Here is a 121,896-nt window from a genome sequence, read left to right on the forward strand (position 1 = left end):
AACGTGAAAGCGCACACTCGCTTGTGTTTTACCGAAGTATACTGCATTTGTATAACATAATTTGATATATTATAATACTAATCGTGGCTTTGCACGCGATTTCCTATTAAATAACAGGTACATTATAGTAACCATATAATTTAAAATGGCGCAATAAAATATCCGTAAAAAACTTTATAATCATTGGAAGTTTTTCAAATCCCCTTATGATTTTCAGGTATTGATAATAAATTGGATTTTTAGTTTAAAGAGCGATGTTACAGAGTCCTGAAGTCTGAGAGGGAAAAAGTTGTTTCCATGAATACCAATGAATTACAAATATTTATCTGCGACAGACCACAGTATTTTATGGAATAGCACTACAATTTCAGTAACACTTGAACTGTTTTATGCCAGAGTGGAGGAATACTAATTCAGTAGTAATCCTAGTGAAGTCACTTACGATGTACGAGTAATATGATGGAGCCCTATATTAATTTTGAATATGGATTAGACATGATTAAGGTACATATTATTTCAGTGTTCATACATACATATATATATATATATATATATATATATATAAAAATATATATAAGTATATATATATACTTTTTATACGTGGGCGAATGCATTTACGAAGAGTGGGAGATTTTGTCCTATAAAAGCAGGGAATGTCTACTAAGCCCCAGGGGTCCAGGCCGGGAACCTTTTTCAGGATTACTTCACGCATTTTTCTGTGTCTTGAGCCCAAACTGAGCCGTGCTACCTTTCCGGTGATCTAAAAACAGTCAGGCAACCTTCTTCTGTTTCACGCGAAGGACAACGTGTTCATATTTAAAAGATTCAAATGTTAATCAAATTTGCCTCTGGCTCCTGCTATTCAGGTTTAGTGCCTGAAAAAGCATTTCCGGCTCGAGTAAATACTTCATATACCATAGTAGATTATACCTTGTTACTATGACAAAAAATTACATGTCAGATCTTAGAACCTACATTAGTCATAAGTGCACTTTCAGACCTTAAAATCTTCTCCCGGTAGGTATGATAGGAAGGGTTATATGATCTTCAATCATTACATACACTAGGAACAAGAATACAACTTACAAACGGAGTGTTATCCGGCGTCAGAACTCCACCATACTAGTCTTATAGCTACAAAATACTGAAATCCTACCAACAGAATACTGAAATGAACTCTATGAATTTTGCACAGATATTCATGTTTATCTGACGACTGCTAATTCTGCAACCTTCCTCTAAAGTCTCTACGAGCAAACCCTCAATTGGGTAATCCTTAAGTACTGTTTAAGTTTTTAAAAAATTAGCCTAATTGAACTGAATGGTTGTTTTCCCCTTTGACTGACGGGGCCGCTGTTACCTTGAACTAACAATGGAATGTCAGGCGCGCGCTGCGCTGTTATTTTAAAAAGTTTCAAATTCGGGAGACCATATTCAAATAATATGCCTGTTTGTATTTTTTTGTAGAATAAAATTTAGTTTTTTACTTGTTTGTAAACTCTTAATTTATTACAATTTTTAATATAACAAATTTTCACAGACACGTGAATGTTTGGCCATTAGGGAGAAATTGTACTGAATACGGTGCAAAAGTATTTTTTTCTGTTGTCTCTTTATTATGTGAAAACATTTTCCTTATACTGTACAGATCAGCAGCGCACCAGGAGCAGACATTCACTGAACTGATTGGAATAAACTAATTTATAATTGTATACAGAAATTCGTATTTTGGTATAAAATTACAATAATTTTAAATATAATATAATTTAATAACTAGCTGTACCCGTGGTTTCGCGCGCAATTTAAAAATTAAATTCCACAGCTTACTTAGTCAAAGCACTTATAATGTAATATGATGGTTCCCTATTATATTTTTCAAATGTAAGTATGAATACGAGTAGATAAATGTTATTTCAGTGTTCATGGGAATGAACCTCGATCAGAGGTTGAGGAACACTTTTTGAGCGTATAGGGACATGTATTGTTCAAATGAATTATATTTCCGATGCCCACAGCTGAGATAGATTTACTGCTCCGATCAAGAATAAATATACATAGAACTCAAAAGCCTAATTTACATTAAAAAATAAATTTACAAAAATATTGAAAAAATCCTTATATTCAGCACCTGTGATCTACTTTGGGTCTCATATATTATCAGTGCCCTGTTGAGACTGCTTCGTTGTCCCGACGAAGGAAATATATTTACGTACTTAGGACTCAGAAGCCTACTTCGGTCAAAAAGTGTCTACTTCCGGGCGTTCAAATTCTATGCCTGTCCAATGCGTTTATGGAGTCAAATTTGAGGTTGCTTGACTGTGCTTGCCAAGAAAATATGTACATCTGTAGGTCTCAGAAACCTACTTCTGTCAAAAAGGGTCTACTAACGTCTCTTGTAATATCTTTTCGGTCATAGATATTTCCAGTGCAGTCTCCCTTGTTGTCACGATGAAGAAAATATATACATACATTCATACTTGGGATTGAGAAGTCTACAACGTTCAAAAATATCTACTTACGGTATAAGAAGGAAATCTTTAGGATAGTCATGGAACATTTCAGTAATCATTTATGTTATGAATAGGTTTTGAGTTGTAGAAGTCTCGTTTTTCAGACTGTAGTCTGGGAAAGAATGGATTGATGAAACGTGTCAGTGTAAAATGCCACATCACAATGTCAAGGAAGCCAACCAGTGTTGAGTATAAAGACGTTCTTACACATAAATATTCAGTATTTCTTATTAAGGTGGGTCTTATTAAGGGGGGGGGCTGCTATATCTTAATAAACTTTCGGGAGCTGAGATTGGATGACATTGCCCTGCCTTTACGTTTTTGAGGTGATCGTGTACTGCAGATCGAGATGTGCCTTAATAAGTGGCAGGGACGTTCACCAATATGAAACTAGAGGCAGGGACAACTTGCGAACTCATCAACGCAGACTGGCATTATCACAACACCTCCCTCAGCAGGTGGGTGTCAGACTAATCAACAAGCTCCCTGAGGATATCAAAAACTCCAACAACCTCAATCAATTCAAAACTCGTCTCAGACGCCTGTTGGTGTCTAAAGCGTTTTACTCGATTGATGAATTCATGACGAGCCGTTGGGATGATTGAAAATCATGGATCCGAAGTCTGTGTGATTGTGTCGTGAGAATGCTGAGATGTAAGTATGACTGTGAGTGAATGTGTAGTTAGGATATATTATATGATGCATTTGACTATTGCAATACAATGTTACATATTGTCAAACACACAATAAAGAGATTATTAATTTCCAAAACAAACTTGAGTACTTCCAATTCATTAGATGTTTTAATTCGTCCCTGGCTCAATCTGGAATAAAACTCATATGGTATCTTTGTCTTTGTTATCTGCATCACTCTACTATTCAAGTACTTGATGTTACAAAATAAAATGTATACAATGTTTTAGTGTATATAATATACAATATACACATACTTCAGGTGAAACATCACAGAAATTTGTTGGTTAAATTTAGATTATGAAACATAAATACCGTCATAAAATCTTACCCGAAATCTGTATGGAGCCCAAGCAGGAGAAAATGAACCCAGACGTTGAAACCGCACAGGATGCCAGTCACGGCAGTCACAATGTCTGGGCAGTCAATTTTCTCCTCACTGGACTCAAGCAGATCTCGAGTGACCCATTTTCTTTCTCTTCTTTTGTTTCTCTCTTTTATTTCTATTGTAATAGACTATTTTTCACCTGATGAAGAGGATAGGTTTCAATCATCTAAACGTTGTGTTATACATTTTGTAACATGTAACGATGGTAAATGTCCGAATCCAATTATCATTAAAAAATGTTATTGAATAGGAGTTTAAGTTCAAGGTTAGTTACGAATACATTATGGTAATCTGATAAATTGGGCAGTAAGAGTTCTATAAATACCGTTGTTCAATATGCAAATATGGGACAAATGGAATATTACTTTCAAAATTGTTGTAATTAAACAGTTATCGCTAGACTACTGTTGGGAGCTTTAAATTACTTATAATATGAGGGTTATATTAACAACAAAGAGTGTTGCTTCTGCTAAGACAATACGGATTTATTAAGCTATGCACACTGAGCTACTTATTGAGATTATCATATATGATGTTAACACCAAAATGACTGTGATCTATTTAATCATTGCTAAATATAAATCCGTATTATAAAGTGATAAACGAGTTATGTTCCGTAAAACTTACTGTTCAAACATTTAGACAAGTCTTGTATACTAAATTCTACTAAGAATTATCATGGGAAAGGGATGTAGCTAACATGATGATACCCAAAGGTACCTCAGTGTGCACAAATTAATAATCACTTGTACTCTCAGCAGAGGTAGCGCTCTATGTTGATGTACTAGGACAAGCCTTGCCTAGAGAATACACGGGATTATTAAGATGTGCACACTGAGTACTTGTGTATATTATTATCTCCTTGCTACATCCTCTATTCATGGTAATTCTTAGTAGGATTTAGTAATCAAAACTTGCCCAAGGGTATCAACAACAAAGAGGGCTGCTTCTGCTGAGACTACACGGGATTATAGAGCTGTGCACACTGAGGTACTTGTGGGGATTATCATCCCCTTACTACATAATCTTGCCACAACAATCCTTAGTAGGATTTAGTAAGCTAAACTTGTCGAAGGGTATCAACACCAAAGAGGGCTGCTTCTGATGAGACTAAATCAAATCAAATCAAATTCTTTATTGTTCATTGACATGAGACATTCATAGAACATGGTCAGATATTATAGAACCGATTAATACTAGACAGAAGAATACAACATCACACATTTAAATAACAGTTAAAAACAGTTTAAAATATAAAATATAGAATAGTACAACTTAAACTACAAACAACCTTATCTATATCGTCCACTAGGCTGGAGCACCGCTCACCAGTTCGTTAATGGAGTAGAATGCTTGTCTTATTAGGTATTTTTTAAAGTTGTTTTTAAAAGACGTCTCAGTCTCGCACGCTGTGATACTAGAAGGCAAAGCATTAAAGATTTTAGGGCCCATATATGACATTGATTTTTTTAAATGTGTTATTATGGTGTTGCGGAATGATTAGAGCATCTCTGTTCCTTGTAGAATACACGTGGTTAAATGATGGGAAGGATTGAAGGTTCTTAAATGTAATTGTGGCAACCGAATATATATAAAGTGATGGCAATGTCATTAGGCTTTCCTTAGGGAAAACCTCCCGACAGCTCTCACGATGACCCAGACCACACATCAGTCGAACAGCCTTCTTCTGCAGTTTAAAAACCCTACTGATCAACCTACCTGAAGCCGTCCCCAAGAAAATCAATCCATATGTTAAAATGGGCACAAAGTAACCAAAGTACACCAGCCTAACGGTATCTCTAGACAGAAAACTTGTTAGGTACCTTAAAGAGTAAATGCTGGCACCAAGTCTTTGACAGACATGACTGATGTGATTTGACCAGTCAAATCTGGAATCAATGTGGAGTCCCAGGAAGCAGACCGTTGAAGAATGCTCGATAGGTATATTGTCAAGGAGAGTAACTAACGCACTCTCATTCTTGTGGGGTCTAAAGTGGACTATTGAGGTTTTTTCAGGATTGAGAAATAAATAGTTAGCAGAAAACCAAGAACTAAGACTCTTGAGTGAAAAAGCCAACTCGGTGGAAAGAGACTGAGCTGTGTCAGCTTGAATAAGTACACTGGTGTCGTCCGCATATTGCACTAAGTGGCCCCTCACAGATGAGTTAAGGTCATTCACGTATATATTAAATAAAAGAGGGCCAAGAATTGAGCCTTGCGGCACACCAACCTTGACCGGTAAGAGAGCAGACCTACCCCTACCCCCTTTGTTGGTGATCTCAACAAACTGAGAGCGACCAGAAAGATAGGAACGAAACCACTCTAGAGGGATGCCCCTAACACCGTACATTTCCATCTTGTCCAGGAGACGTTGGTGGTTGACGGTGTCAAAGGCACGGGAAAGATCACAAAAAAGCCCGCAGTCTCACTGCCAGAGTCAACAGAAGAGAAGGCGGCATTAAGGAAATCATTTATCGCGTGACTGGTTGATTTATCTTTAAGAAACCCGAATTGTGAAGGAGATAGTAAGGAATTTTCGTTAAGAAAATTAATCAGTCTATTGTGAATTAATCGTTCAAATATTTTGCTCAACGTGGGAAGTATTGAGATGGGGCGATATTAGTTAACTGAGGTTCTATCACCCTTCTTAAAGACAGGAATGACCTTGGCGGATTTTAACGCAGAAGGAAAGAGTCCTTGGTCAATAGAATTATTAAACAGGACAGTTAAGGTACACGAGAGTGAATCTCTCCTGACAATGGATGGAGACATATCAAATACATAAGAAGAGGAGCTGGCCTTGAGACCCTTAGTCACACTCAACACTTCACTGTACGAGGCAGGAGCAAAAAAAATGCTCGATGAACATGGAGAGCTGGGCAACCCCGAATCAGTTGATGTTACTTTGTTCTGAAGGTCCAACTGATTACAAGCGTTAACGAAATGAGAATTAAACCTTGCAGCTATCAAATTAGGTTCTGAGACCAACAAGTCATTATCAATCAAACCATTTATGCGTTTGTTACCTTTGCACTTCCCTGAATATTCAGCCACAATCTGCCAAACCGCTTTTCCTGTATTGTCACTATTCTCAATATGAGACCTAGCCACAAAGCTCTTCTCTGATTGGATAAGCTTTCGATACTCAGATTTTCTTTTATTATACAACTTGCGATGGAAAGCCGATGGAAAATCGCGCTGGAGCAAATATAGACCCTTCAACGCCTCCCTCGCTCTGACGACCCCAACAGTGAGCCATTTAGGACGTACTCTACGTTCGGCCTTGCGAGAAGAGGAAATGTTAAATTAAAGATATGTACAAGAACATCCATAAAAGAAGAGAATTGGACCTCAATATCCTCCCTATCATCAGGGAAGACATGTTTGTTCCAGTTAACCTGTTGCAGAAGACTAGAAAATCTATCAACGTTTATTGAGGAGAACCTTCTCGCTTTTACCATCTTCGGACTGCTACCAGTCGAACTAGAGGTGTCTGAGACGGAGAACAACTGGGCTTCGTGGTCTGATAAGGCTGTAGGAAGTATTTAGGCTGAGACCTGATCGGCCTCAATGTTAGTCAAGACGTTATCAATGTACGAGCCACCAGAAGAGCAAGGACGTGTCACTCCTCGAATAAGAATTTTCAGTGAAAAACTATTGAGAACATCTAATAGTTGAACAAATTTCCTGTCAGCTTCTTCCCAAAAATGAATATTAAAAATCTCCGCATATGATAATATTCCTGTTGCTTCTCATAAGTATTCTGAGAGCCTCCTCCAGTCTCTCAATGAAAACGTCACAGTCGCCATCTGGAGATCTGTAAAGTGACAGTAATGTCAAATTCAGAACATGGACAACAACAACAGAGGACTCAAAGTGCTTCTCGTAGTTTGAGGTGAGAGATAACCTGGCGGTCTGAGACGAGATGAGGGAATCTGTTACTGACAAGTGTACAAACACCACCTCTAGCGAGGTTAGGTCTACAGTAAATATCAGCAACCCAGTACCCCTGTATATTCAAACTACTCCGCTTGTCGGGGGTTAGCCAATGCTCTGTTAAACAAGCTATATCTACATCTTTACTGTGGAGAATGGCTTCAATGGGCCCAATTTTTGAGGCAACAGATTGTACATTTTGATGCAACAAGGTTATAGACTTCTTACTACAATTATTAGAAAAGGTGTCTGATTCTATAAAAAAGAGGCTGGTGAGTGATGCTCGTCAGCTCGAGAGAACTTTGTATAATGAGACAACAGAGCATACAAATGCGTACACAACAATCTCTTACCAGATAAATTCAGGTGCTGACCGCTCCTTACGTAATGATTTTTCTCTAGAAGATGGTTGAAAATAAAAAACGGTACTCTGGATTGAGTTGCAAGAGAAAAAATCGTGCCATTACAAGCTTTGATTCGATTTAACTTAGTTTTAGTGGCACCAAACAGCAACGGTATCTCAGTCAAAACAATTTTACACTTGAAGTTGTTAATTATATAAACAAGTTTTTCATTTACGCGTGAGCAGCTGTACATACTACACAGGGTTATTGAGCTATGGCCACTGAGGTAGCCACCCCCTCGCTACATCCCCTGTACATGATAATCCTTAATACGATTTAGTAAGCAAAAACTTGTCCAAGTACATGAACAACCTAAAGTGCTGCTTCTGCTGAGACTACAAGGATTATTGAGCTGTACATACTTAGGTTCTTGTGGAGATTATCATCCCCTTGCTACATACCCTTGACATGATAATCCTTAGTATGATTTAGTAAGCAAAACTTGTCCAAGTACATGAACAACCTAAAGTGCTGCTTCTGCTGAGACTACAAGGATTATTGCTCTGTGCATACTTAGGTTCTTGTGGAGATTATCATCCCCTTGCTACATACCCTTGACATGATAATCCTTAGTATGATTTAGTAAGCAAAACTTGTCCAAGTACATGAACAACCTAAAGTGCTGCTTCTGCTGAGACTACAAGGATTATTGAGATGTACGTACTTAGGTTCTTGTGGAGATTATCATCCCCTTGCTACATACCCTTACCGTTATAATCCTTAGTAGGTTTTAGTTTTGCAAGTCTTGTCCAAGTGCATCAACAACAAGTTTGACGGGTATATCATGTCTTTTCCTTTAAATGCGGATTTATATTTAACAATGATTACATAATCGTAAATTAATCACATTAGTTTTGTAATTCACATCATTTAACTACGCAGTACTCAATTAATCAAATATAATCAAAACAAATGCATTACAAAAACTTTAATATCCGATTAGTTTACGCCCTTATTTTGTATCGTAGTGTTATGGGAGTTAAATACTCATCCAAGTGTTTGATAGTTTGTTTAGTAAAGTATACATATTTAAATATTTAAACTAGGAAGCACATAAAGTTTGAGATTTTTTTAATCACTTTCAAACTAATCAAAAAGATAAAAAAGATTTTGGGTGCGTATGAACTATTATATTTTTTTTAACAAGATATAACTCTGTAATTCTATGGCTAACAAGATATAACTCTGTAATTCTATGACTAACAAAATGATGAGGGTTTTGGTATGAGACAACAATCAAGATGGCCGCCAGAACAGTCGGCTCTGAGCCGTCACTTAATGGGAATTATTGGAAATATACAGGGTGTCAATTAAGTCTGGAACCTCTTTTTTAATTTTTAAACCACAATATTAAAAAATACCAAAGTTCTCACGTTCATACTGGTAATAGTAACGCACATATCTGCCCAATTACCGACCAGATAATCCCTTTGGGGGACGGTCCACAAGGAGTCAGACAAAATTCTTAAATAGCAGCATAGGTCGAGTTTGGTATCAAATTAAAGGTCTTACATAGCAGAGTACAATGCCGCAAACCGGACTTCAAAAGGTGGATTCATTCAGTAGTTATAGCTATTTGAATTTTAAAACAATTGAACAATGTAAATTATTAAGTATTACAAGTAAACACCAATTTTTAAGTACCTGTGATCAAAGTAAGTGTTCAAAATGTTCCCCTACCATCATCTGACAATGTAGTAATCAAAGCCAGGAATCAATAATTATTACCAATAACACAACTACTGTTAGAATGTGAAAGTGGCAGATTGAGTCATACACAGCATCCACAGAAACTTAACGTTTGGGCAGGTATTATAGGAAATCAAATTATGGGCCCATTATTTATCAATGGTAATTTAAATGGTGACTCGTATCTAGCAATGCTCCAAAATGAGATAATTCCTGCCTTACAAGCTGCTCTTGGTCGACAATTTCAAAGAATTTATTTCCAACAAGATAGCGTGCCACCACACTTTGCTCTCCTTGTTAGAGAATACTTGGATACAATATTCCTTCACAGATGGATTGGAAGACGTGGTGCAGTAGAGTGGCCTGCTCGTTCCCCTGATTTATCTCCGCTGGATTTTTTTCTTTGGGGATACCTCAAAGATAAAGTTTATCGTACTAAGCCTCGAGATTTGGCGCACCTAAGAAATCTCATAGTCCAAGAAACTCAAGATATTCCTCATGACTACCTTCAATGTCTGGCAATGTCCTAGGCGGTTGTAAAAGCCATCCACTGCATTTTGAAGGTAGTCACGAGGAATATCTTGAGCTTCTTGGACTATGAGATTTTCTTAGGTGCGCCAAATCTCGAGGCTTAGTACGATAAACTTTATCTTTGAGGTATCCCCAAAGAAAAAAATCCAGCGGAGATAAATCAGGGGAACGAGCAGGCCACTCTACTGCACCACGTTTTCCAATCCATCTGTGAAGGAATATTGTATCCAAGTATTCTCTAACAAGGAGAGCAAATTGTGGTGGCACGCTATCTTGTTGGAAATAAATTCTTTGAAATTGTCGACCAAGAGCAGCTTGTAAGGCAGGAATTATCTCATTTTGGAGCATTGCTAGATACGAGTCACCATTTAAATTACCATTGATAAATAATGGGCCCATAATTTGATTTCCTATAATACCTGCCCAAACGTTAAGTTTCTGTGGATGCTGTGTATGACTCAATCTGCCACTTTCACATTCTAACAGTAGTTGTGTTATTGGTAATAACTATTGATTCCTGGCTTCGATTACTACATTGTCAGATGATGGTAGGGGAACATTTTGAACACTTACTTTGATCACAGGTACTTAAAAATTGGTGTTTACTTTTAATACTTAATAATTTACATTGTTCAATTGTTTTAAAATTCAAATAGCTATAACTACTGAATGAATCCACCTTTTGAAGTCCGATTTGCGGCATTGTACTCTGCTATGTAAGACCTTAATTTGATACCAAACTCGACCTATGCTGCTATTTAAGAATTTTGTCTGACTCCTTGTGGACCGTCCCCCAAAGGGATTATCTGGTCGGTAATTGGGCAGATATGTGCGTTACTATCACCAGTATGAACGTGAGAACTTTGGTATTTTTTTATATTGTGGTTTAAAAAATTAAAAAAGAGGTTCCAGACTTAATTGACACCCTGTATATTCTCCTATTGAACGTTATATGCAGTACATACAGTCTCCTGTTTTTGCTGAGTAATGGAGAAGGGAAAGGTTCGGAATATGAGATTCTTCGTTGTGGGATTCTTGATAGAATCCTCGCTATAGGATTCCTTGCTGTGGGATCCCAGGTAACTCGCAATCAGGCGGTGCTGCAAAAGACAAAACATTTTTATAGCGCCTGTACACTATAAACAACAGTACCAAGACACATACGTATATTAAATAGTCAAACACTATTTTAAGGCGCTAAGTTATGATTTGTATTTATCTTTATGATAAATTTCTGGTCAAACTTAAAGCTTGAGTGATAGACCACTTTACAATAAAGTACATGTGTGTCTACAACGGCTATAAACATACAGAGATTTTCTTGATCGTGGCAACAAGCCAAACTACATCGGCGTTGGAAAAATAATACACGGGCAAAGCTTACGAAAAGCGCGCGAAGCAGCGGGAAACAGCTTAACTATAAAATTATTCCCTATCTGTCTTTTGGTAATGCGCTATTGTAGAAGTGATCATGGTCTTTACAACGTGTGTAAACAAGAACTGCAGTAAAGCAGCGGGGAGATGGATACTAGTTAACAAAGGCCATCTTGACTGTACTAGATCATACAGTTTGGGTCTTGTGATTGATATTATGATTAAGTGCTTAGTTTGATGGTGTTTAACTAAGTTAGTGTTAACTAAGGAGTTAATATAATATAGGCTGCAATACATGCCGTTTAATTATGTATAGTTAGTAGCTTTATTTTTTTATACAATTGTTATTTTTCCGATACACTTTACAGCACATTTTGAGTTTAAAAAGCTAAAAGTGGAATAAAACTGCTCGTGTGTCTAACCCTAGACAATGGTTTTGAGACGAAAAACAATTGCATTTGTTATGCGAAGTTATTATGCTAGTGATGATAGTCCCTAACACAGCTTGTGGTTGTACCGTAGAATCTCGATTTGGCCAAATTGAAATTTCTGAATTTCCAGTACTTAATTTTAAGCAAAATTATTTCTTCCAGCACAGTCAGAAGAAAAGTGGTTTTTTTTTTCTTGTCGTATGAAATAAGGAATAATATAGGATCTTCATATATATATATATATATATATATATATATATATATATATATATATATATATATATATATATATATATATATATATATATATACCAGCAACTTCTTGCCACATTCAAGAGAATACATTAAAATGTGTTTATTTATGACCATTGTAATTTAATTCGGTGTTAGTATTTTTGTTCCATAGTTAATTTTGTTTTTTTCCCTTTCAAGAAAATATATACACCTACACAGCTCTGAGAAGCCTACTTCTGTTAAAAAAGTGTGATAGGTTTTATAACAGTCTTTAAATGTATAGTAAAAGTTGGACTACTTGATCTTTTATATCTGACCTCCTAGCAAATATGTAGAGTATACTTACAAAAAGAACTATCAAACGTTTGGATGAATATTTATCTCCCATAACACTAGGATATAAAATAAGGGCGTAAATTATATGAGGACTAACATCAATTCTTATGAGTTAAAACTCAAGTTTGTTTCACCACAGACAGCTCTTAAAATTGCACACTGAGTCGAATTCTTGGATTGAATACAGAGAGACAATGGGCGACTACTGTGGATATGTGGGCAGCAAGATAAACATCCACAGGTTGTGTGCTCAGGGCTGCTGAGTGTTTGTCTACTCTGGCTGATAAAGGAAGAGCTCTCTGTTATTATTCCACCCTTAAACACGTTTAGTACAAGTATCGCTACTGTTAAATTCGGCCCTAAAAAAACAAGAAAATTGCTCCATATATAATTACTTCTTTATGAGTAAAGCCTATATTACTCGATCAAACATACAGAAACAGAGACAAGTCTATGATAACACGTAGGATGTAATTATTCTATATTGCATGTTATTTTTACTTATTCCACGTATCAAGAGTTTTATGAGTAAAGCCCATATTACTCGATCAAACATACAGAAACAGAGACAAGTCTATGATAACACGTAGGATGTAATTATTCTATATTGCATGTAATTTTTACTTATTCCACGTACCACGAGTTTTATGAGTAAAGCCCATATTACTCGATCAAACATACAGAAACAGAGACAAGTCTATGATAACACGTAGGATGTAATTATTCTATATTGCATGTAATTTTTTACTTATTCCACGTACCTACGAATTTTATGAGTAAAGCCCATATTACTCGATCAAACATACAGAAAACAGAGACAAGTCTATGCTAACACGTAGGATGTAATTATTCTATATTGCATGTTATTTTTACTTATTCCACGTACCACGAGTTTTATGACTTAGCAGTTAGGAAACTTAGGGTTTTACGAGTACTTAATTAGATTCGTTCAAATTAAGCCTTTATTACAGCATACATTATTTGAAGTTGGACCAGAAGAGATAAGATAGTTTAATTTTAAAATTAACGACTTTTATACCACTACTAACACAATGGTAACCATTGTACTGTCATAATCTCATACTATTACTGTATCTTAAGGAATAATTTGATGCAGTGCAAGGATGAAAATATTTTCTTCGTCCATTAGTCTACAAAAACTAAGTATATCTTCAATTATGACCTGGTAATAACTTTATTAGTATATTGAAGTTTGTGATACCTTGGAAAATTCAAAAATAAAAAATGACATTACAAAAGTGGCAGGTTAATGTATTTTTTCTTCCAGTTTGACTCAAGATGATTAAAGTATTCAATTACTTAAGCAATCTTACACACTTTTTAATTGATTTTACCTTAATTAAAATTATAAAAGCTAATTTTTTAAATTGTACAGTGTTATTTCTCATATTATATTACATATTTTTTAAACTTTATACCAAAACTCTCGAAATAATTCTGTGGTTTCATATTTGTACATTTTATTGAATGCATAACTTTTCTTATTTTTAATGTGAGGAAACAATAATAATACTTGTTGATAAGATCAGTAATGAGTGATGATGATCAGACACAGAGCAAAGAAGGTTAATACTGTTATAGAAGATCAACACTTTTATTTTCTTATCAATCGATTATGATGACCAAAAAAGGGGTGTAAGATCCAAGAATCTGTCTGTATATTCTCCACAAATACTATATTAAACACTTAATTACTTATCCACTATTTCTCCTTAAATAACTGCTGCTTAAGGCACACTTCACACTAGTATTCACCACACTTTTAGAAGTATTTACACACTATTATTCGACGTTTCTGATCATGTCAATGTACCACCAACTATAAGTACTAACGTCAGTGTTATGCATACTGAATTAAACTATGCCATCTGTATTGTAATATTGTAAATTTTTTGTTACTTTTATCACACGAAACATATACTTCCTATCATCATAGACGATAAATTATAAAGAGCCGATATTTTCCCTTTTTTCTTAAGAGCTCCCACATTATTACCACAACCGGAGTGTAATTAATCATTATATAATTAAAGAGATATAAAAAATTAATTTATTAATAACGCCAACTTGATTGCGTTACAATACAGTTATTGAAACGGTAACAGTGCAAGTCATTTAAATCTTTTCAAATAAATTGAGGCAGTTGACTTATCTTACAAAAAAAAACATTACTTACACCATAAACTATTTTTATCATGTATAGTATAACAAACTTCAGCGTACATAAACTTTCCCTAGTAATATCATATTTTAATATTTTTAATTAGAGAATTTTATAATTTTAAGTCAATGTTGCGCATTTTAAGTAACTGAGAGCCTTTCAACGGACAAATGTACGGAAGTCAGGTTGATAATCTATAAGGTTCAATTTTTAACAAGGCAACCTTAAACATTATATAATGATGCACATAATTGATGTTTAAAAAATTATATAGAACAATTCTTTGGTAAATTAAGTACTTTACTAGGTTTCAAATTCTATATTTTACTTTTTATTATTTAGTCTAATAATCCATTTAAAGAAAAAATTATGTACAAGTGTAAATAAAGCATTCAATGGAAATAAAGCATTCAATTACTTTTTAAATATTCAGCCAAGGGAACAGGTTTTATGATACGATGTTTTGAAGAGAAATCTCTTCCACGATTCCCAGCACACAAACAAGCAGTTGTCTCCTCTGAAGGAACCCTGGAGATTGTTGCTGTCGACACCTCTCAAACTCGGAAGGAGAATTGAATCAAATATTGAGATTTTATTTGTTGGTAGACGTCATCTATATTCTATGCACTCTCACGTACACTTGGGTACTTAGCTGACAAAATCAAGAGATGTAGGAATATATTTTTTACTTTATTTTTTATACATATTTTATAAGCATAAAAACGTCCTGAATACATCTCAATATTTGGTAATGTATTCATACATTGAGGGAGTTTTGGTTTAATAATTATAATTAGAAGATTAAATTAGAAAATCTTAGAATTTTAACTCAATTTTGCGCATTTTAGGTAACTGAGACCCTTTCAATAGACAATAATGTATAGATTTATACATTTATTTTATAAACTTTTGAGTGCTTATGCTACATTATTAAAAGATTCTAAGTGGTGGTTACAATCATTCGAATATAACAGAGATGCGACTGAATTGTGTATTATATTTTCATAATTTCCCTATCCTACTCCGTTTACGCGTTATCAATCTGAAACTACGATATAAATAACGTAATTATGACAAGGAGGTGCTAATTGATGTTTGTAGTCTAGTAAACCATTGTGGAAGTTAATACCTATTCCCAGTGTTAATTCCGATACCCGGATCACTAGCTTTTTGAATACTGATGGAATTTGGTAAATTACTGGTTATTATCCATTAACAAAGTTATATAATTTATTAACAGTCAGCTAGGCGTGAAGCAACTATTGGAACTTCAATAATCCTTTTTAATCACAATTAGTCAATCCTCATGAATAATTCAATGAATTAATAACTGGGTGGCGTTTGTGGAATTAAATAGTTAGTCATCAGTATGCGTAAGGCAAAAAAAACATATCTTCAAATGAAGACAATTTATGCTCGTATTATTTTGAATGCTTCTGTATAGTGTAACGACTTTAAATTTATAACATTCTGTGTTCCTTGCAATAGTTGTAATACCTGTACTACCAAGCGTGTGTATTGAGACTGCGACAGAGATAATATGCAAGTAATGCCGCTCCTGAGATCGTATAATAGGAGGCAATATACTATTCTGTTACGTCATACAACATTGTCATACGGAAATATTTCTTACTGTATGGGAAAGAAGCTCTTAAATAACCTTCCATTAACCCTCCAAAGATTTAAAAATCGCACGGTTTTTCTAACACGTTTTATATCTCCTGTTTGAAACTAGGTCGCAATATCATATTTTTACACATACCTGTATGTACCTTATTCTCTGTATAGGCAAAGTACTGATGAAGATCAACCACTCATTGGGATTAAAAAGAAGTCAAAACCCATAAACATTTATATTACAAAATAAAATATATATATATATATATATATACATACATACATGAACATACACATACAAAAATTTTTATTTTTCTAAGTAAGAAAAAATCAAATTTTACTCGAAAACTAAACAATGTATGACTATTTTTTTATAACATTCTTTAAAATAATTATTAAGTTATACAAGAAAGAAATTCGTCGATTTTGACTGAATTGAGCTTTTCAGTCCTATGTATGGGTATACTTTGGTGATCAAACAAAAAAAAACGCAATTATTACAAATGTTGCAACAAAATGCAAACGCTGCTATGGCACCGAAAATACCATAAACAGGAGGTATACGAGGATTACAAGGATCGGAAGAAAGGGTTTTTGACTAAAGTAGGTTTCACAGACCTATGTATGTACATAGTTTTTTTATCAAGGCAAATTCTATTACGGCGTCTGAAATATAAGTGCTCCTACACGCACAAAGCCTATAATTTAATAAGAATCGGACACAATTTTCTAAAACTGTTCATGGTTAAAACCTTTTAATTATGAAACCTGAAATTAAATGTACCAATATGCCTACTTCCGACTCAACATGATTGTAGGAATCCATCATAAGCCTAAAATAATACTGAAATTATTCATTCATATATTGTACAGATAATATATATTTGGTGTATATATATATATATATATATATATATATATATATATATATATATATATATATACTTTTTACGTGGATCAAAAATTCATTTAGCTTATTGTCTCCAGGATGGAGGACAGGGAAAATCGTGTTTTACGTACTTTTAACAATATCCTAGCAAAAGTGGGCATGAAATAATGTTGCATTAGTTCAAGTACATTCTGTATTCCAAGAATAAAAATGATATGAAGTTAGTTTCAATTGAATAATTTAACGCAGGCTAATTTAAAAGTATTCACTAGATTAGAGATCTACCAAACAGAAGCTGCAAATCCAATTTCAAATCATTCCCTCCTCAAGTTGGCCATTGTGTCTAGCTTCCACTATATTCTCCGGGATATTGCGTGTACCTCTACAAAAGACATGTAATTCGTTACAAAAATAACTTCATATAACAATAAGCTGACCGACTTCTTGACTTCTTTTGTGCTAAGAATTTTGTCTCATCAGCTTTTTATTAGGTTATTTTTGACTATTGACAAATTATAGGATTTTACAATTAATTGCTATGGTTCAAGCAGATTCTCTAGTATTGCGTACAATTTTGTTACAATGTTTGCTTAAAACGTATAAATTCTAATACAGGGTGTTCAGTAAAAGTGTTCCAATACTGTGGGATTTTGTTCTACACATAAAAAAGAGCAATAAAGTTCATGTGAAAGTTATATTCTTGAAACTTTAGTTTTCCGCCTATATGTCTGTATGTGTTTTTTAACAAAACAAATTATATATTTTGAACCAGTTCAGATAAAGTTATGAAACTTTAGGATTGTATTAACGTTTAGTAGACTTTTATGAAAATAAAATATTAACAACATCCTTTTACCCGTTTCAAAATTGTGGACGTTTAAATTATTTCATTAAACATAACTCAAAACCGACTAACGTCCGCCATTGGGAAACTGGTAAAAGAATTTCTTTAGTATTTTATTTTCAAAAAGGTCTACCAATGGTTAATACAGTTTCATAACTTTATCTTAACTGGTTCAAAATATATAATTTGTTTTGTTAAAAAACACATACAGACAGATAGACGGAAAACTAAAGGTTTTAGGACGTACCCTAATATTAATGTTTTTCTTATTTTTATATGTAGAACAAAATCCTAAAGTATTGGAACACTTTTACTGAACACCTGTATAATCATGCGTTAAACACACATACACATACACACACACAAAATGTAGTATTTGTAACCTAATTTTGAATGTGTATCCACATTATGTTTGATAACGTTGTTTTAAAATAAGAAACAAAATATGCGAAACGAGCTTGTATGTTTAGAGGTAATACAGTAACGTTATTACAATTGCAACAATAAATTAAAGCCAGTTCGCTGTTTTAATTACAATACGTCACCTTAATTACAATATAAAGCCACTGAATGCCGGGGTATTAACCACCTGTTCCCGTAACAATAATATATGAATATTTATATCAAGAACTAATCGCGCATTGTTTGCCCGGGACAATACGGATAGTAATTACTACTGGATCAACACACAAAGTCGAGCTGTACGTATTTAAATTAAATAACTTGCAATGATTTAGATGGATTATTAGATTCAATGATTCAATCTGAATACTTTTTGTTGTATCAAAATAATAATGTTATACAGTATAATACAAGTTACACAAACTCAATCTTATGGTAGATCGTCCAGGAATTGATAGTTAGTCTGGAACCAATCGTATGTTCTTTGTAAGGGTCCGTCCAATCTTCCGGGGAATGTGCTAGAGTGGAGACGTAATAGCCAACTTTGGTCTCATATGAGATTTGGACCTTCTGGTTAGTATAGCCCTCCCATACAACTGAGTACATATTTGTAATCTATATTAAGCTCGTTTTTTAGAGATATAGCCTCGAAAAAAGTTTGATAAATATGTATATAATAATAAACCTTTTTAACACTTTTTAAACTCTTTTATTTTCTTACAATGTACATTTCGAATTCTGGGAATTCATCTTCAGGTACTAAGGTTAAGTTAAATTATGAAAATAAATAATTAAAACCAAATTGTCATGTGTTTTAACTACCTTGGTGGCTAATTTTGTTGTACGGTATTTATGTGTGATCAATGTATATTGCTTAAAAGTCTATTGAATAATAAATTTGTTGTTAGAAAATCTTTGTCATTTAATAATATATTATGATTAATTTTGGCACTTTTGTAAATTTCAAAATGTTCTAAAGTAGACAATAGGCGACCTTTTTGTGCATGTGTGTAAAATTTCAAGATTGTTTTCGATGTTAGTGTATGTATGGCCGGTGTTATTTAAATGGTCTGCATATTTTGAACTTGATGATGTTTTCAATGCTTTTATATGTTCATTAAATCTAATTTTGAAGGATCGGCCGGTTTGTCCAATATAGTGGGATTAGCAATCGTTGCAATTTAATTTGTATACTCCACTATTGTTGAATTTTGAATTTTTATTTTGGTTTTTTGAATGCTTTTGTTTTTTATTAAAAGTCCGAGGTTGTTCAAAATTTTGAAAGCCAATTTGATATCCTTGTTTATAAAATGATTTGTTAATTTTGTGACAATGTTTACTAAGGTAGTCTGAATGAATGTATTTGATATCTCTTTCTTATTTCTTCTTATTTTCTTTCTTTGTGTAGTTTTTCGATAATACATCAATCATGCTTGGTTTATATCCATTATTTTGTGCTATGTATTTAATAATATTTAATTCTTTATAGAAATCTTCAGTTTTCATTGGAATTTTGTGCAATCTGTCGATCATTGATTTGAATGCAGCCATTTTTTATTGATGTGGGTGATTCGATGAGGAAGGAATAACTAAATCTGTGTATGTCGATTTCTGTAAATTTTTAAATTGTGCTTTCTGTTGATCTTGGTTATAGTCAAATCAAGGTACTTTATTGCATTATTTTCTTCAATTTCACTAGTAAAATTTAGATTATGATGGATTTGGTTTAAGTAGTTTTTGAACATGTCTATTTGTCTTTTATTTCCTTTGAATAGACATATTATATCATCAACATATCTGTAATAATAAATTATTTGTGTTAGATGTTTGTTTTTATCGCTTAGTATGAATTTGTCTTCTATGTTGTCAAGGAATATATCAGCCAATAATCCAGATAGTGGTGATCCCATTGGTAATCCTTCATTTGTATGTAGTAATTGCTGTTAAATGTAAAGTAATTTTTCTTAGAGTTACTTTTGTGAGTTCAAGTATTTCTTCAATTTCTTGTGCATTTAGAATATTCTTTTCTGTTAAATTATTTTTAATTATAAGCATTGTTTCTTGGATCAGAACTTTTGTGTATAAATTTGTTATATCGAAGGATACAACCTTACTGTTGTTGTGTATATCTATATCATTAATTTTGCTTACTAGGTGAATGCTGTTTTTCAGTCTTATGCCAGTTTTAAATTTGTAGTGTTCTTTAATTTTGCTGTCCAAGTATTTTGCTAAATTATAAGAAGAAGCATTTTGAAAATTTACTAATGGTCTTATTGGGTAGTTCTCTTTGTGAATTTTTTGCAAACCTTTGAGGATTAGTGCAGAAGGCTTCATCATTTTTAAATTTTGTTTTTTGTTATTCGGAAAAAACATGATTAATTTTGTTTATGCATTGCTTGACATCTTTTTGAAAAGATTCTGTAGGATCATGATTTAGTTTTGTGATATTGTTATTAGAAATAAAGTTGTCTATTTTATCTGTATAATCATTTTTGTTTAAAATTACAATTGAGTTATCTTTGTCAGCTTTACATATAACCAAATTATCATTTTCAATTTTGTTGTTTATTGATTTTATGCTTTGTCAATCATGTTTGTCTTGTATTTTGTTCTCTACGTTAAGGTTATGACTTATCTGAATTTTTTTCTATTGTTTGATCGACTAACACTCTTGATTGATTTTGTTTGTCTGCAGGTAAACTAGCAATTACTGTTTCACTATTCAGTATCAGTTTGCTTATATAATCTTTCCTATTTGTTTGGTGTAAATTATACTCGTATTTCAGTCCCTTGTTAAGAAGCTCTGTTTCGTTTTCTGTAAATGTAGTATTTTATTTGTTAATAATACGTGGGTGGAATTTTGTATCAGGGGGTATATGAATTACTGGTTCTGTGGGATATTGAGTACATTTGAGTTGATTAAGCTTCTTGTCAATTCTTTCTTTCTTTATAAATTGTTTACTTTCTATTCTTTGATCAATGTTGTCAAATAATTCAAAAAGTTGTTGAGGATATAAGAGATTTGCAAGATTGAGGTGAGTATCATATGACAGCTTATTTAATGTACGTTTTTTCTTGTAAAGTTCATCTATTTCTGTATTTAGCCACGATCTCTCAGCAGAAATTTTGGCTTTGTTAGCTGCTTTCGATTTACAATTTATTTTGACGTTGATGAATTTTGGAATAAGATGGTGTTTTAAGCATTGTTTGTTGAAATGAATGTCCAATGATATGTTGGGTATTTTTTTTAACCCTCTGTATTTGTAGGCTAGTTTTACAATTGTATATATATGGCTGGATATATATATATATATATATATATATATATATATATATATATATATATATATATCCAGCCAACATATCCAGTGTATATATATATATAGGTAATTATATATTTCTAATTTAAATGTATAATTTTATAATTTCATATGTTTTATAATTTTAAAAAACATTTAAACATAAAAAGAAGTACTTGCTCCGACGGGACTCGAACCCGGATGAAAGTTACTTGCCATTACACCATTACCTATATATATATATATATATATATATATATATATATATATATATATATATATACCTACATATAACCTATAATCAGCATAGGTATATATAGGGTTATATATAGGGTTATATATAGGTTATATGTAGGTATATATATATATATATATATATATATATATATATATATGTAGGTGTATATATATATACCTACATATAACCTATATATAACCTATATACCTATGCTATATATATATATATATATATATATATATATATATATATATATATATATATATATATATATTATTCTGAATCTACATATCCTGTAGATTAATTAGAATATTTGGGTTAAAATAAAAACAATAAATTGATCAAACATATCAACTTAAAATATATATTGAAGATTGGAAACGCTTATAATATAAGTGTAAGAAGGTTTTTTGTTTAAACATATACAAATTTACACACTTTAGAATTTTTTAAATATATAAGAACCGATGACGGATTACGGAAATACATATACAGTATTGTATTTTTGTATTGACTGTATATTGACTGGTTATTTTAAACAAATATATCTGTTCCCATCAACTGTTTAATATCTAACTAAAACTTTTTATTGAAATAACGGCTAGATATATGTTTAGCAATGTGTCCTGATATTGCAGTCTATGTGATGAGAGGACTGCAGGACTGGCAGCTATCCTGGACGCTGTGCAAGCCCCGAGCACGCGCGCTGTGGTCGGCTCTGTGGACCCCGGCTTGTGTGCGCTTGTGGAGGCGCTCACATATGTCAGGCAGACCCCCTTTGTAACCTGGTCCTGATATTGCAGGTCTATGTGACGAGAGGACTGCAGGACTGGCAGCTATCCTGGACGCTGTGCAAGCCCCGAGCACGCGCGCTGTGGTCGGCTCTGTGGACCCCGGCTTGTGTGCGCTTGTGGAGGCGCTCACATATGTCAGGCAGACCCCCTTTGTGACCTGGTCCTGTCCGCAGGTAATACTTACTTAAACAGTGATCTCAATATTAATATACAGCCAGGGTGACCAGACCTCCAGCTTTAGGAGGACATGTCCTCCTCTTTAATGTTTGTTCTCCTGTCCTTCCGGCTTTTGCAAATTATGTAAAACGTCCGGCTTTTTGGCAAACATTTTCATGTTCTAAAATGGCATCACATTAAAAGATTGATTTCAGAAGATAGATCATGAAAAGTTTTTGCAGCGCACACGTAATGCCATGGCATGTGAACTGCTGTTGCATTGTATATTTAGTTCTGTATATAGTGTATCTAACTCACTACTGTAAACTGTTTCTATCCGCTCAGCTGCACTGGCGCTTCTACCCCTTGATTTTCTATTTAGGTATTATGAATGATAGGTTAGTTTCGTTATAATACGTTATATATTTTTCTGTTATAGTGATAATGTCTTGTATATGTCTGTTAGTATAGCTTACTAATAATGTAAAGATTTCATTCTGATTATTTCACAACATTTATTTTCGATCTCATTCTAAAAATTAGCGTTCAAATCGTTTATAATTTTTAAAGAGGAAAATTGTAACAATAATTAGTTCAATTTTATACCACATACTAAATACTAGCCTGAAATAATACTTTTACCTATCAATATATTATTTAATAGTATTTATTTTTTCTATTTAGACGTTTGAATTTGTTTTTATTTGCATAATAACATGCTCAAATGCAGTACGTATTTTTATTAAGCATTTTTTAGTAATGTATAAATATTTGTTTCGCAAAGTTTATACGAATATTTATTACTGTCCTATTTGTTTTATTATTTTCCTTTTTAACCCCAAAAGTCCTCCTTTTAGGAATTAGCGTTTGGTCACCCTTTTTACAGCTGATACCCTTGATACCCTGTATAGCATGCTATCATAACGCTGTAATCTATATCAGTCCGAGTACAGACCTGTACGTCAACGAGTACTTCCATCGACAATACAGCCACAATTACGATTATACAAAAACAACTTCTGTAATGATATCGCTGTCTTTGGTAAATTAGTGCAGAAGATCATGGTTTATGGATATGAACCGGAAATCCAAAATGTAAAAATTTGTTCATTTTTGTAACCTTTTGCAGCTAAATACATTTAAAAAGAAGTAAATGAAATTATTTACCGGTTGGAAATTTTCACTCACATATACGAGTGCTATATTATAAGTGGCCGATACCATCCAAAAGACTCATTACTTTTCTTTTTTTTAAATCAAGGTTAGCTACAAATATATAAACTCACAGATAACAACATAAATTCACTTTTTAATAGAAAAGGATCAAACATTAACAAAATGTGTGTTGAAACGCAAAAAGAACACTCAAAAGTTTTTAAATTTACCACATACAGATCGTATATGAAAACGATATGGGCTGCTAAACCTTATAGTATTAATTGAACACTTGATAACTGTAAAAAGCTTCCAAAAATGCTTAGAAAATTATAGATAACTATTTTGAGATCGCCCAAAATCACCCCGACAGTAAAAACGAGACGATTTCCGCCTTACAAGTAAACTATAGTACAATTTCAATTTTTTTTGTATACAAGAAAACTTTTGGAAACTTTCTCCACAAAATATTTCGTAGTTTACTAGAAAAAAATACCTTACAAAGATAATAGAATACAGTAGTACGTGTCATATAGCAGTATTCATTTGAAGGATTCCTAGAATGGTGACAGTCTGGCGTAGAATCTATTTTACAATAACCAACAATAGGCAAAGTTAAGATCATGTGAATTGTTAAAAGGCAGATAAGGTATTTTGGAACATCACAGCTCCAGTATGGTAAGAATTCAATGTCCATGCCCATACTAACATTATTATTAAGTGTCAGTAACATATATTTTTTACAATATACTGAAATTAGATATTACTATTCTTTACTCTCAACAATTCATACTATGAGTAGCACAAGTCCAAATATATGTTTCAGTTGTATGTTCATAAAGTCTATTTACCAAGCCTCGAATAAAACAACCACTTGATTTGTTGTTCGATTATTAAAGATAAATTCGCAATTAATTTCTCGAGAGGCCAACACAATCATATTGGTTTGAATTTTTAACCCCTTTTCCCAAGAAAGCAGAGTAATTTAAATGATGTTAACTAATTTATCGTATTTGATACTGGGGACATAATAAATCCTTGGAAATTCATAATTTAATTGCTTACCATGCATTATTGCATCTCACAAATAACAGTTAGTCAATCCATACTTGAATTGTTTAGTACTCATAACATAGAAATACCTCATGATACATAGAATTTGTATAATTGGTTTCGAACAAACAAAATGTTAAGAAAAAAATTGAATACCGGTACTGTGTTACAATTACAAAGAAGGGCGACGAAGTTCACTTGTAATGTTAAACCTTATTTTTCTCAACTGACTTATTTAAAAAATGTATGGAAGTGAAAAACTAGACGACAAAGAGACAATGTAATTAGTTAATACGTTTATTGGTGAGACCGTAGCTATTTCATTAGCCTGGCACTTTGAGCTCTTAATCCAATATAACCACAATGTTAAACTGAAAGAGGGTATTCAAAATCGAGACTAAGATAACTTCACCCTAACTCATCATAACTTTAAATGTGGGTATTAAAGGAATTTTAAAACCAGGGCGGGATCTAAGCAGACAAGTAGGATCAGTTTGATACTAATGGCAGACTCACAACTAACTTTAGTTATTGCCACGTTTCTAACTTTCTGTGCAGATTCCCTTTATACATAATATAAGTTATATGTTTTGAGTAAGCTACTGTGATATTATGATTAACATTGAAAATCATATTTTGACAATGGACTGTATAATGATGATAAATAAATGTGAAATACGTACGTTACATATTAGCTTATTACGTGTTTGGTAATAAGCTGTCATTATCTCCACCAAAAACAATAAAGTTAATTTTGTAAAAAAGTTAACTGTTTAATATTTATTCCTGGCTAACCAAAACTACCTGTTGCTAAAACCCTCACTAAACAGAACAGCTTTTAAATGTTTTCATCAAGTTTTAAGAACAGAGTGTGCTAAAATTCGTAAGTTTCTATTCTTGGATTTCAAATGTATGCAATTTTACATTATTTTCAAGGTCTTAGCAAGCTGAAAAATTTGGTAAAACAAGACTGCTTAAATTTTGAAAGTGGAGGCTTCTAATCTTTAAATATTAAACCTTGTATTACAATAATGAGTGCAGTTGCAAATCTGTTTGTATGATACATGATAATGTTTCAAAACATTTTCCTTGCAGTACAGACTTAAATATCAACTTTTTCTCAACTAACAATAGTAGAATATCATTCGTAAAAGGATAAACATTGATCCTCATGCTATTATATCTCTAAATTTCTATCAATTTTGAGATATGGCGTTCGAAACATTATCTAAAACTAGGAATCATATAAATACAAAGGCAACGGTATAACATGCTATGTACATTGGTCTTATAGGTAACCATAATGACAACGAAAAAAGAGCTGTATGACTAAATTTATAAACTAACTCAATAAACTCATAAGATATTAAAAATGTGCCACATGTAGAGTAAGACGAAAAAATAATAGGGTAAAAGCCAATGTCAGTACACTTTTGCGATGTAGTGCCCTCCCCCTCCCCCCCCCCCGCCTATATCACCAGAACTTTTATTTTTAAACAATATGAAACTCATTTTTTTAAACAAAATGTGAATGTATGATGAGGCATGATATATCGATAAACATTATCTGCAGTATTTAAACTTGTATCAAACCTCATTTCTACATAGGCAAGAATGAGTTCCATGATTGTGTATTTCCAACCAATGGCTGAGCGTCATTAGAGCCTATCACTAATTTCTGTTTTCTGTCAAGCAAATTTAAAATTGTCTTGTCTATATGGAGTCTGTCTGTCTATATGATCGCAGGACATCTCGAGGACGAATAGGCTATAGGATTGAAGTATTCTATGCAACCTTAGCCAAGCCTGTTACCGTTACAAGTGGTGTAGAAATTAGAGACAAACTAGATGACATTGTTTCATGTTCAGTATTACTCACATAAATTGTTCTCACTCTGATAACTTTCTCGGTCTAAACTATAAAGTTTATTTGAAATTTACAAAATACGCCACTCGGCATAAACAATTTCTTAAATTCTGTTATGCTATAAGCGGAGTGTGTGGCGGGTATGAGGTTTGCTTTTGTGGAGCAGTCACACTGTTCAATTATTGGGTGCTCTCAAAGTTTAGTTTAAAACAACTAAATCTGTGTTTGAGATAGTTTCATAAATGCTAGCACAAATAAAACTGTGTATTTATTGTGGTATTGTGTCAATCCGGGATATCCCATATTTTCCTACAACTTCAAATACTCACAGGTTATTTCCTTCTACTAGGACGTCATTAACATTAATAACGTGTCAATTTTCCTCCTGGCGGTTACTTATTTTCACGAAATTACTACTCGTTTCGTCAATACAGTAAAAAGATCAGGTAGCCATGAAAAGCCAAGTTACTAAAATCATTACCAGTTTAGAGTTTCTAAACGCTAAATTACCTAGTGAACAATCGAACAGAACTTAATCCTGTTTATGAAGTTGTTCCAGCACGAGCTGGTAGCTAGAATGACTCGGTAAACTTTAGATAACATAATGATCTCAAAGTTTGTAAAGACTTGAAAGCTGACTTCAGATAGGCGACCGACTTTTTCTGCCTTTCAATATTATAATTGGTTGTCGGCCTCAAGTTTGGCCTCATTATATAACCTTGCCATACTTTAGTAAGGCTATCTATAAAGGTTGTTATTTACTTGTAATTTAGGTCTTTATGTCAGAGTGTTTGGAATATTTACAACCTGCGTGAGGTAAAGCTTCATAAAGTAACATACAAAGCAATAGATTTTCAAGTATTAAATATACTTAGGGCTGCTCTAAGAAAACTAGACATTTCTTCGGGTATTTTTGTGTAACCACAGATATTTTTGTATCTGCTCTTAAACCTATTTCTTTTCCCTTTCATATCTCTTTCTTCACTATAAAATTTGTCTTCATAAAAATGTTAAAACCGTAAAAATAGTAAAAATTTTATTTTTACTTGCATAACTCGTTTTAATATAATATAACTGAGAGATGATATTATTTATGTGTCTGACGGATGGTTGCAGTTTTTTGAGCTTAAAAAACATGATCTGAGAAAAAAAATTATCGTTTGATATGTTTTACCCCTTACGTTACGATTAGTACGAAACCCGGCGATCGCTTCTTTCTTAAAAAAATTCGTAATCGATTTCAAGAAGACTAGGTTTTATGTTTATACATTTCAAATTCATTCTCAGTTCCTAGAATATTCTGTAGTAATTTGATCAATCAAGAAACTCAATGAAAATGTCCATGCAAATGTTCGATGACAATTTTTCTATGACAAGGCAAACAAGTAGATAAAATAAAACGAGACTTACGGAATTATCCTTTTAAAAAATTAGAAATGAATTATAGATTTTGGTAACTTTGGAAGCGATTCCCATAAAATTTATATCCCTTTGTCGGAGGAATTCGGTTTTCCTTTTGTATATTGCATAAACTTCAGAAGGTCGAGGTGCTTGAGAATGTCCGGTTGGATCGTCATACGGACTGCAGTCTTCAGCTAATGCAGCTAATGGCAATTTGTAAGATTCTCTCTCTCTCTCTCTCTCTCTCTCTCTCTCTCTCTCTCTCTCTCTCTCTCTCTCTCTCTCTCTCTCTTCTCTCTCTCTCTCTCTCTCTCTCTCTCTCTCTCTCTCTCTCTCTCTCTCTCTCTCTCTCTCTCTCTCTCTCTCTCTCTCTCTCTCTCTTTGATTTCGAGTTGTCGGAATCCAGTTGTTGGACCACTACTCCTTTAGCTGTACTAAGCAGATTTAGTTGAAGAAGCAGGAAGCCATTAGTATTGGTATTCCAATGTATACAAGAAACACATACCTTTCTAGAAATAGAAACTTATTTTTTTAGGAGTAGTTTCTTTGTTTGAAACTTATTTTTGACGATGGAAGGATTGTGAAGGAAACAGGATTTTCCGGAACATTTTCCATCGTTCAGTGAAACAAAAACACTACGTTTCGAGATCTGAAATCTGATCTCTTCTTCGGGTAAATAACTAACCTAATATATAATTACAAACTAGGTTGAAAATAATATTATAAGGCACAGATAAATAATATATTGTTACCTGTATTCTGTAGTTCAGCTTCAACAATAAATTAGTGTTGTGTTTAGTTTTTTATTAAGTGCATGTTTTAGAGTTAGTGAATGAAGCTGACACACAACATGCCCTGACTTAGGCGTGTCACAACGCTCTGGTATGATTTTTTTATTTTTAACCTAGTTTGTAATTATGTTTTAGGTTAGTTATTTACCTGATGAAGAGATCAGATTGCAGATCTCTAAACGTAGTGTTACTGATTTTTTGTTTCACTGTAAATGTCCGAAAAATCCTATTTCTTTTAGGATTAGCTTGATTATCCGAATCGCTGATAAAAAAGGGCAAAGGGAAATTTCTCTTGGTAGTATATAGTATAAGTATAAGTAGCAATAGAGGGGTAAGGCTGTAATACTGTAATACCTACTAGAACGGTGCGATCCCTCCCAGACCCGGTGTAAGCTTGACCCTGGGAAAAAGAGGCTTCGGGAGAAAGAGCTAGATTATGAACAGAGATTACACAGTGCCCCTTGAGACATCCCCTAGGGACTCAGTCATTTTCTGAGGTTTCGACAAAGAGTTTATTTAGATGAGTACTTGAAGCCCTGAAGAAGACACCTGTCTTGAGTCTCATATATGCGTCTGTTATAGTATCGTCTTTGGAAGGATCGTTGTAGTGAAAAATTTGTTTCATGCTGCTTGTGAAAAATCCCCTGTCACAATTGAGCTCTTGCCATACTTTGTATATGCCTCTCTGGAAAAAATACAACTCTCCAGTAGAACAACAAACACATCAGTATCAAGTGTTCGTACACTTTTCCGAGCAAGTTAAAGCCCGCTCTGTATGGTTTCAAAGTACCGTTAGTGGTTGTTGTGAACCACAGTAGTGTTAATGAAACATTGTATAAGCATAATAAAAACGTTCTGAAATTCTAGTATTTGACCCAATTGTATTCAGTAATTTCGGAAATCTTGTACATTCTTAATAAACCTTAAAATTCAAAAATTTTAAGGATGGAGGTTCATAAAAATTACAAGTTTTTTCTAACAAAGAAATATTTTTCTTTTGTATTTTTTTCATCTTTAAAATTTTTCTGAAATACTTAATTCAGTGCTCTTTGTTTGAAGGCATTCCTTTTCAAACCTATTTGATTTTATCAGTAGTATTTATCTTAGCATATATTATTTTATGAACAATCCTTGCAGATAATGTATACAAAAAATAAATGATTCCACTACTAACTTGTATCATCTTCTTTTTGGTCTAGGCTACTCTATACAGTAACAATGAATTTCATGACTTAGGAGACTATCCTGTAACAATACGGTATCACATTAATCAACGCTATTGTTGCATCCACGGCAGTTAGACAATTGTTGCTGGTATGACGTTCTCCTCCATATTATTGTCTCCATCTCGCTTTTGTTTTACAGGTTCCTTTTCGCGCACGTTGTTGGAAATTTAATATTTTTCATTTTATTGTCAGTTCACAATTTTATTGTACATCCACACATATACATTAAACACACTAGTGACAGCAATATACATTGTTCATCCTTAACTTCCACACACCGTTTCCAACTTTTTTCTTGTGGAGAGGATGAACATTCTTGAAAGTCTGTCAGATGTTTACTGGCTGAGAGTTTAGCAAATCCTCTCCCGCCAGTTGTTGATGATACTCTCAGAGTCCCAAGTTTGCAACTTGGTTGATAACTTTCCCAGGTAAAGCTGGACTAATTGACTCATTAGACCAATGTCACTCTATAGATTAAACTTAGTAAACCTCGTTATTTTATAGACAACTTGATCATTCGTGTCTCTACTTTTTTTAATTTCTTTTTATAAATTTGAAAACAGTCTTGTTTCAATACCCCATTTTCTCTGAAGATGACAGATAAAATAAAGTAAAATACCCGTAACATATCGCCATATAAATAAAAAAAGAATAAAATTTCCCTTGGAGAGTTTATGGCCATTCAACGCACCATCCCTTAGATCGTTACGTGTCGGCTATCTTTATGGCTGCATTTTATGCATAGTTTAGGACTCGCCATAAAATACATCTTGTTACAGTTTATCGTTCTTTCTCATACGTCTTGACACCGACAGTGGATGTAGTTATGTTTAGGTATATAAAAACTTTTAATGTGTTTTTGAGATTGCAAACATGAATCAAAGTGAACACATGTCTAGTTGGTATTAATAGTGTTCACGCCATTATCCATAAATAAAAACAAACCCGTTGGTTGAGTTATAGCATTATTAATATAACAATAATCCGAACCATGCATGTGGTTAATTGACATATTTATTTAGCAATAATTTCTACCTTCGTGGTATGGATTTCTACCTACATAGGATAACAATAAAATTCATATCATGTGGCACAGGGCATTTCGGCATCTAATTAAGATATTCTGCCCAAAATTCAGGACTTGGTTTACTATTTATCCTCTTTTTTATTTATCATGTATGAGGTTAGTACTAGATATTTGATGTGCCAACCGTATTTATAAAGATGTGAATTTTATTCCATTGATCCATGGGACTAGTAAAAAATTATTAGCATATTCAACAAGAAATTCAGGACCTTACGTTTAATAAAGTTGTACCTTAGTTAATACCTTCAGGTTATAAATTTAAATTACCTTGAAACCTTTACATTTTTCGGTACAATTTACACACATCTTAACGGGCAATTTTTTCGCATTTTTGCTTTCTTCTTTTTTTGTAAAGTTCCCCTTTTAAGCCTTATTCTGCCCGTCCTCATGGGCCACTGGCCTGTGCGAGGAAACAGAATAAGGGGGAGAGTCGATACAGTACAAGGGCGATGGTACTGATAAAAATGTAAGGATCACAGACAGGATTCTAACTGCGCTATCTCTAACTCAGACTCAAAGTACAACGTCTTAGACCGCTCGGCCATCGGCACTCCCATAAGTAAGGTATTTTAGGAAAGGAGTTTTTCAGTCACTCCATAACATTAATCTGAGACTGTAATTCATACCATCTAAATGCTGGAAAATGTATCTAAAAGGAAGTTCATTGAAATGAAGGAGGCAAATGAATCATTGCAATTTTGCTGAAGGTTGCACAATTTAATACACAATTTAATTTGGTTCGTGTTAGTGTTCGTGTTCGTAATAGAACCTCACAACCAATTGTTACTAAGGTATTGTTTTCTTTGAAATTGTTTAATAAAACACTAAAAAGAAAACATTTGGATTGCAATATAACAAAAAATTGAAATGTGGTAAATTCAAGATTATTTTTTAAGTTACTACTTTTTCTTGGCGGTTTATGGATGTATGTTTTGCACGAGGGGAAAACTGTCGTTTGGAGCCATGAAACGTCACGTCACGCTTGTTCGATTTCAGTGGCTATCCAGGCGTGCTAGAGGGAGGTTACTTAGGTAAAACACACTGTTTCAAATACAAATTGTTCGTTAGTGTTTTTGGACAAAAATTATATTTGTTGAGATACAGGGTTTCGGAATACCATATTCATCAGATAACCTCAAATATTCTAAATCGCGTACTAATAAAAAGTTTATGGTGGTATGTGTGAAAAAATATTGCTAATAGTTTGGATAATCTACTTATATACCATAAAGGTATAGAAATTGGTTATAAAATAATTTTGTAATATTGAAATTTTAATTTCTCTAGATCAAACTACTGAGGTAAGTAAAAGGGTGAAAACTGTAGGACTATAATATTTTTCTAGAAAATACATGTAGCTGTGAACAGAATTTTTTCTTGCATTTTTGTACCTTTAGAGACAATACGCAAGATAAATATATTAAAAAACTAACTTCTAATATAAAGAGGCACGATTTACTAGTCACAAAGAAATGTCTAAATAGTGTTAGAACAAAGGTAAATACATACTACAGTGTAAATAAAAATTGTTTGAATAAGCAGTTACATTTTTCCAAAGTTTGACATCATTATGCGACCTAAATATACAACAAAAAATTTGTTCCCTATTTTACCCCTAATTTGGGTTGTCTTACAGCAATCTGTTTTAATATTTGAATCCTGATGTCAAGCTTTAATTTATTTAAACTATGGTATGGCAGATTTTTATAGTGTTTGCTGTAGTAAACACGACAGCACAGGGTAATGTCATGATACTAAAAGAAGAACAAACACAAAACAAATACTGTTTATAATTATCTGACAGCCAGAGCTGAATCAATGCTCTAAGTCCGTATTATAATAACTTCGCTATTAATCTTATGGGAACTCTTCCGTCTCTCCTGAATATGACCGACTGGGAGAACGCAAAATGTGTTCTATTGTCTAGGAGTGTGCATCGTACCTTGTCTTCTTTCTAACTCTACTTAACCTTCCAGAAGTTAAATCGACCCACCCCAGTATGGAAAGAAATCATCGAAGCTCAGTCTTTACGGGATAGACCCAATAGTAAAGAAGGATTAAACACTAATGTATTGTTCTTTCAAAAATACCACTCAGATTTCCTGCTAACATTCAACGAGACATTTTGTGCAGCTAAGATTTGTGCTGTTTTGAGAGGAGATTTTCGAGAACTAAACCTACTCTCCTGTAGATCCTGGTGGTCTTAACTGTTGGGTTAATGTGGTGCAGATATTATTGTACTATATGCTCTTTATAGCGTTTCCTTGCTTATTATTACCTAACATGCACAATATGAGAAGCCACGGTAATGAGGTTGTGAGGTTGGATTTAGACCACTAATTGTTCTCGTAACACTATATTTGAGTACATTAATTACTGTTACGGTGCATGCACCCAAACAGGTCTATCATTAGAGTAGTTTATTTTTAAAACCAAATATGTCCAATATATGGTAATTTTAAGTCTTCTTATTGATCTGATCTTCAAGGACGGACGTTTAGACCTATCGTTTTGTGGAACAGCATTTCTATCAGGTATATAGAACAATGCAACTGATTTAAATGTGGGTTAACTTCCAAAACTACAGATGAGATTGTTTTGCTCTGGTTTTTAGGCAGCGTAGTGAGGTTATGGTCAGTTTACCTCCACAGTAGTTGATTAAACTTATCTTGTTGCATAACAGTTAATATTGCAAGTTTCTTTTTTATGAAAATGTAAATTAATGAATGAAGCAGACTTTGTAAATAAAAGTAGTTAAGGATGTTAAATCCAAGGATAATGTAATAAAACGTGGTAAATATGTAGCTACTATTCTACAATTTGTATTCAAGTTTATGAAATTCCTTCAAACATTTCACTGCATAAAATGTATAGAGTGAGATTAGGTTCAAATTTTATTATTCTTGAATATAGTAAGTAACATGATTTATTATAACTTGTTTTATCTTTTAAATATTTGTAAATCTACATACTTTCCAATTATATAGTGAGAAAACATTATTTTCAGCCTTCAAGAATAAGTTTATGTATGTTCCGTGTACACAAATAAATAGTGAAAAATAACAACGTAGCCATAAGATTCGTCCAGAAAGAAGCCTTCGTGAGTTCAATTATACTGCCTTGTTTCATTTGTATAGCAAAGAAGAAACCTATTAGAAGTAATATATAACTAAACTTCTATTTATTACAAGGCAATTGAAAAGTGCATTCGACTTAAAGAGAGAGGGCTTAAACCTTGTGTTAATTTTTTTAATTTACAGTGAATACAAAATATACAATACTAAAAATTATAAATAGGTGCTAGCTTTGATTCAATTTGTTTCGTCTTCTAGTGAAGTACAATGTTAAATTACTGGTCGAGCGAATCTGGAAAATCCCATTTCTGACCGTCTGTCTACCTGTCTACCTATTTGTTTTTTCGCACGTAATCTCGAAAACGAACTGCCTATAGACTCGAAATTTTTAATGAAGCATCATTTATATATTACTAACACAAAATTCTATTATAGTGCATGACGCTCCATAGGATTTGGCTGAGCATTAGCAAATATTTTTATATTGGTGTTATGGGTAACCATGATGGTAACGACAAAATTTCAGAATACATTAATTTGTAACTAACTTCACCATATGAGATTTTAAAGTGAGACATTTGTATATTATTCACACACAAAAATATGAAATAGTAGAGTGAAGTACATATTAAAAGTCTGTATTACCCTTCCTACCTCACCAGAGCGTTTACTATTTCAACGCTGCTTTTTAATTAACTTAATGAATAAATATGTGTCAAGATATGTGTCTGAAACTTCATTTCTACAGAGACAAGAATGAGTTCTGTTATGGTTCATGTCCAAACATGGATTTGGCTGAGCGTCATTAAAGTCTTTCAGAAGGCTAATACAATTTTTCTTTTTAGTCTAACGAGAGAATGTCAAAAGTTCTTTCTCTTTATGTCTGTCTGTCTAGCCACAAGACATCTTGAGAATAAAATGAGCTATGGTCTTGAAATTTTGCATGCAACATTATTGAAGCCTGTTACGCGCCACGTGATATAGCATAACTTATTCCATCATAATCTGTGTTTTTACTAAATTGATATTCAGATCTATCTGTATTTCTTCACTATAAGTTTGTTTATTATTACCATTTATTTCCTGTTCGTAAATATAGAAATATTGTTAGAACCCATAAATTGTAGCCTATATATATATATATATTACAGATTTTGTCCATTCATAAAAAAATCAAGGGGTTTACTTCAATATTATTTTATAACAAAGGTGGGATTGTTGATATCCTGAAGATTTGTTCTGCGTTATACAGGGTATTGAAAACTGTGGGTAAATATTTTGTGATTTTATTTATTACGTGAAAATAAACAAAAAGGTTTCTCTAACATTACGGTCTGTTTCGCTTTGTTAAGCGTGTCTCGCTGTTTTCATTTTTTTTAATCAAACATCAGAAAACGTCTATAATTTATGACGTTGAAATTTTGCATGTCAAAATATGTTTTCAATGCAAAATTACATTCCCGTAGAACCTGAGTTATGGTGTATCTTCTCAAACACACAAACAGGCAGATACTAAACAAAGGCGAAGTGTTCGAGGAACTTATTTGATGATTTTCACTCACCAAACAATTACCAAAATATTTCCTGTTTTTTGTACAACACCCTGTATATATTGTACAAAACTACAGCGCCTAATTTCACGCGTATAGTTTTAGACTTTCAAAATATATTTGTATTGCTTACCTATAAGTTTGCCAATTCATTTTAATTACAATTTGTGTTGTGCAAATAAATGTGTACAGTTTGTGGTAAAAACATATTAAGCACTGTGACCAAAACACCCTTAAGGTAAAAGGGTTCAAGGAGAAACTTGAACGATAAATTGTAAGCCGGAAGAAGGTAAAGTTTAGTGATTCAGACCCTCCTTACAAAAGTTGTAATGTAGCTCTTACAGCAGAGTAACTACAGTGTAACTCTACCCTCTCCGCCCCTCGCAGATACCCCTAAACCAACGTCGTTAGCCAGATGGCTAACAGCTGACTGTTAAGTTGAACAAAGTGATTGCTTCAGTTTAACAGCTGATTAATGGTCTCTAGAGGTAATCAACGTTCTGGATCACAGCGTTTTAATTAGTATACTTAGAGAAGTGTATCTAAATTGTGACAAGTTGTGGTAAACCCGACCAAATCTGTTTTAATTGAACATACTGTATAGTAAGTTTTTAATTGCTTAATTAATCTTTTAATCAATACAGTAATTACTATTCCATTATCTATAAGACCTGTCCATCCCTTTTTCCATATCCGAAACAGTGTGGCTCTGGTTACGAACCTGGTTATTCGCAAATATATTACGTACAATTCTATACGTATTTATAGTTTTATACTGTTTTATTGTTTTAGTTGTTATTATATTAATATAATCATTTCTATTTTTGCTTTCATGCAAGTACGGGTTTTTCATTACGACCACAGCTAAAACAGTTTTTTTTAATTATGTAGCGTACGTATTGCTATTTAGTAATTAATAAAATAGGTGTGACCACGTTCTTGTATGTATATTTTTAATTTTACTGAATAACATGGACCAGTCTGAATCACTGCGTTAGTGATTGCTAGTGTCAAGTCTTGTTGATTTGGCAAGGCGAATCAATGATAGTTATACAGGGTGATTCAAAACTAAACGACAATCTCTCGGGAGCTTATTCTATAGCTAAAAACAAGTAAAAAAGTTCATATAACCATATGCCCGGAAACGCTTCGTTAGCGAGTTACGCCTTGCGAAAGATTTCGCCCGGATTTCAGAACCCTTGGTGAAGTCAGGCCGTATAAAAATGGTAAAGGTAGTTACAAAGATACAAATACGATTGTTTTTTTTATGTTTTTATATCTGAAAAATTTATTAAAATTCGTCCCAGAGCTGTAAATGCAATACTTTCAGAGATATCTTACGTAAAACAAAAGAATTGGTGCAAAGAAAATAACACATTTTTGTTTTTAACGTAAGATTACTTCCATAAATGTTAAATAAAGGTCATTTTTTTCTTAAACAGATTTGTAGAACATTTAATTCTGAAAAGATTCATGTAAATTACTTAGGAAAAAAATTAATAATAGGTATTGAAATTTAGCTTATTTATAAAATAAAACAGACGCACAAAAATGCATATTCTTATCTGCATAAAAATATTAACTAATGTTTAGGTTGTGAGTAACAGCTGATCATTTATTCTAGACGGAACATTAACATAAAATGTATTTAACTTTATAAAAACTGTAATAATCACCTATAATAGTTTGCTCAAAGTGTCCTCCGTTGTTAGCAATGCACGTTTTCGCACGACGAATCCACTCTTTTCTAGCGCGCGTTTCATAACGTTTGGAGCATTCTTGATAGTTTCTGCCGCCTCTGTAATGCGATTACGTAACTCCTCTATGGTGTTAATCCGTTTTGAATAAACAATTGACTTCATCCAACCCCATAAGAAAAAGTCTGCTGGCGTGAGGTCAGGAGAACGTGGTGGCCATTTTACTGGTCCATTTCGACCAATCCATTGTCCTACCGTATGTATCATTTAAATAGTTTTTCACATCATTAGAAAAATGTGGAGGTGCTCCGTCGTGCATAAACCATGCATTTATTCTGTTTTGAACAGGAATATCTTCCAAGAGGGTAGGCAGGTTTGTTCTTAAAAAAATTTAAGTACGCTATTCCATTAAGTCGATTAGGGAGGAAAAATGGACCAATCAAATTATCACCCAGAACACCAAGCCATACATTGACTAAAAATGTATGTTGAAAATGCCTTGTCGCAGTTTCATGTGGGTTGTCGTACGCCCAAGTATGGTATTACGAAAATTTACAATTCCATTTCTAGTAAAACAGGATTCATCAGTAACGAGAATACGCCGAAGAAAATACTGATGTCGTAAACAATTTCTTCTTAACCACGGCAGAACATCTTCCGTTTATTAAGATCTTGCGGTAATAAGTCTTGAACACGTGTTATATGGAATGGGTACAACTGTGCTTCATGAAGTGTCCGCCATACGCTTGACTGGCAAATATTTAACTGACGTGATAATCGTCTGGTGCTTGTGGTTGGTGATAATTCTACAGCATTTATTATTGCTTGTTCATTTATTATAGTTCCTTGCGCTACGTTGACGACCAGTATCTATTCGCTTCGGTTTAAAGCTACCAGTTTCTCTAAGTCGTCTCTCCACAGCTTCAAATGTTTTGCGATCAGGTGTTCTTCGATGTGGAAAAGTATCACGATATTCCTGAACTGCAGCTAAACCATTCTTGTTAACTTTGCCGTAAATCAGTATCATGTTACTTAGGAAAAAAATTAATAATAGGTATTGAAATTTAGCTTTATTTTATAAAATAAAACAGACGCACAAAAATGCATATTCAAACGAATACATACCATTTACATTATCTGCCATTATTTACTAAGATAATTACATACACTTTTATAAAAAAATATTTAATAAAATATTTTAAAAATAAATATTTAATAAAATATTTTATACACTTGTATAAAAATATTTCCAAATAATCACAGGATCTCACAAAATACAATCTTCACACGCCACAATACAAAAACCTCCATAAAGGTATATTCAAATATTACTTCATGAACTTAATTGTTGATTAGCTGATATTGCCAACCTTTGCAAAGAAAATATGACGATAAAAAGTGTTTGAATAAATGATCATCTGTTACTCACAACCTAAACATTAGTTAATATTTTATGCAGATAAGAATATGCATTTTTGTGCGTCTGTTTTATTTTTAAATAAAGCTAAATTTCAATACCTATTATTAATTTTTTTCCTAAGTAATTCACATGAATCTTTTCAGAATTAAATGTTCTACAAATCTGTTTAAGAAAAAAATGACCTTTATTTAACATTTATGGAAGTAATCTTACGTTAAACACAAAAATGTGTTATTTCTTTCTTGCACCAATTCTTGTGTTTTACGTAAGATATCTCTGAAAGTATTGCATTTACAGCTCTGGGACGAATTTTAAATAAATTTGTCAGATATAAAAACATAAAAAACAATCGTATTTGTATCTTTGTAACTACCTTTACCATTTTTATACGGCCTGACTTCACCAAGGGTTCTGAAATCCGGGCGAAATCTTTCGCTAGGCGTAACTCGCTAACGAAGCGTTTCCCGGGCATATGGTTATATGAACTTTTTTACTTGTTTTTAGCTATAGAATAAGCTCCCGAGAGATTGCCGTTTAGTTTTGAATCACCCTGTATATTCCAATTCTTAAATAATTTTAATATAAAATCTACTCCATTTACTTTCTGGACCTTATAAATTGGCATAAACTCGACATCTTATGGCATCCAATAATCTTGGCATCTTATGGCATCCTCGAGTTGATGCTTAACAGCGTATTCTGTAGCTAGAGATGTATTATAGTTTAATTGCTCGCTTCATTTCGATTTGTGTCAAGTTTAAGTGGGCTGGTAATGAACATCCAACCTCACCTTACTGGCGTTCAGTATTCTATAAACTCCAGAATATTCCAGCTCCTAGGAATAAGAATAAGAATAAGAATATTTATTTGCCATTCGGCCATAATAGCAATAGACATCGTCAGGTGTTTAATTTACTTAAAACTAAAAAAAAAATACGGTTTGCCCAGGCACTGGAAATTGACAAACTTAACAGTTTAAAAATATTTTAACATCAACAACAATAAAAACAAGTTAAAAATAGCAAAAATAACAAATATATAGCAACAGCCTTGTCACACAACAATAAAGCAAGAGCTTACGTCATCAAACCAGCAAGGTGCGTCAAAAAGCAAAACTTAACAATTCTAAAATGAATATAAACAGTAACAAAAAAAGACAAAATAAATTCAAAAATAATAACAGCCATGTGATTAACAGCAAGTCAGAACAATAACAATAAAAGAAACAACAATAACAAGTCAAAATATAGAGTCAGCAATATCACAGTCCATGAACTCATTTAAAGAATAAAAAGGGTGGTTTACTAACCAGTCCATCAGCTTTCTCTTGAAACTCTCTATATCAACTGTATGGGCGTTATGGCCTAATTTATTAAAAAGTGTAATTGACATTGCATTGGCATTTGACTGTGTTTTACTAAGTCTAGCACAATCTTTATTTATTTTATAACTATTTCTAATATTGTAGGAATGAAGTCTACCTCTTATAACATAATCACCTAGATTAGATTTCACATTGACAACAAGTAAATAAATATATAAACAAACAACAGTGGGTATAGACTCTCTAATGAATAACGGCTTACAACTAGTTCTTTGGTCTGAGTCAGTGAGCACTCGTACAGCTTTCTTTTGGATTAACAGAACTCTATGTATTTCTGAACCATTACCCCAAAGTTGGAGCCCATACAGTAAAATACTGTTGAAAAAGGCAAAATAAGCACTCCTTAGATATTGCTTAGGAAAATTTTTCTTTAGTTGCCTCAACAAAAAAACCACTCTACTAAGCCTTCCACATACATAGTTAATATGATCTACCCATGATAGCTTATTATCTAGATAGATGCCCAATAGCTTAACACTATCAGAGAAAGTACTGGGGGAACTCATGTTTTTCAGTGTAAAGCAAATATTTTGTGTTTTGAGATCATTTAAAACAAATTGATTGGCATTAAACCAGTTTTTAGCATACACAACATTTTCATCCATAAAAGTGGCTAAGCTATTTATATTAGAGTTAGAACTAAAAAAAGTGGTATCATCTGCAAACATTATCACGTTAGCTTGAACATTGTGAGGGAGATCATTCATTACAACTAAGAACAGCAAGGGACCCAGGACCGATCCCTGTGGTACCCCATACTCAACACAACGCGAAGTAGAGAGAGAACCTCCAACACTTACCCTTTGTTCACGTCCCGTTAGGTATGACTTCAAATAATGCCAATTCAGTACCAATTATACCATAGAGAGACAATTTAGAGAGCAGTAGGTCCCTAGGAAATGCAGCCAAAAGCCTTGGTTAGAATCAAAAAGAGTAGCCACGGTGGAGGCCTTGGCTTCAAAAACTATTTATTACAGCTTTCACCAGGACTTCAACTGCATTCACGATGTTTCTACTACCATGCTCGAAAGCCAAACTGACAATTTGAAAGAATATTGTTACATTTGAAAAAAATACTCACTTGGTTGTTCATGACAATTTCAAGGAGTTTTGAAAAAATGGGTAACAAAGAGATGGGCCTAAATGAACCAGGTTGGTCCCTGGGACCCTTCTTGTAAATAGGCACAAACCTTGGCCGTTTTAAAACACTTAGGAAATATACCAGTAAAACAAACATTGGTTTATACAAATTGTAATAGGTAGCACACATTGAAAAAATAATTTTTTCTTTAAGAGCTCGCTAGATACACCATTACGCATCTTTACTTTTGGATGCTTTCATTTTTTTCACCACACACACACACAGCACCTCTTCACATGACACAGGAGACCACTTGAATTGAGTTGCAGCACCAGGAGCCTTGGCAAGAAGATCACCCGCAGATATCTGGCTTGGAGTGATGACCTCTCTCACCTCATCAATACAGTTGACGAAATGGGCCGAAAATACTTCCGGAGATAAGCTGGGGGCATCTCGGGTAGTCGCACCTCTTTGAGCCGCTATGATGGACCAGGCCGCTTTGCATTTGTTGGAGGAGGTGTTTTATAAAATCTTCATTAGCTTTAAGCTTTGCCTTTTTCAGCTCACTTTTGTAGTTGTTCCGCATAAAAACATAAGCTCTTCTGGCTGCCTCTGACTTTGTATCCTTAAACATGTGTTATATGCCATAACAAGGTTTTTAAGTTCGTTCAATTCATCCGAGAACCACTTCGGCCTACATTTCTTAGCAGATTTTTGATACTCGTATCTGCTTATTGTTTAACAGGACAACAGATATTTAAAAAACCTAGAAATCTTTCCAGAAATATATCAAACATTGTGACATTAGGCCGAGAATCGGAAAACAGTAAATTTGGCCAGTCTACATCAGACAGAGATGCAATCAGAGACTCGACATTAGTAGGTGATAGGCTTCTACCTACAATTTTTCTCACCGAGGTTCCCTTTAACCACATCATCCAGATAAATAGTAACTTCAATAGTGTTATGGTCAGATAAGCATTCATCAAGCACCTCGGCTTGGATAGAATGGTCGTTAAGGTTAGACACCACATTATCTATGCAGGCATCAGCCCTTGTCGGTACATTAACCAGCCATCTGCAATCAACTGATCTCAATAAGTCCCTCAATGCAAAAACTATAGGCCCACTGTCCCTCACCTCGATGTTCCAGTCACCGCACATAATTAAGGGCAATTAAGATTGATCAGATAGACGAAAAACTTCTCAAACAGCTCCATAAAAATTTTTTATATCCCCTGAGGGAGGTCTGTATATGGAGATCAACACCAGCTTAAGGTCTACAATAATTATGGCAGACATTTCAATGTTCATTTCACTACAGTAGTCACTAGTGTCAATTTCAGTAAAATTAATACCATTTCTAACTAGTATGCCCGAGCCACCTCTAATATGCTGCCTTCGACAGAACATACTAGCTTGTGTAAAGTTCTGAATAGTAACCAAATCACGAGTATCTTCTAAACACCAATGTTCACTGACACATAAAGCTATAAAGCGAGAGTCAACAAGTTAACATCGAGCATTTCTACTTTGTCATTTAATGATTGAGCATTTAGATACAAAATACTAGATTTAACAGTCATTTTCGGATGTTCGGAGGCACATCCATTACGTTTATAGGGGTCAGATGGTGACGATTTAATGTTAGGCCTGTCTAACCCCGTTGTACACCTAAAAATCTACAGGACGTTTTTCTCTGAGATGTAACAAACTTACTTACATTCCTTCGTCCCAGAAGTCCAAGCTTAGTAAAACATGTTCAAGATTCTCACAAACACCAATCTTAAAGGACTTGTACCCATCGTATTTGGGTTTGAGTTCAATACAAATAAAATCATCTACTTTAGATTGGGTTAGGAACACCTCCATATCTTCTTTGGTAGTTAGTGCATCTAATCGGGATACAAAAACCCAAGATCTTTTAGAAGCCACTTTTAGCTTAGTTTCACCATTGCATTTGGTCCCTACAATTGGCTTGTAACTATTAGGTTCTTTCCCATAAGATAAAGATTTCACCTGACGAGTCTTAGGCCTACTTCTTCTTCCTTGGTGGGTCACAAAACCATCATTGATGGTTTCATCACTTTTGTCTCTAGGTGGGGTAGGGTTTTCGTTTTCTTTGTTAGCCCTGGTATTTTCCGCTACATTGGCTTTTAGTTGCAACGAACTATTCATTACCACCCTGGAGTACGATAAAGATGATTTAACATGATTATTACCAGGCCCATCCTGTTGTTCCATCACGTTCTTCTTAGGATATTCTTGTCCGTTATCACTTAGGTTACACTTAGCACAACTAGGCCTATCTTCATATCTTAACTGACGATCCTTAGGCCCTGTCATTTCCGATACTGCTAAGCATTCGCTTGTATTACCTAAAGAAACCAAGTTATCATATTTGGCTCTAATAGCGACCAAGTCTTCTTTCACTCTAACATATTGCTGGAAGAGTGCGTCCATTCTCTCACAAAGAGCAACATTACTCAAACTAAGTTGATCAAGTTGGTCCAAAACAATATTTAGAATAATTGGCCAGTTACTGGCTTCGTCTATTTTATGTGTTTTACTAAAAAACATGTTTACTCTCTTACGACATGTGACACAAAACCACTTTATATGGTCGGAAATGTCATTAATATTCAGACATAGATCATTTTTTACATCCACACAGGACGGATGGTATTGGGATGAGCAAAAACCATCACAACACAGAGCAAGGCTCACATCAATACTTAATTTGCATTTACCACATAACAAATCACTATCTTGGCCATTTATGCCCGTCTTGCTAGGTATTTCAATCCCATTACCACTTCTGGTTTTCATAATTTGATTTTCAATAAAGGCCGTTGTAATAGTGAAAATTTTAAATATGACAGTTCTCGTATTTTGCGAGATCTCACACTGCAAACAGAATTGGAAGTTCACGTCTTTTACGAGACCACGTCAATCTCCAAGACAACAAAATTTTACTAGATCCGCCAGCCTAACCCTATTTGAAAAACGATGGCTTACAAATTGTAGAATAAAAAAATCAGAGATGGGAAAAATTAAATTTATGACTCTTGCTAAGTCTTAACACATTAAATATGGTGTAAACCAAAAAACTTCCACTTTTACACGATATTTCACCAAAAAGTTCAGGAAAAAAAGTAATGACAACAGTTGGATTTGAACCCAGAACTTTCAGTATAGAAGTCCTCAATTATATCATTGAGCTATCAGATCTGATACACTGGTCAGTTACAGGTGCATAACAAAATCATTACAATGACATGTGAGATAAGAAGTTTGTCAACAAACAATACAAAGGTCAGTTCTGGTCACTGCACTTATCAGTTCTTCTGGCCTTATCTCTAGACCCTTCTTATCTGCTTTTAAGAGTACAGACCAAATAGAAATATGAAAATAATTGTATAAAAAACTCAAATTTTGCACCTTCTTGAAAATTGTTAAAAAAAATACACTATACAAAAATGTTGAGAATTACTTACTGATCACCTTAATGCAAAATTTATATCATAATACAACGAAAAAACCAATTATATTCACTGAAAATTATAGAGCAGATCCTGTATACAACTTGCACACATAGTAAAGGAGGACTAAGACCCTGGGAGTTCCGAGACATTGTGCATTACGGGTTACCGGATGCTATCAACTGACTTTTAGAAGCCCCATGTCTCGAGAACTCCCGGACTCAGGGAGCTACTGGGTTCTGACAGATCCCGGACTATTGTAGCTCACGTCTTCAAGCAGCTATTGGCCTTTGGAATATCCCGATCCTTATCTCTAGGAAATCAAACTATGGCAGCCATTCAGAGAGCTTTCGGACTCGGAAAGATCCCTGCATCTTGGAGCTCCCGGTTTCTTGTAGCTCCCGGCCACCAGTAGTTCTTGACCAGAGGAAGATCTGTGCCAATGGGAGGTCTCAGTATCTGGTACTTTGCTGCCTTTATAACCTCCTAAACTCCAGCTCCGAAGCCAAGAAAAGTCCTAACAAAAGTTCTATCGCAAATTCCGGACAAAGCGACCTCTCAACTTTCTGACCTGAGAGGTTACTGCAGGTCTGTGACTCTAGGGCTCCGCCCCTCCGATCTTATTAGCCCCAACGTGCCATTTTCTTTTAGAACGTTCATGCAAAATTTTGTAAAATCGTTAGATAAGTATGACATCAAGGATTATTTGTAAAGTGAGTTTTTCGCCCCAAAGCTATCTTTATTACTTTTCCCCCAGAACACTTTGGTACATTTTTTAAAAGAAACAATGCAATCACAAGCTTGTAAAGTATTTATTTTTAACATAGACTCTCTTGTTTCAAAGAGTGCCAAAAAACCATCTTAGGCAAATATTTATCACACATAACATGCCAGTCGTGGTTGATTCTTGTCAATCATTGACTTTATTGCCTGTGTATAAAACAGTTGTATCCTTCGGCCCATCGTATAATAGACTCCAACAACGAACTTGCCCTTACCATTCACTTGCAGCAATGTGCATGGCAACTTTTGCAATTATGTAATAACTGCGCCGTATACGTGATGATACATAGATAGAGAATTGTTTCCTCAAACATACTGCAATATGTATATTAGAAGTCTAAAATGTAGGCCCTATGTGAAATTACTATAGCATGCGTGCATACGTACACGTTTTTTGATGTGTTTCTGATTATGTCAATGGGAATTACTTCATAAGATAAATGTTATTGAGATTGTTGGATTTTATTTCAGTTTCACTAAACCATCACTGACCAAATGTATAAAAATGTGTTAAATATCATATATACCAAGTCACCAACTATATTTTTAAATATTTATGTTTATTCTCAAATCAAGGTTAGTGGCCGTAAACTTAACATCAACTAAAATATAGCAAAAGAAATAGAAAGCCTAATCGTTTTTTTAGTTGCTCGTTGTAGTTAACCATTTGAGTTCAAGTGGTTGGTTCCCGCCACAAACGACTGAGGTCATTACTCACGCCAGGTTTACCAACAGTGCTGTTGAAAGAGATTAATATCCCTACAGCAAAAAAATTAATGACATTCTTTTAATGTTGCTTTTAACTAGCGATCTTCATCGCTTATACCCCATAATGGCTGTTTTTAGGATCACCTTAATCATAAACATTAATTGAATGTTTATTCAATCTAATAGAATGCAATGCATAGAACTTCTATTTGATAAATGTGCCCTTAAAATATATAGCCTTTACCACAGTAGTCTTGTGTTTGTAGGTTATTTCTGTCATCTTAACACTATCTGTACTGTAACAGAAACAGTAATCAAACGCTACATCATAATTGATCCCACAGCGAAGTTTAATGGTACGCGTTAATTAGGGCGAGCGTCAATTTGCAGGTTTGCGAGAGTTATTAGCTGTCCAGGTTACACGAGCTCATTCAAGAACTTCAGCAACTGCATCATTAAATTTGGTTTGGGGATGTGCATAGTTTTACATTAATTTTTTCTTCACCGTGATTTAATTTACGTATACTCTTAAATCATATTATGATGGCAATTAATTCATAAACAACGTCAAATCAATAATTTACTTCTATAAATTAAAAAGTTGATAGTATTATTGTTTATTTAGGCAAGCATAAAAGATTTACTGTTTCTGCCATCTTATTTTTCATAAAATCACAAGTAGGATTAAGATGAAATTTGAGAGTTTTCTTATAAATAAAAAACATATGCGAGCGTTTTCAAACTTTTGTAGAGAATTTTCAAAGATTAAATAAAGAAACGATATAGTTAAAGCAATCTTGATTACTAACTTTGACATATAAGTTTTAACAAAACAGAAATAGTCAAAACTATAAGCCTCCTCTAAACTCTAACTTTCATATCATGCAACAGTTTAAAACCTTCTTTAAATTCTGTTTTAAACATATAAGTCAGTAGTCCTAAGGGATTATATTTCTATAGATGTTTATTTGTCGCTTTTAAACGTTTTATATTTCCAGAGTTATGTCATGGTTGTAACATGCTGTTTATTTTACTGTGAATTATATTAAAATATTAAATAAAAGAGTACTAAGTGTATAAATACATCCAACCCAAGACCTTTCGTACAGATCTTTAAGCACAAAGCACATCTTCAAACTCTTTATGTTAAAAAAACTCAGTGACTTGTGTGTACAGTTTTAATGATTAATATGATGATTATGTTAAGCTTATCAACAGCAATGAGTTTCTATACTTAACACAGAAAGTTTCTATACTTTAACGGGTGGAAAATGCAATTACAATATATAACAAAAAAGTAACAGACTTTGCTCTGCAGACGGCAGACTCAGAATGTGGCTATGCCGTCGTGTTAGCAGATTCAGTTTTGGAAGAAGTCTACAACACTAAATTCCATGGAGTACAGCTAGATCGAGGGTTGACATATAATGACCATATTTGCGCCAAATTATCCTCAGGCATTTATTTTTTGAGGTCTTTAGCCAATTACTGCCCAACTCAGGGTCTGATGAGGGCGTCCTGTTGCTTGATTTTTCCCCACCTTACCTACGGAATGGTATTGTGGAAACAGCCAGTTGACGAGAATGTTAAGAAACACTAGGTGGAAAATTGGCAAATGCATGAATGGTAAATTGTATGTTTGAGTGTGATCCCGATGTGGTTAGAGTGTACAAGGTTTTAACTTTGAATTCTAATTACGAGTTTCTATACATGTAAATCATGACTCCACAATAAATATTGATTGATTCTGTACGTCTGTCCGCACGATATCTCGAAAACGAACTGACCTGAAAATTTTCCATCAAGTTTATTTTTATATAGGCAATACTGAGTGTGATGGTTATGCATGAAACTCCACAGTATTTGGCTGAGCGTAAGAAAATATTTTTACATTGGTCTTTTGGGTAACCATGATGGCAAAAAGAAAATAGCAGAATAAATAAATTGTTAAACAAGTTGAGAACAATCCTATACATTTAACGTATAGCATTTTTATTCATAGAGTAAGCCGAAAATAATGGAATTCAATGTTAAAACAAGATTTGAGTTTTCAGGAGCTTACAGAATATTTTTGTTTTAACACTGCTTGTGAATCCTTACTTAATGAATGAATATATTTTGTGGCAAGATTTCAACTGCAGAGTTAAAATGCTGTTTGAAACTTCATTTGCGCATAGACAAGAATGAGTTCTATGCTAGTGCTCGTCCCACTATGGAATGTGGCTGATCGTCATTGAAACCTATCACTCAGTACACTAACTCATTTATCTTTTGTTTGGCAAGACGTAAACATTTCTTTTCTGTATGGCTGTCTGTTAGTCTATGAACACTCCCTACCACTACGAGTCTATTATAAGTACTCCAATATGGTGCCTTGTATTATATTTATAATTGTGTAAGTACCATAAAATCTCATTGTATATATCTGTAGACGCATAATAGCAGATTTAACAATATCTGGAACAAATAAATTATTTATCGATAAATAATGAGCCATTGCGATGTATAGGCTAGTATATTAGTTCACGATAACCGTCTAAAATATAATTGTGTTTTTACTGAATAATTCTGTTGTTTTTTGTTATACGGAGCACTGTTGATAGCATTATTTACAGTAATTATTGTTGTTAATCGCGCTCTTTTTTGTCATCACTGCTTGGTTTGTTATCTACTTAATTATTTTGTCATGTACTCATAAAAAACGTATACTCTTAAATCATATTATGGTGGCAATTAATTCATAAACAACTTCAAGCCAATAATTTCATTTTATAAATTAAAAAGTTGATAGTATTAGTGTTTATTTATGCAAGTATAAAAAATTTACTGTTTCTGCCATCTTATTTTTAATAAAATTACAAGTAGGATTAAGATGATATTTGAGAATTATTATATTATAATATTATTCATGTAAAACAGTGAATCTGTTGGAATGAATAATATAATATGGTAATAATATTGTCAGTTTTTTGTACATTTTTGAGGTGACGCAAACATATTTGGTTAGATTAATGCTTAGTAGTCTAATTGCACTGTTCCAGCTTTATAATATACCCTCACTAAAGACATCAAAAATAAACAATATTTGATTATTTCATGATAGTTTAGGAGCTGAGAGCTAATTTGCATTTTATAAGCACACAAATTGGCTTTCTTAAAATTTATAGATACATTTTCCCTAAGAGTGAAACCGATCGTTAACCGTACTAGTTTTAGTGGAAAGGAAAGTATCACATGGTTTATAAATACGAAACTGGTGTTATTTTTCTTGGATCATATTTTTCTTAGCTTGACACACATAATCCGTTACACTCAAAAATAAATGTTAACTCAGAGTCTATTGACAATATACACACACTTAAGGTGGTGAATTTCAGTCTCTTTAAATAAATAGTTGTCGAACTGTGACATAAGTTATTTATGTGTCTGGCTGAAGGTTTTAAATGTATCAAATGAAGATAAATATGATCTCAGGAAAACAGTGTTTTCAAATTTTTAACCGTTTCGATACCCTCACTTTTCGTTCTTCACCAAAGTTCGCTTGGTTGACAATCGATCCCAATCTTAGGAAATAAAATTCGATGTAAAGAGGACTGAAATTGTGCAATTTGGTTGTCGGACCCTAGACTATAAGGAATTGTAAGCTTATGAAATTGTCATTTTCAGAATTGTTGTAATTAAGCTTAATGAAAAACTGATAATGATTACTAAATGATATATTTGAATAACATGTACGCTTCCTCGAGGATTGGTCAAAACAGTTTTCTTTTATCGTGCTGTCTTCATGAAAAATATGTTAAACGACTATAATCATGAAATTACAAAATACCACTGCTTATAATTTATTATATTCGATGTAAAGAGGACTGAAATTGTGCAATTTGGTTGTCGGACCCTAGACTATAAGGAATTGTAAGCTTATGAAATTGTCATTTTCAGAATTGTTGTAATTAAGCTTAATGAAAAACTGATAATGATTACTAAATGATATATTTGAATAACATGTACGCTTCCTCGAGGATTGGTCAAAACAGTTTTCTTTTATCCTGCTGTCTTCATGAAAAATATGTTAAACGACTATAATCATGAAATTACAAAATAACACTGCTTATAATTTATTAGACCATCAAACAAACCTAATGCAAATATTTAATTACCCAACAATAGGTCGTTGGAATCCTTGATGTAACAATAGGCTACATTCAAAATAGTTTTGTTGAATGCATTAAAAGGTAAACAAATTTGTGTGGTAAGAACTAAAATAGGAATAAGTGGGAAATAAGCTTGAAAATGTAACTTTGTAGCCTCCGGGTTATTTTCTTTACTGTGTCTTGTTGCGTACAAGCTCGAGTGCTTCATTAAAACATGTAAATGTATCAGAAGAAAAGGAGTTCTTTGCGTTCTATACGTACAGGTTTCGACGTGTTTGTATTTTTTTATCCTATTAAAATGTAGAAAAACCCAACATTTTCGAAGAATTTTTAAAAATACAGACCTCTTCGAACTCTAATAATAATCGTAATAACCTATAATAATCATAGCATGTTCAAGATCGTAGACCTGGTCTGTAATGTAATGGTTGTGTAGAATATTTTATCTACAACTGGATTTAAAGTTTGTCTCTAAAAGTATTCGCATAAAACTGAATAAATATTTCCTTAACATAACTAACTTAATATCTAAACAAGTTATAATACAAACTTTATTGAAACAGTTTTACTTTAGATTGGTTAACTACGTGTATTATAGCTAGACAGTTATTGTACAGGAGTTTAACACGTTGACTACGGCAGACGTCTTACAGTGCAGAATAGTGTGGAATATTAATTTTAATCTCCCTCAGTAGAGAGAGAGAGAGAGAGAGAGAGAGAGAGAGAGAGAGAGAGAGAGAGAGAGAGAGAGAGAGAGGGAGAGAGAGAGGAGAGGGAGAGAGGAGAGAGGGAGGGAGGGAGGGGAGGGAGGGAGGGAGGGAGAGAGGGAGGGAGAGAGAGAGAGAGAGAGAGAGAGAGAGAGAGAGAGAGAGGGAGAGAGAGAGAGAGAGAGAGAGAGAGAGAGAGAGAGAGAGAGAGAGAGAGAGAGCAGCAGCAGCAGCAGCAGTGGCTTTGTAAAATAACTAAACACTATTTGGAATTTAAACTGAGATGGTCTAATTATAACCGAAAATACATATCTATTACAAGGATGTAAAACAGTTAGATAAGCCTATAAATTAAATACGTACACTTTTTTTAAATCACTCATTCCAATGATACAAGAATAATAGATTATAATCACTACCGCAATTAATTTACGATTTTGAATTCACTAAAATAATAAAAGTCCTTGACATAATTAAAATGCAATCATTATCTTTGGTTTTTAGTAAAAAATCAATATAAACTATATATATATATATATATATATATATATATATATATATATGATACTGGATATATATGACTATATTACTATATATGTAATCATAAAAAACATAATGATTGATCTGGTTGTTTTATGTACCAATCAGAAATTTCGTTTATATAAGTTTACAATTATAGGCATTGACGTAACAACACAGACAGAGATTTATTTACAGAAGCATAGTACATTAAATTACATGAAAGCTCTAACTACAAGTAAGAAATCTAATAACCACACAAATTCACACAAAGTTTTTGAGACAGCATGCTACAATGTTGTATAAACAATGTAAGCATTTTAAAGAGATTTATTAATATCTACTAACTGCATTACTAGTTACTATTGAAACCCCATTGCTGATTGAATTTATGTGTTTCATGTCATAAATACTTGCAGCAATGTAACAGTAAAGCATACTTCTAGCGTTATCGTTTTATGACATCATCCAGACATACAATTCCCGTTACAGCGACTGGAACAGTTACCTGGATTATATAGTTGACAAGACTGCTCACTGATGTTGTCATAGTAACACAATAGTTTATTTTTTGCAAACCATAACAATATTAAGTGCTCAAGCCAAGAAGCATATTAAGTAAGGTAAAATACTGAAAGAAGCATTTCTGTCAATTTTGAAAAAGGCCAACATAACCTTTTCTGTAAATTTTAACGCAAATCTTCTTTAACTTTTCAATAAGCCTTTGTTGTATTTTTTGTAAATTTTGACAAAATGTTGTATTTTTCTATTTTATTTGAAACCTAAGAAAAGCATACGTGAAATTATAAAGCTATACGAGAAATGTATATACAATGTTGATGGATTGTCGATCTCTCTATACAGAGAGATATTTTATCCTTGTGTATACACAGTAACTTTACCCGGATAATACCATTCCTAAAATTTTCAGTGTGCTTAGCAATAAGTATATCCTCCACATTGTAATGACTCAAATGTTTAAACAATTATAGAACGTTTTTTACCAAGAAAATTGGTAATTTTTTTCATTTTCTCGAGTTGCCAACAAAAGCACAGCTATTAAAACAACGTTGGAGATGAAATAGTCCTTCCGGCTCATTCGGAAGAAGTAAGTACATTATGGGACAAAACTGTCAATAATTCATTTCTCATGACATTTACATATAATCCATATCCCAAACACCATATGCGATTTTTGTTCGAGATATCTTAAATCTGCTCGGAGAAAAACACATTGTTTATTACAATAATTGTAGGAAACTTTATTAATATTCCAGAGAACGGATTGTTTTTAAAGCCCTTAAACAATTGAGTTGTTAAATATGTTGATTGTGCTTAATATTAACGGCGCCATATTGAAAAAATAGTGTATCAAGGTGATAATGGACTTGAAATATTATTATACGATTAGTTTTTATTATACGAGTGTGAACATTATCAGCGTTTCATCTTCATAATTATTGAAAAATTTGTTCCAATATTTGTACTAAGTTTAAATTTATGTGGGATTTGTTGTGATTTCGAAGTTTGCTTTATGTGCTGCGATGAGGACAATTTCAATAGCCTTACTGTGGAAACAATATCTACCTTAGTGTTCTCCATTAAACTGGAAGAGTTTTGGGAAGATTGGTGATTAAACCCTGTCTGTCTAGCAGCTGTAGAGCAATGTTCTGGCACAGCGTGTGATCAAGGGGTTATTGTCCAGAGATAACTACCGCTCCCTTACTCTACGGAGCACAGCATCCCCTATACACTCATCATCAAGCTATAATTACATTGCCCCTGCCACTAGAGCAGTTGTCTCAATACTATACACACTCTAATTGAAAGCGTTCATTATTTATTAAATAAAATTCTTTCTTATTCTCTTTGTACACGTTCGTGTTGTAAAAAAGGGTACTATTTTGACTCCTGTCTGTAATGTATCTCATTAGTAATTATATGACTTTCACCTTGATATACCAGTGCAATAATATATCAATCATTATAACTAACTGTACAATGAGTTAATACAGCTCTCAAAGTAAGAATAACTGCTTGGATATAATTCATATTTTGTACCCGTGTAGACCCTACTAAACAGTCATAAAGCATCTTAAAGTGAACCATCCTGGACCACTGTGCACGTTAATCTCTTTGTACATCACAATATACCGTTGTTGGCGGGACACAGTTATTGTACATCAGAGCATGCCGATATTAGGTCTATTGAACAGGTAAAAGGAATCCTGAAGTGAACCCTTCTGGGCCACTGTGCACTTTAGTCATTATACATCACAGCATGCCGATGTCGGGTCTATTGAACAGGTAAAAGGAATCCTGAAGTGAACCCATCTGGGCCACTGTGCACTTTAGTCATTGTACATCACAGCATGCCGATGTCGGGTCTATTGAACAGGTAAAAGCAATCCTGAAGGGAACCCTTCTGGGCCACTCTGCACTTCAGTTAGTGTACATCACTGCATGCCAGTTTGGAGTCTATTGAACAGGTAAAAGCCATCCTGAAGTGAACTCTTCTGGCCCATCTTGCAATTTAATGTGTTTATATTACAGCATGCTGTGTCGGGTCTATTGAACAGGTAAAAGAAATCCTAAAGTGAACCCTTCTGGGCCACCCTGCACTTCAGTTATTGTACATCACTGCATGCCAATGTTAATGTTCACTGCATGACCACCTTGCAGTTTAATATGTGTACATCACAGGATACCGATTTAGGGTCTATTGAACAGGTAAAAGCCATCATTAAGTGAACCCTTGCTCGCCATGCAATTTAATATTCATTGTGCTTCACAGTTTGCCGATATTGGGTCTATTGCATAGGTAAAAGCCAACCTGAAGTACACCCTTCTGTGCTACCTTGTACTTTTATGTTCATCACAGCTTGGCGGTGTTGTCTCTACAGAGTTTCATCCAGTGTTATAAACTCAGTAATTTACCTTTAGAACGAATGAAAAACTTACAAAAATGATATGGTGCTTTTAGGAAACGTCTGATAGAGAGGATAAGTTTGCTGGAGACGATAAGGAAGTGTCGAAACTTGACTTCCGCTTATGTACTGCCTGACTGCTCCGCACAGATATTGAACAACTCAACCTTGGGTCTGTGTGGACGGGGAGGGACGAAGTGGGCATTCTATATTTTTTGCTAACTGTTACTGCGTGGAATATTGTTTTTTTTAGCTGATACCTATTATTATTAGGCTTAAAGAATATTTAATTAATGAATTTTGGTTTTATTAACATCGTGCACTCGTATGGCCGAATATTTCAATGTCGTTTAGTGCATCGCTTTTGTGCTCGCACTAGATGCTAAATCCTCTGCTTCTTATAATGAATAGCAAATAAACATATAAAAATCAATGTACAAACAGTATAGTATTCAAACATCTAAAACTTAATAATAATCAGAAGTTAATAACGACGCCACCTCAGTTTCCGTCTTTAAAAATATAAAGATCAACAGAATAATATGTTTAATTCACATTGTTTGATATTGGAACATATTTTCTAAATATTTAAAATGTTTGTAGAATAAAACTTAATAAAAAACCTTAAAAGAGTAATCAGTGCTCTGGCAAGCAATGTAAGACGCTGGTTCTAAACTTTATCATGTACAACTTCTACTTCTGAAAGTGAATAAAACCGACAGCACAGTGGATGCCGGGGTGGGTGGGGGTGACAGCTTTATATTGAGCCTTGTCAGCAAAGTAAATACGCCAGTACAAGAAACGGTTAAGACTTTAATTCTAACTTTTTAGCGAGTAGCTACGCTTGGCTCGCCAGATCTTTGATGTTCCCTCGTCTGCTAATGTTTTCTTTGGACAACATTCGTAACATTTGCAATCAGTTTTCCTTTTTATATTAATTAATTCCCTTTTTAAGCACTAGAAACTTAACTAATACGTTTATAACATATACTCTGAGTGTTCAATCATTGAAAGGACAAACTGATCTACAGCAAATATTTATTTTTTACAAATGGAAGATGTTCGAATTTTCACAAAATGTTCGTAGAATTTTCGAAAATTCTCGAATATTTAATTATGTGTAGATTTATAGTTAATGCAAACGGTCCTTTTCTTGGCGTTTGTTTGGAGAAACAAATGTTTTACATATTCGTTGTTTTAACTTCTGCCCATATACCAAATTGGACTTCCTCCTTTGGTAGATCAATCAGTTTATTGAAGAAATGATTGAGTCAAGTCAAGACTTGATAGTTGCTCATGAATCGTCCTCTCCACGGTTCCTTTCCGAAGGAGGGCAGCATAAGGGAGCACAATGTCATGCTGGAGAACACATCTCTTCTCCGAGATCAATGGCAGTTTTCTTTCACTACCAGCTGCACATAATTCATAGTTTGAGTAGTATTGGCTGTTTACAGTACACATGAACTATGTTATCAAATCCAATATCAAGTGGTGAAGTTGAAACTTCAATTGACCGGATATTAAGGTGTTCATCAATTACTGTATAAATGTCATCTATTTTGGGCTGTTTTACCGACTTACAAACATTGCTACGGTTCACAAAACTTCTACATTTACTTTCTACATTCTGGTTTCTATATTTTCTTGTTTATCACTTTCAAAAAATAATGGAAAATGGAATAACTGAAAGTTGTTCTACCAGTGTGGAATCTTTAAGTGTACAAGTGTACTGTTCACCATTGAACATAATTTTGAGGTTATGAACATAACAACGTTTACTCATCAGGTGATTATGTTTCAACCAAGTGATTCCAACTTAATATCATAGGTGTACTAAACTATTTAATATATAACTTATAGACTAGTTTATCTAAAGATTAATGAATATCCCTCGGATTATTCATCTATAGCGACAACAGCTACGGCTTGTATCTATGTAAACACCTACTCGTATAGGCAAAAAGTATGTGTCATAACAGATATAATTAATGTCAAATTTAGAACATTAATATAAAACATCTCTAAAAGAAAATCTCTTAGGTTGTGTCTGTGTGGATTTTACACTTTTTCATTTTTTAATAACGTAATATCTTTTCTCACAAGAAGCAAAGAAAATATTCTTAGTAATTTTTTTATTTCGTCAAATTAAAAATCAAGTTTGTAAAAACTAACGCTAGGTGAAAGTTCGTACCTGTATTTTTATTGTTAGGTTTACTATTCTCTCACGTATAATCAATACGTTCTCTAGAAGTATGTTTGTGAAACAATCGACAATACATAACCATTATCAAGTACTTATTAGAAACTAGCACCACTACATTACTGAGGTCAGAATTTTCCAACAGTGCCAATGCAACGTAAGACTTGATGAAAAAGTGTCTTAAGCTCATTATTGCTGAACTCCTGTCACCCAGACACCTGATCCTCATTGTTGATGGCTAACTCACTTCATCAATCTCGGTAAAATATGACGCCTCTATCGCCATCGGTAAAACTTGGTTAATTTATTGAAGTGCCACCCTCAACATCTCTTTCGTTTTGCTAAAAAAATTCATTTTAGTTAATAACATTAAATAACAGAAACCGAATTTATAAGTTAAATTTTAGTTGTTAGAATCGTTGAGTATCTTTCAAATAGCTTAAAGGTGGCGGTTTTATAACTGGTACCTACTTTCTTTTCTAGGCAACAAAACCGCAAGAAGAAAACAATCAGGAGGTTAAAATATCAACATATAAGATGCTCAACACGCGAATACTAACAAATTACTTATACTGTATAGTTGTGTAGACGGGGCACGTGATAATTGTTCTTTAAAAAAAGATAAAGAAATTTCTCTTATAGAAATTATAGAAAATTGCACTAATTTTGTTATGAATAGAAATTGGTGGAGGAAAAGGGCTAACAATAAAAAAAATTATATATTTTTCACGGTTATAATGTTATTTTGAAACTAACATACTTTAAGCTAATCGTTATATGACACATAAACACTATCATCGTCATTAGCTAACGAGATGTTTAACCTCCAAACAAATGTCCGCCACTGACGGCTGATCCTTTCTCAGGGGAAGGTCCCTTATCGATGCTACGAAAAATAGGTTGTGTGCTTAGAATGTGCAAATTGGGTCTCTCATATCGAACTAGTGTATCAGCCTACGGGACTAAATGTAGTCCTGCTCTTTTATTTCAGTCACGTGGACCTGTTCTACTCAGTCGTTTCCTCGCTGCTGGTGTATTTGTATTTTTTGTGAAAGTAGCCCTACCTCACAGGTCACCGGATCCTGGAGGAAATTTAAACACGGCACGAGGAGCAGCCGGCAGACCTGCTCGTACGTATTGGCTTGTACGTACTTCGAACGCCTTAACACCTTTCACAGAATGTATAGATACAACGGAATATAGAATGATCCGACAGAATACACACATAAAACATACTCGTACATAAAACAACTATATCCATATATGGTAACTTACATTGCACTGAATATGACGTTAGAAAATTGTTAACTGTAACTTATCTACCCTTTGGCTTTTTGTACCCCAAAATCAGTGGGAATCTGCGTTTCAATAAAGGGTGATAATAAATTAAAAGTAAAATTCGCCCTCCTATGATTCCACTTTATTGATTGCAGTGAAGTCAGCTGGACCTCTTTGTATGATTCATTAATCAGAGACGTCAGAAAATTTGACGTGAGTGTTTGACGTGCAAAGTGGTCTCGTGCCAGAAGGCATACATAGTAGCTCCTTTGTCGACCTCAGTCACTACCACTAATATATGTCGATTAACTAATTAACTCGCGAAACCTTCCAAGATTTGTTAAGAAAATTATTTTTATGTTGTGTGTGTGTGTGTGTGTGTGTGTGAGGTGCATGTATTGACAATGCTTCAAAAGATTAATTTTCACTCTCCCAGGATATTTTAGAATCTTTTAGATTTTTGATCAAACTTTAGATTCAGATTGGTTCTTAAAACAGCTGAGACCCATTGCTCATGGCTACCTGATAGTATTCAGCACCAAGTCCATTCTACATGTCATGTTTTTTTTTATTTTACAAACGACTTTTCATGTTTTTAAACGTAACAATACGTTGTGGGTATTCTCATGTTGCAGATGGTCCATCACCTGAGGACATCTGCCGTGACAGTGACGCACCTCTCACCACCAGCTGACGTCATGGTCGCAGCTGTTGCTGAAATATTTAAGCATTTTCGTTGGAAACACGCGTCCATTATCACTTCCGGTAAGCTCAGATCATATTAAAAGGCCACTTTGTAAATCCCTCCATCTCATTCAAGTTTACTGATTTATAGTTTTTTCACAAGAGGCATTGTTTTGTATGTCCAGAAAGCGGATGGTGGCCGAGTGTCGCCTTACAACTGGAGACTGCTCTGAGGACGGCCGGAGTAACTGTCAAACAAAACGTCGTTGTCAGTAGTCTACAGATTAGCCTTACCATATCCAGAATTAGGCAGACAACCAGCAAAGGTTAGTAATTTTTGAATAAGACAAGATTACTCAATATTCACATATGTTAAAGCTGACAAGAATTTGAGAACGTTAAATTTTCTCTGTCAGTATAATAACAAAATTTCTATTAAAGGTAAGTGAGTTTTTTTTTATACTGGAGCGAAAAACAGTCGCTAAAACTCAATCGCACCAATAACACTTTGTCGGAATGAACAATAGTTTGTAGATCGTTCTAAGCTCACATCCATAAAAAGTAATTTGAATAACTATATAGTATGTAATATTTGAAATAAAATGTAATTACATTTATTCTGAATATTTATATATGCAAAATCACAAATGAGATCATTCTGGATTATTATCCTGACTTGTCGGTCCGGGCAGGATTTCAACCTGCGTTTTCTCAAACTGAGACTTAAAGTCGACACTTTATACCAATGTAACGTTTGGAAATAACCTAGAGTATCTACAATCATTAGCATAGAGATCATTCAGCCGAATATTTAAAAATCTCCCTTGAGAAAAAAATATTGAAAAACCAAATTTATTTCATATCTATTCATTTAACCCCTTCCAAAGAGTTACTAGGCCACTGTTCATCCCCAGTTATGGGCGTTCTTTAAAATGATATCCCCGTTTTACAATTAAACTTAACTTTTAATTTTAAACTCAAGAATTTAGTAAAAATTAATCGCATGATGTTACAGAGATGCCACACTACCTACGTACAATAAACATGTACGAGAATTCTTGATTTAACAATCGGTACCAGAATTTACTGTGGAGTCCATATCTTGTTATATCAATTATAAAATGTCGCCATACTTAAATTTGTCTTTCCATTATTTTTATTTTTCGTTTAAATTACGTACGTCCTGAATTTTTGACGCCATTATTCACGGAAAGTAGAGGACTTACTGGTGAATGAATCAGAAATTTTGTGTCTGAGAACTTTTAAAAAACAACATTATAATTTGTTGATTTCAATCTCCATTATTTGGTATCATTTAATATTACAAGTTCGCAACAAAAGTAAATGATAACTTCAACGTAATAGGTAAACAAGTCAGTCAGTGAATTATTGACACATAACATAACTGAGTAGATTATCAGCATTACAATCAGGTGATTTAAGTTGAACTGAGGCTAATAATAACCTTTAGTTTGAAATAACTGATAATTCCAACAACGAACATTACATACGTATATATGAGGAGCCACTAATTCTATAGAGAAACAACGTTAACTAATGGTAACGTATGCTAATCCTTGTTCCACCAATGTTTCATTACTTACAATCAAAACTTTGCGACTGAGTGATTGAAATCTTCACCACGTGTGCAATCACATAGTAATATTATTTGATTAATGGCGTTTAAATCCATTCATCATCCTAAAGCGAATAATACAAACCCAATCAGTCATTTTGATTAATTAGTGCATTTACCTCTACCGGAATATATTTGAGGATCGATTACTATTTCAAAACAATGTTATATTACTACACTCTTTATTACTCTTCTTGTACAAACTCCTTTTTATTGATGTTATTGTAAACTTATTGTAAAATAACACCAAAAATGTAATTATTGTGGAATATTTTATCAGTTACTATTACTTTTTTCACCATAACGTTTTATATACATTCTATAAACTGCCTTTCTAATAATATTATAAATATGAAAGTTTTTTTTGTTTGTTCTATTCTCACGCGTAAACTACTCTACCTATTGTACTAAAATGTTACATGGACATTCGTACGGTTCCTGGGATGAATATAGGACTATTCTTATTTCTAAAATCTCTCCGGGCTATGGCCCACTGCTCTTTAGAGTATCGAAAATGTCCGCAAAGTCAACATTGATGTCGGAATATAATCCACTTGAACCAGAAGTGTTCATAAACGTGCATCAACTACTAAATTGCGTGCAAAGCAGAAGTGCAGATAAAAGAGACAATGTAGTGTAACATTTACTATACATTTAAAGACTGTTATGAAACCTAAGTCGTCTTTTGAGTAAAGAAGGTTATGTTTTGTATATGTGTGTGCGTGTGTGTGTGTGTGCGCGCGCGCGCGCACGCGCGTGCGTGTTTTAATGTATTATTACAAATAGTACACTTTATAGACGCTTCAAAAGACTTGGTATACAAAGTATTTTATTGGTATTTTATTGGTATACAAAAACTTATTTCTTTTAAAAACTTCGATTTCAGTTGCTTTGTTTAGTAAAAGCCTAAACAACAGTAATTCACATACAAGATAATAAACAAACTTATTTAAATTTAAACATGCATCCTGTTCAATCACTACATTTAAAACACACTACCCAATACTTATAACTTTTTATTTTTTAATTTTTAATGAAAATATGTATAATATACTAGCAGGTACCCATGGCATAGCATCCGAATTTCTAATATATAATAGATAGGTCGTAGAAATAAGTGATGATCATTGGAAAATATTGCAGTAATCTCCTGATCCATTTCAGAATGATTAAACTTATATGATTAGATTGCATGTGAAATAATCTTAGTGAGACCACTTATGTTATAGTATGATAGGGTCTTATGATAATTTTGAATCGGAAGTAGACGCGTATGAGGTATACGAGTATATACTTGGAGTATACTTCTGGTCTAAAGCATTGCTGGTGCTATACTAGCGTTCGCATTGTCACCTCTAATAAGGAATATATACAAACATCGGCCTAAATAGTTTACTTTGGTTCAAAAGCAATGACTTCAGGTCATTGTAATTGACTTCCGGTCTAATGTATTTCCATAAACCGTAGTTTGTTGAGTACATAATACACATGTATGTCATGGCACGTTTCTAGAACAGCGGAAATTGAAAAAAAAAAAAAAAAAAAAACAAAACAAACTTCTTCTAGGAGTTGCAAACCTATTTCATCCTCTATGTAGTTGATGATCCATTAAATATCTTTACTTTATCTATTGAAAGTAAGCCACGTGTACTGTAAATTTTATCGTTATAAGACATCGGGAAGTTGAAAAACAGAAATGTAGTGTTTTTTACTGGTTGCCATTTCAACCCCTATGGACTATTAATCTTTATGAAAATCCGTTAGTTTTTTAATTCAAATTATGAGGTATACATGTGTTAAATTTAATTTCATGTTTGAGGTAACATGGGAAGTTGGAAAATCGGTGAGTGAGTAAGGGCTTTATAAAGAGAGATTTAGTGGACAAAACACACAACAATTTTTATTCATTAAATCTTGTGTGTTAGTATCGTCCAAATTGGTAATAAGTCATTTCATTATGTTATTTTTTAATACGGACATACATGTCATATGTCCACCAAATTTTCATTTAAATGTGCCCACTTGAACCAGTAAAATTGATTGTAACCCTACAATCCCATTAACAGCTTTATTGAAGATCCTTGTCGGTTTAATCCATTCCCTGGGGTTGTATTATTACACCGATAATGCGCCTGAATAGATATATAGCTCTGGTACATTGGTAAAGAATCAATGGACTCTATAGTCACTGGTTATCCATTTTTATAAATCGTAACTTATAAATACAGTAAATCACGTGAACACATTACAGCTGTCGCAGACCTTTATTGGAGGGATTATCCGTTCTCCATTCTGTGGAAATCCAATAAATCTGACAACTGCAGGACTCTATATGACAGTTTTAATCGTGAAACCATTTCTCACGCTGTCAGCTGTTAGAAATAGCTACTGAAAGTGAAAAGTTTCCTTGGTAATGACAATAACAACTAGATACATTACCTCAGCACTCCATTAAATAATAATGTAAAAAAGTGTAACGTCTCATAATATACTTTATTTAAGCGTAAACACGTAATCGTTCACTAGTAAATATTGTGAAACAAATAAAATCCAAATTAAGAAAGGATAAGTCTTTTTTATGGTTACAGCAGTTTGAGTTGATAAAAAACTATCCTGGATGAGGATGAACGTGGGCCATGAGGTTCCAACTCGCCCTAAACCTGGTGTAGGATCAATGTTCGTTTCAGTCGATCCCCTGACTCATTATAAAATTATAACAGTAATTTGGATATGGATGAAAAATATCCCACGAAGTTCCAGCTTGCCTCGAGGATTCCCGCCATCTTCTTATATTCCCCTAACTCATTCTAAGCGTACTGTCATGGATAGAGATGGACGATGCCCTATAAGGTTTCAGCTTATAAGAATCCCGAACTCTTCAGGCGTTCCTCTAACGCATTCAAAACGTAATGCCTAGGATAAATGAATAGGGCTTTATAAGTGGTGTACGGTAAAAATGTACAGGGTGGATAAAAAGTATAATATTTACTCTATACTAACCTAGAAAAACCAAACTCATTATACATCTTTAGGGTGCAAATCTGCAAAGTTCTGTTAGTATCATAATACTAACAGAAGTTTGGTATTCTGACCCAAATTACCAAACTTAACCATTCTGGGTCCAACTTAAAATGTTTAAATATAAACCCCTGTCAAGTTCCACGTTGTTCTAAAGATCTCGATTTAAAAAATTAAAAGTAAAACTTAGAAGTTGTTGTCTCCAGCCAGTATAAAACGGTGACTAATTCAAATTTAAAGTATTTTTAAACGGTAAAGTAATAATTATCAATTAACGGTGATAACACACTCAATAACATTTCTAGCAAGCTTTAGCCTGCTTTGTCAAACAGAGGTCTCCAATCATTTCAGCTATTGTTTGACTTCAGGGTCGATGTAAGAAACCGATTTTGAATCCATCTAATTTATACCACTTCAGGACTATCAAAATGTTAGAAAATTGTCAGATCAACGCCAGGAGTAGTTTGATCATCTATAAGTAGATCTAACTAATAGTTTTAGTCTTAGTTAATAAATCTAAGAATAGTTTGCTGAATGAACTCTGAATTTATAAATATTTCTATTTGCGAGATCTTTTGTTTCACTTTTATAATAAAATAATTCCTTCAAAAAAGTTTAAATTGTTATTTTCAACAATTTTAAGTATAGAGATATTTAAAATTTGACTTAGTCACTGTTTGAACTGGCTTGAGATAGCGACCTCTAAGTTTTACTGTTAAGTTTCTTTCATAAAGACATTTATAATGACGTTTGAATTTACGGAAGTTTAACATTTTAAACTGTTTAGTTGCTCATAATTTCATTTTTAGTCATAATCTTATTATAGTAATCGAAAAGTGTAGTTTTATACGCTACAGAGGTGTACCGGTTTTGACTTTTCTAGGTGCGGTTGTTAAAAAGTTAATATGTGGTATTTATACTTTTTATTTACCTTTCATTTATGACAACATAGTAGTCCTTGTTGGGCAAACTGACCAAATGATCGTATGTTAAATAGTGGTGTACTCTGGTTTTATATTAAAAGAAAACATTTATAAACTAGGAACGCAAAATTCTGTAAAGTTTGAAGAAAATGCCGACAAAAAACACTTAATAGAGCGAAAAGAAAATGTGTAATTTTACATTCAATCGTGCAGGTAAACATAGTGCTACAACGAATTCAGTGACAAATTATATTTACCACAATAGGGTCATCACAATTCCATATTGCGCTTGTCGAATTATCATCGGTGTGCATAACTAAAAAGCCTAAGTTCCAAGTTATTATAGAGTATCCCAAAGAAAGAAAGCCATCAAGTGAACATATAAAATTTAGTAGCCACATAGTGTAAAACGCGTTACGAAAAATCATTGATTGGTTAAGATAAAGAGAGGAAACTCCTTCATGATGTAATTGTTCAAGATTATAACGCCTCTTCCTCAGTGGATCAACACAGAGTAATTTATTGAACGGACGAGGCGCGGCGTAGGCAAACACCTCGTTTGTTTACATTCCACTTAACTGCACTCCGTCTTAACACTTTCATAACATCAAATAATCGGCTTCACTGAACAATTTCTGCTGGCTTGAATGAACGTAAGGAAAACCGTCAGACCCACTTTATTTCATTGTGCCTGAGTTGCATATCGTATCTTAGGAAACATTTCTTGCTCGTACTGCAGTTCACTTTACAGTCATTAACATTTGCAAACAAAAATTGAAGGAATCATGATTTTCACGGACATTTGCCATTGTTCAGTGATAAAGTACAATCAGTGACTCTACGTTTCGAGATCTGCAATTTGATCTCTTCTTCAAGTAAAGCCCTAAGCTAATGCATGACTAAAATGTAGGTCATCAGATCCTAGTAGTTGTTGTGTGTCTATTCCATGCACACTAAGTCTAAATACACTTAATAAAAACGAAACACTACTTATTAGAACTGAACTAAAGACTACAGGTCACAATAGATCTGCTCTCACTGGCCAACCAAATAGAACTGACCAGAGGCCAATAGTAAATAGCAATCGTCACGGCAAAAATAAGATGTCGGAAAATCCTTTTTCCTTTACAATCCAAAGCCTTTAGCATCGTCAAGAAAACTTCAAACAAAGAAAAATGGAAGGTTTTACCCCGTCATACAAATTATTTTATTCGTAATGCATTTTTACCATCGCATCATTTATTGATTTTAAGACCGTATTTTCCATGCGATCCTTTAAAAAAAAATGGCTAAATTTCACTGGTTAAATTATTATAATTTGGCTTTACTTAGTCGGTTACAACATTTGGTATCCAATTAAAACTTGTTATTACATCTATGAATAAACAATTAATCTGCTGGTTAAGAAATCTAATATTTTTACAGATGTGTTTGCGAGTTGCAGTGAGCCCGCAACTTACCCCTATAATAAGAGATATCAGAATAAAAATTAAAAACTCCACTTGAAAGTTAATGTGGGTTAAAGAGGTCAAACTCATAAGGGACTTACTTTAAATATACGAGAAATTGTTTATGAAACCTACAGCTAAAATAAAGCTGTTAGAGCGGAAAGGTAGAATAAAACATTTTATATTTCTCCTTTCTAACGCTATTGTCTACCATACGGAGGTCATTACATTATTACACAGGTAAACCACTTGGAACCATGTTTTTCTATTGTTTGCAATTTGTGTATGATCAGGTTTAAACTACTATATGCTTAGCTAAAAGTATTCAGACACAATTTCTCTTTATACTCTATCCACAGAATACATGTTTTTACTCTACTATTCCTATTATACTAAACAATGTACTCATTCAAATGTATATGTAAAAGAATCGTTAAATAATTTATTCACTACTTCCGTTTACTGGAGACGTTCCAGAATAATGTTCATTATGTTTCTGCTACTGGAGGTGGAAACGACAGAAGTATTCATAATCGTCTAGAATAATATCTATAGAATGAAGGTGCAACCATAAAGTTTTGTGGTGAACGCCGTTAATGTAACGGCGTGGTCGTTGCCGTTAATGGTTTTAGTCACAGTATATGAAAGACTGTTACAAAGAGATTAATATTGGGGGTGTTAAAAGTAATATTGCTATAATTCAAAATATGGTGTTGATTATTTGTCTTTTATGAGAGTTAATAATCTTGAATATGAATACATGATGAAGTGTTTCAAGACAGACGTCACGTTTAATACAAATATCACATAAATATAACAAGTTTGTCTAGTAAAACAGATTTCATGAATATTCAAGTTTGTTCTGTGAATAAAGGAAAGAGGATCTACTGCTTTGTTTATTCATTAGCAGTGTTTGGTTTACCAAAACATCAACGGTAGACTGTCGTTTATTGGGAATGTTATTACAGTATAATACAATTCTCGCGACAACTGTATTGTCATACCTATAACAGCATGTTTCAATATTCTGTATGTTGAAAGTTTAGCTCTTGAGTACCCGGGACGGAATTAAATGTACGTCAGTGAAATAATGAGATTGTTAATAGGTATACATTACTTACTTTGACGCGCGTATAATGTCCATAAAATCACAGTATAGAGTTTACGCAGACGACTGATAGAAGGGAGGAGTGTGAAGACTTAGGAACTATTTGTCTGATAGTGTGCAAATGGTGAAATAAAGTGTTTATTGGCTGAGCTGTAGCGAAGCCTATCACTCGTGAAGCTGGAAAACTTTCATTTCTGTCTGTCTGTCCCGACGGTATATAAAACACGAAGGGACCAATAAACTTGAAGTTTTGCTTTATTTATAAATATTAGCAACACTGAGTTTAATGATGGTGCATGTAAGTCCATATCATATGGCTGAGCGTTAGTGAATACTTTTACATTGGTCTTGTACGCATCAACTATGAACGCATACCGTCACGATTGTGTATAATGTCCATAAAATCACAGTACGATTGATTTACTCAGACGACTGATAGAAGGGGGGAGGGGGTTGAGTTTACCCATTTTGAAATATACATAATTTACACGCACTTATCTTATTTATGAAGGTTTGTATGAATATTTAGTGTTCATAATGTTTGTAAATTTAAGTGTAAGGATATTATTTTGAAAAAAGGTCCTAATAATTGCTAGTAAGACATTAACATTTAAAAAGCCAAAGCTGAATGACTACAGTTTTATCGACGGGCCAATCGCACAAGACATTGTCGGAGCTAAGTTTTGAGGTTTGAGTGAGGGGAGAGGTTAAGAGCTATTACTTCAAGACGGCTTCCGTTTCCGCCCCCCAACTCAAACCACTTTGTCGGCTCAGCCCTTTCTCGAAATATTTTGTTTCTCGTCCTGTAACGTTTGGATAGGCTTTTCATCAAAGGAATCTGAATATTTTGGAAATGTGAGCCACTTTAACAAAAGAAAACATTCAAAGAAGAATATAAGAATGCCAAACCATGTGGGCGAGCACCTTAATAACCGAGGAAGCTAAAATGTATAATTTACTTATTAACAAATACCACGAAATGTGCCAAAATTTTGTCACTTAACAAGGTAGGAGTACGCCCCCCCCCCACGTGTCGTGTAACAGTCACGTTACATGTAACAGGCATGTAGCTCTAAGCTTACATGTAAACTTTCAAATCTATATAGCTCATATCATTTTCGAAATGTCCCTCAGGTAGAGGGACAGACAGTCATAAAGAAGTGTTAACATCTCCCAAGGCAAGTTAAAGAGATACTGTGTAAACCTACTAGGTCCTGGCCTTTAATGACGCTTAGCCTAATTCCATGTTTGGATATGAACCATTATAGAACACACTCTTCTGTATTTAGATATGAAGTTTCAAGGGACAATTTAAACTCCAGAGGTATAATAATACTTTTCTTGGGATATCTTGGCACATAACGCGTACCCATTTTATTCATAAAATTAATCGTACGTTTCATAGCAGTGTTCAACTAATAACAGTTCCGGTGATTTAAGGAGGATACTTAACACAATAGTGCGCTGAAATAAAATCTTGTCACCAAGTTTAAACACTCAATTTCCACTCTTTTTCTTTTATTCCATGAATAAAAAGTCACATTTTAAATTTCAAATTACTGGATTCAGTTTTTTTACAAATTTATTTATTCTGCTATTCTCGTAGCCATCATGGTTACCCGTAAGATCAATGTAGAAGTATACACTAACGCTCAGCTACATCACATGCACCACCATCAAACTCAGTTTTGTTAATTTATAAATGAAGCAAGACTTTAAGTTTATTGGTGGTTTATTGGTTTATTCGTTTTTTAAATATCGTCGGGACAGACAGACAGAAATTAAAGTTTTCCAGCTCCTCGAGTAACAGGCTTCGCTATAGCTCAGCCAATAAACACTTTATTTCACCATTTGCACACTATCAGACAAATAGTTCTTAAGTCTTCACGCTCCTCCCTTCTATCAGTCGTCTGAGTAAACTTTATAATGTGATTTTATGGACATTATACGCGCGTCAAAGTAAGTAATGTATACCTATTAACAATCTCAATTTTTCACTAACGTACATTTAATTCCATCCCGAGTATTCAAGAGCTAAACTTTCAACATACAGAATATTGAAACATGTTGTTATAGGTATGACAATACAGTTGTCGCGAGAATTGTATTATACTGTAATAACATTCCCAATAAACGACAGTCTACCGTTGATGTTTTGGTAAACCAAACACTGCTAATGAATAAACAAAGCAGTAGATCCTCTTTCCTTTATTCACAGAACAAACTTGAATATTCATGGGAACTTTGTTACCATACAAACTTTTTATATTAATGTGATGTTTACATTAAACCTTACGTCTGTATTGAAACACTTGTTAGTATATTTATTTTGGTGTATAAATTAAGCAGATTATATTTAAGGTTAATCTTATATAAATGATAAATGTGTCTCAAAAGTGCTAGTTAATTAACACCAAAATTTTATTATTATTTGTATTTTCATAGTGTTAATTTTGTACCCTTCCATTGAAACAGTCATTTTCACGTATAGGTAACAGATGCTGTTACAATAATCGGTAACGATCAATATCAAACTCTAAATGTAGCATTAAAGTTTGGCACAAAATAAATAATATTATTATTATTTCAACAAATTTGGTCTTAAGTTTGATAAAGTAGCAAAGCTCTCGCCTAGAGACACACTTACGAGATAGCTACATATTTTTCATTGCCACCAATCGATTGATCCTTTGATGTATGGATGCTTTGGTCAAAACTTATATCTGCTAACAGCACTTGTGTTCATTTATAAAAATAAATCGACATGTTTATCATCTCTGTGAATTCGGTTCTAAATCAAAACACAATAAATGCTAACGGCTTATAAGAATTATGTATCAAATACTCTCTATCGTTAAGCCGCATTTTGAAAATTAATAAATACTTTGGAGAGTTCACTGTCGTGCTTCTAGATGCGCATCATCGGAATGTTGGCCACATTTCATACACCGAGAATGTGATTACAGCTAGCTTAACAAAATTATCTAGATCGTATGCTAATTTGGGTCTTTCTATTCACCTGGGGAAGTAATTCTGGAGTGATGTCACACAGAACGTCTTGGCGAAAACGATAGCACATAAATGGGTGCAATGCCAATCTTAGTATGTACGAATCAGTCACCATGAACAGAATCTTCACTGACTTTTTCTCCTTCAGATTTTATTGGTTTGCTGACTAGACTACGACGGAGAACCCAAAAAGACACAGAACAACATTTTCAGGAATAGAATGTTTGAACATCTTTTATGTTCTATATACTTGTCCCATATTACAAGGGGAGTTATTGTAAGTAGAGAATTATCTGCACGGGCAAAGTGATGGAGAATATCATGAGTGAATGACGGAAGTCCTTGAGAGAACATAAATACCAAATGTAGTCAATAATGAATGAAGACGAATTAGGGTGAAATATAATACCATTTATGGTAGTAAAGACAATTCTACGAGTTACAATACATGTTTGGTAGTAACACTTGTACTAATCACAATACTTGTCTGGTAGTATAGACACTTCTACGAGTCACAATACATGTCTGGTAGTAAAGGCAATTGTACTAATCACAATATTAGTCTGGTAGTATAGACATTTCTACGAGTTACAATACATGTTTGGTAGTACCACTTGTACTAATCACAATACTTGTCTGGTAGTATAGACACTTCTACGAGTCACAATACATGTCTGGTAGTAAAGGCACTTGTACTAATCACAATATTAGTCTGGTAGTATAGACACTTCTACGAGTTACAATACATGTTTGGTAGTAACACTTGTACTAATCACAATACTTGTCTGGTAGTATAGACACTTCTACGAGTCACAATACATGTCTGGTAGTAAAGGCACTTGTACTAATCACAATATTAGTCTGGTAGTATAGACACTTCTACGAGTTACAATACATGTTTGGTAGTAACACTTGTACTAATCACAATACTTGTCTGGTAGTATAGACACTTCTACGAGTTACAATACATGTCTGGTAGTAAAGGAACTTTTACTAATCACAATATTTGTCTGGTAGTAAAGACACTTTTACTAATCACAATATTTGTCTGGTAGTACAGACACTTCTACGAGTTACAATACATGTTTGGTAGTAACACTTCTACTAATCACAATACTTGTCTGGTAGTATAGACACTTCTACGAGTCACAATACATGTCTGGTAGTAAAGGCACTTGTACTAATCACAATATTAGTCTGGTAGTAAAGACACTTCTACGAGTTACAATACATGTTTGGTAGTAACACTTCTACTAATCACAATACTTGTCTGGTAGTATAGACACTTCTACGAGTCACAATACATGTCTGGTAGTAAAGGCACTTGTACTAATCACAATATTAGTCTGGTAGTATAGACACTTCTACGAGTTACAATACATGTTTGGTAGTAACACTTGTACTAATCACAATACTTGTCTGGTAGTATACACACTTCTACGAGTCACAATACATGTCTGGTAGTAAAGGCACTTTTACTAATCACAATATTTGTCTGGTAGTAAAGACACTTTTACTAATCACAATATTTGTCTGGTAGTACAGACACTTCTACGAGTTACAATACATGTTTGGTAGTAACACTTCTACTAATCACAATACTTGTCTGGTAGTATAGACACTTCTACGAGTCACAATACATGTCTGGTAGTAAAGGCACTTGTACTAATCACAATATTAGTCTGGTAGTAAAGACACTTCTACGAGTTACAATACATGTCTGGTAGTAAAGGCACTTGTACTAATCACAATATTAGTCTGGTAGTAAAGACACTTCTACGAGTTACAATACATGTTTGGTAGTAACACTTCTACTAATCACAATACTTGTCTGGTAGTATAGACACTTCTACTAATCATAATACTTGTCTGGTAGTATAGACACTTCTACTAATCGCAATACTTGTCTGGTAGTATAGACACTTCTACGAGTCACAATACATGTCTGGTAGTAAAGGCACTTGTACTAATCACAATATTAGTTTGGTAGTATAGACATTTCTACGAGTTACAATACATGTTTGGTAGTAACACTTGTACTAATCACAATACTTTTCTGGTAGTATAGACACTTCTACGAGTCACAATACATGTCTGGTAGTAAAGGCACTTGTACTAATCACAATATTAGTCTGGTAGTAAAGACACTTCTACGAGTTACAATACATGTTTGGTAGTAACACTTCTACTAATCACAATACTTGTCTGGTAGTATAGACACTTCTACTAATCATAATACTTGTCTGGTAGTATAGACACTTCTACTAATCACAATACTTGTCTGGTAGTATAGACACTTCTACGAGTCACAATACATGTCTGGTAGTAAAGGCACTTGTACTAATCACAATATTAGTCTGGTAGTAAAGACACTTCTACGAGTTACAATACATGTTTGGTAGTAACACTTCTACTAATCACAATACTTGTCTGGTAGTATAGACACTTCTACGAGTCACAATACATGTCTGGTAGTAAAGGCACTTGTACTAATCACAATATTAGTCTGGTAGTATAGACACTTCTATTAATCACAATACTTGTCTAGTAGTATAGACACTTCACTTAATCACAATACTTGTCTGGTAATATAGACACTTCTACTAATCACAATACTTGTCTGGTAGTATAGACACTTCTACTAATCACAATACTTGTCTGGTAGTAAAGACACTTTTACTAATCACAGTATTTGTCTGGTAGTACAGACACTTCTACGAGTTACAATACATGTTTGGTAGTAACACTTGTACTAATCACAATACTTTTCTGGTAGTATAGACACTTCTACGAGTCACAATACATGTCTGGTAGTAAAGGCACTTGTACTAATCACAATATTAGTCTGGTAATATAGACACTTCTATTAATCACAATACTTGTCTAGTAGTATAGACACTTCACTAATCACAATACTTGTCTGGTAATATAGACACTTCTACTAATCATAATACTTGTCTGGTAGTATAGAGGCACTTCTACTAATCACAATATTAGTCTGGTAGTATAGACACTTCTACGAGTCACAATACATGTTTGGTAGTAAAGGCACTTGTCCTAATCACAATATTAGTTTGGTAGTATAGACATTTCTACGAGTTACAATACATGTTTGGTAGTAAACACTTGTACTAATCACAATACTTTTCTGGTAGTATAGACACTTCTACGAGTCACAATACATGTCTGGTAGTAAAGGCACTTGTACTAATCACAATACTTAGTCTGGTAGTAAAGACACTTCTACGAGTTACAATACATGTTTGGTAGTATAGACACTTCTACTAATCACAATACTTGTCTGGTAGTATAGACACTTCTACTAATCACAATACTTGTCTGGTAGTATAGACACTTCTACTAATCACAATACTTAGTCTGGTAGTATAGACACTTCTACGAGTCACAATACATGTCTGGTAGTAAAGGCACTTGTACTAATCACAATACTTGTCTGGTAGTAAAGACACTTCTACGAGTTACAATACATGTTTGGTAGTAAACACTTGTACTAATCACAATATTGTCTGGTAGTATAGACACTTCTACGAGTCACAATACAAGTAACTAATCACAATATTAGTCTGGTAGTATAGACACTTCTCACAATAGTCTAGTAGTAGACACTTCACTTAATCACAATACTTGTCTGGTAATATAGACACTTCTACTAATCACAATACTTGTCTGGTAGTATAGACACTTCTACTAATCACAATACTTGTCTGGTAGTAAAGGCAGTTGTAGGCTACTAATCACAATAGTTGTCTGGTAGTAAAGACACTTTTACTAATCACAGTATTTGTCTGGTAGTACAGACACTTCTACGAGTTACAATACATGTTTGGTAGTAACACTTCTACTAATCACAATACTTGTCTGGTAATATAGACACTTCTACTAATCACAATACTTGTCTGGTAGTATAGACACTTCTACTAATTACAATACTTGTCTGGTAGTAAAGACACTTCTACTAATTACAATACTTGTCTGGTAGTAAAGACACTTCTACTAATCACAATACTTGTCTGGTAGTATAGTCACTTCTACTAATCACAATACTTGTCTGGTAGTATATACACTTCTACTAATCACAATACTTGTCTGGTAGTATATACACTTCTACTAATCACAATACTTGTCTGGTAGTAAAGACACTTCTACAAATCGCAATACTTGTCTGGTAGTAAAGATACTTCTACAAATCGCAATACTTGTCTGGTAGTAAAGATACTTCTACTAATCACAATACTTGTCTGGTAGTAAAGACACTTCTACTAATCACAATACTTGTCTGGTAGTATAGTCACTTCTACTAATCACAATACTTGTCTGGTAGTATATACACTTCTACTAATCACAATACTTGTCTGGTAGTATATACACTTCTACTAATCACAATACTTGTCTGGTAGTATATACACTTCTACTAATCACAATACTTGTCTGGTAGTATAGACACTTCTACAAATCGCAATACTTGTCTGGTAGTAAAGATACTTCTACTATTCACAATGCGTGTCTAGTAGTACAGACACTTACTACAGATCAAATACTACTTCAATACAGGCAACCATCACTGTTTTGAAAATATTTGCTATAAAAGACATTCTTAGGCTAGATTTTTTTACATATTATTAAATGAACAACATTCACAAAATGACAATTACTACCCAGATTTCATAATGAATTTCGTAGAGCAAGTACAAAAGATTATTGCGTTTTGCAGCTTTGATATTGTGCCTGCCAGAAGAAAGTCCTCTGCTCAGTCAGCTGTTGGTGGCACTAGATGAGATCAAAATGGCAGCTCTGCCGAATGCTGCACTGCTCATACTCAACTTCCAAGCGACCGGCCAACCTCGACTGCTGCATGCCTTGAGTCCAACGGCCCGTCGAGCGACACTGCTGTTGCGTGTAGCTGACAGAAACAACAGCTTTGATTATGAGGTATGGGGTTTGAAAATAACCAACTGAGTCAATCAAGCATATTTAAGACTCGTAGTATAGATTGAGATTAAATAGCAATTTTTAATTTTGCAAAAAATATATTCTCGATGAAAAATTTGATCTTTTCAAAGAAATTCGGAAAGTTAAGTTTAAACAAAATTAGAATATTAAAATATCTAAAATTTCAAATGGAGAAAATTATATATTTTTCTTCAAAGTATTAGTATTTCTACCCTCATATTTCATCTCAAATTTGCTTATAAACAGTATTAATAATGTATATTCTTCGCCGTCATATTAAACATTCCGATAGATACTTTTTTAACACGATACTACGGAAGGCGCCTTGCGGCGCTTAGAGTCTGAGTGTGTCTGCCCGATCTTATCCAATACAAAGCCGCAGTGAAGGCCTAACTTTACGTGTGAAGTTTGTAATTTTATGTTCTATAAAAGTATTAATATTCATGGTGTACGATTTATTCATGTTTTAATGAATATCGAATATTTGTAGAAATGCATATTTGATTATATACGGAATATAAATATAGTTTTATATTGCATACTTTAATATATGCAATATATTCCTGATTTAGAAGATATTACTTAATTTAATCAATTTATTGATGCATAATACAATTTTGTTCATATTGTAAATCGTTTCAAATACGATGAAGATTTGTTTCTCGAGTCCTTAAATCCTTAATGTTTAAGACTTTCTACTATTGAATTTATTACTTCCATAAATCTAAACGAACACGTATACTCTGGCAGAGTGGCTGCATAATTGATAGCCAAGAGTTGTCCAGCTGCAGACAATCTAACTTGTTTGATAACAGGCCCTGCCTAATCGACTGTAATCTCATAGTTTGACCCACCTCTGTAGATAAATACGTTATGAGCACCTCAAACAATAAGGTCGTTTCTGCAATGGACTCGTGCAGATTTAATAACAGATAGACGTAGTTGTTGTAGTTGAACCCCTCTTGCCTCTGCTTGAATGTTCCTGCTGAAGATCGACTCCAAAGCGGCGGTGTATTTGTATTTTTACTTTTAAGTAATTGCTTGGTTGTTTTAAAGGAAACGTACAACGAAATGAGTTATACAAAGGTAATCAGAAAAGTCTAGTCACAAAATAATTTGAGATATCTTTATAGACAGTATTAAGTATTAACACATTAACTGCACAGAATACTAAGGGAATAGTCGGTCTGATTTAGTATACAGTCGCAATTAAATAACAGAGTGCGTGAGCCTGAGTTGCAATTACGGTGCAACATTCATGTTTCTCAAAACACGTTTTAACCTTTTCGGATCTTCAACATACCTTTCTAAATGTGTGTATCTTCTTCGTGATGATACATTACCCAAACAGTTAGATTGAGGGTAGAATTACAAAAATTTAAATAAAGTTAGCTGGAAAATCGAAAACACATGGTATTACAGGTACATGGAAGTGGGCGGATTGTTTGACACCATAAGGTCTTAGCATTATTAAATGAACCAATAATACAGAGAGGCAAAAATAAATAATCAAGCATTTTTAATTCTTTAAGTATTCCAGACGCGAGCTTGATGCTGTATAAAACAAAACTTTCACTGTAGAGTTAGAAACAAGAAATCAAAGTCAGAATAAACTTTTTGATGGTTCAATAACGATGGTTTAATATTATAAAACCACTACTATTAGGCACTTTTCCATTCTCAGTTTATAATTGTTACATAATTGTAATTATGAACTTTAATTATCTTCATCGTTATGATTATACAACAACAATGAAGATAACCGCCAATGTCCGGTCATTGGTGATGGTTCGGAATTCACCTTTAAGCGTTGGTCCCCAGGTTAAGTGTTAGAGAGTGCTACTTAGTCCTAACTTCGCCTGGTAAAATAAGTCATCTTTACTTTATTGTCTTAAATTATTCTGAGGAACAAAATTTGTGCATGTATCGGTCCATCATTAGACACAAATTGTTAAAGAACGTATAGCGCACGTTTTGGCAGATAAGGACTATTATAATAAATTATAATGATGTGTGTTTGTCTCGTCACACTTGCGGCAGGAACAGGAGCACGTGTGGTTGCGGCTGAGACAGGCTCTGCATGTACTCAACAACTCCTTCCTGCAACCACCAACACAGTTGATACTGTCTGATTGGGTCAGCAGTGTATCAGCACCGGGGAACAATCAGACAGGGCTGGGGCGGTGGCGTTCCCTCATCTCCCTACACTGGCAGCAGCATGTGTGAGTCGGTAACATCTCTACCTCTGTACACTGTAGCGTAACCATGTTTTCAGTTTTAATCCTTATCAACAATGTTGAACTTCAAACATTTTTAAGCTCTTATTTTTGGTCGTAAAGTATAGGAGATGCCTTATTTAAAAAATATAATTACTACGTATTGCATGATATTATTATGATCATTATGTATAGTCATCCTCTGTTGATATGTGTATATAGGCGTTGCCGTTGGAAATAAAATAAAATAAAAATGCTTTTTAGTTGTCATCATAAAAATATGTATACTTTTAAATTATGTAAACGTTAAAGATGAAAAGTGTTTTAAATATAGTTCATCACAAATACAAATATTTGTAAACTAAAACTCGTTTCAGTGTACGCATTTAAACATCTCCCATGATTTTGTAAAATTTTATTTTACAATATTATATAGAGCCTAGATGTTAATATACTTAAGCTAAAGAAATAAACGGGTACTCTGGTTTTATTTTCTTAACAAAGATTAGTGATGTTTACAATTTTATCTTCAATATGCAATTACAATACATTTTATTCAAATAAAATAATATATAAACTACAATGTTGGTGGTTTATTATAATATTGAAATATGGGGTTTAGGAATTTAAAATTTAAGTTCGGTTGTAATATAGAATTAAATTTATTTTTCGATGATACTGTGCCAGCTTGCAGGTGGAATAGCAAGTTCTTTATTCAGGGGGTGCTTGATCGTGCCGGCTATTTTTGGACATTGTAATAACTTTATTAAATTTTATAAAGTGGGAAAATGTTTAACATTTTGTAAATTACAAAATTAATTAATTATCTCTTCAAAAGTCAAATTTGGGCTAAACACTAACAGTATTCTTGAAAAATTAGAATAGGAGGAGTTGTAAGTATGTGCTGTAAAGTTCTGATGAAGTTGTAAAGGTTGGGTCTCCCCACTACTCTTCACCACGTGGATTTTATCAAGAGAGCTGTAAAAAGGGAAATATTGCCTCTGTGGCTTTTGCAACCTAAAAAGGGTTGATGTCTAAGCGCTAGTTTAAGGGGAATAAAACCTTGAACCAATGCTCACTAGTTCAATAAAATGGAGAATGATGAGATGGTAAGCAACAAAAGTGGCACTTCTAAACAGTTTTGTTATTCACATGCCTTCTGGCTTGTAATCTTCTGGTCTTCTTAACATTAATCACTATATTGTTTGAAGCTAATACTGTAGTAAATTATTGAAAAGACATTATTAATTTTGTTTGGATAACTTTCGAAATCACGAGAGGAGTGAATAAATTTAGTTTGAAGTAATTATCATATTTTAAATCAAGATGAGTAAAATTAAGAATGTGATGATCAGGTAGACAAACATAGAATTATGTTAACATAAACAAAATTAACTATCAACAATGTTGCCTTAACATTAAAAATAAATTATTTCAAAGTTATTTATACTATTATGTTTCTAAGTTATTCGTATAATATTGATGATAAATAAGAGATGAATGTTTTATGAAATGTTACAACGGCTAAAAATAAAGACGTAAGAGTGTTTATTATTGTTATTTATGGTACTAAAATCAAGACGTTCAACTGTGCTGTCGGCTACAGCCAAAAAAGGATTTTGGTGTTACTGGATTGATGGAAAAAAGTAGTTAGAAACCCAAATGTAGTTTAGGTATTGAATAACCAGTGCGACATGAAGAAAAAAGAATGATAAGGAAAAGCCGATTTATGATTAACGCTGATTTGTGAGCTTACCAAGATAACCACAGACCTTCTCTTAATTATTAAGCTGTTAAAGTATTTCTCTTTTAGATGAGAGGTTCAAAAATACAGTCCTCAAGAACGGTTTTATTTCTCTAAGCCAATTAAAGAATTATTTTATTAGTTTAGAAACATTACTTGAATGTCCTCCATTTCAGTGTACTTGTATCAACCCATTATTAGTGTGACATTCCTGAAAATAATAATTTAATTGTTGGCTGCCTCCCAGGACGGACAGAATACAGCTGCATGTGGTTCCTCTCGTGGCTCACACGCGGGAGTGGGCCAGAGTCAAGTACCAGTCCTCCACATCTGTCGAAAGTCCTTCTGAAGAGATATTCTGCGAGGAGGACGTGTGTGTTGAAGACAATGGTAATATTCCCCCAAAAGTATTCCAAAAGATAACGTAATTTATCATTGATAATGTGATGCCCTATCAAAATAATATGTGACCATATCAGTACCATTTCAATTTTAATTTTGCTTAGCTTTCTCTAAAGCATCTCGTGTGTGACAGCGGCATCTCACATCAGGGTTAGTATTTAAAAATGGCACACACTTCACAACAGAAGTATAAACGTAATTTCTATATCATATGCCATGCGCGTTATATTAAAAGTTACAAATGTAATTTAAAATAATTACAGTATTGATATTTTCCATGACCAATACCATGTAAATTATGTGGCCCGTATCACTATTTATTGTTATTAATTTTGTTCATCTTTGGCTAAGTATAAACGCGTTGAACGCGAGAATATGTTCCAAAGAAATATTAATCTCCACTAATAACTACTACAGTCAAGTTAAACTCGATGGGTTTGAACTTTCAACCCGAGTTGGATAAAAATTTGGTGAACTTTTAATGACCGGTTTCTTGACAGGAATCCACTTTCCTGTGTTTAATTTTCATGGTATTTATTGTGTTGAAAAATGTATAAATCATGTTACGGACATCCAATTCTGTCAAAACCTCAGGAAATACTTTAATAAAAAAATTAATATAAGTTTTTTTTCTAATTTAACTGTTTGGCTAAACATCAAATTTTACAGATACAACAGTCTCTCTATTTGCCTGTTTCTCCTTGTGACCATATTGCATTTCTTAAAGTCAAACTTCAACAAAAAAACTCAGGTTTCAAGGTTCTATGGAGATCGAACAATAATACAATGGATCTATTTCTAAGTTTTCACAAAGTGACTTTTAATTAAACAGAAAAGCTATGAGCAATTTTTTTAAACTATCATAAGGAAACCCCTTGATATTATTAGAAGCATTAAAGCCTGAATGATTTTGGTATTAATAAGTTAATAATAAAATAAAATGAGTTATTAATCCAATTTGAAACACGTAAATCCGCCCCAGTTCGAGGGTTGAGAGCGCTCCGAGTGCACAGCTCACCTGGGGTGAGTTACATCAGACTTGAGAGGGTAGGGGGGAGTTTGTAACCAAGAAAGGGTTACAGTACTAATGTAATGGTACTAATGGTTAAATGTTTACCTAATTGTTCAGCGCAATGGTTATACAGCTGGATGCCCAACACACAATTCCAGTATTGGTAGTGTTACACTCTTAAGACGGGCAACACGAGTATTCTATATAATTTGGCTTACGTGCACCTCGCTTTCAATGTTTTTGCGCCGCGTAATCACTTTTGGACGCGTCAGAGAACCCATTAATTTCATATTTTATTAGTTCATTCAGCTTTAGATGACGAGGTATAGATGTCAGTCAAACTTTCAAGTTCTGACAGAAAAGAGTTCCACTTTTGGTAGTTCAGCATGGAGGGGTTCATCCCAATCATTCTCTGTAGAAGTTTGGAAGAGTTGGAAACCCATTTCCTAAGTTCAAAGCCTCCTAGCTTCAGAATTTGAGTAAATTGGTCTTGAAATATAGTGCTTCTTCGACACTGTTAGCACCATGATGCCGTTGGTAGAGAGGCCTGAACTGGTCTTCTAACTATCATACAAACAGTGAAGAGTTTAGGTGTACTACTATTAGCCTTAAACATGATGGAAGAGTACATAGTGAGGAGACGACCCAGTCAGGATCAACCATGTGACCTAAGGCAAGGTACTCAGACATAAAGTTAAGATAGATGATTTTGATGATGGCTGCGAATTATTATGAAGTTTCACTTCAAGGGACTGGAACCTAACGCTGAGGAACGTCTTTAGAAGTCCCAAGAGAAATATGTCTGGGCTTAAAGGGAAGGCGGACGACGTAGCGCCCTTGAGATTTCTTAGAATGAGTATATCTGAAGATGTCATCACAAAGTGATTCTTTTGCAGATGTTTTACTGCAAAGGAGGCCTTCTTCAGTCCAGAAACGCAGCAGAGAAGAGGGAAGGTCAACCCCTGTCTATAGGGACCCTGTAGAGGCACACTACACATGGTGCAGACAGGGGGCGGTACCCATGACCACGAAACCTATATGGGTGCCAAGAACATGTGGCATATTAATGCAGTTCACTGAGTTTTGCAAGTCGCGCTTTGATAGAGTCAGTCGTCTTGCGGTAGGATTGGAACCTCTCAGTTCACAAGGCATGTTGAATTATTTTAAAAATAATATACACAGTAGATAAAATAAAGCTAAACATAACAAGAAGCGAACAAGGCGGGTCGGTAGCTATTGTAAACAATGAGAATTCTAATTATTTAAATATCATAAAGGACAAACAATTCCAAGGAATTTACAGAAAGCGGGATATATGCTTAATTAGTAGGCTTCAGTTACTTTTAGTTAGGGTTCAGAATAATTAGTTATACAGTACAACAGCGATTTTAATTACCCTCAGAGATGGGCTTGAATAACAGTAAGCGCTAACTATTACAATTAGAGTTGTTACGTAAACTCTAATAAACTAATTGTCTAATTAGATCATTAACAAATATGACCTATTGAAATAGGTTTCAATGTTTCACAGCACGGAGTACAAACTGTCTGGTATTGACAATTTAGATTTCAAAAGAGAAGTAAAGTTGGCATAAATAATGTTCTACTAGTACGTTGTTTAATTTAAAGAGAATTTTCAATATTTAGTCTTTGCAATAAGAACAGAGCAATGATTTATTTTATATCTTTTGCAGAACGAAACATATGTTTAGAGGACAAAATATATTGCGACCTATTAAAACATAGCACTATTTTAATTAACTGACAAAGAATAAACATGTATATTCAATTAAACCTAACTACGGTACTTTAGTAGAGATTACATTACTACATTTTACAAACAATCATCAAACATTATTTATTACAAGGTACTTGATAATAATGAAATTGTTTTACAAATAAAATTTCAAACTGTTTCCAATGAGCTGGTTCAATGAGACAAAACGTAAACATAGACGAACGCACGCAAACTGTTCTGATCTTTAATGGAATTTATTGATCGAGTCTCTATGTCTTGGAGAGAGGGTGACCCTTGACCAGCTGGCTGCTAGACGATGGATCTATAGTCTACACAGAGTGGACGAGAGAGGAATAGTTGCTAAGATTTCCAGAGAAAAAGATATTATTGCAGCTACAATACTTTACAACTTAAGTGCTAACACATTTTCAAACAAGGTTACGCACTTTACACAAAATTGCAAAGACAAACAAGAACAAAGAGCAAATTAGAGTTATGGCAGATGACAAAAATAATGAGCAACTTTTAACGAACAATTTTAGTGGACTATATTAAATTACATCGATAGGACTATACAACAATATCCGGCTCGTAGGATCATGTATTATGTTGATATTAACAAGTTAATAATAAAATAAAATGAGTTATTAACACTATTTTAAGTATGTAAATCCGGCGATGAAAGGACGGGGCTGAATATAGTAGACGTTGTAATAACAAGTGATGCCAACTCACCGACGTTGTTCAGCTCCATGCCTGGTTTCATCCAAAGGGGAAGGCGCATTTTCAGCTCGTTCAAGCCTCCAGGGCTGTAGCGGGATTAATGGAAGATTGGGCCTATTACGACACCACCCTCTTGTCACTAACAAGACATTGGCATCAAGGCAGGAAACAAGTTTGGAGGGAATCTACCTGTTTATCGCACAAGAGACAAAGTTCAAAGCGGCACTACTACTGCAGCCACGTTCACAAACGGCATCGGGGCCCAAGACTCCACTACTACAGCCACTGAGAAAACGTAAAGTTTGTTAGGATATCCCTCATCACGAGATGACAGCCAAGACAGCACTGCTACAGCCGACGGGTTACACTGCTGGGGGGAGTTCCAAAACGAGACTCAGACTCATACTACAAACGAGAGGACTAAAAGCGAAACCTTTGTATTAGGCAGAGTCCATGCAATGAATTCCACCAATCGAGAAGCGGTAGTTAAATCGGACGATAGTTCCAAGGTTCACTGAATCAGCTCACCTTTTTATATTGAAATTCCTTGAACTATATTAACTTATAGCAAGGAGTCTTTTTCGGAATACTAAAACTAAAGCCTAATCTACAGGATATTATTGATAATATTAAACAAAACCATTTACCAAACTATTTTTTTGCCTTTATTCCAATACGTAGTGCAGATACTTTTTTAATAGAGCTCATTAATAATTTTTAACAAAAACGTCCCACCTGACAGCAAAAATAGTTCTTATAAAATAATTTAGCAGGAGAATAAAATACATCACCAAAGATTTGATTGAAAATAGTCATGTTAAAAATAATAAATTGTTCTCTAAAAGTCCATAAATGTTTGTGGATCATGAATGTAAAACATGTAAAGTCGTAGAACAAGAGGAATTTACCGAAAATAAATCATAATAATATATATGGCAAATTTTATTTTTATTTCAATAAACATAATGGTATTCCAAAAATGATCCTTAAATAAAAAAGTCCTTCTGAACGACAAATTTTACAATTAAGTAACTTGAAGGGAGAGAATGCCATAGTATATATAGTATGTATTTGAGCGAAATTGATTTAAATTGAAGTTTGCAACAGCGTACTAGACGATAAAAAAACAGTTTAAAATTAACCAAAAATTAAAATAACTATACATTATATCTTCATTATGGAGTTATCAAATTTATCAACATTCTTTCCTTACCAATAAACATAGCTCATTTTATTTATTTATGTGTTGATTCAACTTCTAGTAAATACTTGAAAATTCTTAAAATTAGCCTACAATGAAACTACATCTCAATAGAGCAAAATCTAAAAATATTTTGATTTGTAAAAATGGCCTGTGTTTAATCAAAGCTGTACAACCCACTCAGCCTGCAAGCTCAATGAAGATTTGTACACAATTATTTTTCTACCATAATTACTGATTCAATTTCAACAAAATTTTGACAGCATGATTTTGAAACTCGACTGGCATAAAACTGGGTCACCTTCAAAAGGCCTATTGGTCGATACACCCTTTGGGAATATCAGATATATTACTTTATTTTGAAAGCACTACTTGATACTAAAAATAAATTGGAATGCATAATTATGTGACCATGTATTTGGATACTTAAAACTGTTAAAAAATATATTTGTACAAAATTAAATGGAAAATTTGCTTTAAAAATGTCATACAACACAGCTATGATTGGACTGTTAAAGGTATTCTGTCGGGAGGAGTTCAACTACTGGGTGTTTTGGCCGGAACCCTCACCTCTGTCACAATCGTCGTGCTTGTTGCGGTGATGGCCAGGTAATCAAAGTAGTATACCCATTGTTTTCCCACAAAGAAAAATGTATTTTGTAATCGATTGTCCTTGGTCCACAAACTAATTTTCCACATCCACTTTCAATATGTAAACAAATTGTATACTTATCTTTTTTTAATCAATAAATAAGAAACTAACACACATATCAACATAAAAAGTAAAGCCAGTCCCTAGGAATATCTTAATCATGTTTTTGATTACAAGGGTCTGTCTGCTTAGCTTATCATCTCCTTACCTTCAAACGCACTAGATACGTTTCTCACTTCACGTTTCATATCCACTAATATCGACTCCATAAGTAAACCCATGTTGTAAAATGTTCATATTATATCTCTCTCCACTCTTCAACCACTCCTCATCTTTCTTATAATCAACTTATTTCCAACCTTCCTTTAACAACATGACTGGCCTGTGCCTTTTAACCAAACGTGAATAGACCTTATACTTACTTTTTACTAACGAATTCACTATTTCTTCTTTTCAACATATTGGGTTAATTTCTTCACTATCATTGACTCTTCTGAACACTCTTTTTATATTTTCTCTCATTACACCATAATAGCCCAGTGCTTTTCCATTTTTCATTTCTCTTAGTACCATGTGTAGCTCTTCGGCTGTGAATTCCAGATCATCCCTTAGTTCACATTCCAAAATCATTTCTCCACTGTCCACTCACACTTATTTTTAGTTTTCTCCTCTGGTTTGTTACCTGCCTATCCAAGGGGTCCTTCTCAGTCAGAAGTGGTTCCATCTTCCTTTTTATAAATTTATGATCATTCTCTCCTTTTTCACTCTCTCCATCACTATCCTACAAGCCTTCACCAAAATCACGCTTGCATCATCTTCTTCCACCAATCTATGCCACTTATTATTCTTCTTTATTTCTCACATGATCTTGGTCCTCTCAAAACACCAGAGTGCATGATTGGTACTTTTAATATGAAAGACGCTTGCTGTGACTGTAATTCTGTGTCAACGGCAATAAGGAAAAAGTTTAATGATATAAACTATGTCTGTACGTTTCTTAGTTCTAGTTCTTACTGGATGATAGTGAAGTATTTTGATAGGTGAATGATTGGCGGAGGTCTCTTGATTCATAAGCTCTAACAACAGAAACTGGGCATTAATTAACAACTGGTGTTGGTTTATGTCTCATATGTGTATACTGGAAATTGAAATGAGGTTTGGCAGAAGATTAAATATACGATTGTGGAGTGATCAGTCAAACATTAGCCACATTGAGTGTCTTTTATTGTCATTTTCAAGAAGATTACATACTTATCTTATTAGTAATCTTTGGTTATCTTTATTAATGGTTATCTTAACTGAGGGCAGAAATTAAACTTGTTTTATGATGAAATCCTGTTGTCTTACTACATTCTATAAATATATAGTTTTACTAAAGTACCTACTTTAACTTCATATATTGTATTATTATCTTATTATTTTTAATATATAAATATATTTTAATTATTTTATGTATAATCATTATATATAATTACTGTATTACACATTTTCCAGGAAACAATACCATAAACGACAGATGACTAAAGGTCCATGTAAGATACTTTTGACACCAGCAGACTTTGTGTTTCCACAAGCCCCAGAAAGCAGAAGGGTAAGTATATTAAACAATTATTAAAATGATTCTTTATTATTCTCAGATTCCTAACATTACCTTACAATCTTATTTTTTAGTCATTGGCTTATTTTATTTATTTAAGAAATAGTTCAATTCTCAAAAAAATAATAATCTTATTGATGATTAGTTTGTATGTTTAAGTCATAAAAAGCAGTTTCATGTATGTTTCATAAAACAACGGACGATTTACATTTATCTTATAGGATTATTATCTACTTTATTAATAACACTTTCTATAGAACATAAATAATTAACCCAGACTAATTTATTTATTTAATACTAAATTTATCTGCAGTTTTCATTTCACAAATCTTATTGAAATATTTATGATATGAAATGGCAATACAGAATTTTTTTTAACTTACTACCATGTGAATTATTTCCTCAGCTATGTACAACCATCAAAGAACCAGATTATACTAATCTAAGGTATAAAGTTCACATTGAAATGTAGGAAATAAATAAAAACAGTATTATTGCAACACACAGTGTATATAATCTTTTTCTCATATCTCAAATATGGTTTTTAATGACAATTATACTATCTTGAACTTGTCTGCTTTAATTTTATATATTCAGTTAGTACCTTTGGTCAATTATTTGTTGAATTGTTAAAACTATCACTAACATTAATGCTTGAAGACATGTACTTTAATTTATTATTGTTATTTATGATCAGATTTGTTTTCAATAATAAAAAAAATCTTTTTAGGGTAGACTATAAGTGTTTGTGTTGTTTTTTTATTATTTATATTGTTATTGGTATAGCTTTAGTCATGATCTATGTTCTAGTACTGTTTATTTTAAAAAGTGTAATACCGCATAAGTCCGATATATGTTTTGTGTGAAATATATAAAGGTGGACTCTGAGATTCTAAATTTTTGTTTTGTATTGCTAGCCTTCATAACTGGTTAAGGAAGGCTAGTATTTTCTATAATTGCAATCTGTAAATATTGTATGATTTTTTAGATGTAAATAAATCATTATCATTATCACTTAATTTTGTCTTTAACATATTATATACAAGTTTCCAACTGAGTTGATGATAAAGAAATATGATATTCAAAGAAACCTATATTATACTTGTGTGAGATATTGTGTTTGGTTGAGCCAGGTGGACGAGGGGATAGAAACAATGCTGTGTTGCTGGTTACAACAGCTGCAGGAGTTTGGCGGACCAGAGGTGGACAAGCCAGATCTGCTCAAGGGCTCAGTGGGTTCTCTCAAGTCTTCCACTCCCAATCGACCTCTCATCGTGGACCCACGAGCCAGGTACAATGTGAGTAACATCTAGCACCTGTTCTAGTGTACCTACTCAGACATGTTTCCATGAAGGATTTATGTTCGTTCAGGAAAAATAATTCTAGAGCTGAACTTGGCTTATTAGACAAAAGTACGTGATGGCCTTAGCTATTGTTTTTGCTAAACAGTTTACACTGCGCATCAGTTTAATTTAACTAATGTGTTCCAACAGTTAAGACTACTGGATTAAAGAATACTAGATGCAACCATGCTGTTTCCAAAGTCCCGTGCTGTTTCTGTTGCATCAAAATAGTTAATAAATCGTGTCTGCCTTAACTAATGTCATTCAGATCACCGTTTTAGTGCAATAAAATGATATTCTTTAAGTTTTCATTAAATAATTTATTTATAAACTGTTATTACCACTATCATTTTGTTCTTATTACTGATCGAAACATAGGTTGAAATAAATGTAAACAAATGTAAGATAATATGAATAATAATTTGTCATATACATATATTTAATATTAGGATACCTCAATAAATTACCAACTGGTGCTGTGTTTATGACTCACAAAGCATATTGTAGTTAACGAATTAAACTACAGCACATTTAAAACAAACCAAAGTACAAAGAAATAAGAACTGTAATCAACAGTGGAACTACAATAGTCACTTTTCCACACAAACATAAACTGATCCTGATTCAGTGCCTGTTTCAAATAAGCTGTTGCGAACAGCTTAGAACAGGAAAATCAGCCAGCTGCCATATAGACATTTGTTATCGGTTGCTACTGCCATCATTGCGCAGCAGTTTCATGGCGCAACAGTTTCACTATCAAAACTGTTTCGAAAAAAAAACTGTTGCTACTTCATCGTGCCATCCCAATTTTGTTGTCATTATATATTATTATTTATATTTTGAACTTGGTTATACATTAAACCACAATCAGATAAAGTTTATGCTTATGTATAATAAATGACAGAACAAGTGCATTCCACAGTTTTCCCAGAAGCTTTCATTTGTCAGTTGGTCATGTTGTATTGAGAAATAACAATCTGCTCTCTCAGCATTTTAGATCCCTTCACTGGCTGTTTCTGCTCCAAATTTACCCTTAATTGATCTTTTTCTTTTCATGCCCAACCTTTGTAGTCTATTGATTCATATTCAGTTTTAATTCATACAGTATGTTAAGTTCCAAAAAATATTTTAAGATGACTTCTCTACTGTGGTACAATGACTTAATATTTGAACTTTAATATATTTTTTTCAGGGAGATCTTGTTCAACTGAAACACATGCCGCCTCAAGGAAATACATATGAGCTTAAATCAAAAGCACTAGATGTTCTAGTTATGGTGAGAATTCAATTAATCATAAGTTATGCTACCCTAAGTTGCAAATACATTGGTAATTTGAATCTTATTAATATGGTTTTCCAATAAATCAAAGTTTTATATTTCTTCTAAACGTTTATACATTTTCCTATGCTATTTTAATGTAACTTTAAGTGTAATTATTAATTTTTTGAAGCATACAAAGCTTATTTATGAATTATGAGCTAATAAATTTCTATACTATAATACAAACCATGGAAGAAAATTTGCTTAATACACTTGTTTGATTTTCAATTCATTTCATATTAGTTGCATTGATTTAATTTTAATAAGCTTTCATTAACTTGTAATGTCTTTACATGTTATTCGTAATAAAAATAAAACATAAAACAATCAAGCAATCTCATAGTGCATTAGTTTCATTTTATAAGAATTTTTTTATACAGCAATGAGAACATATTGTTTATTAATGAGAATAATCACAACTATATCTAGGGATTTAAAAGTCTTTACGAAATACGCATTCTACTCTGCTATGACTTACAAACAGTTATCTCAACTTTCTAAAAATCGGAATTGGCAACAATGCACCGGGCTATATGTTGTACCTTTGCATTTCAAATCATAAGATAATACAAATATAATTGTTTGCCTAGAAATTTGAGATATACATATAGTGGTGACTATATTATCATCCAAATACAACTCTTAGCTATTTTATTTATTTTTAAAGCTGCTTGTATGAACTCCTAATGACAGTGTTTTGTATACAGCTGCACGGTCTGCGCCACGAGAACCTGAACCCGCTGCTGGGTTGTCTGACCGAGCCAGCCAGACCCGCATTGGTGTGGGAGTGGTGTAGCCGTGGCTCGCTGGAGGATGTCCTCATGCAGGACGAAATCAAACTTGACTGGAGTTTTCCGCCTCTCCCTCCTCACCGATCTCGTCCGGGTAACATTTCCTTTGTTATAGAGTATTTTATCTTTATGATTTATACAATTAATAACTAGATGTGTATAAATAACAATAAATTTTTAATGTTTGTGCTTGAGACAAAATAAGGAATATAAGTCTTCTCTTCCAATTAAACCGAACAGAACACCCCACTAACACAGTACCTCGCCGTGCTAACATTAATTAAATGTAAAACTAACAAAACTCTTGAGGATGAGCAGAAATTGTGACTACAGTTGATATTTTGTTCTGGTAAAATACTACCCCCATATTCTTTTGGACCTTAATACAAGCAGATTTTACTAACGCTAGTTCTACAGTTACATTTCCTTCTAATGTATAACAACACAACTGTTGAAAATCCATCTCGATCAACAACCCAATTTGTAAAAAATGGTAAAACTCTAGATGTTTGCTGCCAAACAATTAACAATCCATGAGTTGTACAATACAACCGATATTTACATAGATCGGTTTAGTTATACCAATTTATAATCGATATTGACTAATACTCTATCTATCAAACTGATATTGACATTGAGATTTGTACTGACATACTGTAAAAACCAGTCAAGTATATTTATAAACACATAACATAATTTCTTAGATGTCATTTAATTGTTATAGCCAGAGCTGTACTCGGCTTTGGTGGGCCCCGACATGTCCTGCCACTGTGTTGTTCTGTCCGTCAACACAGATGTTTGACAAGTGTCAGCTTGGGCTCCCTGAAGGCCCGGTAAAATTGTTCGTAAAAACTGGTCTAAATACGGGCCTGGTTATACGCAATCAATCGAGTTGGCTAGTAAATGTTATAACCAATCAGCTGATATTAAGTTGGTATTTACTTTGGAAGTCTGTGAGGCTGAGCACTGAAGTCCGATGTATTTTAGATCCACAAAAAGCATATCTAGAGCCATAGGCGTAGCGTGACCTAATAATTGAATATCATGTGTATGTATGTCTCCGAGGGGGGGGGGGGGGTGGTCCCGTGGAAACTTTTTTGAAAACTACCACTTAAGAACTAAAGTAAAGTATATGTGTATTTTTGTTAAACATTGGTTTTAATCAATTTTTACTATATTGATGGATTGTAAAAAGACTCAATTTCAAATTATACAAGTTTATTCTATTCTAGACATAACTGCAAGGACATTTATAACACAAAAACAAATTTGTGTACAAGACAAAGTTTTAAGGTGAACAGAACTACAGTAATGGTTTTCAACGAACCAATTTTCGTTACTTCTAATGAAGCATTAGCCTCCTATCGGCTAGATTTGAAAATCTGTCAACTAACAGATCTAGTTTTTTTATCTTTCATGTATTCAGACGTCAATTCTTGCTCAATAGACATCAGGGCAAGCCCACTTAAGCGGTCTTCTGTCATGGTGCTTCGAAGAAATGTCTTTAGCCTTCGTAATGTAGAAAACGATCTTTCTGCGCTTTGCTGTTGTGATAGGCCACGAAAGTGATATTTCTAGTAGCTGCCAAACATCTGGTGCACTGGCTTGAAGATCATTCTCAATAAAAAAAATCAGCCAACTCTTGGAACGTTATTCTTGTGGTTGCTTTGTCTGTTTTGACAAAATTGTTCTTTGCATAACAGTGAAAAAACTTAAGATGTACAGAGAAACTTAAAGACAAGTTATAAAACTTTTGGATTGCCATAACAGCGTTGTTGTCAATTTCGGTCCAATTAAATAGTAACTGGGCAATGCAGTTGATTTTATCATAATCGTTCTTGGAAAAAACGAGATTGCAGGTTTACAATTACTGTATCTAAAGCAGCAAAGTAAATGCCAGTCTTGAACATCTGTTCAGGTTCAGGTTCAGGTGATTGATGAAATGCAGCATCTGAAGAGCTACTACTAGCTTCAAGTTTTTTCGGAATCTTCCGTTTTGCGTGGTAGTGAAGGCCTTTCAACTGACAAACCTTTCATACCATATTTGTTACACTGTTCTTCTGACTCATTCCACATCTGAATAAAGCCATCATCATTTCTGTCCAGTTTTAAACAGTCAATGACTGATTCAACTTTTGCAAAAACCTTAGAAATGTCAAGAGATTCACTCTGCAGTTCTTTGGAGAGTATATCAGTCTGACTCAAAACGCTGTGCAATAGTTTTTAAAAACTGAATACAAATTCAAATGTGCTTGATTTGTTTGGCTAGACCATCAGCTTCGGCTGCAATTTTACGATTTGATACATCGTTTGCAATAACTTCCAAATTGAAATATTATGGTCTGGAGAACAATGCTTTGTCTTTGATTATGTCTTATTTGAGCAATAGACTTCAGCTTGTCAAAGTAGGTGACCAGAGATCAAGACTTAAGAGGGTGGCAAGCGGGGTTCCCCAGGGCTCAGTCTTGGGCCCCTTCTTGTTTACTGTCTTCATTAATGATCTCCCTAAATTTGTCCCTGGTAAGGTTGTCTTGTATGCTGATGATACTACTCTGTTATCATCAGACAGAGACTCAAAATTAAATGATGTCGTTATGGGCTATATGAGGGAAAGGTCCTATCTCTGGTTCTCTGCTAATAAATTAACTGTGAATAATAACAAGACCGAGGAAATTGTCTTTAGTTTACGTAATTCTGTAAATAAGTCTGTAAAACTACTTGGTATCAATTTAGACTCAAAGCTTTAGCTGGGGAATCCATACAAACCATTTATGTATTAGATTGGCAAGAGTAATATTTCTACTAAAAAAACTATTTCTACTAAAGTTTCGTACACTTCAGGAGCTGCTCTAGAATTACATGGATTGCTTTGTGTCGAACTGTCCATCTAGTTCGAGACAAGCTCACCAGTCTTTTCATTTTTGTTTCTCCGCTTTGCTTACATATTGATTCAAATATTGAAAACCTGTTAGCTGATGCATTAATTAAGTTATACAGGTGATTTACTATGGATAAGCAATTCCGAAGCTGTCTTATTTCTTCACAAAATCTCTGAACAGCCAGATCAAGCAAGTGGGCATGGCAGTGTGTGTACAAAGCTTTAGGCTCTTCTTCTTGGAACCTTGAGGCAACACCTTTGAATTTGCCGCTCATGTTACTAGCTCCATCATATGCCTGGCCGTGCATTTTATTTAAGCTTATACCCAACTGCTGCAGATACTGTTTAATAGTGTGATGTAAATTTTCACCAGTAGTGTCTGACACATCAACGAAGCCCAAAAACCTTTCATTGATTTTAATGTGTCCATCTATTTTAGTATGTATCGAATGCAAATGCTAAGCTGTTTTCACGGGTTGAAATATCCGTAGTTCATCACAAATAATTGAGTAGCCAAAGCCTCACTCACCTCTTGGACAATTTGTTGAAGCATTTCCACTTTTTATGCAATCTATTATCTCATTTTGTACCTGGGCACTTTTGTATGAATGGACTGGGGATTTCATTAATGTTTGGATTCCTTCCTCCATTTGAGTAGATCTCAGTTGTAGCAGTTCTATTAAAGTTCCCCCTGTTAAATGAAGCAGTACTCTCATCATGTCCTCTTAAGGCAAGATTCTGTTTTCCAAGGAATAGGATGTTTTCAAATTATGAATTTTTAAATACCTCCTATTCATCTCAACCATTTTAGTATGTGCCGAGGACAACGAATCTGCTACCGTGCTTCCTGCTTTTCTATACTCATTGAGAAAACTGTGTTTAGATTTTTGATGCATTTCACTATTCTCATGTTTCCTGAATTTTTCCAAAGCTTTCTTCCAATTGTTCATGCCCAGTTTAGTGAATGACCCCTCCCGCGACCAGAACTTATGTTTGACAAAATAGTCGGCATGGGTAACAAAATGCAGCGTCTTTAATGGGGCTATATTCGACCCAATTAAATTCACTGTACCAGGATTCTTTGAACTGCCTCGATTTGGATTGAATCTTGCTTACCTTAAAACAATCAACAGGCTGAAATGCTCCTTTTGCAATATCTGCACTTTGTACTCCCAATGAAGGATCTCTACTTTCGCCCTGGAATGTAGCATCACGATCTGGGCTGTAAAACAAGATGGCGATTCATCACCAACGCTACCTCCAGTGCTACTTCCCGCTAAATGTCTATCTTCATTTACACTTTCACTTGAATTTCCAAGTTTTTTAAAGAATGTTAGTACAGAGGACTGTTTCTTAGACATGATAACAAACGAACATCCGCAAAAATTACACAAACAATAGCAGCTCAGCTAGTAACAATAAGCTTATTGAAACGAATAAAACGTGGCGACCACCTACACAAACACAACACACGCGCACTGAGCTGGTATGATATCCCTCCGCCAGGCGTCGTCAATGCTCGGAGGCCCTCGGCCGGCGTCGGCTGGGCTCGGGTGCATTCGATCGGCTGCTCCAGCTCGGGCGCAAACCGGCCAGAGTCGGCTCAACCGGCACTTGTAAATTTAGTTGTAACACGCGCATACTTTACACACACAGAATCAAATTAGATGCATACAGAAAAATAGACTAACGGGGGATCTATATTAGTTATTCATTCGTAACTTTTAGTGTATACATATACGTAATTTAAAGATAATTTATATTATTTTTTTTCTTTTTTTGCATTAATGTTGGGGGGGGGGCACGTGCCCCCCGTGCCCCCCCCGGCCCGACGCCACTGTCTAGAGCGTAAGAGCTTTTGATTGATACAAAATATGTATATAATATAATAGATTTAGATACCTAGACTATCACCAGTGATCATAGTGTCTAAACGTTTGCAGGGAATGCGATATCTTCACTCAGTGCCTCACAGGGTGCATGGTTCTCTGACGTCCCGCAACTGTGTCATAGATGCTCGGTGGGTCCTCAAAATAACAGACTACTGCCTTTCATCTTTCTATGAAGCACAGAATATAATACCTTCTGCACCGAAGACAGCAAGAGGTTTGTTACTTGCTCGTGTAAGTTTTCTCTGCGTAATTTTAAGAATTAATTTTATGCTCTTTTCCACTAATAATAATTTAGTATATTAATTTCAATTACGAAGAATGTCTAAACAAATGGTTCTTTGTTGGACGTACTATGATACTCATTTGTTCAATGAAAATTTTGCTCTCGAACTTTCATAGTTCTTATCAAGTGTGTGATTAATCAGTAAATAAATTCATTATTTCTTTCTCCTGACAATCAAAATTTAATTTTAAGATTCAAACATAATTTAATATTATATATTTATCTATATTATATTATATTTAGATGTGCTTGATGTAAAGTATGTACTTTTTGCATACGTACCTCGGCAGATGCATTGTGATATCAGAAGATATTCTCAAAAGTACAGTGTTGAGAGATATATTTTAAGTACTGTAATTGAAAACTTGTTCACCTATCTTTTAAAATGTGATGGAATAAAATTAATTAATTATATTATTAATCATATCTTTTATTTTTAAATATGATAGTTAATTTTACTGTGATAAATATTGTAATATGAAGTGGAAAGTATTTCTGTATATTTTCTGAATTTTAGAAATATCTCTTGTGAACAATTCCTGAAAATGTATTTGGAATAAATGAAGCTGCCTTTGAGCTAGTTATGTTGTAATGTACACAAAGACAATATTTTAGATGTGTTTCAAATTTATAAAATATTTCTTTACATTTTTATATCAGTTTTAATCAGACACTCAGGTGATTCAGTTTGTAAAGTACATTGTTAAAGTCAACGATTCATTTTGCCCAATATATGCATGGATTCTGTCATTTAATTAATATGTTTGGTTGGCATGTCTTGACTGCTTGACTGAGAAATAATCATCAGGTTTCTCCAAAACAGCCACAGAGAAATGTTTATATTCAGACAGGCAAAATAAAAGTGCAAACCGAAAAATCTTTAAAAAGTGATATGAACATTTCTATTGAGAATCACAAACTGTAATAATTAAAATAGGGTACATTATTAACTCAATAAGCAATTATTATTATTATTATTCTTTATTGAACATATTCTTAGAGAACAGTACAATCGTCAGATTTTATTTTGTTACATCAGGTTAGAAAGTTCTGTTTAAAAATTCATTTATCGTGTAAAATGGATGGTCTTGAAGCCAGAGTTTTAGTTTGTGTCCAAACTGCAGCCGGTCTCTCCTCTTCAGTTCTAGTGGGAGGGCGTTCCACAGCTTTGCTCCGACATACGTTGGCTTCTTCTCCGTGGACGCTAGGCGGTGAGCTGGAAGATGGTAGTTTGCAGCATGCCGAGTGTTGTAGTCATGTTGCTGTGCTCCAGTCATCACTTCATCGGGTGATTTCAGGTGTACGTAGGTCACAGCTTCTAGGATGTATAGGTTGACCACAGTGAGAATCTTCAGTTCTTGAAAGGCTTGCCTGCATGATTCTCTTGTGCGTAGGCTTGCAAGGATCCGAATTGCTCTCTTTTGGTGTATTAGGACCCGTTGCAGGTTGCCTAGTGTGGTACCTCCCCAGACTGCTATACCGTATCGAAGATGTGATTCGTAGAGAGCATAGTATGCAGTTTTAGCTGTTCCTAGGTCGCTGATATGTTTCATCCTGCGGATCACATACAGTCCTGCGCTAAGCCTTTTACAGAGGTTGTCAATGTGGTGTGTCCACGTCAGAGAGTCATCTATTGTCACTCCGAGATACTTTGAAGTGCTGATTTCCTCCAGTTCAGGCAGTCCTCCTACAGTATCTTTGTGTCTTCCAAAGAATAGCTGTTTTGTTTTTGTCTCGTTTACAACAAGGTCATTGCCATGGCAATATTGCACTGCCATATTAACAGCCGTGTGAGCAGCTATCTCTAGCTCGTCTTGATTCATTTTCCCGAGCAGAAGCACAGTATCATCAGCATACCATCAGTGTACTGCTGAAATCCTCCATGTACTGAGGAAAATCGTTTGTGTAGAGGATAAAGAGGACTGGTCCAAGAACAGAGCCTTGCGGCACTCCTCGAGTGATGGCTTGTAGTCCTGAGCATATTTGGCGTGTAACTCCTTTGGCTGTGTATTTCACTTCTGTCATCTGGCTTCGTCCTGTGAGATAGCTTCGGAACCATTCCAGGGATTGTCCTCGTATTCCAAGCTAGTTTTGATAGCAGGTGGTCGTGGCTAAGACAGTCGAAGGCTTTGCTGTAGTCAAGGAATATGGCTGTGGAAGTGTTTACATCTTCGAGTTGATCAGCTAAAAACTCTACCAGACTTATCAAAGCAGTTGTAGTTGATCTACCTGGTAAGAAGCCGTGTTGATGTGGAGTCAAAAGTTGATTCATTGATAAATGTTCTAAAATCCTATTAAGAACAAGCTTTTCAATTACTTTAGAGAAGGTTGGTATCAATGATATAGGGCGGTAGTTTGCAGGTTGTGTGGTGGGTCCTTGTTTGTATTTGGGGTAGACTTTAGCTATTTTTAATGCAGATGGGAATATTCCTCGGCTAAATGAACTATTGATAATTTCTGTTAAGGGATCGACAAGCTCCTCTTTGCAGATTTTCAGGAGTCTTGTAGAGACATTGTCGTAACCGGTAGAGGTTTTTACCTTCAATGATTGAATGAGTTTAGTCATTTCCTCTCTGTTTGTTAGTTGAAGTATCAAAGTTGGGACATTGAAATTTTCTGCTGGTGTTATTTTCTGTAAATTAGTGTGTCCATTCAGTTGAATGGTTTCGTGGGCTATATTGGTAAAGAACTCTTTGGCAATGGCAATCATTAGGGTTTTAAAATTTTATGTGGCATCCAAAACTTGTAGAATTCTTATAATTGACACAAATCCAGATTCCAATGACAAATTCCACATTTTACTATTCAGGAGCAACTCAACACATATATAATGAAAATGTGTTAATGAATATGCCAAAACTCAGAAAACATAACTTTCATATACCCTAACCTTAAAACACCCTCAAAATATGTCTTACAAGTAATTAGATTATAATAACATGATACCAGTTCCTCAATTATCCATATTTTAATAACATAGTTGGTTGTTGCAGATCTGCTATGGACTGCACCTGAACTACTGCGGTCAGAGAGTCTGCGGAGACAGGGAACACAACCAGCTGATGTCTACAGCTTTGCCATCATCATGCAGGAGGTGGTGGTGCGTGGAGAACCATTCTGTATGCTTTCACTTTCTCCAGAAGGTAATCTACATTTCATGCAAGCACATTTCATTGTGATAATTGCATGTATTTCATTATTTTATATTGTTTAATAAATTATTGTTAAGTTGCCTGATTATATATTTTAATTGAGAAGAATATTTTGTTTCAAATTAGTTTAATTAGTAAAAATGTTTGAAGCTAATTGTATTTATTGAAGTGTTTTCAGAATCGGAATCATGTTGGAATCAGTCTGACAATTGTGTTTATTGTAAGGACTGTTTTTCTACCTTATTCTGCATGATTGTACCAAAGGTTAAATACAGGTATAAAAAAATTTAATTTAACTCTACAAAAAAATATTTTAAAATGAAACAACATAAACCAACTTGTAGTTATAAATCTGTGAAAATGTTCTGTGTTATATTTGTATCAAGTTGTGGTAGGTTTAAACCATTATAGAGTAAAAAAAAAGGAAAGAATGTCTTATTTAACCAGGTCAAGTTAGGGCTAAGGAGCTCTATCTAACACTTAACCAGGGGACCAACGGCTTAAACGTCACCAATGGCCGGGCAGGTGGGCTGCTTGCAAGGACAGGATCACTGGTCACCGATTCAAACAGCAGCCACACTGTACTTGGTTATCTCGTCATAACCACCATATCCCAGTACACTGTGTCATTGGCATTATATGCTAGATATCATTTTGATTTATTTGATATAATATGTCAGGCATTTTATGATTTTAGATCTTTAAAGTATATTCCTGAAGCTGAAGAACTCAAACTGATACACACAAATTAAAAATTGTATAATTTTTGACATGCAGAAATCCTGGAGAAAGTAAAGAAGCCACCTCCGCTGATCAGACCATCAGTGAGCAAGGGAGCAGCACCTCCAGAAGCCATCAACATCATGCGACAGTGCTGGGCAGAGATGCCAGACATGAGGCCAGACTTCAACGCTGTCCATGATCTATTTAAAACACTAAATCATGGCAGGTAAATTCAACACATTTTAGTTATTAACTATTAATATCGACTAAACAAACTTCGAAATACAAATTTAATGTGAACAATGCTAATGAATCAATCAGTTTGAAACATTCTCAAGGTTTTTGTAACTGTATCTAATTGGTTTACAGTTAGTCCAATCAATTAAGGCCAAAAATCACCCAATATCAAAAGCAGTCTTGGGAAGGTTTTCTAAGGACTTTTCATAAATCAAAGATATATTTTCTCTAAATTTTCCATTTATCTTCCTTGTTCTAACCTACCACTCGAATATTAAAGTGCAGAGCTTTACTGAATTAATCATAAATAGGTCATATTTTGTTATAGCTTTATATTTCACTGTTACATTTACCATCATTATATATTACAAAAATATATAACACTACATTTTGATTATTTAAATTATTCTCTTCCGCTGTCGGTAAAAGACATTCTGACATAAAGTTCAGCATTGTAGTAGTTAAAAATGTTTAAAAAATTAATCAAAGTGTGGTACTTAACTCACCAGTATAATATTTAACTTCAACAATCATATTTTATGCCAGAAGAAAAATTCATCTATATAATTCACGTTTTAATATATACCAGTTCTTAATATATACCAGTACTTCAGTTCACTGTCAAATTTGACTGCCCAAGGGTAAACATTTCCAATGCTTTTTAAGACACAGTCAACAAAAAAACTAAATGTTCTCGTTCTGGTTGTTTATCCTTGATGTGATAGCTGATAGATTATTATGTTTATATAAGGCTTAAAGATTCCTCCTGAAGTCCTCAAATCATAAGTAGGCCTATCTATGTTGCTACGGTGGACTGAGAAGCATATTGCTTGTGGCTCGGAAAGTTCTGTGTTAACAGATAGTCTATACTTGCTTGACTACACCTTATAAGGTGGTGAAATCAAGTTTGGGTTTGGAAAGTGCTGTGGTAACAGATAGTCTATACTTGCCTGACTACACCTTATAAGGTGGTGAAATCAAGTTTGGGTTTGGAAAGTGCTGTGGTAACAGATAGTCTATACTTGCCTGACTACACCTTATAAGGTGGTGAAATTTAGTTTGGGTTTGGAAAGTGCTGTGGTAACAGATAGTCTATACTTGCCTGACTGCAACTGTAAGGTGGTGTAATCATGTTTGGGTTTGGAAAGTGCTGTGATAACAGAAACTGAATGAAAACTAGACGCAAGCGATAATTATAGGTAACTTGAGATTGATTAACCGTACTAACCTTGATACTACACCGTAAATAACACTTAACAGTCATGAACTAAATTACCTAAATAAACTGAAGAATCTCTCTCGGACACTATGAATACAGGCCTGAAATGGGCTGACCATGTTACAATGATATGTAACAAAGTCTTTGCTGGCATCTATAGTTTAAAGAAGTTTGCTTTGTATTCGCCATTCAATATTAAGGTGATGCTGGTTGACACTTATATTTCCACACTTTAACTACTATGACGTTGTGATCAGTGATTTGACTGTTGAGCAATCAAACAGACTTCAGCGTGCAGAGTATTACTGTATTAGATTTTTTTAAACCTTAGACATCTTGAGTACATTTCACCATTTTTTTCAGCAGTTATCACTCATGAAACTCCAAGAACTAAGCCAATTCCATATTCTTTTCATTCTACATTTAATTATCAAAACTAAAGCTCCTATTTTTCTGTCCGATCACTTCAATTTTATCTCTGATATGACTTACTATATGAATGACCTACTAGAAGAGGAGTCACTTTAGGAGTCGTTTGTACTTTGGGGCGTAGGTCAGCGACCTGCTATGGGCGGTGACGGGCGGTGGTGCTTGCGGTGTGTGTGAGGTCAGACAGTGTGTTTGAAGCGGTTGAATGTATTATTGATCTTTTTATTTTCACTTTCACATTGTTACCTTCTTTTCTTTACATTTCATTATGAATCGTAGTTTGAAGTTCATGAGTCATTTTATGTGAATTATCAATTTTCGTTTACATTTTATTACAAAGTATATGTTAACAGTTTACATATTTCTATATTCAATTATTGTACATTTACTCTATATAACATGAGGATTAGTGGTAGAAAGGGCTTTACAGCCCTAACTCCGTCTCTTTAATAAAGGCATTTTTCATTCATTTATCTTCAGCCATTTTTATTTGGGCCAGGTTATAAAATTGCCTAAATTTTCTACTTTAACCTTCTGAGTACTTTAACCTTTTGTCTTTCAGACAAAAATTGTTATTTGTTTCTAAAGAATACAGGTGACTTTTACACAGAGATTACAGAATAATACCGGGCTTCTTTAGATTTTGGTGCACTATTTTACTTTTGACCCTCAACAAAAAATGCATAAGAAAGGTGCCCAGTGCAGGAGTTATACAATTAATAGTTATAACTAACCTCATACCTATCACATTAATTATCATTGCTGCAACTTCTTCTGATGCAGCGTTGTAAGTTGACTGTGTTAAATATTAACTCTTTGTGAAAATATAATGATAAAACCGATCAGTCAAGTATCTATCTTAAAAGTCTAACATTTAAACCAATAATATATTGTCTTCTTGTTGCATACAATAAATGTGTGCATCACATGTCAATTAATTGCCCTGAAGCAACTTACTTCCTCTGTATTTCAATATGCAGAACACAATCACTTGACCTATATGTCTGTAGGTTTGTGTGAGAGTTGAATGAATTGAAAATAGTAAGTCACAAAAAGATAGATTTTTATGAAACCAGTTTTCTTTCTATGTGTAACTATTTATGTTAGTCAATACAATTTATCAATGCTTTGCATGAAAGTAATAATAAAGCAAACCTGTTTTCATATTCATGGAAAATAGTATATTTACGACAAGAGCCATTGATCATTCCATTTTATCAAGTGCAATAATTTTTATAATGAAAGCTAGACATGAGTTGTGGACATTCTGGTCCATAACAATGTGGGACATTGATAACAAAATGCACGTGAGTGACATTGCTGTCATTATCGAAACTTGCGTGGGCATTTGCCCATCGTTACCTAAGAGTTCAGCAGATAACATCGAGACTGGTGTGACAGGTCTTTGTCGACCAATTATTCACACTGACTGCATAACAGTTCACTAACTTTTCTTGTAGTATTGTGTGGAAATACAGTTTTATTTCTGGACCTTACCTTATCAACCAACATCCTCTCTGTCAACAGTTTATTCAGGTAGATAATATTAAGCAGTATTGTAACTTTGGCTTCATAACATTTACTATCAGTAAATAATTATATATTTACAAATTCTTTTACAGAGCATCTAAAGCTATAAAATTGTAATAAAATAAAAGTGAAAGGGAAGTATAGTCTGTTCTAATTAAGAGTTATAAAAATATACAATTCAAATGCTTCTCTCAGTAAGCTCCAATAAACTTTATTTGGTTCTCACAAGTGATAATTATTCTTATTCATTTAATTTCTCCTTAAACGATTATTTTTACTGTTTAAGATTGAAGTACAAGAAAAGGCTACACAATTTAAATAGTTATTTAATATTTTTTGTTATGTTTAAAAAAATTTAACTTTATGTATATTGTTACAGGAGGTAAAAAATACATATACATAATCTTAAACTGGGATATACTGGCATTTGAAAAAATACACATTATAAAAACTTCTTGTTTTACTAAATAGAAGTCTTTTATATTACGTTCTTGTATTTTACGTATACAGACCTAAAAATACTAGTATTTAAGAATTTAATTATTGTCTAAAAATCAGTGAGAAGTTCATTAAAATCTAACATAAATCAAGAGATTAACCAAATGCCATTAAACTACACCATGTGTTACAAAAGTGGAACATTATATTGTAAGATCTGCTGCCTTCTTCAAAATGGAAAACTAAAATTTTAAGTTTAAAATAAATAATCATGTGCAATTATTTTGACATAATTATTAACAGAAATAAAAACCTTATAAGTGGTAATCATTTTATCTTTCTTAATAGGTATCCTTAACATGAACAAGATCTGCAGAAAATTACAAGGAGAAAGTTAATTCAATATTTTAAAAGGCTATACACGTTTAAGGCAGATCTTTCTATGTGTGTTTTTTGTGAAAGTTTTAGGTCATAAAATAACACAACTAATGAGTATGTTTGTCAATGAGTTTTAACTAATAATTAGTTATATTTTTAAAGTTACTAGGTACTAACTCTTTGTGCATTGGTAGAACGAAACCAAAACTCAGTAATTGTTCACTACCATCTGACTTTTAATCATACTAGTTCATACTCAATACTATTTCCCAGTTATTATTTGCTATTTACTTAAAAATTTAGTTCTCTTTTGATTAAATAATTTGTCATAAGGTTCTGCATTATCTAAAACAGAAATGTATACTATTTCACTTATTGTAGTTTACTAACTATAATTTGTTTGTATTTGCATTCCTATTGAACACTTGTTTTATTTCATTTAAGTTAGATGGTCCCCAATTCAGAATCGAATAAAAAAATATGGTACTGTTTACTTACAATCGATTTTTCACATACCTCAGCATTCTGTTTAGATGGTCATGATCTTTAAGGTTTTAAAACACTGGATTGTGTAGATTAGAATATTGTTACTATATGCGTTCATCATCACCACATCATGGTGAACATTCAATAAAATTAAATTTTTCAGATATTTTTCTTAATTTTTACAGATTATCAAGCTTAGAATTTAATGTATTTGAGTCATTATATGAATTTACTTATACATATACCTATTCTCTTAATTCTAAACATTTCTACTATTTTTCTTTTTTACCTTTTTCAAATTATTTTCATTGTAACTTTTTAAAGTGTTACACATTTTTATTTATAATTTACTATATCCACTTAAAGTGTTTTATGAATTGTTGCATTTTAACTATGTTTTTATTTGCTTTACTAAGGAATTGAGTTTTTATCATTTTCATTTTTCACACTTTGAGTTTCAGACCAAAGCTTTATTATGAGTGACAAGGCAGGGGTAGCCTGGCCCTCAGCAGATGAAGAACTGGTTCCAGTTTTGATGCTGCATTTGCTTCTTTACTCTCCGTTACTGTTAAAATGGGTATGGCACAATAGTGAGGTGTTTGTGCTCATAACCTGAGATGTAGCTAATATTGTGTCAATAGCCTACATTTATTCGCTTTGATAACGTTGTGCTAACTTTCTTTAATCTTTACATTCATATAAGTTTTTTAACAAATGAATCAAGAGTAGAACCTTCCTATCCCAGTCTTAAAATCAAGATTATGTTGATAAAGTACAAAGTCAATTAATAATAGTATACAACAATTTATTAATATCCAATACATGATGTTTACACATATATAATATTTAATTCCAAATAAAAGTGTATAGTTATGGTAGTTAATATCTAACTGTAGAGATTTTTATTATAATATTATGGATCATCACCATTAGTTGTGAAATGTATCCACCAGTTATGACTCAGTATTTTTAAACTGCCTTATCATTGGAACTTGTTGAGTTACACACATGTGAAGTCTGTTCGATATCGATCACTGGGAAGATTCATTGAATACTTAAAATTACTAAGTTTAAAATAGTTTAAGTGAGTAAGTTAGAGATGGAGGGATATGCAGAAGTAAGAGGCATATGACCTAAGCAATGAAGTTATACCACTCTCAGCTGTTATTTGTTTTATCTGTTAGTGCAAACTCCTATCTCAAAAAAATCTTGAAAGACAAACATTAAAATTTCACCCAGGATTTTGTTTTAAACAAGAACACATGAGGTCTTAAAGTTAAAAAATTCCAAGGGAAATATTTCAGAGTTCCTTTTTTTGGAGGGTACGTTATACCTCCCAAATTCCACAATGTGTCAGTTCCCTTGAAATAATTTTCTATACATGCCACTGCAATGCCTTTAACTATAGTAAAACAGGTGCAAACGGCAATGTAGTAATTGTTGTCTCAAACCATTTATCAGATATGAGTTATGGTATTTAATAAAAGAGAAATCAAAATTGTTAAAGTGGGTTAAGAAGGTATAAGTAAGTTAAGTAATTTTCAAAATGGTATTTTCAGTAAGGCCACCAGGGAAGAGTTATACAAGAAGGGAATTTTATTTCCATAATCATGTCTCTGCTTACCTCACTGTCATACATGAGCATAATAAACACTACATTGAACTTGTTTTACTGTTTATTTGGAAAATGGGTAGAAAATGGTTAATTCAGTTACATGAACAATTATGTTTCAAAGAAGTAAAGCAAAGAAAAAAAATCATATTTTGATTCAAAAGTATCCATAAATTATATTGATCTTTATATAGAACCACTTTATACTATTTTATTTATTAATGATGTAACTTTCATTATAATTTAACATTATTAAGAGAACTGTTTAACAAGCATAAATTAAATAAATTTGAACTATGCAAAAAAGTTGTCTTTCATTCCACTTTTACATTAATCTTGTAGTAATTGAATAAGTTAATGTTATTCTAAACTAATTACTCAAAATTTAGTAAAGTTGTCATACTGAAATCAATGAGTTTGGCAATATTGGCAATTGAGTTTTGCTAGAATTAGAAGAAATAAAAATTGGCTGTCTATTTAGTGTTAATAATAAAATGTTTGCCAATAGGAAAGTAAACTTTGTGGACACAATGTTCCAAATGCTTGAGAAGTACTCAAATAACCTAGAAGACCTGATAAGAGAGAGGACAGAACAACTGGATATGGAGAAGAAAAAGACTGAACAACTACTCAACAGAATGCTTCCAAGGTAATTCATTTGGTATCAGAGGTATTGTGGGTATTCAATTAATGTTTGGATCAAAATGGCAATATAGTTTTATCTTTTTGATCTCTAAGGGCTATTTTGGAGCTATGAATTTTCACATAGTTAAAGGTTTAAGCTAGCAATAGTTTTGGATGTGACACTGTTATACATAAATTGTTTTATTTCAATAACATTTGCAGTTCTGTTGCCGAGAAGTTGAAGTTGGGTCAGCCTGTGGACCCGGAGGACTTCAGTGAAGTCACCATATACTTCTCTGACATAGTTGGCTTCACTACCATATCAGCTTACTCCACTCCATTTGAAGTTGTCGATTTACTGAATGACCTTTATACCTGTTTTGATGCTACAATCAATGCTTACAATGTTTACAAGGTAATTACGAATAGACATAATTTTTGTAAATCTTTACAAAAGTTTTTGTTTTAAGCACAATTTTATTATTACCCTAGTCAATGAATGATTCTAGAAGAAAAGTCAATAAGCGGAAAAATTTGTTGTTGAAAATGTTGTTTGGGGTGCTTGGTAGTATAATATACTTGAAGTTCTCAACCCTATGTGTTACTTAAGAGGGTGGGAGAGGAGCCAAAGGTCCTTTTTTTGTTTTTCGCCTATATATCTCAGTAGGGTTTGTCCTAAAAAAACTTTTGTATGAGTACAAAATTCAAGTTGATACAATTTCTAACATCTTGTGTTCTTATAGCTTTGTGTTTTCTTGTGTTTTGATATATGTTACCACCCCTAAACCCCTAATGGTAACACATTTTTGCCATACTTTTGTCTCCACTACCTTTTTTATTTTATCATCACTCAAATTTGTGACATATTTTTAACCTATAAACATTGGTTAATATTGTTAATCGAAATAAAAAACCAGTTTGGAATTAGAAATAATTTTTATTTAACAATTGCCTTTTATTTCCACTTTTCCTTTCACCCCTCCGCCACCCTTTTCCGATCATAGCTTTAAGTAATATCGTGTACAAGGAGTAGAGAGAGTACCATAAATAATTTTTACTAAGTACTGTGTCCTACCAAAATTGCTCATTCTAGTAAAAATCTTTAAAAATATAACTTTTGTTTGAATTCATATAAAATAATAAAATAAATACTCATGTTGAAGAAAATGTAATTCTCTACAATATCTCTTTTAACAAATTTTCTGTGGAATGAAGACATGAGACACTGGTGACAGAAGTGTTGACAAAAATGTGTTGCCTTAAGGGTCTTTTTACTTACTCATTTACAAGAACCTATATGTCATTAACGGTAACAGATATAAACAAAACTATTAGAACAAAATATCTTGGAAATTTTATCAGCTTTAATTTTGTATGAATGTAAAACGTTTGTAGGACCAACGCCTACTTAAATATAGGTAAATAACCAAAACAAGGGACCTTGGATCTGTCTTCCCTCTCTTGTGCCACCCTCTAGGGTTGAGGACTATTATTATATTATACTGCCAGGTACCTGAACAACGTCTCATAGTTGGTTTTTCCACTTATTGACTTTTCTTCTAAATCCGTCATTTGGCCATTCGTTCAGTAGACTATGTTATGTTTCTTTTACTTGTATATATATATAAACTTTGTTTGATAGCCCTAGCAATGACCTCTATAAATGCCACTAGGTGGAGACCATAGGGGATGCCTACATGGTGGTTGGGGGCCTGCCTGTGCGCATGTCAGACCATGCCAACCAGATAGCAACAATGGCGCTTGACCTGTTGCACCAGAGTGGCAAATTCAAAATTAGACACCTACCATTCACACCTCTGAGACTCAGAATTGGTTTACATACAGGTATTTAATGCTGCTTAATTAAATTTTTGTTATCATTTTGTACTCTTGTCATCGAGCTGCATTCCATACAAAACTAAAGCGAGTTAAACCAATTTCAGAGGTGGAATGCTGAAAAATGTAAATCTAGCAACCAGAGTTAGGTTTTCAAAGACGTACATGATATTAGATTCGTCAGGCAATGCCATTCTTTCCAAAGCCATAGGTTGACAATCTCATTGAGCATAATAAGCTGATGTTTTGTATGCAATGAGTGTTCACAAGCATAAAGGAATGTGTTTTTCTGCAGTAGTTCGAATACTCAGCTGTTGATTTTGTATGATTTTAATGGGAATGAAGGTACTGTCATAATTATACTGTAATGTGCTCAAACCCAGTTGCTTGGAACCCAGAAAGCTATAGGGTAAGGCGAATTGGATCTTTCTCCCTTTATCACCAGACACATGCACTAACTCCTTAAATTATATAAAACCTTGCAAAGATGATCAGATCATCAGGATGAATAGATGGTATTAGGCACTGGAAGCTGAATTTTGACAGCCCATCAACCAGAGCTAAGACCAGAGAGTGTAACATATGTGTGGTTCAAACTCTGCAAAAAAATTGTAGGTCTCCCTCCTTACTATTGATTATTGGGCTATTAATCAATGTAACTAAAAGTCAGTCAATTTAGTTACTAACATGACATGTTACATGTTACTACATGACACGGTACTGCTTGTTAATCTTAACTTGGATATTTGTGTGGTGACAGGTCCATGCTGTGCGGGAGTAGTAGGGCTCACCATGAAATGGTAGGCCTACTGCTTGTTAATATTAACTTGGATATTTGTGTGGTGACAGGTCCATGCTGTGCGGGAGTAGTAGGGCTCACCTTGACACGGTACTGCTTGTTAATCTTAACTTGGATATTTGTGTGGTGACAGGTCCATGCTGTGTGGGAGTACTGGGGCTCACCTTGACACGGTACTGCTTGTTAATCTTAACTTGGATATTTGTGTGGTGACAGGTCCATGCTGTGTGGGAGTAATAGGGCTCACTATGAAATGGTACTGCTTGTTAATCTTAACTTGGATATTTTTGTGGTGACAGGTCCATGCTGTGTGGGAGTAGTAGGGCTCACTATGAAATGGTACTGCTTGTTAATCTTAACTTGGATATTTTTGTGGTGACAGGTCCATGCTGTGCAGGAGTAGTGGGGCTCACCATGCCACGGTACTGCTTGTTTGGTGACACTGTCAACACTGCATCACGCATGGAGTCTACTGGTCTGTACATTAAATCTTAGGAAGAACATTAATGTTTGATACATTTAATACTTTATTGATTAAACATTTCCACAAGTAATTTTTATAGAACTAGTTACTTGACAATGATTTGTTGATAACCCTTTATTCTTGGGATATTTAATTACACAGGTTGAGTTTTAAATGTCATGTCCCTACTTTTTCCACATTTCTTCAGATATAGACTCCAAACTACCGTTGATCATTGTTGAGTAGCAAGTTTCATTTTGATTAAGTTTCCTATACAGTGTTTCCCAGCTAAAGAGGGGCTTGGGGAAGTTCAAAAATAAATTTTTAAGGCAAGGAAAATAAATTAATAAATAAGTTTAAATGTGTGTTTTTAATTTATCAAATACCTCCTTATTACAAATGATAAAACATGACTGTAGCTCTTATAAATGTTTACTACTTTATGGATTATATCTTATCTGTTATGATATAAATGCCACCGAATGCCATACTTTGTGCAGCGGCACAAAGTAGAGTAGTGGAGTAGTATTGCTGTATTGATGCTCTGGAATTTATGCTATTTGCATTGTGCCATCCTTGAGTTGTGATGTTCTTGAAGTGTTGTGCTGTTAATATCATGTCTATGATACTTATTTGGGTACGTTGACATTATTGCCAGTAATGATATTCTGCAATGAAGCACGTAACTAACTACTTTAAAAAACTAACTAGTGACAACAAACGAAATGATGAAACGATGAGTGCAACTGCAAGTGTACAGTCAATGCCTACGCATAGTATGAGTAGTAGCAGGGATATAATGGTTAGTTATCAAACGAACTCGAATATAATTACAAATGAGAATAAACATAATGATCTAGGGACTAGAAAATCAGGGCCAGTTAAGCCTAACAAAACAGGTCCTTTTCAAAGGCCTACTTTGATCAGTATACTTGGCTTCAATAGAGTGTAGCTACTGACGCAGCATATTACTATGTTTGTCATATGTTTGACTAAAATCTCTCCTCCTCAGAGGAATTATTTACAAAGTCTGGGTTTCAAAACTAGAAAGTACTAAAAAGAGATTTAAAAACATGAAAAATCTTCTTTGTTGGGAAAAACATTTGATGGAAAACCAGTCCAAGGAAAAGGGCAGTGTTATGACACTATTATCAAATGCCCCCAAAGACGACATTGAGAATAATAAAATGTAAAATGAATAAGAAAAATAATAGAAATTATAATATTCCTTACAAATCGGACCTTGCTCTAAGAGGGCATGATGTGGAAGACAACTCAGACAACCAGGAGATTTTTTTCAAACTTTGAACTTTTATGCTCGACATGATCGATTATTTAAAGATGAATTCAAAAGGACCATAAGTTGTTGTAGTAAATCTATACAAAATGAAATAATTCACATTATTTCAACCATGGTAACTGAGAAAATTGCTTATGAAGTCAAATCTTATGGGATTGCTTATACTATTGTCGATGAAGCCAGAAGTTATAAGGATCAACAACTTTCCTTTGCACTTGCTATGTGGACAATAAGCTAACCGCCCACGAATGTTTCCTCATGTTTTAAAACTGTTTAAATGAAAGAAATACTGTGGAACTAGCTTTACTTATATTGAATATTTTGAAGAATTAGGAATAAATAATCTTCCTATAATTGCTCAGACATATGACAGGGCCTCTGTTATATCAGGGGGAAATGCCAGATTACAAACAATAATCAGAATAAGGCATCCTGCAGCTATGTATTTTTATTATTTACCATGAAGTGTTGAAGAAAGTAATGGATATACACAAACAGGCCACGGCTTGAAGAAAGATGATTCTGTTGATATTTCTGCTCAGAGAACTACCTGATAGAGTTGTAGATATAAAAACTGCAAGCAATTTATAAACAAATATGATCAAATATGATGTAATTACTGAAGCCCTGACATTTAAAATAGATCTAAGTGAAATCATGGATGCTGTTGAAGCTGTAGAGATTTTAAGGACCATAACTAAAGGGAACTTCGTTGTTCTGTGTGAACAGCTGCAGCACTCTGAAGACAAAATGTGAGAATCTTCACAGGTAATTAAAGGTAAAATTAATTCTTTGAAAGGAAAAAGAAGTAAAGTAGAATTTTCAAAAGAAATCTGGTCAAAAATAATAGATTTTGCTGAAAAGCATGACATTTCCTTCGAGAACATTAGGAGTTCATAAAGAACAAGAGAAAAGAGTGTCCTTTTGAGAGACAGTGCAGTAATGTTAACTGTCGGAGCAGGATGTCAGTCACAATGAAGGTCAAGTTGGAGTGAAATGATTTTGGAGAACTCATGTTTACTTCAAGGTCCTTGACGTTACCATTGAACAATTGAATGAAAGGTTCAATTAAGAATCACTAAAGTTAGCTGAAGATGTCAATGCACTGTTCAATTTGAGATGTGAAAAATCAAAATTCTTCCTAGAACACTATAATGGGATACTGAGAGTAAACACCATATCACTTGAAGCAGAAATGACAGTAAAGTAGATATGGTAATAATTTGCTTAATTCTTGATCATTGAAACCAGAAACCAGAATATGTCAGAAAATATAAACATCATTAGTTCAAGAATAAAAGTTCGTAAAATTTAAGGAAATAATTAAGCAAGAAACCTTTCCTAACTTATTCAAGACAATCAAACTATAGGTAAACCGCTTACAAAAGGACACTGGGGATTTTAGTTCATGCAGGGTAGGGTAAATATCCTCCGCTGCTATGATGCTGCCCCCTCCCGGTATCCCCACCACTACTCGGTACTCGCCCGCTTGCTGACCTGGCCACTGCCACTTAGCGGCTAACCTCACACTAAAACGTAAGCTCCCTGAATACGTCTATAGCTACATTAGTTCAATTAATATTTTACGCTTTTATAGGCCTACACACAAAAATACAATATATTTATAGAATAGGTAAATAGCTGCAGTGTAAACAAAATAGTGCATGCAAGACATGATCCACACAGCTGATGAAACAGAGACAAGGAGATGATTGTCCCACTCCCCACCATTGGAGGGGGGCCCTCCTGCGCTTGGCTGCATAGATATTTGCTTCTGCACATGTTTCTTTACGTGCGGTTTATCTATAGCTGCTTCTATTCCCATAAACTCAGCCTCGTGCGAAAGAAGTTTCTCTGCTATAAGGAGGATCAAAACCTGGTTGAGAGTTTCAATACTTCAAGACAAATTCTCCAACTTATCGTTGTTGTTCATAGAGAATAAAATACTAAGAGAACAAATTCAAATTTGAGAATCAAGTTATTGTAGAAAGGTTCACTATGAAGAAGAGAAAATTGCGCTTGACATAGACACTTTGTTTTACTTTTTGACTATTTCACATAAAATTCGTGATAATAGAAAATATTTTAATTTAAAATGTAAGTTTTGTTAAATTACTATTTTGTATTTTGTTAAATAAACATTTGATTTAAGATTCTCGTTTTTTTTTCTCTTTCTATCTTAAATATTTAAGTGTAATCCTATCTAAACGCTAAACTGTTTCTAATTTTTTAAGGTGCATAACTTAGTTGACAATAGTATTAAAAAATCAGGTAGGGAAATTGTAGATTTCGTTCTTAAAAAAGCCTAGAATCGTCAAGCTTTTAAATAGTATAATAATCGGAACATTAATTACTGTAATGATTTCCAGGTACTGCCATACTAAATTAGCCCCCCTTTCCAGATTTTTTTGTCTAGAGCTGCCTATGTTCCTATATTTGAATTAGATATTAAAATTTTAATATAAAGGTGGATGGTATTGTGATACATGATTTTAATGTATTTCTGTATTGAATACAATGTTGCAACCATTTGTTAATATCTTTATTCTTTCTTGAGATATTGGTACTTTTAGGAATGAAAAGTCTTTGCCAGCACATTTATGCTAAAAGATTACTTGAATAAAAATAATTATAATTTACCAGCTGTTGGTAGTTAAGTAGGTGTTAAAAGTAGCCTCTGACCTCTTTAATAGTAACGAATGACTGCCTTACGACTTAAGAGTACTTTGAAGTGACAAACTAAAGAAAGTATAACTAATAAAATAAACTAATTTTTAAAAATTGTAATAACTCTTTTAATGCTTTAGGCAGTTTTTCAGTTAAGCAATGTATTTTTTAAATTTAAATAATTTTAAATCTCTTCAATAATGATCAAAGATGTAATGATACATATCTCAAATACTAATATTCCAAGTACAAACATATTAAAAAACTGATTCAGCATTGTGTCAATCAAGTATATAATAAAGTAATGTACGGTATGTATTGTATGAATAAAAATAGACAAATTTAAATTACATTTCATAACATCTATGAGAAATCTATCATTGCAATTAATGTGTCAAAAACATAATTTTTAGATTAACATTCTTTTTCTAGCAGAAATGTCTTCCAACTATTTTTTTAAATAAAATTATACTTTTGGAATGTTTTACATCTAGATGAAGTTTATTGTAATAATAAAATCCTGACAGTGAGACCTCCCTTTCTAAAAATATCAGATAATGTCTTGGAGAGAATATTCCCTAGTAGAAAATCTATAGAACTCATACTGTTTTTTAATTGTTTAGTTACATTTAATGTGTGTGTGTGTGTGTGTGTGTGTTTTATATAATGACCTTAAAACAAATCAGAATGAAAAGCCAGAAGTCTGAAGGAATACGAATGCCTCTACAATAAATAAAAGGTAATTGGCCTGTTATGATTCCGAGAACTCTCGTCCGTTCCAAGAAAATTCTGAATGCATGAGGTCCACCCCGTACCTTACATTATTCTATAAGACATTACAAATAAGATACATCAATGGTAAACCATTACCAGAATTTTTCTTAGAATTACAGACATTCCCAACGGACTTTTTGGATTGGTATTTTTAAATATGGCATAGTAAAGCCATTTGATCTGTGTTGTAGTTTTAATTATTTTAATTTGAACAAGAAATGAAGGTTATTGCAAGGAAAATGTTTCTTTAACAATGCATCTAACAGCATGATGTCTCTAGTACTGGTGAGTTTTATTACGGTATCTCCTAACCAATACCAAAACACCTTCACTGTGCTGTGACACGCGTCACGTACTGACAGGTCAGTTTAGGTAGTAGCAGTTTGCATCACAATCAATGCGTTAAATCTACATTCAAACATAATTGAGGCCTTCAGTTTCCACCGGTAACTGGTGTAAATTTTATTATTTGAATTGGCAATCTTAAAACTTCTGTTAAAAGCTAGAGCTGAACTGTCTGTTACCAGTTGCCAACATAATTAAAATTAAGCATTAAATGGCAAATTAGGTAAACACATTAAATTAAGTGAACATGGCAGATCAAAGCACATTTTCAATTAGCTGTACCAGCTACAACTCATGATATAATCTCACAGATCGACAATAAGTGAACGCAAATTAATCTCTACAACTGCAGATCTATATTGCTTTTCTTCTAGCCTTGCTTTAAATTTGCTTACTCAAAGGTGAGGTAAAAGTGAGTTCTGCTCTGCTACAGCTCAGTTTTGTATGATAGGTGCACCATGGCGAATACATATCTCGGAGGCTACTAAGAAGAAGCTTGACGAACTTGGGGAGTACCAACTGGAGTACAGGGGGGAGACAGACATCAAGGGCAAGGGCAAGATGCCAACATACTGGCTCCTTGGCAAAACAGGATTTGAAAAAGAACTCCCTTCCCCACCTCCTCTTGGGTATGATCTCAGCATGGTTTTCATTGTCATTATTTGTCATTGTCATTTTAAATTAATATCAAATTGTTAGAATTCCAAACAATTATGATCTTTTTATAAAAACTAACTAAATTCGAGTTAAGTTAATGTTAGTGTGGAAACAATTAATTACTTGTAGTCTTTTAATTGGTATTAATGTAACAAATAATGTTTTATCAAATTATATTTCTGTTGTCATACTTAAACAAATAAAATTTAATAATATTCAGTATTCAATGTATGTATTCAGTATATTCAATGTATTTAATAATAAACATAATAATACATTGTTACAAAGAAGTTACTATTTTCATACTTAAAACCCAATTTATTTTTTGAAGTTTCATTAGAATGGTGTTCATTTTCCTATCTCAGCATTTCAAACCTTATATCCTACATACTAATAGTAACAAATTAATTACGTACATCATTTCAAATATCCCAAGTTTATATATTTGAAAGCTTATAAAGGGAATTATATAAGAATTTCTTCAAATATTTTATCATTGAAATTGGTTGTTGATAAGGTATTAGACATATATGTTACACAAAATGTTAAATATAGTGAACATGCCAGGAACATGTCATGTATATTATTTATTTGAATACCTGTTCATTTTACTTATTTTTACATGCATTCAGAGAAAGCCATGGGTAAGTTTAATTTTTTTGTAACTGACGCAACTTAATTGAATTGATCAAACAAATATTTTTGTTTGTATAATAAAATTAATTTTGCAAAAGGACAAAGTTATCTTAGAAACAACATATAAATCATGCTGTTACAAGTACCAATACATAATATAGCTTAAGATATCACTACAATTGTTGCACATATACTGTTTTTCTATTCCTAACACGTTGGACACCAGTGCCCAAGGCTGCAGCCCAACCCAAAACCTCTAAAGCCTATTACATTTTTACTGCACATTTCATTTCTCTATGTGCTACCCTTAGTTTCTACTATGCTATGTGTAGTTTAAAAATATATAGATTTGCTTGTATCACATAACGATATATGTTTAGTATGGCATAACGGGTGAACACTTTTCACTCATTTAAAAAAGTACCTTGTTTATTTTATAAATAAATAAATCTTATCGTCATTGGTTTCAAAAATGTAGCAAAATGTTTCAAAATATAGCACAGTTGTAAAACAGATGACGTTGTCAAATAGTCAAAGTCAAAGTCACTACTCTTGTATGAGTAAATCCAAACATATAATACAATAAAACATGCAAAACAGCAACAAAACAGGGTTTTAATTGACTTATGATAGGAAAGCAATTATGTCAACTTGTAGACCTACTTAAAACTATTAAAATCAACATTAACAAACAGTAATACAGTGCTTACAATTTTAAAAAACTTCATTTGAAAACTTACTTGCATTATAATATGTTTTTTTTTTTTTTTTTTTTAAGTAACAACTCCTTAATATTATCTCCTGAATACATTAATTCCTTAAACTTTAAATGTAATTTATTGAAAAGTTTTTTCCCCATGTAGGATAGTGTTTTTTACACAGTTCGGAAAGTGTAATCAGCAACTTAACTATTGACAGGCAAACTTTATTTACTTCAATAAAACTCCAAAACAGGTACAATAAACTTAAAAAATAGACAAATAAACGTTATTATAATGTGTTTTTCTGGATGGCTGATTCTTTACTGTAGGAATAAAATTAAATTCTATTGTTTTAATCTAGATACATAAGAAAAATGTACATACCTTATAATTCTCATCTTGACATTTTTAACTATAATAGTATTGTAGCTGCAGTGTTTATACTTAATAGGAGGATATAGCCACAAGTACTAGAACACTGAGTTGAGCTTTGATGGTAAGCATTTCTCTCACTAGGATAGTGTGCTACTCATTCCAAGGTCAATGGAATCACTAGGATTAACTGGGATGTTTATTCTGGTTATAGCCAAATATTTTGTTAAGCTGTTTTGCTTCCTAGTTATTTTTATCTAGTTTTAAAACAATACACTTTCCAAAAATACAATAGTCTGATATGAAAAAACACAGAGCTAAATCGCTTAACAGAAAGGTATAACTAGGGCCGCATTTACAAATTCGGCGCCCCTAGGCCTACAGACCAAAGAGCGCCCCCCCCCCCCCCCAGGGGACTCTGATTACACTGACGTAGAAATCCAGTAATTTTCTTAATTACGTAATTTTGATGAAAGATAATTACAATAGTAAATATAGGAGTGTTTTTGAATAAATAAAAGCAATGAACCAGTTGCAACATAATATTCTAGCTATTGTTATAATAACAGTGGTCATTTGTATGGTGTAAAAATAAGTTAAAACATATGAGTTTTTAAAGTCTTTTATTTGATTTCAATCAAAAAATGATAAAAACGTAAAATACAGCTAGAAATAATAACATGAGTACACATAAGATAATTCGAAACATATTATATTTGATGAAAAAATTAATTTTGCAGCTTCGATATAAATACTTTGTACAAGAGAAGAAAGTTTGGTGTTTTGGGCAAACATCCAAATGCCCAAAAGAAAGCCAATTAGCCAAAGGCTCAAAATCATTAAGTCATTACAATTTTCTTCTTTGCTTTGACTCAACAAAAGTACGTGTTAATTCTTCTACGTCCAGGCTTTCAGTGAGGTCGGATTCTATCGCCATAACAGAAAGTGCATTTAATTTGCACTGGCTTAGAGAGTTTCGTAAATGGTTTTTCACTCGTTTTAAGACAGAAAACGAGCGTTCACCGCTGCAGTTGGTGACAGCTGTACTTAAAACTGTTCTTAAAACAATTTCCATGTTTGGAAATATGTGCTGCAAGCTCTTGCCATAAATTAATTGGAGAAGAGTCTTGAAGGATGGTTTCTGTTTCGTCTTATTTTCGTTTTCCCTTTCCCTCTCTGAGTTTTCACTTTTTAAATAGAACTTAAATTGGACACACTCATCTAAGAAGCATTCTTCCAAATCATCTTTGTAGAGTTCAACTAGCTCTTTGCATTTTGATTTGATAACGTTGTCTTCCAATGTCTCCAACTTCAACAAAAATCCAAACTTGTGCTCGACGCCCGTGTAAGCGTTTGCCCTTTTGTCGAGTTCTGTAGATAATCTATCTACAATTACGAAAAACACGTTGACTCGGAACATTTCTTTGGGGTCAACAGGCTCGTTATTTTCATTGTTGTTGGCAATTTAAACCCCGGACCTAGTTGACTGTGGCCACCCGCCTCGCCGAGCGCCAACACCACCCGCCGCCGCAACTTTTTTCTTTTGTGTACTTTAAAATTTATGCGCCCCCTAAAATATTGCGCCCTAGGCCTGGGCCTAGTGGGCCTATAGGGAAATGCGGTACTGGGTATGACAAGGCATATATTAACAGTTGACATCACTAACTATGTTCTTTGAACAATGTAGTTAGTGGATAAAATGCATACTGTATAAGTTGTGAGAAACAGCATTACCCTGGAAACTTTTGAGTATATCTAATAACTTAAATGGCTCTTTTAAAACACATGTGTCATAACAATTGACGAATGTAACATTTGAAATACTCTTGTTATAATATTTCCAGTCAACAATTCTGCTTACTGTGCAGAATACCAGTAAGTCTTACTCTACACATAGGTACTATAGCAATACGCCAATTGTGTCAATATAGGAAGGCATTGTGTTTCCCAGACTTTTTATTGTTACTATCCACCTCATACAATACTGACTCTACTTGTTAAATTTCCTGTGCAGATCCAGTATTTCCCTTTGGATTGGTACCAGGGAAGAGGAGATTGGTATATTCTGTTAAGAAAAATAAATCAACTGTAGTGAATGTTGTTTGTAACTGTTGCCTTGGCTGTCCGAAAGTTTCACACTAAGTGTGCTGCAGTACGTGTCAAACAAAAAATACAAAAAGTATTTGAGCTCATTGTTTTTAGTTATTTTTCAATCTCAAGGTGTGATGATCTCAATTCGGTATCTATTTAGAAAAATGTACCTTAGTAGCTACATCCTTCATTATGAAAAACTAATACTATTGAATAATATTGCAGGTTAGATGAAAGTCTGATCATGTACGGACGCACAGGTCCTACGGAAACACCATCAGGAGGTCACACCCCTCACCGTTACTGCTCTGAGGAAAGCAGTTCTTTTGATCTGTCTCTAGAGGTACCAGTGGTTCACCAGACTTTTTCCAGGACCCGTCCTTCCGGCCTCATCACTCAGATGTCTCTGGATCCTCAGCTGCTGGAGAGCCATGGGAAACAACAGGAAACCCGAACGGATGACAAGCCCGAGCGGAAGCGTTGGAAGCGACAAATGACTTTTGATCAGGGCAATGTAACAATACACGATGTAAAGTCTCCTGAACCTCCGGTGAAAAAGAGTTTGTCAACTGATCAAAAAATGTCTAATGCTGGTCAATCGGGCATCTCTACTCCATTCTCCATGTCGGAAGTAAATATGGACCTGTTAGGAATCTCATTTGTAAACACTTCTAAAAGTACAACGAACTTGAATTCGGCAGGGAAAAGAGTGGACGAGAATGACTTAAGCACCCCGTACAACCATTACCGCTGTCTGTCACCAAGTGATGCAAAGCCACGGTTAGGGAACAGTTCTCGGTTCCTCAAGAGACAGTTTAGTGTTGATCGAGAGGACAGCACCGAGGTGAAGAGTACACCGAGGTTATTCAAGCAGAACTCTGCCGGAGCGGCCCATGACCTGGAGAGGATTGAGGAGGTACCGCTCAAACAGACGAACAGAGCTGACTGCTACAAACATCGCTGTGAGCTGCCTCCTCTGTCCGTCTCTGTAGAGTCTCTCAACTAGTCACTGTGTAGGTAGCTACGGACACCAATGTCTGTCTTTTGTATCATTATTTTTATTAGAATATCCTCATTTTGCATTAAGTTATGTTGCGTGTTATATTCAAAACACTAGTGATCTTAGAGAGAGCTCCTAGTAATATACACCTAGCAAGTAATGGACTTCACAAGCTAAACTTTTGCATTGCAAAATTTATCTCTAAATTAAAAGCTTAATACTCTAACTCTCAAGGGGCAGAGTATCAACCACTATTGTGCTGAGCAGCATTGTTTGACAGCATAGGCTCAGAGTATGGGTGTTTTAAACTCTACAAATTAAGTTTTTTTTTTTTTTAAGAAAATGTTATGGCCAAGAAACACTAACTAACAATAGGCATTTTTAGGTATTTTCAAAAGATTGATGAAATTAAATGTCTAGAAGAATGTATTATACCTTACTCTATTAAAAGAATTAGATACTTAAAATAATTAGATAATGAATATTTTTATTTTTATTTTACCAATTTACCTTAATCTTAATCATAAAACATTTATAGTTTTAAACATTGAAAAATCAATTCAAATCATGAAAATTATGTAATATTATCTGTTAAGGGAGGATATTTGTCCAAGATACTGTCAAAATGTAACTTTATTGAAATTATCAATACAATTATAATTCTTTATTTAAAGTCGGTTATTGATAATGGAAGGTTTGAATGAATAACTGAATTTCTCATGCATTTGCCATCGTTATGTATTATAAAAAGGTATAACATAATGTTTCGATGATAGGAATCTATCCTCTTCATCGGATGGGTGAGATATTAATACACACAAAAATAAAGAACAGAAAAAAGAAAAGAAGGGAAAGAAAAGGTTTCAAACATACCCAAAAGCTGCTTGGAGTTCCAGTTCAGGCGTTGTCACTGCAGAGAAATCAAATCCCGAGCACAAGTCTCGAGTACAAGCATCACAATCATACATCACACCACCAAAAGCTAAAGTGAGATAATGATGAACCATAATTATAATGGTTTCGTCTACTGCATTAACCTATTTTTATATATTATTTTACCTTGAGCAAAAATTATGAAAATTATATAACATTTTCTTAATGTTAAGTGAGGATATTTGTCCAAAATACTGTCAAAATGTAATTTTATTTAAGTTACCAATATAATTATAATGGTTTTAGCTACTAAATCAACCTATTTTAACAAAGTCAGAGTCCAAATTTAACATGCATTATGTTTTATTTATTATGTTAAATCAAAATACTTGTAATATTTATAGTGGTATTTATGTACCTACTGCAACATTATTTAAACTATGATATATTTATTTATTTGACAGCTAAAAACACTGTTGAATTAGTTAGCATTATAATGTATATGGGTATAACATTTTTAAGTAATAACAAAACATTCTTTATTATATTTTAAATTGTATGTAGTGCCAAAGTGTTATTTTAAGGATGTTTTTAATTGAAATATACAAAGATACATAAAGATTGGTACATACAGGGTGTCCCATGAAGAGGTTCAAACGTTTGATTTTATATTAATTACCTATTTATGCACTGAAAATTTTCAAACTGTACACAATTAATAAAGTAGGTTTCAAAAATATTCTGAAATTTTAGCTCTCTAGCAATTGTTAATACAAAATGGTGGCACACTGAACATTTTTATCATTTGCTTCCTATAAAAATTCATTTCTTCAATTACCAGATTTCATTATTGCGTTGCAGTTTTAAATAACAGTTCTTTAATAATGCTCATTGTTGAAAACAGTTGTTTCATTAAAAATATTGCTTGTGCTATAAAAATATAACCTAACCTCCTCCATTACAGTTTTACTGATATTGAAGTTAGAGAAATAGCTTTTAATATTGAACAAAAAGTGAAGTGTTGTGCATGGGCTTACAATTCATTTGTTAAGCGCTGTTATCAGTGTGTTGTGTGGATGGATTACAGTTTGAATAATTGTGGACTATAATTGTAAGTTTTTTAATAGTCTACGTTATAATTTTCTGATTGAAATGCTTTATTTCTCTAGAATATGATATTAAATAATTTTACAAAACCAAAAATACTGTTTTGTTACTATTTTCAAAGTATAGTTTTTCAAATTGCCACCATTTTTTCAACAACTGCTAGATAGCTGAACTTTTCACAGAATATTTTTAAAACCTATTTAATGAATTGAGTAGAGTTTGGAAATGTTCCGTGCATAAATGGCAAGTCATATAAAATCAAAGTTTAAACCTCTTTGTGGGACACCTGGTATATATAGATTACAGATCTTCTATTGTCACTGTGATAAAACAAGTTTACAACTGTGTTAAATAAGGCAAACTAACAAAA

The 121,896-nt window shown here is 33.6% G+C and overlaps 1 protein-coding gene across 1 annotated transcript; it reads left to right on the forward strand.

Moving 5' to 3' along the window:
- The first annotated feature begins 59,126 nt into the window (after positions 1-59,126).
- On the forward strand, positions 59,127-121,379 carry LOC124359852 (retinal guanylyl cyclase 2). Its single transcript, XM_046812940.1, is given in 21 exon segments — positions 59,127-59,252; positions 59,357-59,497; positions 75,046-75,263; positions 77,325-77,506; positions 79,492-79,634; positions 84,839-84,929; positions 86,467-86,563; positions 87,703-87,867; positions 89,105-89,188; positions 89,941-90,084; positions 90,086-90,118; positions 94,846-95,008; positions 98,071-98,220; positions 99,007-99,178; positions 105,790-105,930; positions 106,128-106,320; positions 107,579-107,750; positions 108,923-109,015; positions 114,541-114,718; positions 115,379-115,390; positions 118,772-121,379. Coding segments are annotated over 21 exon segments (3,420 nt in total). The 5' UTR covers positions 59,127-59,185; the 3' UTR covers positions 119,553-121,379.
- The last annotated feature ends 517 nt before the right edge of the window (positions 121,380-121,896 follow it).

This window comes from Homalodisca vitripennis, chromosome 4 (genome assembly GCF_021130785.1).
Source record: "Homalodisca vitripennis isolate AUS2020 chromosome 4, UT_GWSS_2.1, whole genome shotgun sequence".
Lineage (NCBI taxonomy): Eukaryota > Metazoa > Arthropoda > Insecta > Hemiptera > Cicadellidae > Homalodisca > Homalodisca vitripennis.